The sequence below is a fragment of the Mus musculus genome, chromosome 13 (assembly GCF_000001635.26).
Source record: "Mus musculus strain C57BL/6J chromosome 13, GRCm38.p6 C57BL/6J".
Classification (NCBI taxonomy): domain Eukaryota; kingdom Metazoa; phylum Chordata; class Mammalia; order Rodentia; family Muridae; genus Mus; species Mus musculus.
The window spans coordinates 63,504,944-63,647,574 of record NC_000079.6 but is presented as its reverse complement, the minus strand read 5'-3'; the positions used below and the strand labels follow the sequence as shown (position 1 = coordinate 63,647,574).

Below are 142,631 nucleotides of genomic sequence, written 5' to 3'. Positions count from 1 at the left end.
GACTATTGTAAGACTGTTGTCCCCTGGAAGGGACAACCTTTTCCTGTTTGAAGTCACCAGTTTCCAATTAGTACCATGCTGGACTATGGATTCAATGTTGCCTTAAATTCTGATTTTTCACATAAAATTGGAAATCTGTTTTTTTTTAATGTAAAATCTCAATATATTTAAATGTCTGCTACCAACTTACCTTTTCTTCAAAATACCGGATAGGCCAAAATCTAGACAAAATCTAGACATATACAGGGAAACGGTTCAGTGGATAAGAAACTGGCTGTGCAAGCATGAGGACCTGAGTTCGAATCCCAGCATCCATGTGCAGTTGAACATGGCCTTGCACACCTGTAACCATGTCACTGGTGGGGAGAATCACTGGGGTTCTGGACTGCCAACCCACCTCCAGGTTCAGTAAGAGACCTTGTCTCAGGAGCATAAAGCGCGTGGGGGTGGGGAGAGAGAGAGAGAGAGAGAGAGAGAGAGAGAGAGAGAGAGAGAGAGAGTCTGATGTCTTCTTCTAGCTTCTGAACATGTGTGTACACACCACACATACAATGCATATGGGCCATGGAACTGACCTACAGGCTTCCAGCTTGGCCCCATGTTTTTATCCTGAGTTCAACCTCTCTTTAAATGTCCTAATTCCCCTATGATTTTATTATTTCCTCCCCATTCTCTCAAGCTCCTGACTTGGTCCCTGGAAATTGAAACCAGAAGATAGATGGACAGAGCACAGCGTTTTTCCCACATACTGAACTCTGAGCTTCATTATGGATTCAGATGATAATTGTGAGTTGAGAAGATCCCCCCCCCCCCACTTCCCCATCTTCTTTCTTTAGTTCACTTCTGTTCTAAATCAGAACACAAAGAATAATGTTCCAAGGTCTCCCACGAGATGACAGAACCACCCAGTGGAAATCACGCATTGTTTGTGAGCTAAAAAGCCTGAAGCATGACTCTGACCAGAAAATTATGAGGCAAATACAACAGGCATTGACCTAAGAGGAACCAGGGCCCAAGAGTTGTCTCCTCATTTAACATGAGTGTTGTGGTGAATATTTCTTACTTGACACTTTGTTTTTAAGATATTTTTTTATGTATATAAGTTTTTGTCTATGTGTATGCCTGTGCACCATGCACCCACCTGGTCAAATCTAATCTAAATATTATTTGCTTACTCCCATAACTTTAGTGGCACTAAGTGGCATACACTAAAGTGGCACATGGGTGGATACACTTTGCCTGTAGGTCAATATTGTAGCATGTAGGGTTTGCCACCGGGTAAATTACCATTAATGGCTTTTCTCTCTCTGTGGCTTGGATAGCACCTTCCAGCACTGTGGGAAGCTAGCCAGGAGGGAGGCTAGAAAAAGATGTTGGATCATCTGGGACTGAAGTTACAGACAGTTGTGAACCACCATGTGAGTACTGGGAAAAGAACTATGGTCTTCTGAAAGATAACAACTGCTGGACGCCACAGCCCCACCACACTCCCAACCTCCCTCCCTGTTTCTGCTACTTCTAATGGCAGTGCCAGTGCCTATCATTATATGGTCTAAACCCTGGATCTAATACAGTTGTAGACCCTTTGCGAGGACATCTTCACGCACAACCACCCACACATCAGTCAGATCCAATGTCACCAGCAGCAGTTACTCCTCAGCCTGGAAGAGGCTACTACAATTCCCTTCTCTTATGTGAAGATAGCTTGTTACCTAACCTAGCACATCCTGAAGGAGAGAGCACACCACTCATGTCTGCCTTGCTCTAACCGATGTCTTTGTCATAGACATTTCACCAGGAATTGAATAGAAATGTTCACTAGAGTACTGAAAGATGAAGGCACTGGGTGTGTTGGGCTAACTAGCAGCCTTTACATTTTGCAGAGCCTTTTTGTAGCTAGCCAAGGGTATATACAATTGGATTCCTTTTGCTGTGATCGAATTCCGGAGGCAAACAAGACATTTGTTTTAGATCACAGTTTCAGAAGCATCAGCCCATGAGCTCTCAGCTCCAGTGTTCTGGGCCTGTGGCAAGGCAGATCATCACATAGGGAGGGCACAGCACAGGAAAACTGGCTGCCTCAGGGAAGCCCAGGGGAGGGAACAAGAGCCAGGAATAAATTGTACTCTTGAAGGGCAGGGTTCCAGCTACCTACTTCCTTTCAAGTTTCTTCCACCTCCCAACAACTTTTTAAGTTGTAAATCCCTCTTAGATGAAATCTCAGTGCCAGGCATGGGATACATTCGTACATGTTATTGGTCATAGAAACTACATATGACACCCCCAGCAAAACAGAGGGTATTGCTATTGCTCATGGCTACCCTCCAGGACTAGATGGTAAAACCCTATTGCTGAAGACATGGCACACTTTGGTTGCGTGATATGGAGAAATCAAGCTAGAATTGACCTCAGAACTTTCTCTGTGCTGGCTAGCTTTCATAGTGTTGAAAGTTCAGCCACTGTGAGAGAAAAGCCATCAATGCTACAAACCCTCTATGCTAAATACTGGCCTGGTGGGAAAGATTTGCTCACTGGTGTAAGGAGCGCCACAAAGGTTATGGTGGTAAGCAAACACTTTTGGATTCTATTTGAGGCCTGTTCCACAGGAAGGAATCCATGCCCATTACTAAGGCCTGGTCAAAATCTGGCTCAGGTGGTCTTAGGTCCTAGGAATGGGGAACCAGCTACTGCTATCATGCTAAATGGTGATTGTCAAGCTCCTTTCTAAACATCTTTGTTTACCCATAGACGAGTGAAAACGAAGCTCAACCTTGGCCAAAGAAGCTTCTCTCTGTAGTGGTTGTCAGTTAATTCAGGAACTCGTAAGTAGTAAAAGTGCTGGCAATAAGCAACTGTGGAGTGTTCAGCCTTAAATGAGACATTCATATCAACAAATGCGCGCATGCACGCACACACACACAAGGACTCAGGGAAAACCAGAGAAGAGCGATTGGAAGAAGTATCAAATCAGGGAAATAGGGGAAGAGAGCTGTGAAATCTCATCTTCAGGACATGACATAGCCATTGCTTTCATGAACTCATTGCAGCCATGGCTACCTGCCCAAGAGCAGGCTGGAAAGATGAGTCAACACCCTAACAGGCAGCACCAACGGAACCCAGTGGGTTATTTAAAAAGAGAAAAAGTGGAGGAGGGAGGAGCTGGAGAGAAAGGGCACATGTCCACTACCTAGTGGGGCAGAGGAAGAGAGAGTCAGAATGAGTATGATCAAGACACATTGTTTACATGTATAGAATTGTCAGAGTAAGTAAAAGATATTCTATTTATTTATAAGTCCTTAAGTGAATTAGTTCATTCATGAGGTCAGAGCCTTCATGATCTTATTACCTACCCAAAGAGCCCCTGCCTCTGAACACTGCTTCATTTGAGATCAAGCCTCAACATATGAACTTTGGTGAGACCATATCTGAAGACGAAGAAGAAAAGGGAGTCAGGGAGGGGTAGAAAGAGCAGGAAGACATAGAGGAGAGGAAGGCTGTTCCACATTTAACACAAAAGCAGAGAGAGACACATAACATTTGCCTGCCCCTGATCTTCGTATTCCATGGAGGGCTTGGAAAGAGCTCGTTCTCACTCAATCCCAAGCTCCCTTCTCACTCAGTCAGGCTTTCTGGATGAACTTCTTATCCTCAGTGGTTTGACCTCATGGTTCGTTCACCAGTTTAGGAAGGTAAGATCTTTATTTTCTGTTCTTTTGGTGAGAGCAGAATTAACTTGGGAGGTTGGGAGAAAGCATTAACTTTAGTCCTGCTGCCCACCCTTCTGTCTGGACTGAGTGGGAACAGAGACTCTGTAGAGTGGTCCTGGCCTAGGTTGGGAAACTGTGGCATGTCCCACCTCTGGATCCTCTTCCACACGAAATGCCTAGAAGGGAGAATCTAGTTAGCCTCACTTTTGGTAATGTTCCAATGCCTTGGCCAGGGAGAGTGGGGCACCTTGATTGACAGTCTAGCACAAGGGTGAGCTAATTCCCTGGAATGCAGGGAACAGCAATGAGGTAATTTCCTGGAAAGGAAATGGGGTGCTATTAGCATGAATGGGGAACTGCAAAGTCAACAACAGCTCACTCCAGCTCCTCCCCAAGTCCATTTATGTGATTTTAACCTAAGACTTCTGGAGACAGATGCCTTTATTCAAAGGACTGACGTCCATGGGAAGGCAGAAAAATATCCTTTCAGATCATGGAGAGAAATGGCCATTAAACAGCCAGGCACTAGATCTTTAGACTCCTGTTGCACCAAAGAGAGGTAGAGAAGAAAGTCACCCAACCTGCACAAAGGAACTCTGTCTTAAGTCAGGTCTCCTGCCTGGGGGCATCTCTCCACCATCCTCCTGGGGGCTCCCGGGAGCTCCCGGGAGGACCCTAACTACCACTGGAGTTATTTCTTAAAGTGCACAGCCTCCAAATTTGGAGTGTGGGGTGGCAGGAAGTGCCAATAGACTAACTCTTCCTGCTAGGACAGGAGAGCAAGTGAGGCATCCAAGCAGGAATGGAAGAGGGAAAAGAACACCAGGAAAGGGTTTTCAAAGGTGAAAATATTTTTCTGAAACTATGTCTGTGTGCAGTAGGTGTTGATATCTTCAGCTGGAGCTGGGAATGTTTTTTTTTTTTTTTTTTTTTTTTAAACAGGAAAAAGGAAATGCAGGGGTGTGGAGCAGCCAGCAGCAGAGGAAGTTCCCAGGCGACTTGTCATGGTGCAATTTATAGACCTGAGTCTCAGCAGGGCTGGAGTGGGCTGGAATGACTGTGATTTGTTGGTGGTGGAACCTGGCACTTGGCAGCAGGCCATGCTGACTTAGCCTTGTTGCACGTGTGCTGCCAGGAACCACAGCGCGCAGCCCTAACTGGGCAGCTAAAAGGAGAGCAGCAGAAAGCAAGTGCGCTCATCCTAAAGGGAAATAGGAGCAGAACACTAGAAGGAATGGCAAATGCCATCATGGGACAGTGAGGTGGCACAGCAGGAAAAAACAAAACAAAACAAAACAAAAACAAAAACAAAATGCCTGCCCCAAACCCTTCGACCTGAGTTCGATCCCTGGAACCCACAAAGGGAAGGAGAGAGAACCAACTGACAAAAGTTATCCTCTGACCTCTACACAAGTGCTGTGCCTTACACACACACACACACACACACACGCACACATACAAATTAGTTAATATAATTAAAAATTTTAATTAAAAAAGATTGTGAGGAAGGAGAGCAGACCATGAAAGGCTTATGGTCCCTCTGTTATTGGACTTGGCAGTAATTGAACTTTTCTTTTCACCCCCAAAACCCACAGACACTGAAAGGGAGTCTGTCAAAAGAGGATAGGGTCCGTCTTAGCTTATGTCCTCTATGCTGAGAAATGGATAGATGGACTTTAAAGAACAGAAGCAAATCACTCGTCTCCCATTGCTGTCTCTGAACACTCCACCCCCACCTCCAGAGTAACAGAGACCAGGAACAGCCAGCCGAGGCCTCCAGCGAGAGCCAATTAGGCAGTAAGGCATGACCGTCAACACAGCATCCTGCAGGCCAGGACCACAGCAGTGTTTACAGAGCACGGCACCGACGCGGGAGCTAACAGCCCACATGCATGGTCCATCTGCACAAGCTGGAAAAAGTAACCATTTCAACCCGAGCTAAACCACTGTGCCTCTAAACATTCTGCGCAGACCCCTTCCAGAAACCCCACACATCTGTATACACATCTCAAGATAAACACACACACAGGCAGACTCCCCACAGAACCAGGGGAGGCCCCTCTGAAGCTCTGCGGGTGGACGCTGCCCACCCCACACAGGCTCCAGTTGTGGAATTTTCAGCCAGTAGAACCCCTCATAGAATCATACCTGACTTGTGGCTCCTCAAGCCACACATAAACAATTCTGAGGTCTACAGCACAAGCTCACTTCTTCCAGAGGCATCCACAAACTTCTGAACTCAGCTGAGAGGGAAAAGGCCCGACTTCACTTCAAGCTCACTGGAAAGCTTCTCTCCAAGACTTGGCACTGGACTCACTCTTAACTTTGCCAAGGTTACCTTCTGCCATGGCAGCAAAAGACAAACACTACCCATCCCCCAATTCATTTATCTGTTTGTTAATTGAGACAGAATTTCATGTATTGCAGGTTAGTTTCGAACACACAGTATAGGCATTCTTGGCGTGAACTCCTGATCCTCTTGCCTCCACCTTCCAAGAGCTGACATTGTAGGTGTGTGCCTCCACATCCATCTTTTCACAGCGTAAGATGTAAATGCCAACTGTGAACTCTGTGCCAACTGAGCTGTAGCTCCAGCCCAAGGTCTCCACATATACTCAATCTGGTCTTGAACTCACCATGTAGCCCAGGTTAGGCTCACACTGTCCATCCTCCTGCTTCAGTTTGCTGAGTACTAGGGTTATAGGTTTCAAGTACCATGCTAGGCTGACTATGATCTCTGTGAGCTTATTCTTGTCCATTTTCCAGTGGTAAATGATAGATAGATAGATAGATAGATAGATAGATAGATAGATAGATAGATAGATGGATTAATACAGTGATAGGTAGATAGGTAGATAGACAGACAGACAGACAGACAGACAGACAGACAGACAGACAGACAGATAGATAGGCAGGCAGGCAGACAGACAGACAGACAGACAGACAGACCGACAGACAGATGATTGATAGATACAGAAATAGATACAATCATAGAAGATTAATAGATAAGTGGTAAATGACAGATAGATTGATTAATACAGTGATAGGTAGATAGATAGATAGATAGATAGATAGATAGATAGATAGATAGATAGATAGATAGAGATAATAGAGTGATAGATAGAAACAGTGATAAATAGATAGACAGATAGAGTGATTGAGAAATAGAGTGATAGACAGACAGACAGATTGATCTTATGTGTATGCACACACACACCCATCACACTCACACTGTGGCATTTGTGTAGATAGGATGACAGGTTTTTCAGGAGACAGATCTCTCTTCCATCTTGTCTTGAGTCATTGCCTCTCTTGTTTCTGCCACTGTGCTACATAGTCTAGACTGTCTGGCCCATGAGTTGCCAACCTGTTGTCTCCATCTCCCATCTTGCCATGGCACTGCTGGGATTACAGGTGCCCACCACCGCATCTACCTTATCATGTAGGTGCTGGGGCTTGTACAGCAAACACTTTTACCCACTGACCCACTCCAGCCCTACTCTTGTCCACTTTTCAACTCCAGTCTTGTCGTGATGACTTCCACAGATCACAGAAACAGAAAATGCCAGCCTGAGCCCCAGAACACTAGGAGCAAATAGTCTACCCTGTCCTCATTGCACACTGTGGCTCTAATACTGCAATTGCAGGCAAGGGAAGGGAATGGGGAAGGCCAGCTAATTGAGTACAGAGCTGACTTGTGGAAATGCTGCTCTGCTTTGGCCAACAGGGGAAGAGAGCAGAGAGTAATGCTCAGAGACATTTCCAGTAGTCAGAAAAGTCAGGTCATCATAAAGCTGATGAAGTCCACTGTCTCAGTTTTCCACTTAGGCGTTACAGGAGTAGCTGCTGCATTCACAGGTTCAAAGTCATGGTGATGGGTGGGTTAGCGACTATGCCAGCAGCTGGCCTTGGCCCTAGAGTATCAGCTTTCCTGAGGTGGAAGCTAGCAAGAACCACCCCTCCCTGCCCCCGGCAGCCACCCACTTTTTTCCATCTGTCAAAATATAGCACGGATATAACACACCTATCACCTCCTGTCTAAGCTCCACCCACCTAACAAACCCCATAACCTCCCTTCAGCCCCAAGAGCAGTGGTTCCTAACAGTTTTAGCTTATGTGGCCCCTAAAAATGATTTGAAAATTCGTGTGTGTCCTTAAGATGGATGACATTTTTTCTGACATTTATTTTTTTAAAAGAATGACTTTAATTGTAAGTTTAAATGGTTGCTGTGGCTATCATAGGGACTTTGAAGTCAGCATGGCTACAGGAGATTCTGTTTCAGCAGTTAAGAACCATCGTAAAAGGAGGAATGAAAGAGAGGTATGTTTGGGGTGGGGTGTGGCTCAGTCAATAGAACACATATTTTCCAAATACAAGGACAGTTCTGAAACAAGCAATACTGAAATATTCACATTTTAAAATAAATCCATTGTATTATTCATTTAAACATTGCTAGAACTAAAAAAGGGCCATCGAAATTCTATCTATACTACTATCCAGGTGTTTTTAATGCATGTTCGTGCATGTTGGCATACATATGTGTGTCTCTGTGTGGAGGCCATACGAGGCCTCAGGTATCATCCTCAAAAACACCATCCATATGACTGGAGAGATGGTTCAGCAGTTAAGAAATTTTGATGCTCTTGCAGAAGACAAAAAAATTTAAAAAGAAAGAAAAAGAGAAACATTGTCTACCTCCTTTGAGGCAGAGTCTCTCATTGGCCTGGGTTAAATGACTAGGCTGAACTGTGTGGCCATTGAGTCTTGGGGCCGCTCCTTTCTCTGCCTCCCAGCACTGACATTACAAACTCCAGCATTTTAACATTTCTAGGAACCAAACTCTTCTCGTCCTTGTATTTGCAGAATACGTGTTATACCAACTGAGCCACACCCCACCCCAAACACACCTCTCTCCCATCTCTCCTTTTTATGAGACAGAAACAGAATCTCCTGTCACCATGCTGACTTCAAAGACCCTATGTCGCAGAGGCTGACTTTCAACTCCTGTCCCCGGGGTTCTGGGATTACACCCATTCACCACCATAACTGGTGCTAAGAGTCCAGCCTGGGGTCTCATGCACAATAAACCAGCACTCTGCCAACAGAATCCCACCACTACCGTTTTTTGAAATCACAAGATGTTTTTTTATTGATTACTACTGGTCCATCTCTTGCTTGGGTTCCAACTGATTTACTCTGTACGTTTTAGCAACAGATGTTTTTTCATTGAAGGTTTTTTTTTTTGTTTGTTTTAAAAAAATGGTCATTGTTATTTTCTTCTTCTACAAAAAAAATATAAAAATTAGATTTTGATATCTGTGTAAATTTGCAACTTTTAAGCAGCTTTTTCTAGGCTGAGTGCAGTAACCAACAGAATAGTATCAATCAAAAAGCATAAATATATTGTAAACTTTCATAAACAATTAAAAAGGTACTTTCTTCAATTAAGTGTTGCATTTGTAGATGAAAATTGTTTGCTACTAGTATAAGATGTAACTCAAAATAAATTGTATTTCTATTTTATATTTTGAAAGAGAAACTTTAAGAAACTCTGTTCTCTCACAAAAAAAAAAAAAAAAAAAAAAAAAAAAAGAGTCTCAGAGTCTCCGGAGCCTCATGGCTGTCAGTATATTTGCTTGTTTAAGAGTTTCACAGTGGCCTGGAACTTCATCTTGCAGGTCAGGCTAGCTACCCCTCAAGCTCAGGCACCTGTTCCTGGCTTTTCTATGGATTCTAAAGACTCCAAATTCAGGTCTTCATGCTTGCAAGGGCTTTAACTGATCCGGGTCAGAAGCCTGTGTCTTCCAGGCTCAAGATCTGGATCACAGGTGTGCCCTCCATTTCTGGATTGTAGTTCATTCCAGATGCAGTCAAGTTGACACCACAGTTTCCTCCTCTTCCTCATCCTCCTTCTCCCTTTCCCCTTTCTCCTCTTCTTCCTCTCTCTCTCTCTCTCTCTCTCTCTCTCTCTCTCTCTCTCTTCATCCCATCTTTCTTCTTTCTTACAAAGAAAATGGTTTCTTTGAAAATAAAATGTTTGTTTATGGGAGCCTCTTGTGCTGGTCAGAGGACAACCTATATGAGTTAGTTGTTTCTACCATGTGGGTCCTACATATCAAACTCAGGTTGTTGGATTTGATGACAAATGCCCTTACTCACTGGCCATTTGACATCTCCCAGTCACCCAATGCTGGGTGTTTAAAGTCCCTAGCTTGATGGAGTTCCCTTTTGTTTGCCTCCTCAGTGAAGCTTTGCTCCAGTTGTCTCTCTTAGACGTCATGAGTACCCAACCTGATGATGCCTCTCCATGTCCCTACTGCTACTTATTATTTTTCTTGTTACATTCTTATTAAAAACACTGGTCCAAAACCAAGAATATGCCTACTAGACATCCTTCTCCAGATTGCACAGAGCACCACTCATAACCAGAAGGTTCACCGACACTAAATGACAAAACCTAACCTTACTGCCCAAGCACATTGACCATCCAGATGGAGACACAACAGTCACCACTGTGGCACAAGGGCACTGCCTATCATGACCCAGCTGCACATTTTAAATTACCCATGTGAATATTTGATTGTCCATCCCACAGAGGCTCTAAGGTGAAGGACAGGGCTTTGTTACACTTAGTCATTTGCTCATTTGGTCAACTGACTTTTGACCAATAAGTGTTTTTCTAACATATACATCCTAAGTGCTTAGTGCACACTAGGATTTACCACTGGTATCACAGCTCCCAGTTTTTCAAGAAAAACAGGAATAAAAGAGGTTAGAAGGAGCCAAAATAGTCTCAAAGTCAGAGAGTGCCCAGACAGATGTCCACTCATCCACGGTAAACAGTTAGGCATCTCTTTTACCCTCCTTTAGCTCTTGTAGAGTCTTGGGGTTTCTGTAGACTACAGCAATTGTCATTTGATAATCAAATAATCTTATTTAGCTTATTAGTAAATGAAATGAAAAAGTGCTGGAGCATTTAGATTTCCTTCTGTTCTTCGGACATTTCAAAGTGTAGGTTTTGACAGTATATTTACTCTCGTGAGCTTTGGTCTTGGAAATATTATCAAGTTTAAGTCTAAAACTTATCAGTCTCAAACTTCTAGCAGTTGATTATACCTTTCTTCCCTCCCTGTTTCCCCCTCAAATCTCAAAGTGCTCTGAAATAAGACAGAGTAAATTAATATTAATGAGCTTATTTGCTCAGCATTGACTCTGCTAGCTTCCCAGAGAAATGAGCCAGGGTCCCCTGTACTGGCTCCAGCTAGCAGGAACCCTGTCTATGTACTAACTGTTAGATAGTTTCTCTGAAAGCAGTAAGCTGTTAGCTCTCTCTTCATAGACTCATTTCCAGGAGAGCAGAAAACATGCCCCGAGTGTCTCCCCTCTATTCTACAACCTCTTAATTCTGGGTACCCAGGGCTCACTCACTTCTTCTGCAAGTCTACTCTCCATGTCATCCATATAACAAGAGCTCATGCTAGTTAGATTTCTGTCACTATGACAAGGTTCTTGAGGTAACCAACTTAAAAAGTAGGAAGGTTTGAACTCCATTTTGGAGGTTTCAGTCCATGACACCAGGCGGTGACTTTGCACCTGTGGTAGCGCAGTGCATCATGGTAGTAGCATATGACAAAGGATGCCCCTTCATCAGAAAGCAAAAGAATGAGAAAAGAGCTGCGTTTCTAATATTGTCTCCAAAGGCACACCCCAAATGGCCTAACTGCTTTCTTGTAGACCTCATTTTCAAAGGTTCTACTACTACCTAATAGCACCATTCTTGGGACATAGACCTTTGGGGAACATTCAAGACCTAACTCTTACAGAGTTCAAACTACAGCAACTCTGGCCCAGACATCTCCCTTAAGCCCCATCAGATGTAAAATACCCCCCTTTATTCTTAGAATCGTTCTTGAATGTTTAAAAGTCTCCTTATGGCAGTCTGAATAGGAATAGCTCCTGTAGGCTCATATATTTGAATGCTTGATCACTAAGTCTTGGCGCTCCTCAAGAGACATTAGAAGGTTTGGACTTATTGGAGTAGCTGTGGCCTTGTTGGAGGAAGTGTGTTACAGCACTGCCTCCTCTCCAGTGTCTTGTAACACTGGGGTTCAAAAATTGTGATTGCAGAAATGATGAGAAGTTTGCTCTCAATCCAGAAGGAAAGCCATACCACCAAGGTTTGGGGTTCATTCACAAGGCCAGCATAACTCCAGTTGAAGTTCTGAGCTCCTTGGGTTTGCCTTCCTCTAATTCCTCGCTGCTGAGATATACCCACTGGCATCACGGTTGATTCTCAAGTTCAACAATCTCTTTCAAAGAGCCTCTGTTCCTGAGTAGAGATATGCCATGAATTCATGAGCCACCGAGGATTCGAGAACTGGATGCTGCCAAAGAGAAGTCAGAAATTTGGCTGGAGACCCAAACTCCCTACACCACATTCTGCCCCCCACCTCTATAAATTTATTTTTTTAAAAAATTATAAGCCAGGCATGGTGGCTGTCCTTATTATCTTTAACTGTCAACTTTACAAACTTAGAGTCATCTAGTGGCTTGAGCGGAGTCTCAATTAAGGGATCTTCCTTGGATATTTCTGTGGGAGAATGTCCTGACTGTTAACTGATACAGAGGATCCGACCCACTCTGTGAGCATTATTCCCCAGGCAGGTGGCACTGGGCTATGTAAGAGAATTAACTGAGCATAAGCCTGTGAACCACAAAGCAGCATTCTTCTATAGCTGCCATCCTGACTTCCCTCAGTGGTGGACTGTAGCCTAAGCAATTTTCCTATGGTAAGCTGCTTTTAGCTGAAATGTTTTATCATAGCCACAGAGAAGAAACTGCAACAGTCAGACACCTATAACCCCAGCACTAAGAAGGTAGAAGCGAGCAGTTTAGGAGTCCAAGGTTAGCTTTGGCTATTCCTGGCTAACCTGGGCTACACAAGACATTGTCCCAAAATAATTAAGTAAAATAAAACCAGAATCACACACACACAAAAAAACCATATCTGCCTTGGGATAGAATGGGATCAACATGATGCCAGGCTGCCACTCTAATGATGGACACTCAGCCTGGGGTCTCTCTCCAGTAAGAACTTAAAGTCCCCTTTACCCCTGGCATTCACTTAGAGGCCTTCAGTAAGAGGCCTTGGCTGCTCTACCCCAGTGTGTACCTCTTGAATAAAGCAAAGGGAACCCAGCATAGCTTTTCTATCATCTGAAAAGGAACCTTAGCAGCAAACTCACTTTCTGGGGAGCCTAAGCACCCTACTGCACATAGGCCAATCCATCCAAACTGTCAGCACAACCTCAGAGGAGGCCAGCAAGTGTGCTGACTCCAAGAGCCTGCCCTCCAGGCTTTTGCTTTCTCTTTGCCTATTGCTCTGGCGGGACTGTGGGGCTCAGCCACTTTCATTTTCTGGTCTTATTGCCTCCCTCACAAGGGTGTGAGGAGGTGTGGTCCCCAGAGCACAACCACATGAGCATGTAGTCTTTGCTTTCCTCCTTCAGTATACTCAAATATTTCACATAAAGTGGTATATTTGCATATAGCCTTCAAACCTTTTCCGATGTATAATACGTAAAATTGTCTTCTGATTGCTTACAAGAAGTTATACAGCCTAAGTGCTGGGGAAACAGTTGTATTTAGAGAATGACAAGGAGAAATGTCTCTGGTCAATCAGATGACTCAGCAGATAAAACCATTTGCACACACAATACTGATCACTAATCCCTAGACTCTACCTTAAGATGAAAGGAGAAAAGCAATCCCACAAGGTATGCTCTGACCTCTACACATGCACCATTGTGCACACACACACACACACACACACGAATCTCCATAGACCCACATATAATGCACACATCTTATACACATAATTTTTTTTAATTTTAAAAAATTAAAAAGCTGAAAGTTGCCAGTAATGAGCCAGTAGAGTGAATGAGCAGGCAATTCAGAGTTGAAATACAAACAGCTAATAAATACTTGTTAAAAATATGTCCAACATCCTTAGTTACCAGATAAATACAAATTGAAACTACTTTGAAATTCTAGCTCACTCAAGTCAGAATGGCTCATCAAGAAAACATGGCAGCAAAAGCTGACTAGGGTGTTCATGGAAAGAGGAACCTTTATTATTGTTTTGTTGGAGTGCAAACTGGTGTAATCCTGTGGAAACCAGTCTAGAGCAGTGGTTCTCAGCCTGTGGCTCATGACCCCTTGGGAGTTGAACATCCTTTTCACAAGGGGTTGCCTAACACTATCAAAAAACACAAAAATTTACATTATGATTTATAACAGTAGCAAAATTACAGGAGTGAAGTAGCAATGAGATAATTTTCTGGTGGGCTCACCACAACGTGAGCAACTATATTAAAGGGTCACAACATTAGGAAGACTGAAAACCACTCATCTAGAAGTTCCTCAAAAAAAAAAAAAAAAAAAATAGACCTACTTACTATAGGACCCAGCTATGCCACCCCTGGGCACTTACCCTATCCTACTACAGTGCCATATCCTACTACAATGATACATGCTCAGCCTTGTTCATTGGTGCTCTACCCACAACAGCAAGGGAAGGGAGTCACCTTAGATCAGCATCAATGGATGGATCTGGCATGCTGGTAACATACATCAGACCCTAGCACTCAGGGCTAGAGGCAAGTGGATCTCTGAATTCCAGGCCAAACTAGTCTATATTGCAAGTTCCTGGCCAGGCAAGGTTATGTGATAAAAGTCTGTCTAAAAGAAAACAAAAAACAAAAACAAAAAACAAAAACAAAAACAAAAACAAAAAAACAAAAACAAACAAACAAACAAACAAAAACAGACAAACAAAACCCAAATGAACGGATGGAAGCACAGTACATTACACAATACCATTTATTCAGCTGTAGGAAAACTGAGGTTAAAGGTGAAGGAAAATGGATAGAACTGGAAAATATGAGACTGTGTGAGTTAACTCGGCTCAGAAGCACTGGGCAGCACTCATTCTTTCAAATTTTAAAAGTTGAAAATCCCAACTTCTAATTTTTACATACGTGCATCTATGTGGGAGTGAGTGTAGGCAGAGCCAGGGATTCTAGGAATGGGTCCATGAGAAGGAGGGAGTGTGGCTTGAAGAGGTGGGAGGGGAACAGAGCAAAGGTGACAGGAAAATGGAGTGGGGGGGGGGGGGGGAAGTACCAGGGGCAGAGAGGTCAAGCCAGAAGCAGAGCAGCAGAGGTGGGGGAGGTGCCCGAGTCAATCAAAACTAAGTGTGGACGAAAATGTCACAAGCAAACCTGTTGTTTTATATGTTCATTTAAAAAGAAATTTAATTTTTAAGGATCTCTCCAATCTGCAGTAGGCTGATGAACCCATAGTCGTGGGACTTTCAGACACAGAGAGGTGACTGCATGCATACCAGAAGGTAGATTTTAAATATTCTCACTACAGAAAGCAAAAAGAGAAACGTGTAAAGTAGCACATACGTAAACTGGTTCAATTTAACCAAGCTCCTTCGGTATATACACATCTCAGAATATCAGGATGTATGTGTGAATAGATACATGCCACTTTTATCTGTCAATTAAAGTTTTTGGTTTGGTTTGTTAAAAAGCTTATGTCAGGAGCAATCCAGAGACTCCAGAGGGTCTGGGACCACCTGCTGGCCTGAGGAGTTCCTTTTCTGTCTGCTGAAGGGCATCCTTGAGGGCATCACACACCTGCAGCTTAAGCGGGGAAAACCCTGAGTGCTTCCTTTGCTGTGGAGGAGTTTGTTTCCAAAACAAGGGCTCCTTTCCAGAGATGGAGGGTGGCAGACATACAACCCCAGAGCCTCGATTCTGCACTTAGGCCTGGGACATGTGTAATTTACCTAATTGCCTTCAGTTGAGTCAGCTTTGCCCAAGAGTTAGAGGGAACGCTTCAACGTTTAAAAATCTTTAAAAGAAGTTCCAGGGCACAAGTTAATGGGCCGTGACAGAAGTGTATGAGCAAGGCCAGAGAGATGGTTCAGTAGGTAAAAGCCCTTGCTGCTTTCCCAGAGAAGCTGAGTTTGAGCCCCAAAACCACCTGAAACTCCAACTCTAGGTGATCCAACACCCACTTCTGGTCTCTGTGGGAATCCACACATATGCTATATGCATACACAGAAAGACACACATAAGCAAAAATAAGAAAACAAAACAAAAACTGACAATTCCCTTATGTAATAATGTCATCTTACAAGTGGATTTATGTCACTTGTAACCTGTGTGTACTGAGGAATTGACATTGGTGGTAATTAAATAGCAGCTTTCTTTTTATTGAATACCTGTATGTACCAGATGAGTTACATATGTGTTTCATGAACCCAGATGATGTCATTTCAGACTGGCTTTCCTGCTGAGGAAAGGGTTCTCAGGTTGGTGACAGGCTCATCCAAGGTCACACTGTTTGCAAGAGACAGAATGGGTATTTGAACTCACATCATCCTGTCCCAGAAGGCCCATGCTCACTCCTATACCAAGCTGCCTCATAAAGATAGGCCACCAAGAAATAGGGATTTTTTTTCTCCAGGCCTGACTGTCTCTTCGCCAATATATAAAAATTTAACTATTTCAGCACAAACCATTTCTTCAATCAAACAACTCCTCCTCAAACACACCATCATGTCAAGGTGCCAAAGCCTTCATTGTGTGACTTTAATGCCCAACAAGAAGTCCTGGCTCTGTGGTTTGGCCTTATCACGAAGACGGGCTTTGCATTGTAGGAGAGCAAGATGAGACTTTCCTAATGTCAGTTAGGTCACTGAAGTAATCTCAGGTCCCATCGCAGACTTGGAAGCCAAGCAGACTGTGCTGAGCAGGCTCTTGGCTGCCCAAGCCTCAGGGTCAGGAGTCAACACTACAGAAGACACTGCCATCTTCAGCAAGGAGATTATCTGGTGTTATTGGAGATTAAGGTAAAGGAGAAACACAGTGTCTTTAATCCCATGTCTAATGAACTGAGAAAGAATTCCTTGTTAGAAAGAGCTGTTTTCACAGGATTGAGAGTAACTTTCTGATAAGTCTGCTGTTGCCCTGGGGCTAAGACAGTGCTGGTGTGCCCCACTTACAGCCACAGAAACACCTGGAAAACTTGGTGCCAGGAACTCAGACCACTTGTGTGGCTCTCTTCACTGCATCCACCCTCACTGGTAGGTCAAAGTAAGACTTCTTAAGCAAACCTAGCAAGCGTTGGCTGTTTATACTGGCTAGCTACACCAAAAATGATGCATCCACGGGGGGGGTTGCTGTGAGATTGTGTTTCCTAATTACATTGGAGGTTACACCCACAAAATTTCACCAACATGTCTGCCTAAACATGAGCTGAACAATGTCAACAACAATAGACATGCCAAGGTGGGTGAGGAGAAAGTCCATGAGGCCTCAACCCTACACAAAGCACTACAGGCAACTAAGGAATGCTGAGAGTGGAAAAAATAGCCTTCCCCAGGGAGGAGCACACCAGTGGATTATCCAATATCAATTGATGAGCCATGAAAGCATAGATTCAAGTAACATTACACAGGCTGTACAGGTTATATTTAGGAGTATATATATATATATATATATATATATACCCACACGTATGTGGTATATATATATATATATATGGAACATATTTTAGGAATATATACATATATATGTATATATGTTTAACAAAAATTAACGAAAAAAAGAGACCATGAATTTGAAAAAGAGCAAGAAGGGGTATATTCAAGGGTTTGGAGGAAGGAAAAAGAAGGGGAAATGATGTAATTATATCATAATCTCAAGCATAATGATATATCCAGCTGGGTTTGGTATAGAGCTCAGAGGTAGAGTGCTTGCTAACATGCATAAGGCCCTGGCTTCAATCCAAAAGTGTTATTTAAAAAATTATAGATGGGAACCAGGAGTGGGAGAACATATTACTGTAGTCTTGGCACCTGGGAGCTGAGACAGGAAGATTGCAAGATTGAGGCTGGGGCTAACCTAGGCTACATAGTGAATGCTGTTTCTGTTGTTGTTGTTGTTGTTGTTGTTGTTGTTAAGTGATAGATCAAAGAGAGAATGAAAGAAGGAAAAACTTTCCCAGGGATGAGGATGTGTAGCTCAGCTGTAGCTAAGCTGCAGCTTAGTGTTTGCCTACCATGCATGAAGTCCTGAGTTCAAAGCCTGCACCACATAGGTCAGTAGTCTGTCTTAGTCAGGGTTTCTATTCCTGCACAAACATCATGACCAAGAAGCAAGTTGGGGAGGAAAGGGTTTATTCGGCTTACACTTCCATACTGCTCTTTATCACCAAGGAAGTCAGGACTGGAACTCAAGCAGGTCAGGAAGCAGGAGCTGATGCAGAAGTCATGGAGGGATGTTCCTTACTGGTTTGCGTCCCCTGGCTTGCTTAGCCTGCTCTCTTATAGAACCAAGACTACCAGCCCAGAGATGGTCCCACCCACAAGGGGCCTTTCCCCCTTGATCACTAATTGAGAAAATGCCTTACAGTTGTATCTCATGGAGGCATTTCCTCAACTGAAGCTCCTTTCTCTGTGATAACTCCAGCTGAGTCAAGTTGACACAAAACTAGCCAGTAGAGTAGTCATTAGGATGCAGAGGCAGTAGAATTGGGAGCTTAACGTCATCATTAATTACACAGGGAGTTTGAGTAAATCCTGGGCTATATGAGACCTGAGCAGAGAAAGATAGATTAGATAGATAGATGATAGGTAGATAGATAGATAGATAAATAATAGATGATTGATAGATAATAGATTGATAGATAGATGGATAGATGATATATGCTAGATAGATGATTGATTAATGATAGAATGATTGATGATAGATGATTGATAGATGACAGATGGATAGATAATAGATGATTGATAGCTAGAAAATGATAGATAGATGATAAATAAATAATAGATGATTGATAGATGATAGATAATAGATGATAGATTGATAGATAAATGGATAGATGATAGATGGTAGATTATTGCTAAATGATAGAATGATTGATTATGGATGATTGATAGATGGATAGATAGATGATTGATAGCTAGATAGATGATAGATAAATGATAGATTATTGATAGATGATAGATTGGTAGATGGATGGATAGGTAGGTAGATAGATGGGTAGATATTCAGTGCCTAGCATGCATGAGGCTGTAGGTTCTCAACACACCAAATAAATAATAATAATAACAATTGGATAAGGCTTTATTTAGTCTTAAATCACAATTACAATTCCACTTTCTGAGGTATTCCAGGTAACCAATAAGCCCTTCCAGATCTGCTGTGTGTATACTCACAGACAAGTAGCCCATAGGAACTTCACAGTATTTTTTTTATATCTCTGACCTCGAATAAATGTGAGATGTCCACTGATGGCTTGTCTTTTTCATCAGTTTTTTTTTTTTTTCCTCTAAGATGTCTTAAGGACCAGCCATGCTGGAAACCATGTACCTTCCACATAGCCTTATTGAGGAAAAAGTCAAGTGTAATTGGGTCCTGAGCATCCATGGATTCAACCAAATTTAGACCAAAATTTTTATTTATTGACTGTTTAATTGTGTGTGTGTATGTGTGTGTATGTACACATGCATGCTCACACATGAAAGTCTCCTTGTTACCTTTCTTCTGTGTGCACAAGACTAGAAGCTTCCCCCAGTTGCTGACATGGCCTAAGTATTATCAAAAGAATTAAGGAAGATAATACATAGAAAACAGATAGTGGCTGTTCACTTCGGCCCTGTTCATCATCGCCATCCCTGTGTGCCCTGGACACTTCTAGCCCTGACTGTGCCCATTCAGATTTATGCGACTCGGCTTCTCACCCCTTCATGTGTGCCCATATTGAGAAAGAGGCCAGGTAAGGACACTTGCATGTTTTAAAATCAGACCTTTGATCACTTGTAGAAATGCCTATAATCAATAAGGGACCTCAGAGGAAAATTGGGGTCCAGTTTTATGCCTTCCAGGCCTCCCTGCTCCCACCAACCCCATCATCAAAGGGATCATGGCAAGCCAACTACAAACTGAAACGAAACTGGTTACGAAGATGAGACGTGATTCATAGTGTGTAGCAGCTCATTAAGGAAAAGAAAAAGGCATTCGCTAATGAGTACAGAGAATGTCAGCAAATGAAAGAGACCCGCTCCACCCGACGGTCTCAGAGCCTCACAAATCTAATTTTCCAACGGCCGGGAGAAGATGAAATTGCCCAGAGCCTGCCGGCTGCGGCTCACAGATGGGATAATCTTGTGGAAACATTTTACGGTGTATCGCTTGAAGAAAAGTGCATTTGTCTTTCCTGAAAGCCAAAAAAAAAAAAGAAAAAAAAAGTTTGGTTGACCTTGAAAATAGAAGCATTCATGAGACATATGAGCAAAAGTTTTCATTATTCCTTAAGCCCTTGCTTCAGAGAGACAAAAAAATTCCGCCCTCCACTGCTACGCCACAATGCCAAGTTGCCCGGCAACTGATCTTTTATGGTGGATCGCCACGGAGACGGATGTAAACACAACCATAAATCCCATTACCCTGCTAAATACTGGGTCTGGATTTAAAACACACACACACACACACACACACACACACACACACACACAAAGTAAGCAAGAGGCAAGGTTTCGGCAGAGTAAATTGTCATGTGTGAGACTGTGATTAAGGTAGCTAGCTCCCTCTTTTCCTTTCAATGGACAGAGGCCCCTGAATTGGTTTTCCTTTTTCTTTTTTTTTCTTTTTCTTTTTCTTTTTCTTTTTCTTTTTCTTTTTCTTTTTCTTTTTCTTTTTCTTTTTCTTTTTCTTTTTCTTTTTCTTTTTCTTTTTCTTTTTCTCTTTCTCTTTCCTTTTCTTTTTCTTTCTTCTTTCTTTCTTTCTTTCTTTCTTCTTTCTTTCTTCTTTCTTTCTTTCTTTCTTTCTTTCTTTCTTTCTTTCTTTCTTTCTTTCTTTCCTAGCAAGGAAAGAAGTCTTAACTGCAAGAGTCATTTCCAACTAAAAGAATTAACTCTAAGACTCCAAGGAACCACATAGTCCTCTGTGATTTTATTCTCCTACTACTACTCCTCCTTCTCCTCCCCCTCCTCCTCCTCCTTATTTTGCAATAGGGACTTACTATGTAGCCCTAGCTGTCCTAAAGCTCACTACATAGACCAGGCTGGCCTTGAACTCACAGAGATCTGCCTGCTTCTGCCTCCTATGTGTGGGACTAAAGATGTTTGCCAGCACACTCAGCCTCAATGACACTTCAAGTGATTTTCCACCAGCATTCATCCATCACTGAGAAAAGCATTCCAGGAAGGAAGCACTTGAATGGAGTTCATGTCCGTGGCAGACTGTAGCAGATGATGGCTTCATAGACTCTTGTGTCTTCCCAGGACTCTCTTGTAAAGTGAATTTCTCTTCCTACTGAACACAGTAAGCAGAGGCCCATGGGGAGGACATCTTAGTAGGGAAAGTCCACCTCTAAACGTTAATCTAGATTCATTATGGCATCAACTAGGTTGGACCCAAGACTTTCAGCCCTATGGAGATCTCTAGACCTCTGCTCAGAAGAGGACCCCAAAGCCCCTGCCAGGGACACTGATCCCTGTGAAGGAAACAGCTGGTAGTATGGTTCCCAGCAGAACCGCACGATCTATTTATTATTGTTGTTACATTTATTTATCTGGTGTGTGGGTATGTTTGTGTGGATATATGTGCCATGACACTTTATGTGGAGATCAGAGGGCAAACTGTGTTAGTCATGTGGGTCTTGAGGATCAAACTCAAGTTGTCAGGCTTGGTGGCAAGTACCTGTACCTGCCGAGCATTCTCACTGGCCTAGCGTTCTTTGTGCTGATTGGGAAGTACTTACATCAGGGTCTCTAAAGGAGGGGAATACTCTGATTTCCACTGCACAGGTATTCCTACTGTAGTCTGACCTCCGTTGGCTCTGTAGCCATGTTGAGTGTCTCCATCAAACAAAGCCTCTGCATGGATACTGGCACCCATTCACTGACAGTTGATTTTGAGATTCAACAGAGGAAGCCGTCTATGCTTTCCCCTCCCTACAATGAAGAACAATCAGAAATATTCAGGAGCATATTGGATTTCCTAAAATATGAAGGGTATCTTGGGTTTTTACTGCTGTAAACAGACACTATGACCAAGGCAACTCTTATAAGGACAATATTTAATTGGATCCAGCTTACAAGTTCAGAGTACAATCCATAATCATCAAAACAGGAACATGGCAGCATCCAGGCAAGCATGATGGAGGAAGAGCTGGGAGTTCTATGTCTTCTTCTGAAGGCAAATAGGAGAAGACGGGCTTGTAGGGAGCTAGGATGAGGGTCTCAAAGCCCATGCCCTAATGACACACCTATTTCAACAAGGCCACACCTTTGAATGGTGCCACTCCCTGGGCTAAGCATACACAAACCATCATAAAGAGTAAGGGCTCAACTTATTTTAATCACTGTTAAAGAAGAGAAAAGTCCATGATAGATACATAAAATGTTGTCATCTCTGAGTTGCTGAATAAGTAATAGCTTTTATGGCACCGTCTTTATGTGCATGCGTTCCCTGATAATAGTCATTAGCTGCACGGCAGGTAGAGGCAGGTGTAGCTGCTGTAGACACCCCATTTGTCCATCATGACTTAACCCTGACACTAACAGTACTGACAGCTCACAGCCTGCTTCCATCAGCTCTTGCCCTAAGCATTACCTGAGCCTGCTTCATCCCAGTGGCTAACTGGCTTGGGAGCAGAGAAGGGACCCAGTTCTGTGATGTGTTCTCAGCTCTAGAGTCCATTCAGAGTAAGGATCATGACAAGCGTCCCTCCCTCCTCTCTTGAGATCACAGACTCCATAAAACATATGCTGGAAAGTTTGGGCTCTTCTAGGAAATCCATAATAAATCTGTAATAAATCCATAATAAAACAAGGACCTTTTTCTTATAATTTTTGCATAGATGCTACCATAGCTTTTTTCCCCTCAAGCTTATAGGCCTTAATTGGCTACACAATTCATTTTATGCTATGAAGAAACTGTTTTAAATTTCCAAATTTCCATGCTTGCTTTCAAGAGTGTCAAATTCAAATTATCCTGGGATAAGGCAGTTAGCACCCATGTGTGAAGCCCATCTGATGAGGACCAAGGTAAGCTAGCAATACCATCCTCATCCAAACGGACATGACATTGACTAGGCCTTCTGGATTTTTTTGGACATGCCAAAAATTAGGATATCCCTGTGATAATCTCCATACTTTTCAGTGTTGGCTCAGATTTCTCTAAAAACTCCTCATTAGCCAAGCAAAATACATTTGTGACCGAATTTGGTCCCCAAGTTGTCATTTCACATCACCAACATGCCATAAGGAAGGCTGTCTCGTGAACGAACTTGAGTCAGCTCCAGACGCTTAGCGTCAACAGCACCTATAAAGTGAGGTGAAAGTACCAAGGGGAGTCGTTCAATTGGCGTGATGGCAAATCTTGGTTGTCAACTTGTCTGGATCTGGAATCAACTAAAATCCAAACCTCTGGGCATTCTTGGGAGGGATGTCCAGTTATTTGAAATGAGAAGATACATCCTGAATGTGGACAACACTTTTTGCCTGCCTTCACTCACTGGCAAGTCCATCTACTTTGTTGCTGCCACTGCTACCTTCCTTCCCTGTTATTCAAACCAGCTTCTTTGAGATTCCAACACAGATTGAAGACCAACAGCTCTCCAGGGATTTTCCAGGTTTTCTGTGGTGAGTTGTGACCACTGAGAATTCCAGTCTCCTGGACAGAGGAACTCCCAGATTCTCAGACTTCCCAACGTGGGACAGGGTAGACTACCCAGACCATATCATTAGCAAACCCTGAGTAATACAATCAGCTTGCACAATACAGTCTGGGTAGCCTAATAATGGCTGTTTGCGTGCCTGAGAGGGCTGGGAGCCAGAAGCTGCTCAGTCAGGTGAACACTTCAGCAGCCCCAGTCTGGTGCTTAGGGCCTGAAGGATGCCTGAAGAAAGCTGAAGATGCCAAGGTGCAGTGTCAGCAAAGGGTGGAAGCAACAGCAGTGTGGACACGCTCACAGGCAAGGAGCTTGGATGGGTAGGAAACAGCCATACTCTGTCTCTCAAACCTGCTTATATCCAGGCTGCCCACTCGGAGAGGGTCTTCCCTGCTTAGTTAATCCCTGCAGGAAATACCCTCCAGACTCACCCAGAGGTGCATCTCCTGGTTCATCCCAGATCCAATCAAGTTGATTCACCATCAACAGAGCCTTGGAAGCACCGTTGCTTCCTTGGGTTCTCAAAGTAAGAAGTGGGAATGTAACCCATTAGTCTTTAACAGACTGCAGCCTGTGTTTTCCCCACGGTACTGCTGCAACACACTCCAAAATTAGCTTCTACCACAGTGAACATTACTGTCTGTTTGACCTTAACTCCAGGCTGTAAATTTTGTTCAGATTTGCTAAACATTCTTTCTGGAATGAACAGACTCATTACTATATGTTCTCATGGTAACTCAGGAAGGAAGATGCAGATAGACACATGTGATGAACATAGTTTAAAAAAAAACAACTTTACACATACATGTTAAAATAGCTTAGTCAGGAACCCCACTACTCCCAAGGCTACACCTGATAACCAGAACCAGTGACATCACTCACTCAAGATAACCAGACACTACCCTAGAAGCCCATGACGCCCAGTGGACCGTATATAAGCAGAAAAGAGCAATCCTCTGCTCTGCACATCTGTAGAGAGGCCAGTTTGATCTGCCCTGCCTCTGGAGAGACTTTTCCAGGTTCCTGGCCTCAAATCAGAGACTTCTGTAAGAGATTGGACCTGCCCCTCAGCTTAGATATGTTGCACAGGTGAGCAGGCTTAAGGAGATAGTCTTAGGATCATAGTTAGGAATCTAGAGTGTGAACATTGTGAGAGGACTCTCAGGATAATAAAATATAACCTTTGTTATTTTGACTACCTGTGTCTACCATCTTGCTCTGGACACCATATTTCAAAGCTTTGCTTCCTGCATATTCAGAACACTCCTTCTATCAAAGTCAGTCACATAGTCAAAGCCAGCATCATCAAAGCCAGCATCATCAAGGCAAGAAAATAATCTCTGCCTCTTGTGTGAAAAGAAAAGACGTACAGGGAGGAGTCAGGAAAACTCAAAACTATTGTCCCAAATGGAACCCCATTTTCCTTCCTTTCTTCCTTCATCCCTTCATCCCTTCCTTTCTTTCTTTCTTTCTTTCTTTCTTTCTTTCTTTCTTTCTTTCTTTCTTTCTTCCTCCCTCCCTTCCATCTCTTTCCCTTCCTCCTCCATCTTCCTCTCTTTCTCTCCCCTCCTCTCTTCTTCACTCCCTCCATCCTTCCCACCCCCACCCCTGCTCTCTCCCTCTTCTTCTCTCTTTCTTTGAGACAAGGACTGGCCTTCAACCAACCTCAGCTTTTCATATTTTGAGATTTACAGGAGTGTGATACCATGACCACAATTCTTGAAAACTATGCCACACGACAGAAGGTATGTCTTTGTTAAACACAACCAGACAACCAAATGTTTCCTTGTCAATAGGAATTGTGTGTGTGTGTGTGCATATACACAAAAGTGCACATGTGTGTGTAGGCATGTAGAAGCCAGAGGTTGATGCTGGTGTCTTCTTCCATGACCACCTATCTCTTTTTTGAGCCAGAGGTTTTTGCTTGTTTCTCACTGACCCTGAAACTTGTCAGTCCAGCTAGCCTGGACTCCAGCAAGCTCCAGGGACCCTCTTGCCTTCAGAACTAGGATCATGTGCCACTTGAAGCTTTTGTGTAGGTTCTGGAAATCAGGCTTAGGTCCTTACATTTGTATGACAAGCTCTTCATAGACTAAACCATCTCTCTGGGCACAAACTCTGTTTTTGTTTTGTTTTGTTTTATTTTGTAGGTGGAATGTCTGACTTGAACCTAACCTGCCAAAGCAAAAAAGAGTATATGTGGAACTGAATAAAGTTATGGTCTCTAAGAGCCACCAGGGACCCAGAGGTAGTGCGTCCTTTGAGGAGAGCTGGATGCCTGTCATGTACTTCAGAGCAGGCTGGGAAGCACCCAGGGTGTCTTTTTCTTATTATGGACATGGTTTTCCTCACTCTGGTTCTACAAGTAGATGCCACAATAAAACTGCCTCTGGACACTTCACACTCAAGCTGACGTGACCCTCTAACCACAGAATTACCAAGTCAAATGGACTGTGGCCCGCTTTGTAAAGCCTTCCACCTCCATAATTCAATCAAAGATATCAGTAAATGGAGTGAAAGTCTGCTCATGGGAAAGAGCAACAGAAATGTGGGAAAACTAAAGGCTTAAGTTTTATGTATGTCTTAGATTGGTTTGGCAGAAACCCAACTTAAAAAAAAAAGGAAGGAAAAAAATTAGTTGGCCTATTTCCACATATCAAAAAACCTCATGCACTCAGGGCCAGCTCAGCAGCATATCCTCATGAAAGACCAAAGGCAAGACCTACGTAAGGACTCAAGTTCTGGACACAGCCACCTGGAATCAAGCAATACTCCCTGGTTGGTGAAACTTCATAAATTTTAATCCATATAAAGATCAGCTGGTGGCTCCCTGAATTCAGGGACATACCTCTGTCGCCATAAGAATTCTCTTAGGAAACCTGCCCATCAGTCATTAAAAAGAAAACAGCGTGTTCCACCTCAAGGTCTCTCATCAGAGTGGGAGTGCAGACTTAGGGGAAACCCGAGCTCAGATCCATAAATTGCAACCCAGGAATCATGCTACCTCAGACATTCACACACACACACACACACACACACACACACACACACACACACACACCTCAACATCTATTTCTGTCATTTCTATGATGTGATGTGAAAAGTACACACTTTTCCTTCAGGACTGCGGTGTGGATAGTAGGGATGTGTGAGATTATTATAGTCCATCACGGAGATAAGTCACGGTGACAAAGCATGTATCATTTAGTCACTGTGCATCCACAGTAAGGAGGAAGGAGAGACTGGGACCCTAGTCCATGGCATGAGTCCTCTTTTCAGCTAAACCTTTCTGGAAATACTCAACAATACATCCAGAGGAGGGTTTCATGATGATTCTAACCCCTTCAAGATAACTGTTGAGATTAAGATCACCCCTCCAGTATGCCTATAATACGCTCTGGTTGGTGAAATTTCCTAAATTTTAATCTGTAAATTGTACTGTCCTTTGTAAAGATTGCACTGCCTATTCTGAGTCCCTGGATTTCCATATTAACTTGGGAACCAGTTGGTAGGCTTCTGCCAGTGCATCTGCAATCCATGTCAGTTGCTCCTTAACAAACAAGTGACATTAGAAGAAAGATAGTGGAATGTGCAAGGATATGGGATTAGCCAAGGCAAAGGGCTGTAGTGAACACGGCCAGTTGGCTCTCTAATAACAGCCCGGGTTATTATGTCTGGAGTGGAGTAGACAGGGGAATCCACGTGTTGTGGATTAGTTCTCATGTGTTAATTTGACTCCCCAAATCACATGGGAACCAAGACGTCTACCTGTAAGACACAGGATCCCTACCCCCAGTTGACTCTAATTGGTAAATAAAGTTGCTGGCATTCAGTGGCTAGGCAGGGAGAAAGAGGCAGGACTATAGGACACCCCACCGCCCCACACACGCGCCCCCAACTCCATCCCAGCAAAGGAACCAAAGGAAAGAGAAGATTTTAGATTCACCATGCCTGGGAAGCAGGAGGATAGGCTTGAAAACTGCAGGAGAGAAAGCATTCCAGCCATGTAATAGCCCCAGGGGCCTCTCCCCGAACTGGGTCTTGGGTAGCAAAGATGGAATATAGATTTTAATAAGTAAAATTTCAGGAGTATCGAAGGGGAGGCTTTAGCAACACGGAAGTTTGGAAGTGGCCCAGACATTGAGCAGCTTAGGGCATATTAAAAATAAGGCAGTGTGTGTATGTGTGTATGTGTGTGTGTGTGTGTGTGTGTGTGTGTGTGTATGTGTGCACGCTCGCGCACAAACACATTCGCGCACACCTTTGATTCACAAATCCACAACATTGGGGCAGTAGTGAGAAGCACTCGTGCACCCTCTCTCTCTCTCTCTCTCTCTCTCTCTCTCTCTCTCTCTCTCACACACACACACACACACACACACACACACACACACACCGGGGAGTTTAGAGCAGATTCGTGAATTACCAGTTCACACATGGGATTGGAGAGTCTGCAGCAGAGACTTTGAGCCACCTGACCCAGGCTTTTGAAAGCATCACTGTGAATACAGAGAATAGACAAAGGACATACACCAGGATGACCGGCTAGATGGGAGTGTAGCAATCCAGGTGGAAGTTGACAGTTTCTGACATGGACTTGGAGAAGTTAAGAAGAGACTAGACTCTAGAGACAGCACGGTAGAGTCAACAGGATCTGTTGACAGGCGAGATGAAGAGTATGAAGAGGAGGATGTCAGGATGAGTCCATGAACAGCCTCAGCGACAGAAATACATGCACCATCAATGGAGGATACTGGAGACCTCCTGGGGGAAATCCTTGAGTCCACTCTCAGATATGACAGGTGTGAAATGTTCATAAATCAAGTGCTGACAACAAGTGAAGATTCCAGAGAGGAGCCCAACTATTGACAGGATTGCAGAACCTTGCTTGATAGCAAACCTCTCTGGTGCCAGCACTTGGAGACAGAGGCAGGGGGATCATGAATCCTCAGCCAGCCTGTTCTCCACTCAGAAGAAGGAAGAAAGAAAGGAGCAGAAAGAAGTGGGGGAGGGGAGGAGGGAGGAAAGAAGAGGAAGGGGAAAGGGAGGAACTAAAAGTCTTAGTCAACAGGATGAGAGTGGAAGCCGTGAGATGGAGTACACCACCGATGATGAGTGTGTCCACAGAGGCAAGATGAGTACATGATGCCTGAAACACAGAGCCCTTCAGGTTGACAAGAAACAAAGCTTCAAGAGCAGCAGGTACACTTGACTTCTGAGCCATCTCTCCACCCCCAGTCTCAATCTACAAAACACGGAAAACAGTCATCAGAAAAAAATCAGCTCTCTAGATCTGTCCCCATTGGTTACTTTGGTTAACATAGAACTCACTGTTTTCTAAGCACCACAGCTGAACGGAAAGCTCTTGAGAGTGAAAACCGAGTCTCCCCCAGCGCTCAGCTCAGCTACAGTCAGTCTCTTGCTTACTAACAGGGGGTGCGTCAGCAAGTTTTCAGAGTGATGGCCCTCCAGCAGTAGAGGAGCCGAGCACGTTGTGCCACCATCACTGTGCTTTGGGTTCTGTATAGTGAAAATCACTCTGCTGTTTACAGCCTATCAGATCAGGGGTGGTTACCCAACTTCTCTGGGCTCTGGTGTCTGAATTATGAAATGTGAGCCTTAGGGCTACTTCTCAGGGGTTACCCATGATACTGTAGATGGAGATACTGAGTACTCCATGAATGTTCAGTTGTCTTAGTCAGGGTTTCTATTCCTACACAAACATCAGACCAAGAAGCAAGTTGAGCAGGAAAGAATTTATTCAGCTTACATTTCCACATTGCTGTTCATCACCACAGGAAGTCAGGACTGGAACTCAAGCAGGTCAGAAAGCAGGAGCTGATGCAGAGGCCATGGAGGGATTTTTTTTTTTTTTTTTTTTTTTTTTACTGGCTTGCCTCCCCTGGCATGCTCAGCCTGCTCTCTTATAGAATCAAGACTACCAGCCCTGAGATGGCACCACCCACAAGGGGCCCTCCCCCCTTGATTGAGAAAATGCCTTACAGTTGGATCTCATGGAGGCATTTCCTCAAGGGAAGCTCCTTTCTCTGTGATAACTCCAGCCTGTGTCAAGTTGACACACAAAACCAGCCAGTACTGAGGTTTTCACTATCACTTTTAATTTTATGAAGTAAGCTTTTATCCTAAAGAACCTGGGTAGAATATAATAAAACAAAGAAGAAAGTCATATGTGTCATCTCTGACCCCAAGTAAGTACAGGGAGATGGCAGAGAATGAGTACTGGACATTTTGTGGTATTAACTGTAACTACTGGAGGATTGGTCATGTTTGCATTTGCATTTGCATTGAGTACTGAGTCCCATCCTCTAGATCCCAAACATGTTTTGAATGTGGAATATTCCTGCATTAGCCTGCTCAGCAGCTAGGATCATAGGCCAGCACTACCAGGTCCAGGAGTTAAGTAACATCCACCCTCCAGAATAGCTCTTAGGACTCCTTCTCCTTCTGATGTCCTTTTTGGATTAGTCATGCCCAGTTTCAGTAGCTCAGATTAAAACTCCTGCTGTCACTGACCCAAGTTATAGTTCAGATCTTTAATAGGTACACCCTGTGGCCACAACCAACTGAAACCTGGAAAGTTGGTTCTGTTCTACTCCCTTGGAGCTAGTGTTGGCTTTGGACCCCATCTTTCTCCATAAAGCCCCAGACACACTATCTCAGAAGCCCCACTCTGACATGGACAGCTCAGGGATAGCTTCAGCCTGACCAAATGGTGGCCATCAACGTGGGTGGGAGGCTGCAGGGAGGAACCAGGCAGGCGTAAAGCAAGAAAGCAGAGCCACAGAAGAGCCTAGGAAGGCTGCTGGCTGCCTTAGATCCTATAGAGTGGCAGCTGCCATAAGTAGCAAGGGCTCCAGCCCTGACCACCCACATGGCCAGACTGCTGAATCTTTCAAAGTCCAACATGACCCTCTCCTAGCCAGGCCAGGGCATTGTATGGCGAGAGAAATACTTGCAAATAAAAGTGTTTCAAAACCTGGGAGGCTCTTGAGCCACAAGCTGTGCAGCTCCTAGCATTAAACATGGCCTCTCACTTGTAACCATTACAGAAGCCTTTCTGTGAACCAAGCACAATAGAATCCTTAGCTTTTATTACTCAATACCACTGTAACCTTACCTCAAGAGCAGGAATTATTACTGGACTTGTTTTATCAACAGGGAAACTGAGGCAGTAGAGAGGTGAAAATGTTCACAGGGGATTTAAACCCAGAGTGTACTTAACTCCCACCACAGTTGGTCCTAACTTCATAAGGTTTATCTTGGAATTAAATTGAATACTATATATAAAAGTCAACTTATAAAAAGCAAGGATCCTGACAAATAGTGATCAATAAATAGTAGCAAAAGAGGGGTGGGTGGGAAGAAGGAGATTAGAATCAAGTAACTCGACTTTAGTCCACAGCAAGTGGGTTTGGAGTTCAGGGATTGTCAGGGCTCCAAGTGAAGTTTGCCTGTTGATCTTGTGTTGTTAGTAACACTGTTTATAAAGCCCTACCCAATAGGGTGCATCTATGATGGAAACTTCAGTGTTTAGCGGTAGGGGCAACAGAATTTCCCACTTGTTCAAACCACTTCCAGCCAGCTTTTATTTAATACTAGGAGCCATCAGGCAACATGCAAGATGTTTGTTTTCCCTCCATCTCCTGTAATTCCCTCAGGGTCCAGGTCAGAGCTGACCTTGGTCTCATGTAGCACACAGTAAAATCAGGGTACAGAGAGCTCACATTCTTTTATTGAAGTCTCTCAGCTGATAAATGCACTCAGATCCACTTATCCTGGAATGAATGTCCTTACTCTCTGCCCCAGAATATCTGAGGTGTTCTGGCCTTGGGAATGGCCCATATGTGAGGTGTTTTGTTTTTTTGGTTTTTTTTTCTCTCTTTTTTTTATTAGGTATTTTCCTCGTTTACATTTGTGAGGTTTGTTTTAACTGTCAGCTTGACATAGTCTAGGATCACCTGGGATGGGAATCTCAGAGAGGGACTGGCTAAATCATGTTGGCCTGTGGTCATTCCTGTGAGAGATTATCTTGATTAGATTAGTTGACGTGAGAAAACCCAGCTCACTGTGGCCAGCAACATCCCCTGGGTTTGGACTGTGTAAGCATGGAACAGATGAGTTAAATAGTAAGCTTACATGCAATCTCTCTCTGCTCCTGACTCTTGATCAGCTGCTTCAAGTTCCTGTCTAAACTTCCTCACAGTGATACACTGTAGCTTAGCGTTGTAAACTTTTCTCCTGTGAAGCGTCTTTTATCAAGATATTCTATCATAGCAACATAAATGAAAGTAGGGTACCACATGTCCTAGTTTGCTGTCTATTGCTGTGCTAAAAAAAAAAAAAAAAAAAAAAAAAAAAAAAAAAAAAAAAAAATTGAACAAAACACCAGGACAAGAGCATCTTGATGAGGAAATAAATGGTTTATTTCATCTTACAGTTGATAGTCTATCATCAGGGGAAGTCAGGGCAGGAACTCAAGGCAGGAACGGAAGCAGAAACAAACACTGCTCACTGGCTTGGTTTTCATGGCTCAGTCCACCTGCTTTCTTACAAAGCACAGGACATTGTGGCCCACCTACAATGGTTTGCCCCCCCCCCCAACTCATCAATCACTAATTAAGAAAATACCCTGCAGGCTTGCCTACAGCCCCATATTCTGGAGGCATTTTTAAATTTTTTTTAAAGATTTATTTATTATTATATCTAAGTACACTGTAGCTGTCTTCAGAAGAGAGCATCAGATCACATTACAGATGGTTGTGAGCCACCATATGGTTGCTGGGATTTGAACTCAGGACCTTTAGGAAGAGCAGTCAGTGCTCTTAACCGCTGAGCCATCTCTCCAGCCCCTCTGGAGGCATTTTTAAATTGAAGTTTCTTCTCTCAGCTGAATGTAGCTTGTGCCAGATTGACACAAAACTCACCAGAACAATCAACCCCTTGTCAGCTTGACAAACACAGAACTGTTAAGCTACAACCTTTCCCTTCCTATCCACTCCTGAGATCACATATTAACATCAGCATCACAATATGAAACAGTTCATAGACTTAAAAAGTCCTGCAGTCTTTACACGTTCAAACACTTAGAAATCAAGTCTCTTTGAAAAATCCAAAGTCTCTCAGTTGTGGGCTCCTATCATATCCATAATAAATTAAATTCTTATTTCAAGAGGGAAGAACCAGGGTATAGTCACCATCTAAACAAAGCAAAACCAAACTCCAGTGTAAATAACGTAATGCCCAGTTATCTATGATTCACTCATGATCCTCTGGGCTCCTCCAAGGGGCCCGAGTCATTTTTCTAGCTCTGCCCTCTGTGACACACAGCTTGTTTTCCAGGCTCTGGCTGAGTCTGCTCCATTGCTGCTCTTCTTGGTGGTCATCACATGGTACTACCATCTCCCAAATGCTAGCGTCTTCTGCTGCAGCTGGGCTGTGCTTTCACCAATAGCCTCTTCTGGGCTCTCTTAGGGACTCCAACCCTGCCACACAGTACCGAGACTCGGCTGCTGCCCATGACCCCTTCACACTGTCAAAACTGGCACCACCTGGGTGACTCTTACACATTACTTAGTTTGGCTACCAGTTCGAAGCACAACCTTGGCCACATCTGGAACCCAGCTTCCGTGTGCTGACTCCGAGGAAATACTTCCCAGAAGATTTCAGTTCCATGATGCTTGTCTCTTCTTAATCACAGCTAATGTCTCAGCTCCAGCTGACCAGCACTGAGTATTGAACAAAGCAAAGATTTCACTTTGGTAATTCTCCTATCTTGCTGATCACAGCTGATTCTTCAGTCCCAGCTAACCAGAACCACAGAACCTTAACTCAAAATAGCAAAGTGCCCTGATAGTCTTTAAACTTTTATATGGAAATTTACAAATCAGGCCTCCATTGCCTGCACTGGCCTCAATGTTCTTTTTTCCCAGCTTCTACAGAATCTCCCAGTAGGCTCTCAATACTCAATAGCTTTTCTAGCCAAAGTTCCAAAGTCCTTCTGCAATCCTCCCAAAATCACATGTTCTGGTACCTTACAACAACACCCCTCTTCTGGTACCAACTTCTTAGTTAGGGTTACTATTGTTGTTATGAAACACCATAGCCAAAGCAACTTGGGAGGAAAGGGTTTATTTTGTTTACACTTCCATATTACTGCTCATCAACAAAGGAAGTCAGGACTGGAACTCAAATTTAAGGCAGGAAACTTGAGACAGGAGCTAATGCAGAAGCCATGGAGGAATGATACTTACAGGTTTGTTCTTCATGGTTTACTCAGCCTGCTTTCTAATAGAACCCAGGCTACCACCACCTCAGGACTGACACCACTCACAATGGTCTGGGCTCTTCTCCCTCAATCACTAATAAAGAAAATGCCCTACAGACTTGCCTACAGTCCCATCTGATGGAGTCATTTTCTCAACTGAAGTTCCCTTTTCCCAGGGGACTTTAACTTGAATGAAGTTGTCCAGCACAGAAGGGTCCCCCACTACTTTAGAGCCCACTCACTTGGACAACAGAAAAAAAAAAAAGCATGCATAAGGTCTTTGACAGGATTTTTCCATATTCCACCCTCCAGTGGGTCCTCTCGATTTATGGGGAGATAAGAACTCCCAGGAATATTTCCCTCCCTTCTGTGTGCTTGCTCTGCTCCAGGTCAGGAGAGATGTGTGGGAGGGGCTTTGTGTCTCAGCAGCTGGTTGTGGCAGTCAAGCTGGTTACTATGACAGAGAGAAGCTCTCTTGGAAGGAGTAGAATCCTGGCATTTCAACCAACAGCCTGCCAAGGTTACCGAGGTAGGAGGCAGAGGCAAGTCTCCCCCTGAAGCTCCCACATCTAGGGAAGTGAATAGAGTACATTAGCTCCATGCTGAGGCTCCCTTAACTCTGTGCAAAGAGTCACAGTGGATCTTTTGGGGGGCTAGCCTTGAAGCTATAAGGCCTTAGAAAGCGATAAGCCTTCTGGAGGACATCAGTGAGGGTTGCCGGATAGATGAGGTGTCCCTTATGGTGTGAACTGACCCCTTATGGTGTGAACTGGTCTGGAGTAAAGCTCTGTTAAGTTAGCCTCAGGAGTCTATCAGACGGTCCTAACCTTTATAACCCACAAGAACACTGGAAGGAAAAAAATGAAAAAATAAAAACAGCTTGATGCTGCCCTCTCCCTTGAGGGTTAGTTCTATATTCCCTGTCCTTCTGGGCTTTCCCAAAGGACCTCTGACTGGCTCCAGAGAGCTGGTCCAGGAGGGCAAATGGTCCCATAAAGACCATGGGCAACCTGGAAGGCCCTTCACATCCTGTCAATTTCACTCAGCGCTGGGGTTTGGTTTGGAGGATAGCTCTTATTTCCTTCTGAGGAAGGCAGAAGCCCCAGAAGTTTCTTTTGCTCAATTTTAAGACACTTCTTCACCCCACCCTCTTTCAAAACAGACCATCTTTGGCCACAGACAGACGGGGATGTAATGTCGTTTCTCATGAACAATTCCAAATATGAAACAAAGAGGCATTAAAATAATTTGGACTTCAAAGACTTTAATTCCTAGAGGCCACATGAAATTAAATAAAAATCAGTCTCACTCCTCCTTTCCCCCCATCTCCCTCCCTCCCTCTTCCTCTTTCCTCTCTTTTGCCCTCTCTCTCTCACTGTCTCCTTTAAGAAGAAAATAAAGCAAAGAGGGCCAGGGGCCCTGCAGCTCAGGAAATGCTTGCATGAAGCTTATTTACCTTCTAGCTAACATTTGTAACCAAGGATTAGCCCAGTGGCCTCTTGTAATTACCCTTGTTGCCCATTTGTGGCTGGCTATCTCCCTGAGACCAGTAAATCTTGAAGTTACAGGCTGACCACCCTGGAGAACTGAGCCAGTCAGCCCCATCTCTGAAAGTGCCTACCCAGGGGAGGTGGGGGCTGTCCTCACCCACCTCAGATGGCTAGAGACCCCCTGCCTGGGAGTGGCTTCCAGACCTCACTGTGGCTTTGAGGTAAATAAAACCAGGGTGGCCTGGGCACCCTGCACCCCTGTGAATAGAATGAAGGCAGCTGCTCAGACAGTCCCCTGTCCAGCCTTCAGTTACCCCACCCAGCTAGACGCCTTATTGCTTCCTGTTTGGACCCCAGAGCTGAGCAAGAACACCAAGACCCTCTCTACAGGAACCTTGGCCTCTTAAAACCCTCTCCTGCTCTGGTGGGGAATAGAACAGTGTCCTGAGGGACTTCCAAGACCCTGATTTAACTTGAGACTTTAAACATGATCTTTAACACATTAGAATGGGCGCTGATAATTGATCCTTATAGCACATTTCCAGTCTATACCTCTGGAACTTACCAAAGTATTTAAAATCAAGTTTCCAGTAAATGCACTTGAGCTGTTTTTTAGATGAGCTGGCCCACCTCACTCTCGCTGACACCTTTGATCCATTTTTCTCTGCAAGGCTTTTAAACAGAGGCACCTCTTGTTTTCCTTATGGTCCAAGAGCTTAAGCACCAACCACCTTTGGAAGTATTAAGACACAAATGGAGAGAGGAGATGTGGCACCCCAGTGCCAAGAGCTATAAAATGAGTATAGATACCTAGAAAACTGCTCTTGACCCCATGCTGTCAATTCTACCTAGCTCACAAGAGCTCAGCTGCAGATAACTCAAATACATGTTGTGCTTGTTCCTGCATTAATAATATTCTTGGAGCCATAAGTAGCCATGTGTGGCCTCCTGCCCACTAGCTGTCTTGTTTCCTGCACTGATCCTCCTAATTCCCCAGAGACACGGGTTCCTTTCACCATCTCCATCAAAAGAACAATGCATTCTGGGTGGCCCTCTTTCCCTTCCCTTCCCTTTCCTTCTCTCTTCTCCTCTCCCTCCCTTCCCCCTCCTCTTCCTTCTTTTTTTTTATCTTCCTTCTAACCCTTCCCTTTCCTTTCTCTCTTCCCTCCCCTCCCCTCCCCTCCTCTGCCCCTACCCCCCACCTCCCCAATACCAATCCCAATTGGCATAACCAACTCTTGGAGTTCAAGGAATTGTTCTTTTGTATTCTAACTAAAATGAAGCAGGGAACACAGGGGCTTTTGCCCACTTACCAAACAAAGCAAAAACAAAACCCAAATGCATTTCCCCTTTAGTCCCTTCTCGTGGTCTCTTTCAATATTTTCAGCAATTCTGGGCTCTGAGCATGGGAGGAGAGAGGAGTACCATTCGGGTGCTGTGTTAAAAAGCAAGAGAGAGCTGCCAGCCAAATTAGCTGCCATCTATAAAGAAGTATTCTATTCCCAGAAGCTAAGGGTTTTAAATAACGCTTAATAAAACCCTAAACAGAAGTTAAAGACAGGGGAGAGAGAGAGAGGAAAGTGCAGAAGAGAGGTGAGAAGGAGGAGGGAGAGGGGGAGAAGAGAGGAGAGAGAGAGAGATAGATCTAGAGAAAGGGGAAAAAGAATTTTACGTTGTTACATCTATTTGCGATCATTGTGTATTGACTTTTTAAATGAATGAATGAATTAATTCATCAGAGGAGCTTGAAAAGTCTGTTTTACAAAAGGGGTTGGGGGTGAAGGGTGGAAGCTGAGGAATTCTCTCACCACCAGGATAGCCACTTTAGAATGGTTTCCAGCACAGTTGCCTGAGAGAGCTGGTCTGACCTGCCAAGGACTTCAAAGCACATCAGATATTAGCAGCCTGACCCCACACCATTCCTATCCACCACCATGAGGTTAAAGCTTAAGATATCAGTTTCCAGAGAGGAAACTGAGGAACAAAAAGAGGATTTGCAGAAAAACCAGGGAAGAGACCAGGAATGATCCTAGGACTCTGTTGTTAACATTACCCACCAAAAATATGCCATTTGCTAACTGACTTATATGCTGTAGTATTGTAGAATTCTCTCTGGGGCCAGGATACACAAAGTGCCCAGGGACAAATCAAACCCAGTTTCCACTCCCTTCTACAGGAGGTGCGTAGTCTGGGAACCCCCTTTACTCTGGCCTTTACTAAATTTCTGAGGACAGGCCTTGTGCTAGCCTGCTGGCCACGTCCTGCACAACAGCCCCCAGAATCCATGTCCATTCATCGGATGCTAGATGTTCCTCCCTTAGGAGAAAGAGGCTGCTGGAAACCCAGACACCCTATAGAGGGAGGGGACTGGTGCCAAGACGTCTGGGGCCCCTCCCCCCCACCACACACACCCTACCCCGGGAAACAGGAAGCACAGCCAGACTTGTCACTGTGGCCTAAAGTAGGATGGATGGTCCCGGTAAACCGATCCTGCTAATGTAACCATAGGTGCTATTTCGTATAAATACATCCACCCAGACATTCCCCATCAACACAGCTTCTTTCCCCTGAGGTCTGGCTTCCCGCGCGGCAGCCTGAAACCTCTGAGTTAGTCAACAGCCTCAGTGGATAGCTTAGAGTTTGCTGAGTGTCTTTGCCATAGTACATACAGAGCCCCCCAGTCTGCCTTTTCTTCATTTATCATTTTCTATAATGTACCTATCACGTCCTCTGTTCTCTCTGGTCTTTGCCAAACTAAACAGCCTTGGTTTTACTAATCTCTCCTAGCATGAAGGCAAAGACCATAAATCTAATCGCCATTAGAAAGACGGCTTCCCAAGCACACCTTGGGCGCTCAGTATTGCACAGACTGTGGAAGGAGTGCTGTCACTGTGTGCATCTTTAAACACAGATGTTGCTACAAAGTGTCTATTGAAGAGTTTGGCTTGTAAATTTGCCTGCCTGCTAAAGAAATAAAGTTTATTGAATTTTCTGCTGCCCACACCCTCTCTAATGTCTTTATCCTTTGTGTCAAAGGTGTATTAAGTTTAAATGAAATACAGGAAAGAATTAGATATGGAGACACAACACTACCTTTGCCAGGATAATATAAAATTAAATTTCATTAGCTTCCTGAACCAATATGAGGGCTTCGTGGCTTCAGTTAAACATATTATCTACATAATTTTTCCTTTTGTTTTGTTTGAGACAGGGTCTCACATATCCCAGGCTGGCCTGGAACCGGCTACATAACCAAGAACAATTGAACTTCTGATCCTGCCACCAGGCTCAGTTCACATGGTGCTGAGGATGGAATCCAGGGCTTCTTGCACCTGGACAAGCATTAGTAGAAATGTAACCAGCCCCTTAACGCACTTGTTTCAAAGTAACAAGTACCAGAGTGCCGGTTTAATACCTGACCCCTCTACAACCACTTCCCATCATCTCCCAGACACGGCTTACTGAATTCCATTTCCAACACACACTGAATATCCTAGGTGCTCTGCTTTCAGTGTGAAAGCAGGGGTCTTTGACACTTCTCTAAAGGAATAGCATCAAATGGACTAACTCTCTTTGAGCGTGATTTAGTGATGGGAATACAGTCCTCCAGGAAGGCTGATGTGTGGAGTGCATCCCTGGGTCACTAAGGAAACTAAATTCTTTTCTTTTTATCTCTCTCTTCTCCCAAATATCTTCCAAAGAGGACAGCAGTCCCCCCCCAAAAAAAACAGAATATGAAAACTCATTTCTTTTTATATGTCAAACACGTAAGCACGATAATGAGCTAAGATTGAGCTCTGAAAAGCAATGCCAGCAACAAAGAACCAAATGCCCTGGTGCTACTTTTCAGAGCCAGGGTCCAGTTGAGAAACTCAGCTTCTGGAACTTGAGAAATCCTGTCTAGCATCACCTTGAGTAGTAAGTAGCCTGGGAAAGACCAAGATTCCAAGTTACTTGGTGTCTTAATCAGGGTTCACCAGAGCAGCAAAGCCAGTAGGATATTAATAAAGTCAGGTTTAGGGCTGGAGAGATGGCTCAGTGGTTAAGAGCACTGACCTCTCTTCTGGAGATCCTGAGTTCAAATTCCAGCAACCACATAGTGGCTTACAACCAATACATAATGAGATCTGATACCCTCTTCTGATGTATCTGAAGCCAGCTACAGTGTACTTATGTATAATAATAAATACATCTTTTTAAAAATTTTTAAAAAAATAAATAAAGTCAGGTTTATAAAGGAGATGTTTTGTAGAAACTGACTTGCTTATTTATGGTCATAAGATCATCACATATGGCACATATGAGATGGTTTAGTTGATAAAGGGGCCTGCTATCATGTTTGGGGCTGAGTTCCATTCTTAGACCCTCCGTGGTGGTAGAAGAGAAGGGATTTGTGTAATGAAGTTCCACCATGCGCTGTTAGCAAGCTGGAGACTGGTGAAAGCTAATGTTGTGATATTCAGTCTAAACCCAAAGCGAGAGAAACAGGGGCTACTGGCATAAGCCCAGGAGTTTCAAGGCCCCAAACCAGGAACTTTACAGTTAGAGGGCATAAAAATAGAAAAGAAAAAAAGAAAAGTAAGCTTACCCTATTTTCTGTATGTGTATATACATGTAAGTGTTCATGTATATGTATAAGTACATGTGGGCACACATGTGTGCTTGTATATGGATCCAGAGATTGACACTGGATGTCTTCCTGAGTCACTTACCACCTTACTTCTTTACTGAACCTGGTGCTAACCAATTTGGGTAGATTGGCTAGGCAGATAGCTCAAAGGATCTACCTGTCTCTACATACTACGCACTCTCCCTAGCTTCAGGGGTCCAGATGCTCTCAGCTATAGCCAGGTTTTATATGAATGCTAACGAGCTGAACCTCAGGTCCTCATGCTTGTGTGGCAAGCACTTTAACTACTGAGGTGTCTTCCCGTCCCTCCCTCATCTTTTGTTCTATCCAGAGCTTCTTTGAATTGGATACTATGTGCCCACAATAATGAACATAGATCTCCTCTAACCATTCTACTAATTTGACTCTCTTCCCAAAAAAACTCTCACAGACACTCCCAGAAATGTCTTATCATGTATCTAATCCGTCCTTAACCCAGCCAAACTGACATATGAAACTTAACCATCACACCTGGTGATTTTTTTTAAACAGTGTGTGTGTGTGTGTGTATACGAGCACTCATATGCATGTCACAGTATCAAAGTGGAATCAGAGGACATATTACACAAATCCCTTCTCTTCTACCACCACGGAGGATCTAAGAATGGAACTCAGCCCCAAACATGATAGCAGGCCCCTTTATCAACTAAACCATCTCATATGTGCCATATGTGGTGATCTTATTTCTCATTACAGGCCAAGGTAAGATGTATGGGGAACTACTAGAAAATCCTTCCAAGGACAAACATAGATTAGTTCCCCCCCCCCTTTTCCCCTTCTTTTCTTAAAAAGAACATTTCTTTTGTATTATATGCAAAAATCATATGAAATTTCAGGCAAGGGAACAATGAAATGGCATCTTGCTGGTCCTTTCTCAAGTCAAGATGGAAAAGCTATAGTCAAACTCTTGACAAAGAGCCTGGATAATGATCAGCTGCAGAGATCTACTTGGGAAGAACTGCCCTTGGGTTACAAGGCTACAGTGCCCTGAGGGTTACAAAGTTACATTGCCCTTGGGTTACAAGGCTACAGTGCCCTGAGGGTTGCAAGGTTACAGTATCAGGTCTAGATGTTGTAAGAAAGTCTTCCTAAGGTTTAGGAGGCAGGGCAAGGTCAGTCAATACTTGGAATCTGTTCTTTCTGGTTATAGATGGAGAAACCTTCTTTACTTTTACAGTTTGGATTTATAATGCCTAAAATTAACCTGTAAGCCCCATCTGACCAAGGACCAGGTAACTTCCTAGAATGCTGGGAGTTGTAGTTCTTGGAAAATCACAAAACCTCATGGGAAAGCACATAGATTTGTCTTTATACAGCCCTGAAGCACTTGTCTTGTGGCCATTTCAGCTGGGAAATTCCAGGGAATAGTCCTGATCAAAGTCCATCTCTTGGTCAGTATTTAATAAAGCTTGCTTTAAATTTGGCCCAAAACAGTAGAAGTAGCTTTTCTCCCTGAAAATCTCAGGACTAACAGGTTCCTTCAGAGACCAACCCTGAGACTAGAATTGAAGTGTAAGTAACTTGTTGAGAAAGAGAGGCAAGCATGAGAGAACAGTAAGATAAAGACAGATGGGCGAGCAATGAAGGAGCCAGCAAGTTACGACTGTAGTCACTTGAACCTGATTCCTCTAGGGCCTCAGAATGATACTGTGGAACACAGCCTCAGATTCGTCCCATTCATAGGGCAAGAGGGCTAGGATACTGAGATGCCAGCACTCTATAGCCCTCAGTTGAGAGCTTCTTGGAGGAGAGTACTCAACTTTCAGTGAGCAGCACCAGATCCCTCTATGCAGAGGCAGAGCAGTCACTGTGTGACGGCTTTCACTGGTACTCCTTCCAACTCTCAGCACGCATTGTAAATGCCAACCCTGTACCTCTTGCCCTGAAGATTCTTTGGATCTACTGGAGACATGCTTACTCAAACCTGACCAAATCGCGGGGAATTAAAACTACTCTGGACCAAGGGGTAGAGAGCTGACTGTTGCCAACCCAGGGCCCAGTGTGGCCTGACTTGAAAGGGTGACCTGGGTTCATCAAATTCTTATCCTAAGATTTTGAATTAATGGCTGAAGATGGAGGCAGTCAGCAAAGTAAAATGGGGGGACTGTTGTGGGGTAGACTTTCATAACCAGTGAATATTTCTTGGTTTATCTTCTCAGTAGCCATTGCCTCTCTTCTAGCCTCATTTCTTTCTCTGTTGTGCTTGTTAATAATGCCCTTCCCAGTTGTATGCGATCTTGGTATTACCATCAATCAAAATGTTAAATAGCCTATCATCTCTGCTCAAACTCCTTTCACCTGTGCTAGAATAACAGGACTCCATCCCCCGAAAGACAGAGAGCCATTGAAATTAAGGCCCTGAAATCAAGTGTTCCCTTTCCTCATCTCTTGATTCTTTTAGGGGAAGGGCCTCATCTGAGTTTACCTATCATCTCCCACCCTACATGAACTGTGCTGCAGCAATGCTGTGTGTGTCCTGCCTACACACAGTCTTCACAGCTCCCTCACAGGGTTCCCAGGTATCAGGACACCACTTTAAAACTCACCAGAATAAAAACAACATTATCATTTTGGTCTCTTGTGGTTCTGGAAAGTCACAGGATTGCCTGTGGTTTTCAGAGGCAGTTTTAAAATCACAGATGCTGAAGCTAAGTTCTCTAGGGTTCAAGCCCCCAGTTAAATGCTTTTTTTTTATACAAATTGGCTTGGTCATGATGTCTCATCCCAACAATAAAACGGTGACTAAGACTGAAATTGAAAATAAATGTCAGCCTTACACCTACTCTTTTGGGTTATGGGGTGGTTTGAATGAAAATGGTCCTGTGGCCTTGTTAGAATAGGTTGGCCTGGTTGGAGGAAGTGTATCACTGGGGTTGGGGGTGGGAAGTGGGAAGTGAGCACTGAGGTTTCAAATGCTCAAGCCAGGCCCAGTGTCACACTCACTTCCCGCTGCCTGTGAATCTCAATTTTGAGCTCTTGGCTGTCTCTCCAGCACCATCATGCTGCCATGTTTCTCCACCGTGAAGATAATGGACTAAACCTCTGAACTGTAAGCCAGCCCCAATTAAATGTTTCCTTATAAGAGTTGCCATGGTCACAGTGTCTTTTCATAGCAATAGAATCCCTAAGATTAGCTGAGAGGCAGAGTCTCCAGAGGGACTGGAGGCAATTCTCCTGTCCTGGGGAATTGCCTTGACCTCCCTGACACCACCAATCTTTTACCTGTTCTTCCTAAAAGCTCCTCTCAAATCAATAGTTCGTGATCAAATCTTTTCTCAAAGTCAGCTTTTGAAACAGCTCCTGCACCCACTTTCTCCAAAAAGATTTTTTCCTGGGTATATCAACCAGAGTTGGTTTCTGTTGCTTACAACCCAAAACAGTCAGTGTGAAAAAGCAGAGGGAGTCAAAGAGATGGCTGAAGAGCCATGGCATCAAGAATTAGCCAGTGTGTAGAAGGATAAACAGTGGAAGGAACTTCGGAAGAAGTGGCTAGGCTGCACTTCTGCTCTGAGTCTCCCTTGGAATTCTCTTGTGTTTCTTATCTTCATAACTCCATAAGACTCTTCATTCTCATGTGAAGGTAATCAAGCCCCTTCACAAAAGCAGGCAGTCTACAGCAAGCAAGCTCTCTATGGGAGACACTTCCAGGTAATTCCTCTCAGCCAACAAGGTACCCTCAGTACCTTCTCACTGTTGACATCTTCTCTCAGTTCCTCACTCACTGTGAGTTTGGTGACCAGGATGAAAGAAGTGCCAGTCTCCTTGAAACAAGGATTCAGGTAGTTGGTGGAAACTAGGGTATCTGTTTGGTTGTATAGAGCTCCTGGGAGGACAATAAAGTGAGGAGAACATGAATCCAGATGAAGTTTAGTGAGACAGTGGAGCTGTGGAGTGTAATGAGGGCTGATACAAGGGACTATGGGAACCCAAGGGACAGTCCAGGGACATTGTCATCATGAGAATGACAAGCCCTGAGAGAAGAGGTGATCCCTGGTGAGGAAGAAAGAAGAAGAGAAGGAGTAGGGAGAAGGGGGGGAGAGGAGGAGGAGGGAGAGGGGAGGGGTAGAAGGAGAAGAGAAGGAAGAGGAGGTGGAGGAGAAAGAGGAGGAGAGAGAGGAGAAGAGGGAAGAAGAGGGGGAGGAAGGGAAAGGGAGGGGGAGGAGATGGAAAGGGGAAAGAAGAGGAGGAGAAGGAAGAGAAGGAGGAAGTGGAAAGGGATCAAAGACCAGTTTGCCTGCCCATGAGCTGGATTGCAATAGGCTATGTGAGGTGATTCACAATATTATACCTCAGAGTAAGACACAATTTATGGGCTTTCTGGGCAGAAATAGATGGTAAAGAATTACACATTGGCCAGGCACCAATGCCTAACTAATGCCTGAGTCTACCTTACGTACTTATATCAAGATCTGAAAACAAAACAAGCAGAATGTGCACACACAACTATTTGTCATCGACTCACAAAAACTCTTGACTGGAAAAACATAGAAAACCCCTGGAATGGAAAGGTTCAATGATTTAGCCAAATAAAACCATTAAGATCTGACCCTTGTAGGTTAGATTCAGAGTTGAGTGCCCATGCAATTTATCATGCAAACCAGGACACTTTGGAGAGGGAAATGGGATGCTATTAATAATTATGTGCAGACAAGAGGCATGAACCAGGATAATCAAACAGTGACCAGCGTCTGGAGACCCAGAGCATTCCCTGCCCCACCTGATGAAAGCCATGTTGGATCAGTTAATAAAGTCCGTAATCTTAACTCTGAATTCACTTTTAATTGCTTTATTCCACCTTGGTGGACAGGGAATACTAGAAATGTTCCTAACCATGGAATTTAGAAGTCTGGATTCCTTCCCAAGTCTACCCTTCCTGACCCAAAGCATCTGAGCAGATCTCAGCCTTCAACAGGGCAGTTTCTTTCAAATGGGAAATGGGAACAATTCTACCAGTTTGTAAAGATGTTGAAAAGATAGAGGAGGAGGCCATCACTCAGCAACTGTGTGCAAGTATCTGTCCTTTCTGCAACAAACCTGGGCAATCTCAACTGCATAGAAAAAGCTTAAACCTGACCCATGGCTTCTTGAAAGCTATGAAAATAATTGTTCCATGTTTCCATTGTGACTTTCAAGGAGTGAGCCCTGTTAACTTCCTCTTGAAAACGGTCCTATTCTTTAGTAGGCCTTCCTTTCATTCAACTGGAAGCCTGATTTTTGACCCTTGAGCTTTTAACACCTTTCTCACTGGAGAAAAAGGGTGGTTCAACTGTGACGTGGAGAGGCATATGTATTCCTGGACTCTGCCGGACACTGCTCAGTTCCACCCAGAAGAGGCAACAAGAGCAAGCTGTGTTCAGCCCTCATCTGTCTCTGTGGCCAGGATGAGGAGTAACATGGAAAAACTCATAGGGCATGAGAAGAATAATATGGGGTTATTTTAACTGTAAAAGAAGACCACACACATGGTCCCATGTGGACTGCACCCTGGCCCATCTTCAAAAACATGGAAGCTGCGTTCTCTCCAGCCATGCGTAGGCCTGGTTTAATTAAATGTAGGCCACAAATGGGCTGGCAACCACAACACTGAAGCTCTGTCAATGGCTGTGGAAGGAGTTTCCCACAGTTCCCTAGTCCCGATAAGATACATAAAGGGAGCAACCTGAATACTTGGTAGATGGTCCCCTCCTTGTTCCCACCCTTTTGGATTCATTGGGAAACCTCTGAAACGAGATTTTTTTTTTCACTCCTACATTTTGAAATGGCTGTGTTTGAGGCTAATTAAGTCCACATGCTTCTGATTCATTTACACTTAACTCATCAAAATGTTGTTTTGTAATAGCCATTTGAAGTCCAAGGCGCCTCTCTTGAGTCTAAAAACCAGGAAGCTATGGTTTGCCAGCCGACAGCAGAGTTCATGTCCCCGAAGGTTCAAATGTGGTTCAAGACAAGACAGTGTCACAGTTAAGAGTTGTCCTATGTTGTCACTGTCAAGTGTGGTCTGATGTTGAATCTTCAGTTACTCACTTGCTTGGAATGGCAGAAAATAATTAGTAGAAGAAAACAGAAATTAAGCCAAGATATTTGGATGTGATAGGAAACTTTACCTTAAGGGGCAATTTAAGAGATTTTTAAAAATCTCTCATAAAGCGTAACTAGGATTTAGAACTGAAGACTTCCTATTTTTGCTATAAGGACCTGCTTACGTCCTGTGGGGCCGTGTTAAAGGTGAGCCAGGTGCTCTTAGAGGGTGATGGATATAAAGGGGAAAACTTAAGCCACTTCAAGGCATATCCTTGAAGGGAATATTGGGATGCTGGTTCCTGCCTGGGTGTCTCCACCATCCTCACCCCCACTGCCAAGTATATATCATCATCACAGGACAAACAACAAGACCATGGACTGAGCCCTAGAAAACCATAGCCAAGAATAAACCTTTTATCTGCCTTTTAAACTGCCTTTTATCTCAAGCGTTTGCCACAGGGATAGAATTCTGATTTACACTGCTATACATGAGGTGCACTTGGAAGTACAGGTCACCCTCTTTACACGCTGTGTGAGAGCATTCTTTAAGAGCTCATCAATACCTCGCTTCCTCAATCTCTGATTTGTATCAGCACCTAGATTGTGTAAGGTGAGATTTAAACTGTAGAAGTTGAAATTTGAAAAAGCAAGTTCCTTATCCAGGAGAGAAGATGATTAGAAGTTATGGCTTTGTGACCCTCTAGGCCGGCAATCAATGTTGTATCTAGACTAATTTAACATTTTCTTGGTTAACTACAGAAGCCAGTTTTTCACCTGCTTCAACACCAGTTAGTTCTCCCACTAAGACAGTGAATAAACCTTTGATTAGGACTCACTAAAAATGTGTTTGAATAGCATAACTCAGTTCTTCCCCCATTTGCACAAGATGATTAAGATGTTTCTAGTAATACTATGCTAAACACACGTGTGGAGGCGGGCAGCCACAAGCAGTGGCTCTGGGATCACATGCTTCTAGACAGTTTCTCTCTAACTTTCATTATTATCCACACAAGAGACTTTTAAAGACATTTCCCCCTAACTTTTGCTCTATGAATGTTAAGACCATAGCTACATCATAAATCATAGACTATGACGTAACTATGCATAACTTATAGTTACGTCACCCATCCTTCAAGAATCAGGCTTCTGCCCCCAGGAGATTAGTACAGCCCCTCTTTGAGGATGCATGGTCTGAACCAGTGCTCCTCACAGAAAAATATGCAGCTCAGAAGTTGGACTATGCACAAGGCTCTGAGTTCAACTCCCAGCACCACAAAAAAAAATTTTAAATAAAACAAAAAGAAAAATGGAGATTGAAGAAGGCAACACAGGGAGTCTCCTGTGGTGTTAAATTTTCTAGCTGCCCACTTTGACTCTATTTGATATTTATTTGTTAGTTATATCTCAATAAAACTGGATTAACCCCCCCCCATGAATAGATTAAAAAGTAAAAGGAGGCAGGTAAAATTAGTTTTAGTTAAAGATTTGTACTTAAGCTAATATGTCTATCTAAAGTATTATTGCAACAGATAAGAAATCTCAAAACCTAGAAATGAAATATTTATACTCTTATTTTCTTCCAAATCCAGTGTGTGTTTCACACTTAACACACACCACAGTGTTGAATAATTACATTTCAAGTGCTCAGTAGCCAGTTGTCATCAGTACTGGATAGTGTAATTATAAATGGCTCAGACTAATCTGTACTAACCATCCTTGCTAACGGTTTCAGGAGGACTGCTCAAAGCTGAGGTATCCATCTCATTCTCTGGGGACACTTTTTCATATCCCCAATAGATTCCTGAAGCAACAGTCAGTAAGTATGCCTATAGACACACAGGAATGGCGTCTAACGTGGTGACGGTTCACAAGCAACCCGTGAAAGGTTGCAACTATGGGGTGTGGAGGACAAGGTATTTTATCATGCTCGTTAGAATGACATTCAGTTTAAAGTGTCAAATATTCACTTCTGGAGTTTTCCATCTAACGTTTTCAGACTGCCCGTGGCTGCAGCTAACTTTAACCACAGAAAGTAGGATAAGAGGGCAGCATGTTGTACTTCACTATGTCGGCTCCCGAGTCCTGGCTTTTATTTTCTCGTACCTCGTGGCTTGGGGTGTCTAGTGGCTTTTCATTCTTCCCTGAGGACGGTCGTTTGTGTGTGTGCTGCTTCTGTGTTAGCTGTCTGACACTATGACAAAATACCTCATAAAGCTTAGAAGATTGCTTTGAGTCATGTGTTCAAAGGTTTCAGCCCATAGCCTAAGAAGAGACAGGAGTCATGGAGCTGTGGAAGTGTATGGAGAAGGCGGCTCACCTCACAGCAACCAGGAAGCAGAGAAGGGTAGTGAGATCAGCTAAGACACCAACACAGCCTTAAAGGTCCACTCCAGAACCCATGTATTCCATCTCCCTAAGCTGCCACTGCATCTCAGGAGCCACCAGCTGGGTACCATGGAGGAGGGATGCTTCTCCTAGGTGGAACATTCTGTCCAGCACTTTGATCTTGGTCTCCAACTGAACAACTTCTACAGGAAGAAAAAGAACCCGTGGATGCAATCTCTGTCAAGGCTGTACTGCCCGCACCTCTGTTACAAGCCCCAGCCTAGCCTTTCCTAGCTGAACCTATGCCATCTGTACTTGAGACAGTTCTCAAGTTATCAGCCACACAGTGAGGAGATAAAGACAAGAAAGAGGGTCAGAACAACTAAACCCTGAAAAGTTGCAAGCCAGAACTCCACATTTCCACCATGGGAGTATCTTCTGTGGGTTTCCATGTAAGCTGCATGCCACCAACCCCAGGACAATCTATGGCTCCCCATCAGAGGCTCTAACACAAAGACTGAAGACTAGCTTCAGGGAAGATTGCAGCCTCACGTGAATTTTCAGGTGCCATCCAATCTTCTCATCCAGTGCTTCTTCCCGACTTCAAACGGCTCACAGCTGTCTGTATTTCATCCATCCTGACTCATTTCCAGACAAGTGTGGAGTCAGGTGGGAGGAGAAAAGAGATGGGGAAATGCAGGAAGATTTTGGACCAGCTAGTCTGTTATGCACAGTCACCAGAAAACAAGAGAGACCAAATGTCAACTGAGTGGAAAGTAAGAACTGGCTGTCGGAGGTTGTCCTCTAACCTGCATAGGCTCTCTGTGACACTCATGAACTCACACTCACATACACACATGCACACTAAGTGACAGATGTACCACAAATGCTGTACCACGTATTCCCTCAAATACATAAATGTAATTCTTTAAAAGTGTATTTCAAAAGAGCTGTAGGGGTGGACAGAGAGACAACTCCATGGCTAAAAGTGCTTACGGCCCTTGCAGAAGAGTTGAGTTCGGTTCCCAGCATCCATGTCAGATAGCTCACAGCTGTCCATAAATCTAACTCAGTTGTCTCCTCTTCTGACCTCCACGAGCATCCTCACACACGAGGCATGGACACACACATGCAGACACGTTAGTAAAAATAAAAACTTTTAGTCTTTTTTTGTTTTTTGTTTTTTCTTTTTTCAAGATAGGGCCTCACTCCACAGCCCTGTCTGTCTAGTAACCCACTCTGTAGACCAGGCTTTACCTTGTACTCACAGAGATCCACCTGCCTCTGCCTCCTTCCTGAGTGCGTAGGAGTAAAGACTCACATTGCCACGCCCAGCAAAAACGCCTAAAGTTTTCATTTAAAGTAAATAAATTGAATTATAAGAAGAGCAGTATTAGGATGGAGGGTTCAAATGAGGGATACTTTCCCAAAGTCTCTGCATACTTACTGTGTCTAGGGACAATTCTGCTTGTCATGGCCGGGACTAAACATGCTAGTCACATCTAGTGGGCAGAGGCCAGGCATGCTGCCAAATAGACTACAATGCACAGGACAGCCCCCTCACGAACAACAAAGGATTACCCAGGCCAAAATGTCAATAATGCCAAGAACTCCTCAATGCTAAAGGAAATAGATTCCACACACATATCCACTGGTGATGGGGGGGAGTGCAGTTAAAGGTGAGTGAATGTGGAGAAAAGCAACAGCCCTCCATACTCACCAGTTTGGGGGGTTGGTTGGAGGGGGGCTTTGTTCTGTTTGTTTGTTGTTTGTTGGTTTTGGGATAGGGTCTCTCTGTGCAGCCCTGGTTGGCCTGGAGTTTGTTATGTAGAGCAGGCTGGCCTTAAACTCATAGAGAGCTGGTTTGCCTCTCTCTCCAAATGCTGGGATTGAAGATATGCATAGCTCAGTTTATGGGGTTCTCCATCCGTGGATTAAGTCTGTCAAACACCAATAGAAAATATTCAGAAGAAATATGTCTGTCCTAAATGTACCCAGACTTTTCTCCCCCATTATTCCCTTGGCAATACATTAAACAATCGTCTATATAGTATCGACATTGGATTAAGAATTTCAAGTCACATAGAGGTGATTCCAGTTTTAGAGGAGCAGGGTAAGACACACAGGTGCTCCTCTTTATAGAAGGGGCATTAGATTGTCACATCCACTAGGAACCCATCCCCTGTGCACAGTCAAAGGCTATGTAAGAGGGAAGGCACAGCCAGGGCAGAGGACAATGAACAGCTTGGTCACACTTCTGAAGCAGTCACCTGGGAGGACCTAGGCTCTCTTCTCCTGCTCTGAGTAATTTGCACAAAAGGTGGCTCCGTAAAGTGCTTGCTGTACAAGTGTGAGGATTTGAATCCGATCCCCAGAACCCACATACAACACCAGGCACAGAGGAGCACATCTCTAATCCCAGTCCTGGGAAGGCAGAGAATCCCTGGGGTATACAGGCCAGCTACTCTAGCTGAATTAATAAATAAGCTTCAAGCTCAGTGTAAGGCCTGTCTGAAAAATGTAAGGCGAATGGGTTGGTAAGATGGCTCAGTGGGTTATGGTATTTGCTGCTAAGCTTGACGATCTGGGTTCTAGAACCCAGGACCCACACTGTTGGAGAGAATAGACTCCAGAAAGTTATCCTGTTTCACACACACACACACACACACACACACACACACACACACACACACACGTACGAAGGCATTCAGCTTATAGTCTCTGGTCATTTCACCTGTGTTTGTCCATGAACCAGGGCCTCTTCTGAGCATGCAGAAGAGAAGGCCCAGTTGTCTGTCATCCTTGGTTTGGAGGCTTTGACTGCAAAGATGCAGAGAGATTAAGTCAATAGCCCAAGGCCAAAGTGAAGCCCAGAAGCAGAACTCTAACAAGGTTGTTAGCCTTACAAGAAAACATGGGTCCACCAGCATGGAGATCTGGGGTAACAGAACTTGACACTTTCACATTATCAAAGCCAAGACATTCCGGTGTTTCCATCTACCAAATGCCTCCCCTCGGTCACACAATCCCAGAGAAACCTCAGAAGTTGACTAAGCCCCAGGCTACCCTTCCTCCCTTCCTTGATCCTCACTTCACCCTGTAGTCCCTGAAAACTGCAGGCACCACGCTCCTGTCTGCAAATTCAAAGGCACAAACAGGCAGGAGCGACTGAAGGCTGGAGTGGATCCCCACCTTTCAGAGACAGCCTGAGCGAAACACCAGCATTTTAGAACACTCTTCCATGAAGGGAGGTGAGCTCACTTCCTGAGGAAATTACTGCAGGGGACGTCTGCAGGGGCCAGTCGGGCCTGGTGTGACAACATCTGAGACGGCCCCATGCTGTAACCAGGCATGAATATTGATTCAAACGAGTTATACATATTTGTGCACTCTTTATTATTTTATTCACACCTTCTCCCTGCACAGTTCATTCATGCAAGACACTGGGCTCATCACCTCATAGACGCCATGAAACCAACCGCTTTGAAATGTTTGGTAACCAAAGAAATTAAGTCACTAGTGAAAAATTATAAGCAGAAAGTGGCAGGAAACTCATCTGGAAGGAATCTGAGCATAGATCCTCGACGCCTTAGATCCTCGACGCCAGACACTGTCCCTTTCTCTGTCTTTCCTGACTCTGACTCCGTGGAAGAGAGAACATGGCTGCCCATAGCGGATCTAGCAATTGTCATTTGGACAAATAGGGCTCTTTCCTAATATCCACATTCTTTTCACATGGCCTCATGAAAACATAAACATTCACTCCATCCTCAAAAAATGCAGGGCTCTGGAAAAAAGTGCCCCACTCAGCTCCTTGGCTAGGCAGGAGAAAAGTGCCCCACTCAGGCCCTGGCCAGGCAGCAGGAGCCTGAAATGGGTGTTACCTATCCGTTCCCAGCATTGATGGCTTACTGTGCTGAGCTTCAAGGAGAGGCAGCTATGATTCTTTCCCGGATGCCCTGAAGACAGAGCAGGGCTCCTCCAATGCAATGTTCAGACAGTAAGTGGGCCTTCCCAAAGCCCCGTGTACCCTCTTTTTATCATTGTCTAATTTCTTGAGTCTATTCTTAGCCTCTTGTTTTTATCAACCTCAAAGGGAAGCAGAATTAAAGTTTGGATTTCTTCACAACATGATAAGTAGAACTTTATGCATCTTTTTTTAATCCTAAAAACTTGCTGATGATAACCTCAGTCAGCTATTTGTTCCTCTGAGCCCTGGAGACATGTCAGACAGAGGCTACTGACCGACAATGGCAGTGTCTTAAATGTCAGTATCCAAGAGAAATGAAATATGCTATATAAAAATTCAAGAACAAAAAAGTAATCTGTTAGTTGTTTTTTATTTACATTTATGTGTGTGTGTGTGTGTGTGTGTGTTTGCTATTGTATGTGTGTGTGCGTGTGTTTGTAGGTGTACACACAAATGGAGAAATATATTGATTTTCTTCATGCATCACTCTCACTAAGGGTCTGAGATGGTATCCATCTTTAAATCAGATATCTACATCTTACCTCTGATGACAAAGGCATCTCTCTGGATAGAAGAGGACAAGAAGTTTTTCTAATGGAAGACTCTACGTACCTGTGGAAGAGAAAATTTAAGTCTAAATCAAGTTAAGAAAAAAAAAAAAAAAAAGACCAGGTGTAGTGGTGCAAATCTTCCATCCCAGCTCTAAGGAGGCAGAGGCAGTGAATCTCCGTGAGTTCAACACAGCTTGATCTACATAGTGAGTTTTAGATCAACCAGAGCTATATAGTGAGACTCTGTCTCAAAAAAAAACAAAACAAAACAAACAAAAAACAAAAAACATTGGGTGGTTACATCATCAAAGCTGATCTCTCTGATTTTAGAAAACAGGTCTTTGAAGGTAGTAGAATAATGCAGGTCAATCAAATATATTCCACAAAATTCATCATGAGAGTGAATTCTCCCATGGGGGTGGGGGGAGGAGCCTCTTGCTGAAACTTCATCAGGTGCTCACCATCCTGCACAGTCTACAGAGAAGAGGGAACTGTGCCTCCGTGATGGTCTGTTCCCCACTTGGAGCAGCTGCTACAGGAGCCATGAAATGGGGTGAGTTGGGAAGCAATCCTTCCTCACCATCTCATCTCTGGATAGACTGACCTCCCTGCTTTCAAGAGAGTGGGTCAGGAAGTACCAAGGAGCAGGCTGGAGACTCTACATAGCCTACACAGTACATCACATACACTAAACCATAGCCCAGCACACACCACATCACATACAAAGCTACATCAAAACACATTCATACTGACACACATAATAACACACATCATATATATATCACATGAAAACACCCTAAACACCACACACACACACACACACGCACACGCACACGCACACACACATACCTCATACTGCAACATAATCCCTCCACACATTACTTCATCCCACTATGCTCACACCACATCGTAGTACAACACGTACGCCTCACCCCTTACGTGTATCCCAACAATACTACACCATGCAAACATTACATTACATTACATTACACACACCCACACATAAACACACTACACTAATAAGCTTTGCTTGCACAGGTGTGAGAATCTGTGCCAAGCCTCTGAAGAGCCAAAGAGGGCAACGATGTAAGAAATGCTCAGAGACCTTTGTGCCACTGGGTAGTCAAGTGTAACGACATCCCAGGCTTCTTCCTAGAGCACAATAGGCTGGGCCTCTCTCAGCTGGGAGGCAGTACTTTGTGAGCCGCTGATTTTAAAGAAACAAAGCAGACTACGATCTACATTCTAGAAAGTGCCAGAGCCTCTGACTCTACGGGTATGAAAAGGAACGGTAAAGCTCAATACAAAATGAGTACTCTTGTTCTCTGGGGGATATTTTACATCAAACAGTAATAACAGTATATTTTGTAAACAAAAGTAAACTTCAGTTTGCATTCCCCCACCCCAACCCTGAGACCAACCCGTGCTTTCACCAGTGAGGTAAAAGCTAAAATGTAGTGTGTAAGTAGATTCTGTGGGAGAAAAAGAGGGGGGACCATTCATATGAAGGAGCTCTTTATTCCACATACATATATACACTCCTAGGTGTATAGAGAAAGAGCCTGGAGCATCACCACAAGCAATCTACAGTTGTTCTCTCTGAGGAAGACGTGTTTGTCCAGCAAGGAGGCGACAGTCAGATCCCTTCACATCTGACTCTGTCATTCTAATCTACTGGAGTCTCTGAGACTGAGAACGCATTCATTGTTAACTTTAAAACATGCTGTTAGCAACGACAAGGAAAATGAAAGGGGAACATAAATTAAATTTATACCTGAAAGTAAAAAAGTTATAAGTTTCTAAATGTATGCCTCCATTGGCAGGTCACGAAGGCGTACGAGTTTGGTTTTGTTTTTAGACAAGAGATGTTCTGGAGATTACTCATAGAAAGCAAGAGTTGTGTGTCCAGCTGCCTGTGTGACCCAGTGTAGTACAGAGCTGAGGGGCTAGCAGGCTTGATGGCAGTAGATGCCACAGCCAGCAGAGGAGTTCAGTGTGTGTTTGAGGCCATTTCCAACACTGTCTCTGGCCCTACCACCACAGTCACTGTTCTCTTCCCTCTAAGTCTCTATGTCTCTTCAGACTGGAGTGAAAGCAATCCATTTGCCCCCTCAGTATCTGTGAGGTTCTAGAATACTCTATATCAAAATGTAGGACTATTAATGCCTTCTACAAAATGGCCTAGTATTTGCATAAAGCCAACACAACTCCTCTGTATATTGTCATCTCTATACTAGGTAGGATTCCTATTGCTTCAAAGAAACACTATGACCAAAGCAACTCGGGGAGGAAAGTATTGATTTCTACCTCCACAGCACTATATTTCATTGAAGGAAGTCAGGACAGGAAGTCAAACAGAGCAGAAACTGGGAGGCAGTGACCAGTACAGAGGCCGTGGAGGGGTGCAACTTACTAGCTTGTTCATCATGGCTTGCTCAGTCTGCTTTCTTGTAGAACCCAGGATTCTCAGCTCAGGGATGGCATCACCAACAATGGGCTGGGCCCTCCCACATTGGATCACTAATTAAAAACATGCCCTACAAACTTGCCTACAGCCTGGTCTTATAGAGCCATTTTTTTCATGAGTCTCCTTCCTCTCTGATGGTTTTTAGTTTGTGTCAAATTGACACAAAAACCCAACTAGGGCAATCTCAACATAGCTTTTTTTCCCCTAAAGTTTATTTATTTTTATTTTATATGTATGATGCTTTGCCTGCATCTGTCTGTGTATCATATTCATGCAGTTCCCACAGAGAGCAAAAGGGCATTAGATACCTTGGGTCTAGAGTTATAGTGGTTTTAAGCCACCATGTGTGTGCTGGGAGCTAAACCAGGGTCCCTTGCAAGAGCAGCCAGTACTCTTTACTGCTGAGCCATCTCTCCAAACCCTAGTCTTAGTTTGGGTTTTATTCCTGTGAACAGACACCATGACCAACACAACTCTTCTAAAGAGCATTTAACTGGAAATGGCTTACAGGTTCCGAGTTTCAGTTTATTATCACCATGGCAGGAGGCACAGCAGCGTCCAGGTGGGCATGGCGCTGGAGGAGGTGAGAGTTCTATATATTTTTCCAAAGGAAACCAGGAGCAGACTGTTTTCAGGCAGCTAGGAGGAGGGTCTCAAAGCCCACACCCACAGTGACACACTTCCTCCAACAAGGCCGCACCTACTCAACAAGACCACACTGCTAATAGTGTCACTCCCTGGGCCAAGTATATTCAAAACACCACAACCCTCTACTTTATTTATTTGTTTAATTATTCGTTTATTTATTTGCTTTTTTTTTTTTTTTTTTTAGATAGGATCTCTCTACATATCGCTGTCTGTTCTAGAACTCACTGTATAGACCAGACAGGCCTTGAACTCAGAAATCTACCAATCTCTGCTTCCTGAGTACTGGGATCAAAGGCATATGCCACCACACCCAGCTGGGGCTCTTAGCCTAAGTTCTTAGTACTTTACCAGCCGAGCCATCTCCCCAGCCCAGCAGCTACACTTGTAAAAAGACACCTTAGAGAGTGGGCCAGGCTTGGGGAAATGACAACTGACAAGCTCAAAGCAAGAAAGACTTGGGCATCACCAGCACAAGTCCTTCAGACTCCATTCCCCACATCCGCTCCCACCTTCTTTTGGTACCAGCAAGGCACTGCTGGTGGGAGACGTAGGAACAAATCACAGCTGGATGCTTGTAACATCTCCCATCTGCTCTGGGGTTTAGATCAATTCTGAGACAAAGTGACGGTGATACACAATCCCATTTTCCAGAGCTTCATGTCTCGTGGGAAAATGCATCATTGCAAAATCTGACCACTCAGCTTTCACAGGAGTAACCTCATGGCCATTACTGGGATTCTTATTGGTGAGCTGTCCTGTGCCAAAGGCCATTACTTTCCAAGATAGAAAACTAGGCACCATCCTGATGCGGGCCTGAGATTCACTGAGTGCTCACATGCAGCAGAATGGAGCTTCTGCTCAAAGGTCTTGAGTGTGTTATTGGCAAAGAAAGGCAAGTGTGGCGCACAGAGCCAGCGTTTCCTTGCATTTCCCACAGCTCACACACCCCAAATTTCTCAAAGGAGCCTATTTTCCAGAGGCCTCTGTGCTTGGCTGATTGTAAACACAGAGAAGGTGGCATCAGGGGCTGAGGCTGAGCTTCCTAGGGCTCCGAGCTGACTCCTTTGAAAACCACTCAGCCAGAACTTGACAAATGCACCCATCCTTTAGGATGACTTGTGTCCTAAGGTGAGAAGGTGAGATCCTCATTCCTAAAACTATTACTACTCACACAGACACAGACACAGACACAGACACAGACACAGACACACACACACACACACACACAGACACACACACACAGACACACACACAGACACACACACAGACACAGACGCACAGACACACACAGACACACACACACACACAGACACACACACACAGACACACACACAGACAGAGTTGATGCTTGTACTTGTTTTTTTTTTTTTGGTGTTTTTTTGTTTTGTTTAAATTCTATATTGTTTGATAATTTTATACACAAATATAATGTTTAGATCACATCTACTCTTAACTACCTTCCCCTTACTACTCCAACCTAGCTGTCAACCGATGAATGGGTAATGAAAATGTGGTACTTATATACAATACAATTTTATTGAGCCATAAAAAATAAAATAAAATAATAAAATTTGCAGGTAAGTGGCTGGATGGAACTAGAGAAGTTATACTGACCAATGGAACACAGACCCAGAAAGACAAACACTGTGTGTTCTTTATCAAGTATAGATCCCACCTTCAAATCCTTACATTTGTGTGTTTAACTTGGAGCACCAGTTAAGGACAAGAAATTGGAAAAGGGCTACTGCATGGAGGGGGACATTGAGGGGAGAGGATGGCAAACACGGATGGAGGGGATGGGTGGGAAGGTTTAAGTGAGAAGGAGGTGGGAGAAGAGAACAGAGGAGAGTGTAGGCAAGGAATAACTAAACAAAAAAATGTTTGAAAAAAATTATATGGAAACTGACTATTTCATGTTTCCTGAAATAAGGTTTAATTGGAGTTATCATCGCTGAGGGACAATTCTCCCTTCCAGAAGTTGGGAGGTTGACTAACAAAAAGTCCAGGGCCGGATGTAAGATACCCATCTTCAAGGGGTCAGGGGATCCCAAATACCCTCCAGAATAATACAGGCTGCTAAGACAGCTCATATTCACCCATCAGAATGCGATGGTGAGGCCCTACTGTCGAAGACAAACGGTTTCGTCACAGATATGAAAAGATGAAGCTGTTACTGGCCTGACACTGGACCGAATGGGAATGACTCCCACACTGATGTGTTTAAATGCTTGAAGTGAGCTCTGGGGTTTCTTAGCCCAGCTCTGTTCCCTGCCTGTTTTCTCTTCTGAGTGCTTGCTATGTCGAAAGCTGCTTCTCGCTCCCAAGGCCAGGTCTTTCCCACTGTGATCCCCTCAAAATGTAAGCCCAAAATATCCCCTTGTGTCCTTAAATGGCTTCTTGTCCTCTGATTGGTTAGGTCAATAAGAAAAGTTACTAGTGTCCTATGCAAGCAAGGTCTTCATGTTCCCTTTTAGTCTCCCCTGCCACCTCGGGTTTTAGGTATGTTTAAGAAGCAACGTTGAGGATCTCTCTGGTGTTGACAGAAACCAGACATGTGAGGAAACATCTGCAATCCCTGTCTGCCTCTTCTTAGACCAGACAGCTGGGTTTTCTGGAGCTCCCTGTTTGGCCATCTCACCTGCCACTGCTATTTATCTCCAACTTTAAGCCACAGGCCCCCAACTTCTCAGGCCCTGTTGTTTCTGACAGAACTGTGTGGACACCTCTGCCTCCACCTAGAAACCTCTAAAGCATAGGGAAGCCAGAGCACTAAATCCAACCATGGAAGGCTTTGAGGAAAATGAGCTTCAGGGACCCAGCTCCCAAGTTTGTTGAGTTCGGAATGTCTGTAGGGGTGGAAAGAACCACACATGCGCAGGCGTAACCTCTTCGCACAATTTCCAAGGACCTGCAATGAAAACCTCTTCACGGGCAAAGCATGAGGCTCTGCAGCTTTGTGGGTGGGATCGTGGAAAAAGTTTTGGGCTAGAGGAGGGAGATGCTTGTCCCCTTGTTTCTGCCTTAAGCAAGTTGCTTGCTTTTCTAGTTTCTATAAAAGGAGGATTTGGGTTTCCCCACAATTCTTTCCGATTCAAAAATTCTATAAGCCCGTGGCTGTATTTCATCATCTGTATAATCTTCCACATAAGGACCATGTGAGGCAAGACCTTGACTCTAGGATATGACTGTGGCTCTTGCTTGCATTCACCTTTGCTCTGTCTGCTCAAGGCATTATTAGATATCCCATAGGCTCTGTGGGTCGGGAAGGCCACCAGCCCTTGCTAGCAATGTAGTTAGTTAGAAAGCCTTGTTCCTTCTTCCTGCTTATTCCTGTCTTCAGTAAGTCCCACAGCACAGGCTGGCACAGCACAGCCTGGCACATCACAGGCTGGCACAGCACAGCCTGGCACACCATGTCAAGCAAACAGGAGTGGATGGGAAGCGCAAAAGGCCTGGAAAAATCATGACCAGAAAGACTCTCTGTGGAGTTAGTGCTTTAGCTGAAAGCTTCCTGAAAGCCTGAGAGAAGGAAGCTCAGTAGTCCATTAGCACCTTGGAATAGAAAAATACTCTAATACATAGACTAGAATGGCCAGAGACATGCAGCTTCTTGCTATGCAATTTCCAAAAACCATGACTCTTCCTACTGGTAAAAGAACAAACAGCGTGCTCATTGGCATTTCCAGAGTGTGCCTGATGGGAGAAGGCATCTGGCTGATTTTTTTTTTCTATCATTTCTCAGAAAGACCTATAGTAAAGTTTAGTTACTTATTCTGTGTATCTGTCTGTGGGTATCAAGTCAGGTGACAGTGCCAGGCGGAGAGGGGTGTAAAGTAAAAAGACATGGGTGATGGTGGTGGTGGTCACTGTGGGTGGCACCATTCCCTATGTAGGTAGCCCTGGACTATATAAGATAAATACATAATCAAGCCAGCATTCCTCCGTGGTCTCTGCTTTCAGTTCCTACTTCAGGTATGTGCATTGAGTTCCTGCCATGACTTCCCTCAATGACGGAGAGCATCAGGGTTTCTATCCTCAATCTTCTTTTCTCCCATTCAAATAGAAAGCTCTTTGTGTGTACCTTGCCACAAGTGCATCCTGAGTTCTAGTGGACCATGAATACTGAGAAGTGTTAACCCAGAGTCAGTGCAGGCTTCCTTAGCTCAAACAGGGGTCAGTCTCCAGTGGATCTTGCTCCTATAGGAAGTAAGTACAATGAGCAATCATCATGCACATTATCTTGCATAGTACCAGGGTTCTAGGCCTGTACAGCCACACCTGGCTTTTTATGTAGATGCTCTCTGACCTCAGGGCCCATGCTTATACAGCAAGCTCTCTTACATACAGAGTTGTCTCCCCAGCAACTACACAGCTTATTGATTTATTAGTTTTATTTTTATATTTGTTTACCTTATCATTTTATTTTGCCTGCATGTATGTATGAGTCTGGTGCCCATGGAATTCAGAAGAGGGTATCAGATTCCTTAGGGCTGGAAATACAGACTTTGAGCTGTCGTGTGTGTGTGTGTGTGTGTGTGTGTGTGTGTGTGTGTGTGTGTGTGTGTGTGTGTGTTTGTATGTGTGTGCGTGTGTTGGGAATAGAACCCTGATTGTCTGCAACAGCAAACAGTGCTCTTAGCCGCTGAGCCAACTCTCTGGCTCATAAGTATCTTTTAAATAACTTTTAACTGGATGTTAGTGTTTTACCTCAACCATACAGAGTCTTATTGGTTTTCTTATAGAAGGATCAAACATTCTAGACTTGCCTGAACTATATGGCAATGTGTTATTGAAAAAGAAAAAGGAAGAGGAAAAGAAAATGAAAAAGACCCTAGCTTGTCATGGTGATGCATGCCTGTAATCCCAGCACTGGGACGGTAGAAGCAGGAGAGTTAGGCGTTCAAGATCATCGTTGCCCACACAGAGAGCAAGCTACAGACCAACCTGGACTACATACATGACAGCCCATCTCAAAACAAGATACACTTAAAGAGATGTTGCCGTCCAAGCATCTGAGACTATGCCTACATACATTTAATCGAATCCCCAGTTAAAGTGAAAAGATTGGCAAATATGAGATCTGGAATTCCTGCTGTAAAGGAAAACTGTATGTTGACTACAACCACTCCTAAACAATTGGCCTTTTGACTCCCCTGTGTTGATTAAGAAAAGGCCAATTTTAGATTCGGTTACTTAGAGGTATCTTGTCTTACAGTAAAATTCCTCGTTGGGGTGGGGGGCGGGGTTCAGAAATGGCATCTTTTTAAGCACACAGATCTAAGTCCAGCATCCATGATGCAAATTCTCTGGTCACTGTCAAGGAGATCATCTTACACAGGCTGCCCTGAAGAAGGATTTGAAGACAAGTGGTTGAGATGGCAAAGCAGCTGATACAGAAGTCATCTATGTACATAACTGGACTGCTCTAGATCGGGGCACTAAGCACAAAGCAGGAGCCAGAATGTCTATAGGAAACAGAAGGGTTTGGAGGGCTTTCAGAAGTCATTCAAGTATTACATCCTTTGGCCCAGTGGTTCTTAACCTTCCTAATGTCGTGACCCTTTAAATACAGTTTTTCAAGTTGTAGTGACCCCCAATCATAAAACTCTTTCATTGCTACTTCAGAACTGTAATTTTTCTACTGTGATGAGTCGTAATGTAACTATCTGACATGTGACCACCCCCAGAGGGGTCAAGACCCACAGGTTGAGAATCACTGCTCCCACATGTGTGGGGCAGCCAGAAAAGAAGAAGAAGAACCCTGGGGGAAAGAAACATAGATGCTGACAGCTAGAAGCCAGTCCTGTATTCTGTGAGGCAGTAGAGGGAAGAGCCCTGCCACCCACGTTCACATCTACTGCCTCCGACATGAGATATTCAAAAATAACTCCACTTACTGGATTCTGGATGTGTGCATGGCACATTTCTGTTTATTATTCCTTTTACCAAGTTATAACAAATCTCTGAGAAAGCTATTATTTTTAGGACTTTATAGTAAAAATGTGAGAGTGGTAACTTCTCCCAGGCCATGTACTAGTAGTGCAGAACAAAATCCATCTGTTTCCCAAGAGTCCCTTCTGGACCTTGACCCTGTACCAAACTAGCTCTCTCTGCCCCTTGGTAAATACACAGACCACCCATCCCACACACAGCAGTGCTCACGGACAACCAATGTGTCCTTCCTGGCTCCTGGGCACTGCAGTTCTTGCCTTCCCTGTTTCTTTTGGGTTGGCATTGAAAGTGGTGCCAATTATTCAACAGTCAGTTGGCCAAATACAGGACAACTTTGTGCCTAGAAGCGAAGCTCTGAGGGCTTTTGACTGAACTTCCAAATGAACAGTGTCTGTGGCCAGGGCTCAGTGAGAATGGAGATTTAATGAATCTGCACAGAGTCTGACTAAGGCAGGCCTGAACCATCCGAGCTTAAATGCAATTAGAAGAGGGTTGTCCCAGTGCTATGGGGCACAAAGTATGTGCTATCTGGAGTCGGAAAGGAATTTCCTGAAATAGCTGAGTTTTGCACAATGAAGCCCAGCATAAACGTTTGCTAGTCTCCTGCATAGCCCTGTGGACCAGTGAGAGCATTGTGTTAGACCCTGAGATTATTAAATAACTTCTCTGTACTAGATTGGCAAGAAAGGGCTTTGTTTTATGAAATCACTGGGTATACTGTTGGAATTTAGACCAACCTAAAACTGAGGATGCTCCCAGTAATCTATATTTATACACAAATCTGTCACAGATTTCTCTTTAGAATTTTAGTGTTTTGGGAGGGCTTGTGGGTGGGTGTGTGGAGGTTAAAGGCTAATTGGGGGTAAACCAAGGCAGAAACTTCAAACAGCTAGTCATGTTACATCGGCAGTGAAAAGCAGAGTGTGATGAATGCATACTTGCTTCTTTTGCTCAGCTCATTTTCTCCACTCAAACAGTTCAGGACCCTGCCAAGGGAATGGTGCTACCCACCGTGGTCTGGGGCTTCTCACATTGATTAACTTAAATGAGACAATCCCCTACATACATCACTAGCTAATCCAATACAGACTCTCCCTCATGAAGGCTTTCTTCCCATATAATTCTAGGTTTGCCAAACTGACAATCAAAGCTACCATCACACAATGTATCTAACTTAACAGCTCACTTTCTCAGGCTGAGAACTAGGAATGGATACGAAAACCATTCCAGCCTTTGAGATGTAAGCAGAAGTGCTCCGGGGCTGCTGTATTCATCCCAGATCACCTGTCAGTAGGTTTAGGACAAAATAAATAGAAATCCTTTACCTTGGTTACTACTGTTGGGGTTTTGTCAGTGTGTACAAAATCTTACCTAGTGCAGGTCATGTCAACAAGGGAAGAAGTTTAAGAGTCTAATGATGGATGCTCCTGAATTTACAATGAACTTGGCCCTAATGGATGTGTGGGACTTTGAAGATGCTTTCTGGATCTCACTTGCCTACAACCCTGCATGTGGTGGACATCTGGATATGGATTTTGAAACTCAGGGAAGAGAGAATATAGAGAACACTTTCCTGTTTCAAGACATCTACTATGTGGCACTTTGCCATTTTAGCCCTGGAGAAAGAACACATAGAAATACAGAGATCTATTTATTTTACCAAAAGGCATGTTACTTTTTCAGTGAGGTTTCTAATGTAGCCCAGCTTAGACTGGCCATGGCTAAGGTAGACCCTTGATTTCTGACCTTCTTGCTTCTTCCTTCCCCAGGACTGGGATTAAAAATGTGCTTTATCATATTTATGTTTGTATGTATGCATGCATGTATGTATGTGTATATGTATATATGTATGTGTGTATGTATGTATGTATTCATGAACAAAACCCTGAGTTTGATCCTCAACATATTGCCAATTTGACACAACAAAGAAACATCTTAGAAGAGGGAAGTCAACTGAAGAATTGCCTTCATCAGATTGGCTTTCTGGGCTTGTCTGTGAGGCATTTTCCTGCTTGCTAATGATGTAGGAGCTGCAGCCCACTGTGGATGGCGACATCACTAGGCAGATGAGACTGGACAGTATAAACAATCAGGTTGAGGGTTAGCTAGTAGGAGCCCAGGAAGCAGCATTTGTCCATGGTTTTTGTGAGCGGTTTATTGCTCGGGTTTCTGCCTGGACATTTCTCGGTGAGGGACTATCATCTGGAGGTGGGAGTGGAAGTGTGGGAAGTGTCCTTTCTTTCCCAAGTTGCTTTTTGCTAAGGTATTCCATCAAGGCAAAAAGTGCCTAACACAGCAGGTAAGGGCTCCACCAACGAAACTAACTCTCTGGCACCAAGTTATTTCCATATGATATTTGTCAAGTCATACTTGAGACTATGGATAAGCCATTTCCAGCACCAAAACTAATATTTTTTAAAAATTAAAGAACTCAAAATGTTTTTCCTTGGAAGTTTTATAGAAAGTTTTCATTTTAATAAGGTTTCTAATGACTTTAAAAACAAACAAATAAACAAAAACAAAATACAGGGTCTCTTATAATGTAGTTCTGGCTATTCTAGAACTCCCTTTGTAGACCAGGCTGGCCTTGAACCCCCAGAGATCACCTGTCTCTGCCTCCCCAGTGCACCACCACACCACACTCAGCTCTTTTTAGTGTTTGTATATGTAAATTTACAATATTAAAAATGTAAATGTTACACACATTCCCCCAACATAGGTGCCTTCAAACCTGTTAAACTCTACTGCAGTGAGATAACAGTATTATCTTTTATTCTACAAGTACTATAACTTAAAAAGTAAGGAAGTCCTGGGGGGCTAGAGAGATGGCTTCGTGGTTAAGAGTATGGGCTACTTTTGCAGAGAACCTGGGTTCAATTCCCATCACCCAAATGGTAGTTCATGACCATTTATAACTTTAGTTCTGGGTGATCCAACACCTGACTCTGGCCTCTATGGACACTAACCACACACAACACATACAGACATTCAGGAAAAAACATCCATGCTCATAAGATAAAAAAATTTTATATCTTAGTTACTTTTCTATTATTATGATAAGACAACATGACCAAAAAAAAAAAAAAAAAAAAAAAAAAGGAAGCCAGGCGTGGTGGCGGCACACCTTTAATCCCAGCACTCAGGAGGCAGAGGCAGGTGGATTTCTGAGTTTGAGGCCAGCCTGGTCTACAAAGTGAGTTCCAGGACAGCCAGGGCTATACAGAGAAACCCTGTCTCAAAAAGCAAAAAACAAAAAAACAAAAACAACAACAACAACAAAAGGACACATGACCATGACAAGTTACAAAAGAAGACATTTAATTTGGGCTTATGGTTTGTGATGACTATTCTTGCTTGTCAACTTGACTACATTCCAGCATATACTAAAGACCAACTGAGACATCCAGTCTTGTAGACTGAATAAATACTGGATTTTTGGACTTGCAGTTCATAGACAGACATTGTTGGATTAGCTGGACTATAACCTATAAGTCATTCACAATAAATCACCTTCATATATATACATATGAGTATCAATAAATCCCCATATATATATATGAGAGTATCAATAGATCCCCATATATATGTATATATGTATATGTATATGAGAAAGAGAGAGAGAGTGAGAGAGAAAGATTCATTCTATAAATTCTGTTACTTTAGAGAACCCTAATACATTATTTCAGAAGGTCCATAATAGCTGAGCAAGGGCATTGTCTTAGAGTTCTATTGCTGTGAAGAGACGTCATGACTGTGGCAACTCTTATAAAGGAAAATGTTTAATTGGGGCTGGCTTACAGTTCAGAGGTTTAGTTCATTATCATCATGGCAGGAAGCACGGCCATGTGCAGGCAGACATGGTGCTGGAGAAGGAGATGAGAGCTCTACATCTTGTTATATAGACAGCAGAAGGAAACTGTGAGCCACACTGGGGTGTAGCTTCAGCACTTGAGACCTCAAAGTCTGTCCCCACAGTGACACAGCTCCTCCAATAAGGCCATATCTTCTAATAGTGCCACTCCCTATGGGCAAAGCATTCAAACACATAAGTCTATGGGGAGCATTCCTACTCAAACTACCACAGGCACAGTAACAGGAACAGCAGGAAAAGCACGGATCATTTGAAACCTAAAAGCTTTTGCATTCTCCAGCGAAGTGGTCATCTGTCACTGAGGATTGCTAAAGCAATCTCTTTGTCATACCCTCCATAGCTAAATGAATTCATCAATGTGAACAACGAAGCTAAGGACATGACTTCATGGATTTTTTTTTTACTATGTCTCATATTTATAACACCAAGCAGAGTGGTCAACAAATAAAAATCACTGACTTACACAAGACCACTGATGTGATGTAATGTGATGACCAAAAGATGACTCCACTGATAGGCTGACTTCTGCAGCTCACACTTCTGACTCCACTGATAGGCTTACTTCTGCAGTTCACACTTCTGACCACACTGATAGGCTGACTTCTGCAGCTCACACTTCTTAGCCCTCCAGTGTGTGTGTGTGTGTGTGTGTGTGTGTGTGTGTGTGTGTGTGTGTATACACACACATATATATATGCACATTATTGCTTATATTGCTTATATATTATATTGCACATTTCTCGTATCCTTTTGTTTGGTCACCAGTCCTCCATTCCCCTTCCCAGTATGCCTCTCAGTCTACGACAGTACAGGAGACGGGGCTTACGCACATTGTTCTCTGCTCCTGTGGCAATATCTGTGCTCCTTATCTCCTGCACTCCTCTTATTCCACTACAGTCTCATGTTGACACCTGACTAGATCTTGCTTTGATCTAGGAAGGAAAGGAGGAAAAAGAGAAAATGGGGAGGATAACTTTTATTATGAAATAGATCACACCAAATTATTATAGCCAATTTATGCTTTTTACTTATTATTTCTTTCTTTACTTATTCATTTTTTGATTGATTGATGATTGATTGATATGGTCTTGCTGTGCTGCTCAGGCAGGCCTTGAACTCACACTCTCCTGCCCTTTGGGATTTCAGACGTGCACACACCAAGCCCACCTCACACTTTAAAACAAACTTCTTTTAAAGTCAGGAGTGATGAGAGGCGTCTCTAATCCTAGTGCTCAGAACAGTGAAATGAGAAGACTGGACCAAGACTGAGGCCGGTCTGGGCTACAGTAGCAAGTTCCAAGCCAGCTTGAGCACTGTCTCAAAACATCAAATAGATAATTGATAAATAAATAAATTTAGCTACTTTTGATATTCCACAAAAACACTTCCAGGGCTAATAGCTTTCCCAAATGAGTTCTGACTCCTCTGCTTCTCTTTAGAAGTCTTACGCAATGGAATTTATACACGCCTCTCCAAGGGAGATACAATGGCCACTCTTGCTTGACTACATCTGGAATTAACTAAAACCCAAGCTGCTGGGCACTCCTGGTGAGGGATTTTCTTAATTAGATTATTTGAAGCAGGAAGATTCACCCTACATCTTAGCCCTCCCTTCTGAAGGCAGCCCATATAATAGGACATGGAAGAAGGGAGCTTTGCCTTTTGTCCATTTACCCTCACTTTTGTTGGTGAATTTGTCTATGTTGTTATTGTGGCCAAGATGAAATCCAGGTCTTCAGGATTCCAAGGTAGACTGAACACTAGCAGCTCTCCAGGAATCCTCCAGAACTTCAGCACCAGATTGGGACTGCAGAGACATCCAATCTCTTGGACTGAACGGCTACCAGATTCTCATCGTTTTGGTCGTGAGACAGCCACTGTTGGACTAGCCAGAACTCACTCCGCAAGCCCATATGATAAGTCCCATATATGAACGTGTGTACGCGCATGTGTGTGAGCATGCGCGCATATGTGTGTGTGTTGGCGACTGCACGTGTTCATATCCTATTCATTCTGTCATCTCTGGTCCTTCAGGGAGCGCTGATTAATACAGGAGACTTGCTCCTGACCCCACCCTTTTTCTTACTGTGCTCACGCTCCTGAAGTTTGTCCTGTGCTCTCAAAGGAAAGCTGGAACCTGCTTTCTAGCTCTCTATGGAATTCTATTGTGTGTCCCCATAATCTATTTCTCTACTTACATAGACACTCAAATTCTGTCCTGTTTGTGTTTTTACGGTCCTTTCTACTGACTTGCTCCTATTGATAGAAGCCAGGATCTCAATTTTGATAATCTGCTTAAGGAAAAAAAAACAAAAGGCATTTCTTATGGTTTTAAAGAAAGATAGCTTTTCCATTGCCCCCACATTCCAAGCCTCTAATAGAAGACTCTGCATATGACAGAAGTCCACCAGTGTTTTCTTTTTTGTTTTTTAAGCTACTTACCTATTTATTTATTTACTGTGTGTGTGTGTTGGGGTATGCACATGTAGAGGTAACAGAACTGTAAGCCAGAGTCACCTGTCTCCTTATACTATGTGGAATTCTAGACTCAAGCTCTGGCTATCAGGCATGGCGGTAAGCACCAAAAAATAAATCTTTCCTTCAATGACTGAGTAACATCAGTACAGCGTGGCAATGACTGAGTAACATCAGTACAGCGTGGCAATGACTGAGTAACATCAGTACAGCGTGGCAATGACTGAGCAACATCAGTACAGCGTGGCAATGACTGAGCAACATCAGTACAGCGTGGCAATGACTGAGCAACATCAGTACAGCGTGGCAATGACTGAGCAACATCAGTACAGCGTGGCAATGACTGAGCAACATCAGTACAGCGTGGCAATGACTGAGTAACATCAGTACAGCGTGGCAATGACTGAGTAACATCAGTACAGCGTGGCAATGACTGAGTAACATCAGTACAGCGTGGCAATGACTGAGTAACATTAGTACAGTATGGCAGGTCTAGAGTAGCAGACAGCATGACAGGTATGGCCGTGGCATGGCTGAATCATCTAAAGGAACCTCTTACCTTCATGCTGCTGTTCTTTTATGAAAAGCCTCAAACATACTCGGAGGTGTAATCGTTTTACCATGAGCAATGTGTATACCACACCTAGCTTCTCCCATAGTCATTTCCCTATGTAATTGCTTTAGAGGAAATTAAAACAACAACAACAACAACAATGCTTATGCCCAGGTCTGAGATTCTGCTCTACATCCCTAGGATGTGGAGGGCAATGGTGAATAGTTGGGTTTTTTTTTTTGTCTTTTTTTTTCTTCTTCTTAAACTCCTCAGGTGGTTTGTTTGATGAGCAACCAGCTTTGAAAGCCACTTAGTACTTAGTTAAAGAACTTACTGAAATCAATAAAGATGGTAGATTCATTACAAGACTTGGAGTGTTTGCTGGGCAATGGTGGCACAAGCCTTTAATCCCAGCACTCGGGAGGCAGAGGCAGGTAGATTTCTGAGTTCGAGGCCAGCCTGGTCTACAGAGTGAGGTCCAGGACAGCCAGGGCTACACAGAGAAACCCTGTCTCAAAAAACCAAGCAAGCAAGCAAGCAAGCGACTTGGAGTGTTCTTCTTTCTGAGTTTAAAAAAAAAAAAAGCTCTGCTGAATGGCTAAAGGCTAAATTTTCTTAAACAACCAGCATTCCTAGGGAATGGGTCAGCTTCATGGAAGCATGGATGGTTTTCAGAGAGATGGTGGACCAGTTCTTCAGCACTGCATATCAAGCAGGGCCCAACTGTGGTCTGTTCCAACTCTTCCCTCCAAATGAACTTGTCCTTCAGACCCCATTTTACGTTCTGCTGTGGGCTGAATTCTTCCTCTCACAGGCACATGAAGTCTTAACTATCATTAATTTGGCAGAATGTACTTTCAAAGATGGGGACTGGGCTGGTGAGATGGCTCAGCGGGTAAGAGCACCCGACTGCTCTTCCGAAGGTCCGGAGTTCAAGTCCCAGCAACCACATGGTGGCTCACAACCATCCGTAATGAAATCTGACTGCCTCTTCTGGAGTGTCTGAAGACGGCTACAGTGTACTTACATATAATAAATAAATAAATAAATAAATAAATAAATAAATAAATAAATAAATAAATAAATATTTAAAAAAAAAAAAGATGGGGACTTTGGAAAGGTCAAGTCAAGATGAAGCCATTAGTTTATCCCTTATGATATCCTTTTAAGAAGGACACACACAGGCTGGGCGTGGTGGTGCATGTCTTTAATCCTAGCACTTGGGAGGCAGAGGCAGGCGGATTTCTGAGTTCGAGGCCAGCCTGGTCTACAGAGTGAGTTCCAGGACAGCCAGGGCTACAGAGAAACCCTGTCTAAAAACCCCAAAAAAAAAAAGAAGAAGAAGAAGAAGAAGAAGAAGAAGGACACACACACACACACACCCACTGGAGGACACAGGACCAGATTCCATGCTTAGATCTTCCTTTTCTTTCTGAGATAGGCTCTCTTGTATCTTGGGCTTTTCTTGAACTCTTTATGTATTAGAGGATGACCCTGAACCACGGCTGATCCTCCTGTCCCTGGAATTACAAGTGTGTGTCACTAGACTCAGTTGATGCTGTACTGTATATCAGACCCAGGCTTTGAGCACACTAGGCAAGTAAGCACCCACCACACTCTACTAAGCCACATGCCCAGCCCGACTAGCTTCTTCTTGCTGAAATCACCATGGATTTTTTTTTGGGGGGGAGGGGTTGTTTGGTTGTTTGGTTGCACACTGCAGACACCTCTCCAGCTTTCTCTTCCTCAGCACTGAGGTTCCCTGGAGCCTTTGGTTTATGGCACCCCAGGATCTACTCTGCTCCTCCCCTCCTTTCCAAGCTGTTTGTCTCGGTTTTTCTATTCACACCACACCATTGCTTTGTCTGTTGGAAATCTTATTTTCCTTCTTTTTGTTCTTGCTGTTTAAACAATTCTCTTGATTCTTTCAATGCATCTTTTGGTAATTCGGTTGGTCATTTCCTCTGACTCGGGGTTGTAACAAACACATTCACCTCTGAACATTCCTTATCTACCCCTTTGGTCCTCAAAGCCTTCATTCTACCCATTGGCTTAGCTGCTTGTGACTATCTTTTTCACAGGGGAGAGGCTGCTCTGAGGGTTGGGGGAAGTCACTGTAAAGTTGGGATCTGTGCATAGAGCAAGAATGCTTCCCAGAAAGCTTGTGAGGACCTGTCTGATGAATCAAAGGATGGCCACACCCAAAGTGTGGCCAGTATGGTACACTTGCCAACTCCGGGCAAGAGTGGCATCTATCCTGATGTGGGCAAGTGTCCACTTTAGGGGCATGTTATTTACCTGAAAGCTTTCCAGGTGTTAGAGCATGGATGACCAAGGGATAGAAGTGCTTAGGCCACAAGGGCATGTGCACTTGTGCACATGTGGATGTGTGTGTATAGGACAGCAACGTCTCAATTAGCCAAAATATTCAGAAAGACAGGCAGAGGTTTGATCATGCCTCTGTGTGGTCTGTTTCGACACCTGCTTCAAAAGTCTTTCTTCTCCGATGCCTTCAGTCTCCATCTGGCCCCTCCCTAGGATCTCCACTTTGGAAGTTATTCTTTCTGGGTATGTTCTAACAAACGAAGTTGACCTGTACAGCCTAGTAGCTCATCAGCCATTAACCCCCATGCCAGTTGCTTATCAGTCCAGACAAGCCTGATTTGAGTTGAGCTGAGCTGGCTGGTAGCTGTCAGTCATTAACACTTCCATGCCAAATGGGTTGTCAGACTGGGTGGCTCTGATGCTGGCTTTCTGGAAGGGATAGGACATAAGCAATGATAGAATTCTGAAGTAGTCATTTGAGGAGAAAGGCCCCTTTGCTGGGGTCTCAGAAAACACCAAAAGTGAATCCAAAGGGAAGAGCAGAGCAGGTAGCTCTAGAAGGGGCTGCTTGTGGGTTGATCTACCCCTTCCCCAGTTTTTTCTTCCAGCACCAAAGGCTTGCTTCTTCCTGTTTTGCTATGTTATCCTTGCTCATGGTCAAGTATTTGCACTGGAAACAGTTTTCCCCGATTTTAAGGTAGGAGACTAAAATGGGAACACATAGGTTTCAGTTATAGGGATGATGGACTTGTGTTTTTCCCCAAGGCCACAAACTCTGTGTGGCTGTGTCTTGCCTTCCACTCCCAATGGAGATGCTTTGCTGGAAGGTCAGGAGTGTCCCTCAGTGCCCAGGCCTCTTCCAACTCCCTGTGCTGCATTCTGTATTTGGAAATTGAGCTCCAAAGAAGCCTCCAGCATCATACAAAGCACACTCGAGTGTTTGTTCTTAAGCCTTAAGCAAACCTAAAAGGAGCAAGCATCCAGAAGCATTACAAGTGAGGGTCTTCATTTTCACCCCCCCCCAGAAACACCAACTGCATACCCTCCCCCCCCCCCAGAATTTTTCCACCAAGTTAGCAGAGCTGACAGCTTTTTACTAGGGCCATCCAAAGGTCCCTTGGCATAGCTTTTTATTTTTCTTACCTCCTTTTTCTTTCATATTCTAGATACTTCTATTTGGAGATGTAGCTAGTTCTTCTGCAGTCCACTGGCTTGCAGATGAAGAGGGAGAGGCTTCGATATCTTGTGGAGGAAGGGTTCCTCCCCCCTCCCCCATTTCTTTTTTCTTCCTTGCTCCCTTCCTTCTTCCTTTCTGCACCCCCATTTGACTCCTTTCTCTCCTCCTTCTTTTTCTTTCCCTCCCCATCTCTTTCTTCCCTCTCCCACCTTTCCTTCCTTTTTCCTCTAATTTGTTTTCAGTCTCCCTCCCCTTTTCTTTTTTCCTTCTTCCTTCCTTCTCCCCTTTCTTCTCTCTCTCTCTCTCTCTCTCTCTCTCTCTCTCTCTCTCTCTCTCTCTCTCTCTCTCTGTCTCTCTCCCTTCCTCCCTCCCTCCCTCCCTCCCTCCCTCCATTTCCCTGTCTACCTCCCTCCCTTCCCCACTCCCTTTCATTCTTTCTTTTCTTCAGTTATGACTCAGAATCCAGTGTTTGGCTAACACTCATTTTAGTAGTTCATTTTGACTAAAGCCGGTTGGCACGAAACCTATTCCTAGACCAACCTAATTCACAGGTTTGTCCAGCATTCCGAAGCTTAATTACTCAAAGCTCTTCAAGTGCAAACATTCTGGGAACTCAAATGACCCTATTAAAAATATCATCTCGTGGGGAGGGATAAATGGTAACTCCCAGGATTATTATTATTTAATAATTTGTGGGCTTGGGCATGTCCCCACACACATCTAATCAGTCAGCTCGAATGAAGAGCCCACAGGCTGGTTTTGGGGGCTGGGGTGTGGCTAAATGGTGGAGGTTTGCCTAACTAACATACAAAGGTTGGCCAGGTGGCTCTGCTGGAAGACCAGCTAGTGAATTCTTGATAAGTTGTCACCTTGACCCCTTACCTTCCCTTGATCTCCTTGCCTTCCCATCTATAGTTCATCTTTACAAACGCTATCTTCCAGCTGTGTGTGAAACACAGTGTACTGAGTAGTTTAATAGATACATGCTGCTCTAACCTGAACCGGCCCTTGTAATTCAAGGGGAGAGGCCCAGCACGACCCACCAGCACCTCCATCCCAAACCAATCACCGGAGGTTGCCTGGTACAGGAAGGCAGCGTGGGTGGGATCATTTGGGTGGTATCCCCCAAAAACCACAGTAATTGGAGGGGAAAGGAAGCAAATATCAATTATGATCCCTCAGCCAGTTTCCCAGTTTGGATTCCAAGGAGCCCCGCCTTCGTGTCTTCAGAAGTAGTGGCTTCCCTGGACAGACAACAACAACAATAACAACAAAACAACAACAACAACAAAACAACAAAATCCCCACTCCCAAACCCAGTACTCAAATAGGTCTATCCAAGGAACCCTCTATGATGATAAGCCCACGACCCTGCTGTGGGCCTGGAGTTTATTAGCTGGACCACTGATAGCCTCTTCTGGCAATGTGAGCTGGGGAAGAGTAAGGTGCTGTCTTTTGGAAGCCCTAGGGGCGCCCCCACCTCCTTTGAAGCTGTGGAAGATGCTAAAATGCACTTCCTCGCTCGCTCAGCACATCCTCCTCCCCAAACCAGGATTCTGGAACCACCGCCAAAAGGAAGGCAGCTACTCTGAGAGGGGAGCGCCTGCTGGCGACCGAGAGGGCCCCAGGGACCCCCCGCACTGCAGCCGCGGGGGGCGCTCAGGGGGCGGCCAGAGCTCGCTAGGGCTCGCCAGGCCGGGCGCCTCCCAGGACGGCTGGGAGGGCAGCCTGTTTACCCAGGAGGGCTGCGCTGATAGCACGTTCCTCCAGTTTACTTTGCCTTCCTTGGGTTTATTGTAAAGGGGTAAAGTTTTCGGATCCGTCACGTGACCCTGACAGGTCCTGCCTATGGCGCGGCAGACCACCCACGCCGAGGGCCATGGACCTGCTTAATAGAAACAGGCTTGTAATTGTGAGTCCGCGCCGCACTCCGCCGAAAGCCTGCGGCGGCCCCGCGCGCCGGGGTTTTTACACTTTCCGTTCCTTTTGTAAAGACGGAGGAGGAGGAGAAGACGAAGACGAAGACGGGGGGGGGGGGAAAAGAGAAGGCGACAGGGCAGACAAAGAGACCCGCGGCGACAGGGCCTGGGGGAGAAGAAGAGAGACAGGGAGAAGAGAGAGCCACGCAGCACCAGCCAAGGGGGGCCCCGGGAAATTAATAAAAGGAATTGATGTGAACCTCACGGTCAGCGTCCGCGCCATCGGCAGCTGCGCTCCGGCCAGGGGCTGAGGCCGGCTATGGTGAGTGCGCCGTGTCTCCGGGGACGCCCCTCGCCTAGCCCCGACCCAACACCCGGGCTGGTGAGAAGGGCGGGCGGCGGGGTGGATGCGGCTCCGGGGTGCAGAATAGGGGGCCGTGATAACACGCTCGCTTGTAGCTCGCACGCCGGGACCCCTGCCCCCAAGCCGACTCGGCAGGGAGGAAAGCCGGCTGCGGCGCGCTGGGGGAACAGCTCCGGGGGGGATTTCCCACGGAGGGGGTCGCCTGGGATTCCATTTGCACGCTTGAAAGGGTCGCCACCTTGGCTTCCGCTCTTTGAGCCGGGTGGTGGCTACTGCCTGGCGGGCACAGGCAGCGCGGTTGATGGAAAGGCTAGTGGCGAGAATGACAGCGCCGGGGGGAGGGCAGGGGCTGCTCAAGGGTACGCGCGCGCGCCGCAGACGCTTTTCTGGGCGCAGGGGACGCCAGCTGGAGGGGACCCACGCACCCACACACAGAGCTGGCAGCGGCATGCGCAGACACCTGGCTGAACGCAACACCTAGATTGGAGAGATGCGCCTTCTCAAAGGCGCGGACTCCTCCCTGCTGCGGTTGGTAGGGAGAAAAGAGGCCAAGGGCGCTTTGAGTTCACCGCCCGGCTTGGGTAGAGGAGAGGGGTGTGTGCTGACTCTTGCGCCTACGGAATCGGGCACTCTGGTGCCTGCCACCCATTAAAGAGGTGGGCGGGTGGAGCAATGCCCAGAGCGCTGTGTGCGGCCTCAGGGGAACCTCGAAGTGGGTCTCACTGACCCAGACCCTCATGGAATGAGTTGGTCCCAACTCAGGGACCCCCCTGTTCCCAAATACTGCTTTCGGTGACACGTGGTATGTCTGTCTTCATGTATGGAAGTCCACGTTTAAAATGCCTAATGTGTTTCTGATGTATTTGTCACATAAGAACCACCACAAGGAGTTTTGTCGGGGAATGACACCAGAGACTCGAGTTGTCTTAGACCAGGGTGAGACGATCTTTCCTTTTTATCCTTCCTCTCTTGGCACTAGGCAGAAATAATGACGACCCTTACTGGGTGCCTCTAAATAGTTAATAATTGGACTACTGAGGTCTTGTGGGTGCCTCTAAATAGTTAATAATTGGACCACTGAGGTCTTGTACTACAATAGTCATTTTTCATCCTTCTGTGTGTGTTCAGATTTTTTTTCTTCTTCTTCTTGGCTCCAGTACTTCAACATGCAATTAGTTGCCTCCACAGAGCAAGACAATGCTTTTTGGTGTCATCCTTTGTTACTGTAACTTATTATTTCTGGGTGGTTCTTCAGAATACATTGTTGCCTCAGGTGCATTGTGTCCTGTGTTGTAAAACAAGGGCCCTTCCATTGTGAATGTGTGTGTTCCAGTTGTCACCCAGAGTCCTTCTACCAGGCAATAAAATGCCTTTGAATCCATGGTCTTTTAAAATTAAAATGTTGAACTAAGGTGACACCAATAGACTTTGCCATCTTAATACACCAATTCTCATTTTGAGCATTGGCCTTATTTTTAAACTCATTGTGCAAAGTGTATTTAATTTCTGGTTATAGATTTTTGTCATAATCTGACAAGCTGTTTGAACAGGAGTTAGCACCATTTGGAACTGTTTTGTGAAAAGAGACTGTTTAACAGATTGCTTTGGATTGTCTACAGATAAGGAATTTGTAAGATAAATATGGATTAAAATGCCCACCTTCCCTGTTCTGCCTCCGCCCCATACACATACCTTTTATTTTCTACAGCCTTTGCCACAGTGTATAATGCCCCATTGAGATGTGTAGGCGTGATGTGTAAACCGGATTAGGAGTATGAAAGAAAGACACACAATGAGCTGGAATTGTTTTACTTCCCTTTCATTTCTCATGCCTATATCTCTAATAAATTTGCTCCAGCAGTGGGTCAAAGGGATCATGTTGCTCAGATTCTTTTTCACCCAGGACCAAAGACAGGGAAAGACAGGGAACATTGAAATGCACTGTGTGTGGGGTTTTTTTGTTGTTGTTGTTTTTGTTTTTTGCCAGAGTCAGAGCAGGGTACAGATATAATAGACACAGAGAGGTATGGAAGGGAAAAATGCCTGGGATCTGAGTGTCTCAAGAACACATCTCTATCCATTAAGAGTGGGACAATGTAGCGAAGGAGATATTTAGAGAAGAGGGGCGGGGACTGGGTATAGGGGTCCATATTGATCTTTCTGACAAGTTCATTGAGGGCTCTGCAGTTTGATGACATTCTTAGCAAAAGAATATCAGTAGCTTTTGGTACTGCAAAAAGCTAATTCTTCAAGAATTTAAACCTGCAGAGATTGACTCAGGCATTTCTGGGACCTTCTGCAGGGCACCTCCTCTTGGCTGCCCTCCCCACCCCCAGCTCACTGTAAGCTCCTGGGTCTGTGCTGTGGACCTCTCATTTACTCCTTTGTGGAGTTGGGAGCAGCTTCCCATTAAAGGAGATCAGAGGTAATTAGCAGCATTATTTTGACAAGTTGGCTAGGGCAGTTCCCCTTCCTTCAGCCTGGGGGGGGTAGTGGTGTTGGGGGGGGGGGTTAGTAAGGACAGGAAACTGGAAGTGGAGAGATGTGAAGAGAGTCAAGCCCAGTGGTTTTACATGATTGAGTTTCTGAATCTTTCCTTACCTCCTCCCTGAAACCTTTTTAGGCTCATTTTTTTTGCCTTCTCCTTGCACAGTCTGTATAAATCACAGGTTGCCAATGAGCAAATAAAACATTGGTCTCTACGAAGAAAATGGGGTAAGATGGTGGCAGATTGGCTTAAGATTTAACTCTTATCCAAGCTGCCTTAGAGTTGCCCAGGCCCTATCCTATCACTCCTGTCCTGTATCCGGGGCTACCCATCCATATGTAGAACACTACATCCCCACCTCCACCATCTTTCTGCTACCTTTGTAATATCCATACACAAAGCATCACACCCACTTCCTCTCTATATCCCCTCCTTGCAATAAAAATACTGTAGAATTTAGTATCATATTTGCAATTCTTTGAATTTCTGAAAGGCTGCTGAACTTAATGGGGGGGGGAACTTTATGACTAAGCCTAGGGTCAAATGGCTGGAACATCTTTACCTCTATATGCTGCAGAAATGAGCTACATGATAAAGGATCTTAAAGACTCTTAGAGTTCTGAGAAGTCAGTGAAAAGTTAAACCTCAACATGTTTGGCACTAATAATTTCAAACCATTGGAACATCCTAACTCAAAGGACAGATGCTTTATCTCAAGTGTCATCCTAGCACTTGGACAATCTGATGTCATTTCTGAGTTGTGTGTGGTAGGGCTATGGATATCTGAAGCACTGAACAGAGAGGAGAGGAGACAGCGAGGGAATCCAGAACATTGAAGGAATCTGTCCTGGGTCATGATGGGAAGAAAAATGACAGTTTATATTTTCTATTGAACTTCCTTTGGAAGAGTGGATGGTCACTCAGCTCTGGCTTCACAGAGACTGGCAGCTCCTGCTGGTCAAGGCCCTAAGCTCTCCGTTATTTGGGGAGCCACCAGGCAGAAAGACCCTCAAAGGGACTGTATTGCCAGACACCTTAGCAGGCCTGTCTCCTCCACTCTGCCTCTCAGGTCTGTGGAATCCTTGCAGTTAGCTGGAAGTTAACAAACCCGGTGTGGCTCAGCGGTCCCCTGCACAGGGCATGCATATTAAAGCCGACAAAGCTTACAAATGTAAATAAGGGTAGATTGATTAGGAACAACATTATCGCTGGGAATGTCACACTCACATGCATCAGCAATGAGGCAAATTGGGGGCAGCCTCAGCCCTGACCACCCAAGTCGAGCAGTCTTTTTAGACTGGCTCCTCTTCCCTTTCTTAAAACGTTACAGAAACAAGGCCAATTAGATCCCCAAAGTAATTCATCTCTATGAAAAAAGCAGACCACAGGGGAAGCGGCGGGTGGGGGCTGGGGAGATTAAGATAGCGCTTGTTAGAGAGAGCCTGGGGGTTGCGTCCTGAAACCTACGGGTAGAGTTTACAGGTCAGGACCATTGTCTGGGATGCTGAAAAGTTAACCTATCAAACAGCGGGCGAGGGGTCGCAGAGCGCTGCAAACCTCGGGGTTCCATGTTCAAAACGTTTAAGAATTAAGTCAAACCAAGGGAAAAGCGCCCGAGTGGAAGAGGCTTTGCATAGCTGGGCTAAAGTTTCATTCTAGAATCCAAACAGCTATACTGCAACCCAAGAAGTAAAAAGCTGGAAGAGGGAAACAGTACACGCTTAGGAGTAAAATACTGTAAGGAATTTGAAAAGACAACGTCTATAGAGCGATGCCATACACACAACCAGCTTCAAATTAAAAACAAAACAAAAACCCAGGCTGACCTTTGAACTCGGGATATCACCCTCAACTTTCGAAAAAACAGCCCAATTTCCAAGAGCATGAAATGTGAAAGCTTAATAGTAGTTCACCCCCTTTCTACCTTATGCTGACAACCAACTATCTTAACAGTCATGCTTCCAGCACGTTACTCGACGTTAAGGTAGTTAGTGTCTTTCCCCTCCCCTGCATGCCTTTTCAGGATTTTTCAGTTCTTCCGAAAGTCAGTCTTTCGAAAAATCACGTGCTCCCTGGTGTTAGAAGTTTTGAATTTCCGAGCTGGCCTAACACCCAGGTCCTCTTCTTTACCCCGTGAACACCCCCAAATGCTTCTACTTGGTCTCTGTTCGCTCAGATTCATCACCCCACTTTAGGAACCACACGAATTCTGCGGGTTTGGGATTCAGGATGGCAAGGCGTCCTAGGGAAGCCCGGAAGGAGACGAGGCTAGAGGGGCGGCAGGCTGGGCAGCGATGAAGGACCGCAACGCGATGGGGGTGGGGGAGACCTCACCCTCCACCGCCAGCCCCAAAAGCCGTGTGCTCCGCCGGTGGCCGCGCGCCCCTGCGCGGCCCCTGTCTAACCGCAGCCGGCGCCGCTGAATGGAAGGGCCGGAACGCAGCCATTGGCTGGCAGCTGAGAAGCCGCGCGTTCATTGGGCAACGCGAGGGGGCCGGGCCGCCTTCAGGAATGTACTACGGCGTGTCCGGCACGTCTGTCCGCGGCGGTAGGGCGCGCACACTGCCCGGGGCCAGGGAAGGTTGTGCGCACTGTGATGAGGGCTGGGGCGTGCTGGCCTCGCGCGCGGACCCTGTTACCTGTGCGTCCGCATCACGAGCAGGCCGAAGACAGGAACGCGCGGGCGCGGACGCGCACTAACGCGGGTGCGCGCATGGGCCTCTCGGTCCAGGTCACGTGGTGGAGTAGGCTCCGCCTTCTCCCCCACTCCTCCCCCCCCTTTCCCTCCATCTGGGTTTCTTTCTTTCCTTTTCTTTCTTCTTTTTTTTTTTTTTTTTTTCTTCAATGAACACACACCGTGTGCATCTTAAAGCCACACTGCCCCATTTCACGGGTTCATTTGACTCCTCACTACTCCGGTTCCTTCTGCAGTTCAAGTCGGAAAAGAAAAATAATAGGACGTAGCAGAATCCCGTGTTTCTGGGTCTGGTGTCTACTGCGGGGAGGAGGAACTTCAAAACTTATTGGAGAATGGAATGTGCTTTCTTAAGTGTTATTTTTTTTTTTTCTTAAAGAGCGTAGTTGTGTAGACAGTTTAATTTGTTGCTGGCTCCAACATTCACTCCCCTCCCCACTACGCATTTTTCTTCTTCTTGTTGTTTGTTGTTGTGAATCCCCTGAATGTCTTGGTGACACTGGACACAATATCAGGACAAATCGTAGCGCTCTATGAACAATTTGTTTAAAATGAATTCCACATCAAAGCCTTTATTCTCTTCTACGTCACGCTATTAAATGTTACAGGGTGTGTATCGAGCTTTATTTTGTTTTAAAGTTTAAAACTGACTTTAAGAATGTGATTAATTAATGAGGATCCAGACGAATTCCAAATATCAGGAAATCTCTCATTTCCATTTCTCTGGCCTGCTGAAAAGATTTGCTTTTTATATATTAAAAATTCAAATAAAATAGCAGACTTGTCTGGAGTCTCCTTATAGACGTTTTCAAATTGGACTGTATTGTGTATTGGAGGGGGGCGATAGAGGAGTGAGAGGGGTTTTTAAAAGGGCTGGCTTTTCCCAACATCCTTGCTCGCCTCTTTAACTTTCCATTTTGTTTATCTTAATACGAGGCGTTGTTCCCTGCGAGAGTCTAAGTCTTGCCTTTGGTTATAAAAGAAAAGAGGAGAAAAAAAAATTGGCACACACTGGCGCACTATCCACCACCCTGTCATTATTGGTGCAGGCCTGGGAATTCAAGCCGGACCTCCCAGTATTTGCTGCAGCTTGAGGCCAAAGTGCCTCTAAAAGGGTTTTCTTTGAGGAATCTCAGAAATTGTTTAAGCGCTTAAAAAAATATATTACCTATCCCTCATGTCTATTGCGAGGCAAATGCTCCTGTACGTGTGAGTGTGTGCGTGTGTATGTGTGTCTGTGTGTGTGTGCGCGCGCGCTCGCAAAAGGCGTCTCGAAAAAGAAGACACTGTTGAAAAGAAAAGAAATAAGAAAGAAAGGAGGGGGGAGCATTCCTTAATGGAAGTATTGCATGCGAGAGGGTTGGCGCTGAGCGAGCGCCCCCCCACCCCCAAGCCTGGGATGCACACACGGGGGTTGCCTACCTGGGTGGTCTCTCTACTTTGGTGAGCTGTTGCTAAGCAGCTAATAATAGTCATGTTTGCTGAGTAATTTCTGCCCTCCAAGAGCCAATCGCGTTGCAGAAACCCAAGCCATCTGACAGCCCCGGGGGCGGGAGTTCCAGCCTTTTTCTCTTTCGCTCGCTCTTTCCCCCTCCACCCCCTCCCCTCCTCCTCCTCTTTCTCCAAATGGAGAGAGTTCTTTTTTTTCTTCTTCCATCTCATCTATTGAGTCAAGGAGCTGCTGCGGCCGCTGCCCGCTGCACACACACAGAGCGGAGTCCCCAGGTCCCGGTAGCGAAAGAAGCGCGCGGCGCGGGGGCAGAATGGTCCAGCGGGTCGGTGAGGAGAACAAGAAAGCAGAGTCCGGGACCGAGCAGCCACCGCGAACCCAGCAGCCAGAGAGCGACCAGCCGTTTCAGAAGCCGCCACCGCCAACTCCAGCCGCAGCCGCAGCAGCACCAGCAGCAGCAGCGGCAGCCCCGGCCCGGCATCGTTGAGACTCGCCGGGTACCGTCGCGTCGCCCGCAGCGGGCGCCGAGGGAGCCGGCGCGAGCGGCGGGGGTCTGCGCGCGCCTTCTGCCGTGAAGGGGTCGCGGCGCGGGGCGGGGACGTCTGGGGGGGACTTGGGGACCGCGAGGCGCGCCCTGGAAGCGCCGGCTCTCGCCTTCCCGCGAGCTGGATGTGGGCAGCGGCGGCCGCAAAGACCTCGGGACTCACGCGCAATGTGGCAATGGAAGGCGCAGGGTCTGAGTCCCCGGCAGCGGCCACGGCCGCAGCACCCGCAGCGCCCGCCGTGTGAGCGGCAGCAGCGGGTCTGTCACCCGGAGCCGGAGTCCCCGGCGGCCAGCAGCGTCCTCGCGAGCCGAGCGCCCAGGCGCGCCCGGAGCCCGCGGCGGCGGCGGCAACATGGCCTCGGCTGGTAACGCCGCCGGGGCCCTGGGCAGGCAGGCCGGCGGCGGGAGGCGCAGACGGACCGGGGGACCGCACCGCGCCGCGCCGGACCGGGACTATCTGCACCGGCCCAGCTACTGCGACGCCGCCTTCGCTCTGGAGCAGATTTCCAAGGTGCACTTCTGTCCCCTCCTCCCTCTTCACTTTTCCCTCTTCTTCCTCCTTGGGATCCCTGCCACACAGACACACACACACACTCCTGAGAAAGCAGCAGACAAGTGAAGGTTGAAAAATTCAAACCCTCCCTCCGGACTTTGGAGGAAAGGGCTGTCTGAGGTCCGCAGGGGGTGGAGGGGTGCCTGTGTGTGTGCGTGCGTGTGTGTGGTGTGTGCGCGCGCACACGCCCTCCCTGGTGTGCCTTTTCCGGAGCTTTGGAAACCGTCCTGAGTGGACCACCTCCAGGGCGGCCGCAATGCGGCACTGCCTTCGGCCCCAGCGCCTTTCTCCCGCGCCCCTGCCCACGGTTGCAGCCTAAAGTTCGGCGTTGCCACATTTCTTAACCTCTTTGAGGGGGAGGCGGAGTGGAGAGAGGCGGAGAGAGACAGAGGGGAGGGAGCCAAAGTAAAGGTGGTTTCCTTTTTTGGCAGCCGGTTCTGCTTTCGTTGAGCTTGAAATCTCTGCTCCCTTAAAAATTATTCTCGGGAGAGGACGTCCCCTCTCTTCCAGGTCTTGGGCCGCCTCTTCTCCCAGCCTGCCGGGGAGGGGGGCAGTTGTAAACAAGTTGCCACCTTAAATCTTCGGTACGGGTGTGCGGAACGGCCGGGTTCATTGTGTTTACGAGGCTGGCTGAAATGTGTGGAATCCGGGGAAGGCAAGCACCTAGCCTGGGGCCCGCAGGGGCCCTGGCCAGCACCCCGGGCTCCGCCGCCCGGAGAGCAGCCTGCGCCCAGCCAGGACCCCCGCCGGCGCCGGCCTGGGCCTCTTCCTTGTGCACTCGGCTATTTTAAAGAGTTCACCAGGAGGGAATGGGAGAGGGAGGAAAGATCCTTGTGGCCGCCCTCTTCCGAGCACAAATAGTGTAAGTTGTAGATGGCTGCCGCATTTCCTAACTGAGCTCCCGCGGTGTCTCCTAAGGCTGTGGAAAAGAGTGTGGACCGAACTCTGGCTGCGGGGCTCACCACGTGGACCTCGCGTACAGCCACACCGGGGCCAGATGGACCACGGTTGCTGTAGATTGTCCCTAAGTGCGCTTGCGCCCTTCACTCGGCCTCCGGGGCACTGGAGGAGGCCACAGGCTGGAGCAGGACTTAGGGAAGGGGGGACGTTTCCTGGGGGTTCTTTAGTGTTGGGCTTCTCGGCTAGGATCACTCAGGCCCTCCCTCCAGGTCCCCGGTACTAAACCATGGCTGCTGGTGGTGGCTTCTCAGTTAGCCTCTCTCCCCAGCACCCCAAGTCTCATTCAGGACTGGCGCTCAGGCCACGCGTGGGGGCGCCCCCTGGTCCCTAGAGTACAGTTCCCACGCTGCAGTCTCACTGATTTACAACCAAGGCCCCCACGCCCCCAGGGCTTCCTCTGGATGGTCCTGGTTCCAGTCCGAGGGAGAGGCATTGCGCCGCGGGCGCCCACGCCCCACACTGCTGTCCAGAGGGGATCCCCGGGCGGGTGTGCGGGGGACAGCGATTCCCCGGCGTTCACTCCTCCCTTCTGCTTCGTCCCCAGGGGAAGGCTACTGGCCGGAAAGCGCCGCTGTGGCTGAGAGCGAAGTTTCAGAGACTCTTATTTAAACTGGGTTGTTACATTCAAAAGAACTGCGGCAAGTTTTTGGTTGTGGGTCTCCTCATATTTGGGGCCTTCGCTGTGGGATTAAAGGCAGCTAATCTCGAGACCAACGTGGAGGAGCTGTGGGTGGAAGGTAAGCGATCAGGCGCCGCTAGCGCGTCCTTCGTCTTCCTTCCCTTTACTGTGTTTGATGAAGATATTTGCCAGCATGCACCTAGAGCCTCCTTGTAGCCAACGAGAAGCCCTTGCCCGCACCAGGGGCGACTGTTTATTGTTTGCATGGCTGGCCAGTAGCCAGGCCCGCCCGACAAAGGCCGCGCTGTAATCTACTCGGGGCGCTGCGCTTTGCTAGGTGTGGTGGGAGAGAGTGGCGGGGGCGCAGAGGCCCTGCGCGGGACGGACCACTCCGCAGAGCCGTGGGGGTGGTCCCCGAAGCTCGCCACAGCTGCCTGCCTGGCTTTGGCCCGGGAGCCGCGGCCCGGGAAAGGCCTCTCTGATCCGGGAGCCTGAGCTCGGCTTCTTTACCCCCACCCCCCACCCACCCACTGTGTCTGCGGTGAAAGGAGAGGGGGGTGGAGGGCAAGGCCACCCCTCTGGCTGCAGGGAGTGTGCGCGCCCCCGGGGCGCGCAGGGGGCGGGCGCCTCGCGGGCCTGCGGAGGCGGCCGCGTGTGTGGTCCTGTTTTTGGACTGCTTTCAACTCTGGGGGAAAAAAACATTTGTCTCAAGGTACCAAAGGGGGGTGGGGGGAGTTGAAAAAAATAGTAAAGCACAAACTGGAACGCATGTTTGCAAAGTAGATTAATGTTTTCTCGCGGGTGGGGGGGCTTTTTAAATGGAATTATTCTTGGGGGTGGTTGCATTTGTTAAGCTTGCAAGTGTGTGTGTATTTTAAAAGAAAGCAAGTTTGATGGGAGGGGCCACGGGAGCTTCCCTCGGTGTGTGTGTGTGTGTGTGTGTGTGTGTGTGTGTGTGTCTTTTATCCAAGTGCCTCGATTTGGAAGGGGAGGGGTTGGGGACCTGCTTTATAAAAGGACTTGTAAATTGAAAATAGGTTTTCCATTTTTCCCCACCCCACCACCGTGGAATCTTTTTGCTCTTTGTGATTTTAGGCTTTCTTTTTTCCTTCGTTCTTTGTTAGTGTCTCAGTTATCTCTTTGAAAAGTACCAACCCCTTGTTTGAAAACATTTTAGCTTCTGGCAAACACTGCTTTGAGCATCAGAGTAGTTGGGCAGATGTTTCAACCCCAAATATTTGGTACATGCCTACTGCAAGCCACCCAGGACAGAATTTTGAAACCAGGGTTAATGAGTAATTTCTTAGGTCACCAGTTTCAGGATGCTCTTGGAAACTAACCTTCCAGAATATTCTGTTACCTTAGCTTTCACTATTTTTGCAAAACTAGTGGTGGAGTATTTAGTTGGAAAGTAACAAAATAATAATCCTAATCTTTAAGAGCAGAGCACATTCCTGCCTTGAGTAGCTTGGTTAATGAATACAAGTGTCTTTTGGATTGATTCCATTAGGTAATTTACCCCACTTTGCTTCCTTGTCATTGGTAGTTCAGAGAATAGTTTTATTGAGCACTGACTATGTCCCTGGCAACAAATTTCCTTAGTATCTCTAGTGTTCCTGACCCTGTGCTAGGCACTGTGATGGAGACATTGCACAGTGCCCTGTGCTTCAGACTACAGGAATTCAATGCATTTTCACTGAGTATAGGCTCCCACTTGAACTGTTTCATGAAAGTTAAATTAGGAGAAAAAAAGGCCTTAGTAGATGTCTTGAGGTAGGCAGGGGTACTGGAGAGACAGGAAGCAAGAGAGTATTGGCGGGAACAGGCCACCCCCTGCAAGGTCCTGGAAAGTTAAGTTAACCAGCAGAACGTAAGGTCCTAGGCACAGAAACTGACCAGCAAGACTATAGAGCAGAAGTTAAGCTAATGGCTCCACAGTTGGCTTTTTCCAGGCTGATGAGCACCATGGCCTTGCAACAGTTTGGTTTTTAGTAGTTGGAGATGCTGTTTCCATAAGTTTTAACAAGCTTACAGAGGTAGTAGAGTTTTCTTAACATTGTTTCAAGAATGATGAAAGACTTAGGTAGAGCGACTCCACCTGTCTAAGTGGAAGATGTTCAGTAAGGAGGACACACCTGAGGCAGACACCCACCCCTACCCACTTCCCCCCTCCTGCTTTTGGTATCTTGATAGTTTGTTTGTTTTCTGCTAATACAGCTATGGAACCTAGGGCACCACCATGTTAGGCAAATCCTCCTTCTCTGAGCTACACCCCAACTCTGGCTAGGCTTAGAGGCCTTAGCTCCTTTCTGCATTGCCATTTTAGTATGGCTCATTGGTTCTTGGGCCTAACACTTTACCTTACAAGTCAATAAAATATCCGTGACTTTAATTTTAGGACATGATGGTATATGAATGTAATATTTCATATAATAGGTGTCTCTCTGTTCAAATGAGAATCATATGATAACTAGGAGTGTGGTCTGCAGGTCCCTTCATGTTCATTTTGCTTTCCATTGATTTAGGTCATTTAGTCTGACACTGCCTTGGCCTCATTCATTCATTCATTCATTCATTCAACTCTTGCCTTCGCAAGAAGCATGTTTCATAAATGTAGTTAAGCGCATCGAGGAGAGCATTTGATATGGTATCAAATTTAGTGTTCAGCAGTCAGAACACCGCGAGTCCCTGCTTTGAGGAATACATGTCTGATGGTTGTGGTGGTCATTGAATTCAAATGAGCAGCAGGCCCTAGCTTAGGTTCCTGCTTCCTCTTTGCTTCAGTCTCTTAGATAATTTCTTCGTCACTGTCATCTGTTACAGGATGCTCTCTTCAGATTCAGGGTGTGATTCCAGGAGCACACACAGACCAGGCAAGGGGAGTCTTACATGTCCCCAGCTAAGCAACAGAAGAAAGGAAAGACTTCCGGTTTAAGGGAAAAGGGAAGCTGGGAAACCGAGGGACGGTTTGGAAAGTTTGATATTCCTCCTGTCAGTCATTAAAAAAAAAAACAAAAAAACAACCTGTGATGAGTTGCCTCTGTGCTTGTGTGTATATGTCTGCACACAAGCTTACTGGGTGTGTTTTATCTTCCAAAATATTTTTAATATAGCCAGGAAAATTAAGGAACATCCTGACGTCCATATCCTGGCCTTGCCTTTCCACAGTTTAACATCCTGAAGAAATGTAGCTTATGAATCATCCATTCACCACAGAATCAAGAATCCATTTCCCTTGCTCCCCTCGTCACAAACACACACCATACATGCATGCCTAAGTGATAACTTTTTTGATCTGTTAAGATGTTGGTATAACGATTGCCTTTCAAGAAACTGACCATTATATGTGAAGTACCGCCACCCTGAGTCTTAGGATGTTTTGTTTTGTTTTGTTTTGCACGATATAGATGTCAACAGAAGTTTACTTGTGAAGGGACAAAAAAAGTTTTGATAAAGACCCTGCTGTAGTTGGGCACCTACTGTCAACAAAAACCCATGATGGCACCAGAAACATAGAAACATGAGTGGTTGTTTCCAAGTGGAAGTATTTGGTCAGTGTGGGTTCTCTGTGCCCAGTCTGCACTAGGCACTGCCCAAACTCCTGAGAAATGTTGATGACGGTCGGTCTGTAGACAAGTCTGTAGGTAGTTAGTTGCCAGGATGTTGGGGAAATCAGTGAAAGCTTCCAGGATGGCCCCAGGCTTGAGAAGGTGGAGGTGAGGGACATTCTAGGCAGAAAAAGGAGGGTGGGTGAAGGCTCAATAGATAATTTGTGGGTGGCCTTCAGTGTTCGCTTTCCAGAGATAGGGTGAATGAAGTGAGGGGCAGGCATCTGGTAGCTCGGAATGTCTCCAGGGATGGGTCCATGGAGAGTGGCTGGGGCCTGCAGGCGATTTCAAGATGCTGTCCTGGGTCTGTGGTTCTGGTACCCTTCCTGATACTGGAAGTGCTTGCATTTGCGTCTCAGGGAACGGATTTATTTATTTACTTTTTTTTAACCTTGCCCATTTTTTTCAGTGGTGTTTCTTTTGGCAGATCTGTCCTTCTGGTCCCCCTAATCGGTTTTTCTTTCGTATCCCACCCCCCATCCCCCTCCAGCTTTCTGTCACAAGTTTGTTGTCAAGGTACTCCTGTGACAGAATCTTCATTTATCTCCCCGAGATAAAAGCTTAGGCGGCCTCTGGCCTCCTTCTCTGAAAAGGGCAACAACCTTGAAATGACTCCATATTGCCTTGGTGTTTGGTTGTTAAGGGCTTTAAGGCAGTATCAGGGAGGAGGATGAAAATTTATTAAAGAGAAATGGAGGATTCTACTTAAAAAAAAAACAGACTCATTTGATGGGCAGTCACACCCTCAGGTCTGCATGTGTGTTTTCTGCATACTTTGCACAGTTAGAACCACCATCCTTCATTTGCTCAGCCTTGGCACTCTAGCCATTTGGATCTGGATAATCCTCCACTGTCAGAGGCTTTACACCCTAGAGGGTGCACATCAGAGCCCGTGGACTCTCCTGACAAGGTGCCAGCATCAAGGATAACCTTCCCAACCTTCCCATTCATTGCTAGATGATGCTCCAGTTGAGAACCACTGAGTTGAACGATGAATGACTGGGTAGAAGACCTGGGCTTTGCAGGTCTAATTGGGCCTGCAGAGGTGCTACTCTGTGTGTGTCTCTGCACAGTTTGATGAACAAGAGGAGGTCATTCCAAGAGCAAATGCACACACAGGAGAGGAGTGAGCAAATTGTTGGTATTCCCTTTGTACTTAGAGAAAAATAAGTGACAAGTGGAAACTACCAATTTGGAAAAAAAAAATAGCAGGTGGTTCAGGTATCCCACACACAGGGCAGTTGGTGGGCTCTGAGCCTATCCCTATGCTGCCCACCATTCTTGATCACTCATAAGCCAATTTGGACCATGGACTGTTTCAGATACATCCAGCGCCGCTAGGAGCTTCCAGGAGATGACAGCTTCCAGATGTATGGGCTGCCTGGTCCGTGTGTTTAGGTTATACACCACAGCTGATGCTAAGATTAATGCTGGCTGGAGAGCTAGGGAGATTGGTCTGCCTTTCCACAACGCCATGTTTATATTTCATTTGGATTTCTCCTTCAGTGCTGACCTGCCTGTGACCCCCGGGTCCCCATCCTCTAGGGAGGAGGTGGTACTTATTTGCTCTTGCTTAACTTCTGGCTGGAGGGTAAAGAGGGGATTCCAAGTTCTGAAGAGAAGCTCGTGCGTGCAGAGAGGGGCTTCTTGTGGCTGCCTCCCACACAGTGAGTGCCTGAGTGTAAGCCCCTGAGACTGTGCTTTCGCTCAGGAGGTGATGTGCCAGGGCTTTTAAATACAATGTTTTACAATTATTTTGAAGGAAACCAGATTTTTGTGGAAGCCATTTTGCATGAAAGCCTTTCACCTCTTGGCAACACTGTTTTGACAATTTGGGGGTGGGGGTGGGGAATGAGGAGATTATCTGTAAAAATCGCTATATCCCTAGTATTCTCATATTGTGCTATTGTTTCCAGTGTCTATAGGCTCTGACAGACTGCTTCCTCTTCCCTCCTATCTTTTGTCGCCCACCCTTAGCCCCCTTGCTTCTACCCACTCACTCCTAAACTGCTCAAGTTCATTTCCTCCCAAGTGAGTCAGATCTGAAAAGGTCTTCTGTCTGGGCCGTTAGGAAGGAATTAGTAGATGTGTTCTTTTTGCGCAGTGGGGTGAGAGACGTTAGCCCCAGAGCCATCATATACTACGGTTATGGTGGGCTCTGTGGTTAAACATTCTGTTAGGTTTTGATCATTAGAAGCGTTGCTTTTCCTGATGAGGATTCCTGACATTGTTGCAGACTTCTAAGTAACTTTTTATAAAGTAACTTCAGGACCTATGGACGTGTTCTTCCTGTGTATGTAAAATGGGCAGAGTATATGAAGTAAGTCTTAACTCCTGTCCTTCTTGTGGCATAGGATGTTAGGGAGAATTGGGCCCTGTAGCATCCCTGAACTGCTAAGTGAGACACAGGGTGACATCCCACCCAGGCTCCTCACTTTCGCCTTTCCCTGAGTGGAACACCCACCAGAACTAGTGGGAACAGGAGCTTGGATAGAGACAGGAGAGGACTGATTTTCTTATCCAAATTTTGGCTGACCCCATAGCCTTAGATGTTTCATCCTCATGAGGTCTCTGTTGACATCCCAGAGGTCAAAGGGCCTTCTGGGAAAGCCAGTTCAGTATGGACAGAAGGAGGAAGCTCTTGGAATAGTCTCAGTGGGAACGTTTTTTTTGAAGCACAGATACATTTAGGATTGCCCTGTAAATAAATACAAACCCTTCCTGTTGTTGTGTTGCTGCTGCTGCTGCTGTTTCCTGCCAGTCTCTAGATTTGGGCACCTTACAGGGGTTTCTTGCTTTCAAATCAGATTTGGATCCTTTTATATTAGACTGATAGTCCCTTTGTGTTACATAGTATTAATTTTTTTTCTGTGTATCAGCATCTAAGTAGATGTAGCAGAAAAAGAAAAAAAAAGCCTTCCTAGACAGTAAATGTTGCTATTGAGAGGCTGCCTGAATGTTGGCAGGTGTGCAGGAGCCTATTGTCCAGAAAGTTGCATACCATCCCTTTCCCCTGGGAGGGGAGGTGTCGGGATTTAATTGGAGTTTAGAGCATAGTTGGCAAAACAGTTGCCTTGTGTTAGGGAAACCATTTCTTGGTTGACAGTCAGGTACCTGCTAATGAAAGACGACTTTGTTGGAGGGATTTAATGTGAGAAGGCAGGACCTTACTTGTAATCCTGAAGTCCAGGTGTGAATTGACTTGAATAGTCCCAATGTGGATGGAAGTGGGTCCCACATGGGGGACCACATACCTGTGGGTCCCCACATAGAAGTGAGGCCAGTGAAAAAGCGGGTCCCTGTGCACATCACAATATGTGCTTTATATTCCTCTTGTTGGGATAAATGAAAAGAAGCAGCTGTAAATGTACTTTGTTTAGCAGCTGAGATGCTTTCCAGCTCTTGATGAGACATGGACAGAAGAAAGCAAAAGAAACTGGAAATGGGCTTTCAGTCAGTGTGCTTAAGGGCTTCTGGCTACTAGCTCAGGGATCCTGCCCAAAAATGCCAGATGTATTACATAGTCAAGGATTGCAATGTAAACACTGCTCTGTGCCACGAGGCAGGGTGGTCCATCTCCTACTTAAGAAAGCAGGAGACCCAGAGGAGCAGAGCAGCCCTTGGCTAGCTGACCACTGAGCACAGTGGTTCTGCTTGGGTTAGGGGCTGCACAATCAAGATTTGGAAGTCTAAAACCCAGATAAATTAACACCTTGAAAGGCAACTAACAGCCACCTGTTGATGCCGTAGAGAAGCAACTTGCCTCTTGAGCTGGAGGTTGGAGATGTGGCTCAGTAGTTCAGTACTTGCTAGCATTCTCAAAGCTATGAGTTCAAGTCTCACCAGTGTTCTCAAAAAAAAAAAAGTTGAGTATGGGGGTTGGGAATGAGTAGGAAGAAAGCTAAGTCCTCCAAGAAGCATCTTTAAGTCGTGAACATCATTTTTGCCATCTGCTCTTAAATTGAAAGGTGAGAGGAAGCTAGGCCAAGAGAGGCCAGCTCTCTTCCGGACCTCCTACAGTGTTAGAGAAAGCCTGCTGGGTTGGTTCATCTTGGTTTAAGCTCAAGATTTATCACAAGGCTGCTGTGATGTAGCAATGGGAGGTGGCTTAAGATACCTTGTCAGATGCATGGCTTACAGGTCGGCTGTGCTTTCTAGAGGGAAGTCAGGATACTGCAAAAGGCCAAGAGGGGAGGTAACCGGGCACCTCCAGCTCCTGTCCACTAAGGTGTGTTTTTACAGTGCGGCAGACAGTTAGAGATTGGAAGGTCTAGAGAGACCTCAGAACTTGTACTCAGCAGTCCTCAGAAGAACCAGACTCACAGTTAAGGGGGGTTAAGAAAAAAAAAAAAAAGGAACATGTTTTGTGAGTTAGGAGGAAATCGGATTTTGGCGATTGTTAAAATAACTGCTCTAATATTTTCCTGATTTAAGAAATCCATCCGTAGCATGCTCGGGAAGCGCTCCTTTAAGAAATGGTAATAGTAAAAACAGGAAATTTGAGATTACAGAAAATAGAGGCTTCTTGACTCCCTGTCTTTCCCTCCTCATCACCCCCCCAATCCCCCCACCCTCCCCGGTCTGCCAGTCTTCCCCACCCCCACCTCTCCCTCCCACACTCCTCAGTTTTTTTTTTCTCCTTTAGTGGGAAACAAGAAACCTTCACAGAATAGAGGTAAACATCCCGCATGCCTCCTTTTAAATACTCTAAGGAAGAAAATGCCAAAATACTTTTTCGTTGCTGCCTACGAGGTTATTTCTTCTCACCTGCTGCTGCTTGGTGTGTTCTTGGAACAGTATTAAGTTAAAAAGATGTCAAGTGTGCTTCATCATTTTTAATCTGTATGTGGTCCAGGGAAAGCATGTCTGATCCCTTGTTCAGTTGCAACCCTCACTTGCCAATTCGAGAGCTCTGAATTGGGAGTATCTGTTATTGCTCTCTCTAGAGATTTGGGGGATAGGATGACCCCTTTTTTTTCCTTCTTTTTTTTTCTTCTTCTTTTTTTTTTAAATAGGCTACAGTTTCACATGGGCTCCCCAAAGAAATCTCTCTCCCTTTTTGTTCCCCATACCAATTGATTTATCATTTTGCTTGCAAGCAGATCCAGAATGTTAGGGCAAGAACACACTCACTTTTTTCTCGTAACTTTTTTGTTGCGGGCCGAAACCAGTTGACTTGAATAAATTTTTCTGAGCCCTGAATGTAGCCAGCAACGTGGAAAAATCTTGCCATTCAGGGCCGTCTGAATGTACATTTCAGCCACACAGTAAGCTGCATTGGTAAGCACTGGACTGCTAAATACAACCATTTTTCGCAGCAGCGAGTTAGACAGGTGATTAGCATAATTAGCACGGAGCAGCTATACATATGGTAATGTTGAGTGTGTAAGTGCCAGCTGCGGAGTAAAATTTATGTCAGGGGTCGGCAGGGCTGTGCGAAAGTATTGTGTCCCAGCTGCAGGTCAGGGCCGCCAAAGCTTACCTCCTTTTCTGTCCTTGGTGAATACGCCAAACAGAAGAGAAAGACAGAAATATAACAGATAGTGCTTTGATGGAACAGCTCGGTTCTGTGCGAGAGGGACGGTCCTGTAACATTGCACACGCATGCACATGCTTGCACACACTAGCAGACATCCCATGATATTGAGTTCTCCACAAATGATATTTACCTCAAGCAGGTCTTCATGAGTGGCTATGGACAGGTTTAGGTGGGGAGATAGACCTGAGGTCGTTTCCTGGAAGAATTTTAGGTGCTGAGCTCAGCTATAAAAGGAGCTAAAAGTTGTGGTTTTGTGCTTGTTTCTTCATTCCCTGCTCTACCTTCTTACCCACATTGTTTTCCTTCACCTTAAATGTGGGGAGAGTTCCCTGCTGGTTGGGGTACTGCTTTCAGCTTTAGGAAAAGGGGACTGCCTTAGACTTTTGAGCTTTGACCAAAGGACAAGTTTTCATTGGTGGGACTCTGCCCAAACTTGTCTGGTTAGAGGGAAAGGTGTGTGTGTGTGTGTGTGTGTGTGTGTGTGTGTATTTTACCCTCCTGTGGACAGTATAGCATTTCCTTTTCTATCTGTAATCACTGTTAGACCCACTAAATTTTTCACTGATAAAATAGAAAAAAAAAAAAAAAAACTCAAAAAAACCAAACAGGGTCCTTGTTTGAAAGGACAGCCTTGAACCAGCTCACACTTTGAAATCTGTTGGGGAGTGCAGTGGGGTGTTTATACATTCTCCACTCAAAGCATATTTTTCCTCTGTTCTCCCCTCCCACACTTTTTTGGTTGGTGGCTGAAAGCAGTGGTAGTGTTGACAGAATATAGTTCACACACCACGCTGACCCGGTGATGAAACTTCCTCCTGGCACCAGGGGGTCCTTATGTCCTGGCCCCTAATCCAGCTAATCCTGACGGCAACAAAATCATGAAAGTGGCCCCCAGTGCTGCATGTGTCCCTGCACGGATGCACAGGGATGCACAGGGAAGGCCAGTGTAGGGATTCCCAGAGGCCAGGGAGTTTGCCTGCTCATGGGAAAGTGGCTAGATAGAGGCTTTCAGAGGACTGGCTGACACACATGATGTCAGCATCACTAAGAAGGGACTTGGAGTTGGTGTCATGCCACAGCCATGGCTAGCCAGCAAATACTCCGGGTTTTGTTGCTTTCTGTTTTTATTTCATTGAGACAGAGTCTCATGTAGCTGAGGGTGGCTTTGAACTCCCTACTCACAGGATCACCAGGCTTATGGTTGTGTATGCTAGGTAGTCACAAGCCCCTTTTTATTATTTACTTAGGTTTTTTTTTTTTTTTTTTTTTGAGACAAGTGTCACACTGTGTGCCTTGAGTGACCTGGAACTTGCTTTGTAGACCCAGGCTAGCCTTATACTTACAGAGATTTGCCCGCCTCTGCCTCCCAAGTGCCGGTGTTTAAAGGCATGTGCCACCTTGCCAGGCAGCCCTTTTTATTTTTTTAAAATTAAGCCCTCAGACCTTAATGTAATTACTTGTGTTGGTTTCTGGTTCTACTGCCTGGAGGAGTTGGACCTCCTTCCTTAGCGTCTGCTTTTCTACAGAATGACCGGGCTTGATTTGTAGTGCATTCAGGTGAGGTGGTGGTCTTCCTAGCTTGGGGCACTTCAGAGACTGGTAAGCACGCAGTAAGGAAAACAGGATGTATCTGGCTGGGCCGTTTAGGAAGTCTGGAAAACACTGTAGTTTGGTTTGGGTGAGAACGCATGTTGGGTGTCCATGAAGAAGGGGCCACCAACAGCCGTAGGACTGCTGTGGGCCACAGGCCTGGTGGCAGAGTGCTGGTGGCAGAGCACTGGGCTGACCTGATTGCATCCGACAGGGCCAGTGGGTTGGTCTCAAGGAGAGCCATTCAGAGGAAGCAGCCCTGGTGAGGCTGGTAACAGATGGCACTGCAAGCTGCCGGTTTGTGGTGTGGGGGCGGGGCAGGGCATGGATGCCTGCCCAGTGCTCTGGTGGGTGCCTGCACATTCACGACCTGCCTTCAGCTCTCCAAACTGTGGGTGAGTGAGTGAGTGGATATCTTTTGCTTCCAGTGTGGTTTTGTGTGGTCATCCTTTGGGGGGGGGGGGGGCAGTATACTTTCATCTGTCTGATTCTAGCATTTTTCATAAGCTCAAGATGAGAAGGAAATAAAGGGTTCCAGCCTTTTAGGTGGCATCACCTCCCCCATAAGAGAGTGGATGGAGCGAGTGACTAGACCTCACCCAGACTTTTCAGCCGGTTTACTACCGAAGTTACTACTGATTCTTTTGTTTTCTTCTCCCAATTTAGGCATGAATCGGTGCCAAAAGCTCTGTGCAGCTCTTCATTTTAGCAGTATGCATCTTTTGGCCCTCTCGGTAACTAGTCACATCACTGAAAGAAGGACCTGAAGCAACTAAAGAGGGGAAGGAAAAAAAAATCTCTGTTTGAGACTGCTAGATAATTCACAGGATTAATCGAATGTGAATGTGCCCTCGTGTGCACAGACCCCCTCTTTCCTAATTGGACTCTGAGTGGGTACTTTCAGGCTGAAAGGGTCATTTGTTTTGACTGACTGACTTTTTGGGGCTTTGTGGGGAATTAATATCTTGTACAGATGACTGCCTGTTCCCAGGGCTCTGTACTGAGGCTGTTCATTCATTGATTTGTGCAACAGCACTCTTGAGTGTGTGCCATGCTCCTGGTTTGCCTCTGTCATTTAGTCATGAAGATAAGTGGATAGGAGATGGGTCTCCCTTAAAGACGTGGAATTCATGAGGAAAACACACCACCTTGTTTTAGACCCTCAGACCATCTTTCCGTAGCTCACAGGAAGCTTTCGGTGAAAGCTTTCATTGTGACATCTTTTTCTTAGGCTGTGTGAGAGGCAGTGGCTGTCCAGCAGGGGACGTCAAGGGGAGGCATCTCATGTCCAGAGTAGACTGGAAGAGCACCCCTCCAGAGGGTATGGCTTGATCGAATGCTTCACCCCATGCGTCCCTTTGGAAAACCATGGTGGCTGGTTTGAGGAGACAAGGGTAGACGAGCCTGACTGAGAAATTCATTGCAGAAGCAATGCTTGTACTCTTTCAAAGCACTGGTGTCAGCTTTACATTTGTGGGGAATGAGATGGAGAATTTAAAAGAAAGAAAACTTAGGACCCTCTGGGGGACCAGAAGGAAAATAGAGCCATGGTCCCATGGGGCTCCATTAAAGGGTGCAGCTTCTTTCCTGACAATAAAACACTGAAGGTAACATTACTGCCTTTTAAGTGAGATGGAAGCTATTTATCTACATTCCCAAAGCTTAAACCATGGGTTTAGTACACTCTGGAATATGGAATTTGATACTTCCTGCCACGTCTGAGGTATACACACTCCCTGTGTGAGAAGGCTGGCAGGGTAGTTGGATCAGACCAGTACTGCCTCTTATATCCCCATTACGACCTTCCCAAATCTCCCTCCTCCGAGGGCAGTGCTGGAAATAGGTCTGCTGCTTCGATGCTTAGTGCCTGTGTGATACATCTGCTTCATAACTGACGGAGGAACAACCACAATCAGAGTCTCCCTGATTTCACTCAGTTTGACTGAGCTCTGCAAGTTGCTGCCTCCTGCATCAGAACAACGGCCCCAGCTCTACAAAGTCACTAAATACCAATTTTTCTTTGCCCTTCACCACCTTACGTTCCCTCAGGACACTTGGTTTTCTTATCATTGCCTGTTCATGTCACTGTCCCTATAGCCCTCTTACAGTGGAACAGTAGAAAGGGAAGAATGCCTAGTCCTGTCCACCAGTGATTTCTGCTCATAACACTCACCACATGCCATACACCATATGGACCCAGAGATAGATGCTGCCTTGATGACTTGAGTTGTTTAAACAACTGTGGTTAACATGAAATGAACAGCAGCTAACTGTTCTGAAGTTAGCCAGTCATTTTGGCAACAAACAAACAAACAACAACAAACTGCTCAATTAATACAAAGTGAAACGTTAGAAGTATCATCAAGGACCCCAGGTCGAGCTCAGCATACATTCTTGCAAGAGTTGTTCCACTTTATCAGTAGTGGTTGTGGTCTTGCATGGCTCGTACTGATTGTCACATCAATAAAATTTGTAACTGAGAGAGGGCCCATCAGTTAAAAGAGCAGAGTAAACCCAGTGCCCGGCACTCACATAGGCTAGCTCACAACCACCTGTAACTCCAGCTCCAGGGCAGTCCTCTCTGAGTGCCCATACTCATATATATGCATAGCCCACAGGCACACCAATACACCCGTGACTGGGAATAATAAATCTTTCAAAGGGAGACTCACAAATATTTGCTACTAGAGCAAAGAGAACAAAAACATGAACCCTTCAAGAAAACATGGATGTCAAGTTGCTTTTAAAATGCATTGGTTTTAACATACACCATAGGGTGGTAATAGAGCCCAAGAGTTACATGTTCCCTACTTTGAGAATCCTTTCTGAATCCCCTTTCACGGGAATTTAGTTGGAGAGAGTACACTGATGACCTCAGCAGTGTGACGTATGCCATGTTCTGGGTTTCTTTGTTTTTCTGAGCATTCATATTGGGTGCTGTAGATAGTGATAGACTTCTGCTCTAGTCTCTGGGGTCAGGGGTAGAACTTGGTCAAACTGTCATGATTTGCATGGATAGATCCTTGCTGTAAATGCAGTTGTGTGTTAGGGAAGGAGGGACTCCATTGCTTGATTTTTATTTTAAATTGTTGTTGTTGTTATTGTTTTATGCCCCATGGTTTGAGGTCACCCAGGTTTTAATTTTAAAAGCAAACATGCACAGTGTGCTGAACAGGATCTAGTCACAGAAAGCAAGGGACTGGAGGGGCTTGAGGTGTAGTAACATCACCAGGAAAAATGAGAAGTTGAGCAGATGTGGGGTGGTGGTCCCTCCTGTGTGGCCTTGTACTTCTTCAGCAGTGACCTGAACTAGACATTGACTGCTTAGCTTCCGGGTGCCTCTACACCCACAGATGTCAAGTTCAGTTGGCTAGTTGGCTGGAAGTCTGTATTCTGACTCTGGCTGTCTGGGTAGTAGAGAGGGGTGCACCCTCTGTTCCAGATTGTTTCCCAGAGTTTCCCTGGTGCCGAGGCTGGAACTTGGGACTTGGTGATTGCCAGGCTGGTACTGAGCCACACCCCCAGTTCTCCTTTTCCATAACTTGACATTGGTGAAGCCCTCAGCCATTCCCCTTAGCATTCGTCAAGCTGTCTGCACACTTGGAATACTTTTCATGAACCCTTTGCTGCCCCCCTCCCACAGCCTCACCTCAGAGCTCCGTGGTGGCCTTGGCGGCTCTGTGAGATCTACACATAGGGTCCTGCCAGCTCGAGATTCTGCACTAGTTTTCCTAATGAGGGCATTGTTTGCTTTTTAGCCTGCCCCCTTGTTTATAAAATATGCCAAGAGAACCAAACACCCCACTGTTCTCAGTACTTACTTACTTTCCCAAACCAAATGTTTATGTCCTTGAATACTAAACTTGAAGAAAAAGGATTCCTCCTCGTGGGAAAGTGACAATCACTGAGTTCTTTCCCAGCTGCAGCCTCAGGCCTGCTTCTCAGAAACTCTGAGCTTATCAGTGACTTTGGGAACTAGTCAGACCGTGGAAGGCAGATCCTCTGTCCCCCGTCTTCCCAGGAAGTCTCTCAGAACAGGCAGGGCTGGCATTCTGAGCATGGTTTGCTCCCAAAATTCAGTGTACATAAGTACGCAGAAAGGAGAGCCAGAGTAAAAATAGTTTTAAAACACGGTCAACTGGACCTGGATACCAGCATGCCTAGCTTTAGCCAACTTGTAGTAGATCCAGGTTGGAGTCAGTAGATAGCACACCTCCTTGGCCTCAGTAGCAGGTCCAACGTCACCTAGGAGCTTGCAGACACAGGCTGCATTCCAAGTGACTCAGAGCCTGACACCTGTGCATTCTGGATGCTGACCAGGTGGTTCTGATGGAACCAGGTTCCAGGGGCTGACTGCAATAGCCTTGGAGTTCCCCTGGCCCTTCTGACTTGAATCACAGTTTTTATCTGCCCACGGGTTGTGTTCTGAACACAATGACCATCTTCCTGTGGTTTTTTTTCACAGAGGAGTAACTTTTCTGTGTTACCTTTGCTAGACTACTTAAGACTGTAAGTTGAAGCCATCATGAAAGGTGCTGCAGCCCACATTGTTTATGCAAGGAAGAGACTAACATGGTATTTTGGTCTGGTCTGCAGGGAAAAGGTGTATGTATGGAGTTTCCACACTCCCTTCCCCCTTAGACACAATCTGTCAGTCAGACTGTATCTAGTAGATTTGGGTGTGTGGCAGTTTACACTTAACCATTTGCAAAGCCATCGTTGCTGCTAACTCAAGTTTCGTTGCTAGTTTGTCCCAAGTGAGACAACACGAGTTTGAGGTGAGTTCTGTTCTGATCGATACCTATCTGTGTTTGTCAGTTGGTGGACGAGTGAGTCGAGAATTAAATTATACCCGTCAGAAGATAGGAGAAGAGGCTATGTTTAATCCTCAACTCATGATACAGACTCCAAAAGAAGAAGGCGCTAATGTTCTGACCACAGAGGCTCTCCTGCAACACCTGGACTCAGCACTCCAGGCCAGTCGTGTGCACGTCTACATGTATAACAGGTAAGGCCCTGTGTCACCTGCACAGGTACAGCAGGTAGGTCCCTTGTACTGGATTAGTTCCAGCAGTTTTTTGTTAACCTTTTAGAACCCAAGGTTTTACAGGTGATAATTCTCAGCGCTGCCACTGAACACGTCTCCATCTTGATTTGTTTTATAGAGTTCAACAGTGAGATAGTACACACTGAATATTCCTTATCCAAGGCTCTTGGGACCCAGAAGTGTCTCAAACATTTAAAAGTTTATTTTAGAGTATTTCCATGTAGGTAATAATATATTGGGGGCAGGATTAAAGACTGAAGACAGGATTGACATATGTCTCAGTATTTTAATATTTATTTTTGTGTGTAAAATGGAGTTTCGTGGTATAGAATGTCCTATTTGCGGTCCCCGTTGGTGTCAGAAGGTTTCAGATTCTTGCGCTTTTCAGATGTCGAGCTTTCAGATTGGAGATGTGCTCAAGCTTTTTTTTAAAAAATGTGTATGAATATTTGCCTGCATGTGTGTCTGTGTGCCACACGTGGGCAGTCTGGAACTGGAGTTAGAGAGGGTGAGCGGCCATGTGAGTTGAGAACCAAACCCAGGTCACCCGCAAGAATGACAAGTCCTCTTAACCTCTGAGCCTTCTCTTCTGCCGCTATAATGTACTTTGAATGAGTATCTTGGTGTGGTCTACAAGTGAATATGATTCTATTGCGGGACTTCTTACCTGGGCTATATCTCATTTGCTTAAGTTTTTTTCCCCCTAAATTGAATATATTGTTAACTTGGTAAATTATCTCTTACTGAACCTTTCTTTGGAGCAGTTATGTTTTGCATAGCCTCAGTCGACAATGGGTAGGGCGAAGAGGTGGATGAGAGGGACGATAAAGGGAAGAATTCAATTGGTCACAAAGCAAATGGAGGGGTGAGCATTGAGTCTCTCCCGGATGTCTGAGTGAGGTAGATTGATAATAAGAGAGTTTTAAAACAAAATTAACATCTTTTTTTTTCTTAAATACATCTATACTGTCTATTATTTTAAAATAGGAGCCATACATATACCTGGCCCATTGTTGAGTAGGGCAAGGTCAGATATTTGTAGAAAAGGGGATTGGGAAATATGGGACGTGTTCAGGAATTGGTCTCCTCCTATCAGGAGTGTTCAGTGTAGAGTAACTGTCTGGTCTAGATGGGAAAGTTTGCAGTCAGAGGCCCTGTGGAGAACCTGGTCTCCCAGGGTTATTCCACACACATATGCTAAGACCTGCCTATTCTGAAGCACTTGTCTGCCATATGCTTCAGGACAAGATTTAAGGTTCTGTGAAGTTAACTAAGATGGACTCAGAGTTATGCATAGGAGAGAACCCTTGTCTAGTGAGCACTTGCATATTTTAGGTGAAAAAAAAAATGAAAACGAGAATAAATGGAGTGTTTGTCCAAGGTCAAAGATCAAGCCGGGTTTCAAATGCTGTTTTCTGGATTCATGTCCAATGAACAATCAGTGGGCATCTTTCTCAAACAAATGCAGAGATTCAGCTGGTCAGGTGGTGCTGAAGACCCACTTATATTGGGGTGTGTGTATGTGTGTGTGTGTGTGTGTGTGTGTGTGTGCACATGCGAAACACATAGAACACTTACCTGATCGATGGGTTGATAAGTGTCGGAGGGGAGAGATAGGCGGATGAATGAATGAATGATACCAGGGAGAGAAATACAGTCAGTACAGGTAGAAACAGACAAAGCCAGGCATGAACAGGGCCCACCCTTCATACACCAGGTACCAGGTAAGACTGGAGCCAGGACTCTACATAAGGGTTGTTTTCACCAGCATTAGGCAAAGAAAACTTTTGATTAGCAGGAAGGTAGAGGTTTGAAAGGGCACTAAGAGAAAGATGGAAAAGTCCTAGAAGAAAGTGTAGGGAAGAAGATGCAAAGTATCAAAAATGCCCTTGGGAGAAGGCAGGTCCCCCTGAGGAGACCAATAAAATATAACTGGTGGGGGGAGGGGGTAATTTTTATTTTCATTCCTTCGATTTCCTGTCTTTACTCTTTCCAAATATCCTTTTATTTTTGAGTAAAGCGTCTTTCCCTAAACACGTTGAGAAAGCCATGAGTTTGCAGAACACTCTCTGAGAGATACTAAAACCAAATTAATTCGTGGTCCATGCATTTAATGTCCTGTCTACCTGGTGGAGGTTGTTTATAACATTAAGAGCAGGAAAGTTTGTTTCAAACGTGACCAAAAATAACATAAGCTAGTAAAAAAGAGAAAAAGGCAAGCCAGTAATACTCTCCCACCTGAGTCTATCCCAGCACACGCCACACTAGCCCAAGCTCCGCCTATTTTGAATTTGTGATAATTCCACTGGATTGTTGCAGGTTGTTTAATGTGTGTGGAAAAGCAGATTAATGGTGTAAACAAGATTATTGGTAGAACACTTAAGGAAACAAGACTTCAAGTACTTCGGTAGCATTCATTTACATAAACACCCCACATCTTAATTACGATCCAGTGTTATCTATTCATTAAAGCGGGGCTTGCCGGCTTTCTCCTTGGCAAAAGCTCTGCTGGTTTTGACAGATGCTTCAGCGTGATCGAAATTACAGCCTTTTGCTAAGTCCTGTTGTTCCTGTTTTAAGCTCATTTCCTTGCAGTAAGAAGCATTTTTGTTTTAGTTTTTTTATTTCTCTTCACTTTCCATCCCAATAGGCAATGGAAGTTGGAACATTTGTGCTACAAATCAGGGGAACTTATCACGGAGACAGGTTACATGGATCAGGTACATTCTTTTCTTGTTTGCAGAGAGGGGAAAGTGTTCAAAATTTCTGGAAACAACCCGAGCAGCGAGTGTGAGCCTAAAGCACCCCTATTGTTTTTTGCTTTGACAGATAATAGAATACCTTTACCCTTGCTTAATCATTACACCTTTGGACTGCTTCTGGGAAGGGGCAAAGCTACAGTCCGGGACAGCATACCTCCTGTAAGTGCACCCTCAGTGTCCAGCCGCTGGACTCAGTGACAGTTTCCGGTGTGGCTTATCATTGTTTATTCTGTTTCAGTTTTGGACAAGAAATAAAAACATTGAAATTCCATGCGCATTTTTTTGAGTGAATGGTGGGGGGGGAGGGGATTTCAGCAGAATGTTTTTTTCCTCTTTTCAGAAACAGTTCTGTAGGCATCATTAGATTTCATTCACTTTTACCAACCTATTTATATGCAAATAAAATGCAAATCATTGCACAGTCTGTACAATTTTTTAAAAACTCTTTATAAAATGCTCGTAGTTATGCAGACCAACACTCAGACATTTAAGAAGATAATTTATTACTGGGTTCTTGTCACAAGGAAATACTTCAGCTAAGGTTCAAGATATTCCTGCAGAGAAAAATATGGACCCTACTTTGGATCATGGTAATGATGTTTAAGCGGGGAAATGCGCTGTCTATAAAGGCCGTGATAAGGGATGCTTCGTAGCTCAGCAGTTAGGAATTGCATACACCACACCATTTAAAGAATGATGGTTACTCGGTGTAGACTTTCTTCAGCTAATTATGCGAGAGTTAGTGCTTGGGTTATTGTTTCCGTCCTGGCCCGCACATATCTGCAAAAGCAATTTGCAGTGGCCATCCCCTGACCTTCAGTGTACAGTTTTAGATGGGAAATAAGGGGTTTTGTGTTTTCTGGTTGGGAGACTCTGAATAATGACTTCAGCCTGGTTAAGCAGCTACAGTACGGTTTGAACCACATAACAGGCAGCCAAAAGCCTTTCTGGTCTGTCAACAGCCCAGTTTCCAAAGTGAGTGGGGGGTTAGGAGTGGCTGTAATAGTGGTGATGGTAGAGTCCCGGGGGGGGGGGGGCGCTTGCCCACCCCACTGGCAACCTGTGAGAGGGACCTCGTAAGAATGATTGTTAAAGTTAGCAGATCAAATACTTGGATTGGTCACATTTAAAAAGCAGTTTTTAAGCAGGCAGGTAATATTGTAATTCATTCTTTCGGTTTTTCACTTTGGAGCTCAGAAGAACCCATCCCTCCCCCCACCAGCTAATTTTTTTTAAAGGTATCAAATACTATATCAGGGGATTAAGATTGTCTGTTGGTTCCCTTAATTTGCAAACCCTGCTTGCCATCCTCAGCCATGGATTCTTTTCCTGACTTAAGTTTGCCAGTGGCTTTACTGGGAAAGAACTTTTATATTTTCTCCTTTCCTTTATACTCAGGCCCCAGAGTTTTGCTTTAATAAGCCTGTGTTGTGCAAATGCAGCCATGTGCCCTCCTGCCTGTCTGAGCCACATTTTTCATGGCCTCACCTCTAATTTCTTTCGCAGAGGTAAGCCTCCTTTACGGTGGACAAACTTTGACCCCTTGGAATTCCTAGAAGAGTTAAAGAAAATAAACTACCAAGTGGACAGCTGGGAGGAAATGCTGAATAAAGCCGAAGTTGGCCATGGGTACATGGACCGGCCTTGCCTCAACCCAGCCGACCCAGATTGCCCTGCCACAGCCCCTAACAAAAATTCAACCAAAGTGAGTTTCGGGGGGGGTGCTTTTCTGTTTTCACTTACAGTTCTCTCTATGATTTTCATCCTGAAGATTTCGTTTGGCAGTGACTTTTGTTCCTTTTTAATTTGGTGTATGGAACTAAGGTTGTTCACAGAGCTGAGTTTTGCTGTAAGATTTAGCATAACCCTCATTAGTCTTGCTATTAATGTTTTCTCTGAAACAAACAAGCCCTTAACGCACTGGATCTTAACGAGGCATGTGACCTGCCTACTAATTCCCATAATTATGTGACTGTCTTTTCATTACAGCCTCTTGATGTGGCCCTTGTTTTGAATGGTGGATGTCAAGGTTTATCCAGGAAGTATATGCATTGGCAGGAGGAGTTGATTGTGGGTGGTACCGTCAAGAATGCCACTGGAAAACTTGTCAGGTAATCCAGCAGAGTACCCCCCACTCTAGCCTGTGCCCCTTTTCTTGTACACAGGCCTTTGGACTCATGTAAATCTTAGCTAGCTGTCCAGTTCATTGAACCTTGGGGAACATTAGCACACCAGACCAGCTTGCAAAGAGATCTTGTGGGCAAGGTTTTCTAGAATGGATTTGTAGTTTTCATCAGAGCAGTAGCTGTTGATTTCAAGGTTTTGGAAGGTCTGCCCTTACATAGACTAATGGGATAAGAAAATCCAGTATTAGTGTACAATGAGTTGAGGGGTAGGAGCTGATCTGTGTCACGCACTGTTAAGAGTCAAAGACCAGGAACAGCAAGCAAGGCAAGAGTTGGCCTCTGTGCAGCCAGGATTCCAGTCAGTCAAGTGTCAGGTGTTTCGTCTGAGGTTTCTCCCTCGGGACACTGTCTCTGGGATTTCTGCACACAGAGAGTGTGTGGCTGAACCCAGTGTATCTGGTCAAGCTATCTACTCCCCTCTCCTTCCTGTTTCATGGAATAGGAACTGAGAAAGGAAATTGCTTATTAATTTAATTTTGGGGTCTATCTGTAAAAGGTTTGTAAGGTTACACCTTTAATATGGTACATCAATCTATTAAATACAATAACCATCCTGGTCTTGTTTGAATGGAAACATGTGCACACAGAGGAGGGAAGAAGTCTGAGGGAAAACTGGGGATGCTTGCTTGGGACTTCACATTGCACACACTGCTTGGCCGCTGTGCTGACCTTCCTTCTGTCCATTCACCTTGACAGCGCTCACGCCCTGCAAACCATGTTCCAGTTAATGACTCCCAAGCAAATGTATGAACACTTCAGGGGCTACGACTATGTCTCTCACATCAACTGGAATGAAGACAGGGCAGCCGCCATCCTGGAGGCCTGGCAGAGGACTTACGTGGAGGTGAGGCCCTGCCTAGAAATCAGGACAACTTGTAACTGAGCCCAGTCTTCCTTTCCTATTGAAACATTGTTTCCCGTTAGGTGTAGTGGGATTTTTGTTTGTTGTTTAGTCTAATAGTGCAGCCCAAGCAGTCTCAAAATTGCTGTCCTCCTGCCTCAGCCTCCTGATTGCTGGGATTACACCACTGAACTCAGCCTCCATCTCTTCAATACAAACTTTAATTCTAAGCACTGCATGAAATGCAAGCTTGATTTTCTTTATCCAGCCATTGAAAGTTTTGGGAGTAGTGTCTGAAGAGACACTCATTCTTAGTTGGGGTTCCCTGAAACATGCCTAGTAACTATTGTAGATCTCAGAGCCCAGGCATAACAGTGCAAAAGGGGGAGGGGGAAAACCCACACTGGGTGAACAAGAAAAGGTGTCTGGAAAACATTAGCAAAACAGAATCTATTCACAGCTGCAGGCCCCTTGGTCAGGTCATGTGACAGGAGGCTGGCCTTTGTTTCCCCAAGCAGTGACCTCTATGGAGCTGCCTGTGACCTTTTGAAAGTGTCCAGCAAATGAAGGGGTGGGGGGGAGGTGGAATTTATAAGAATGAGTTGTTTTGGATTAAGGCAACAATCATCTGGCTGTGGAGTAAGGAACCTTAGAGTTACAAAGTAAAACACTCTGGGTGACCACAGACCGCCTGCCCTCCCTTGAGCACAGCAGCCCTCACTGTCAAAAGCAGGTTTCTCTTCCCTCAACCGCTGTCCACTTGATTGGGACCTCGTGTTGCTGTATCAGCAGACGGTTGGAGGCACATGGTGGTGTTCCCCAAGTCTGTGCTCTTGTTGCTTTGGCTCCTGGGAATTTAGCTTTGTCTTGTGGCCACAGGTGGTTCATCAAAGTGTCGCCCCAAACTCCACTCAAAAGGTGCTTCCCTTCACAACCACGACCCTGGACGACATCCTAAAATCCTTCTCTGATGTCAGTGTCATCCGAGTGGCCAGCGGCTACCTACTGATGGTAATTCTGGGCTCCCGTGGGTTGGTTTGTAATTTTACTTTGACGGTACCTGTTTTTTAACTGCCCCTAACATAAAAGTATGCCCAAGACGGCTCAGCCTTGGAAGGATTTTAGAAGTGGTCTCCACCCTGTTGTGTGGTGTTCATAGTGTAAAGTTTTGTCTTTGGAGTCGATAGGTTCTGCCTTTGGATGTGGGGCGATGGGGTGGGTAAAACGTTAGAATTGTTACACATTCTAATGTTTGGCTCTTGTTTTGTGTCCTCCCCTTCCCTCTCTCCGATTCCCTTTTGTCCCCTTCCCCCAATCGTTCTGCTTGCAGCTTGCCTATGCCTGTTTAACCATGCTGCGCTGGGACTGCTCCAAGTCCCAGGGTGCCGTGGGGCTGGCTGGCGTCCTGTTGGTTGCGCTGTCAGTGGCTGCAGGATTGGGCCTCTGCTCCTTGATTGGCATTTCTTTTAATGCTGCGACAACTCAGGTACTTCAGGGGCCATTCGTTGCTGTCCTCTGGCCAACACACCTTTCCTGGCCTGCCGGCCCCTTCATATCTATCTTACCTAAAGCGTTTGTAAAACCTTTTCTGTAAGGGAAAGGGGAGGGCTGGCTCTCAGTAGACCCATCTGATATATGGGCTAAAAGGCTGGAGAGCTGGTGAAATGGGTCAGTGGGGAAAGGCACTTAACCCTGCAAACCTGGTGATCCGAGTTCAGTCTTTAGAGCCTACATAAAGATAGAAAGAAAGGACTCTACAAAATTGACCTTTGACCTTTGATTAGTCATGTGGCGGCATATACACATACATTAACAAAGCTTTTTTTTTTTTTTTTTTTTAATTCCAGGGATGTTCTTGGTAGATAGAGACATTTAATTAGAATAGTTTATATCATTTACTCAAACTCTGACTCTCATACTCCAGTAGGCATTAGAATCCTTTAAAACAAAGATGACTAGGCCCAGTCTGCCAGAAGGCACAATCTTCAATTCTCAGCATTTCTCACTGCTGGTCTAGGGGTCACTAGGAACTAGAGCTTTAGGTATGAGTTAGCTAGCTTTTCGCTTTTAATTCTAAAACAAGTGCTTGTACCTGGACCTCAGAAATAGAAGCTTTTGTGGATGCAGACCATCAGATAAGTAGGATATCCACCAAATTGGCATAAGCTCCCCCTTGGCACCTGCAGGGCACTGACCTCAGTGTTTCCCTGTGAGATCTTACCTGGCCAATGCTGTCGTTGCCTGTGTTTCTGTAGGTTTTGCCGTTTCTTGCTCTTGGTGTTGGTGTGGATGATGTCTTCCTCCTGGCCCATGCATTCAGTGAAACAGGACAGAATAAGAGGATTCCATTTGAGGTAAAAGCAGGGGAAAGCACAATGTTTGGGAGACATCCAAAGCCCACTCATTTCCTTAGTATTTGTCCTGTAGTTTTCCCACCATCTGGTCCATCCCAAGTCCAATGTCACTGTGAGAGATGCCGAGAGCCCCATTTAGGGTGCCCATGGACATGTGGGTGCCTTGGCAGAATGCTTCATGTTCCCAGGCCATCCCTTCCCAAAGCCCACCTTTGCTTCTGTCGTTTTCTCTGGCTATGCATTTGCATTTAAATAATCATTGTCTTGAGCTTTCTGATTGGGGCAATGGTGACCATGAGGGAGGAACCCACGGGACCCAGTGCTGGGGTCAAGGTGGTTGGGACCTTTCCCTGCCTCAGGGGTGGTACATCCAAGTATTAGAAACCACCGCTGTGTGCTTTAAGGGGTGGCTAGGACAGACTACAGCCCTCAGCACTGTGGCTTGTCATCCCCAGGACAGGACTGGGGAGTGCCTCAAGCGCACCGGAGCCAGCGTGGCCCTCACCTCCATCAGCAATGTCACCGCCTTCTTCATGGCCGCATTGATCCCTATCCCTGCCCTGCGAGCGTTCTCCCTCCAGGTGAGTTTGCCATGGGCAGATCCCTGTCTGTGGCTTGGCTGTTCAGCATCCTTGCTCTGCTCTATTAGAGTTCAACACTTAGGTTACAAATCAGGTGCATGGCAGCAGCATTTGGGTCTCGGTGCTGCTGGGTGGGTGCTCCAAGGCATGACCTTGGCACTCCTTCCTTCCAAAACAGGCTCCAAGGTTCTTTGCCTTCTTAGACCTTATTATCCAGAAGCTGTTAACCTGTGGAGTGCACTGTGCAGTGCAGGTCAGTGGGGCCAAGGATACTCTTTAGCGTCCTCGTTGGCTGGCTTCTACTTCTAGACTACTCCCCTTCCAGTCACCTCATATCTCCTTTCCCTAAACAGCTCTGGCCCCACCTCAAGACCTTAGAAGACCCTACTGGTATATGGCAATAGGGTTGCCTGAACCCTGGGCCTGGCAGTTACTGTCACTCACACTGTGTAACGGTGTGTTAGCCACTTGGCTATGTACTACAGGGGCACCTCTTGGGGATCATGTTTGCCACTGTCTTTTCTTTGTTGGCCTTTTGCATTCTCTCCTGTACCTTTGGTTCCTTACTCCTTAGGCTGCTTATGCAAGCTTAGAGTGCCTGCCACTCACCATGTGCAAGGGCTGTGTTGCTGGTCTCATTACTCTACCCACTTGCTCCAGCCGTGGGGCTCTCATACCCAGGCAATCAGCCTGAAGAGTCTGTTTCCAGGTGTGAGAGGGGCAGCTGTGAGCCACATACCTAGTAGTTGTGGTAGTCCGTAGCAAGCCAGAAGTGGTCACTATAGCAGAGGAAGCAGGCTCTCATGTAGTTGATGACACAGCAGAAGGTAATTGAATTAAGGTCAAGTTTTTAAAGCGACAACTGAAGAGAACGTTTGTCTCCATTTTCCTTAGGGTAGGATCTACAACTCACTAGGTGGCCAGCTGCTTGAAGAAATCACTTGGATGTGTTTGTGTGAAACTGTTGTTAAGTTTGTACTCCTCCATGCTACCTGCTCAGGTGCTAGTAAGGACTATGATCAGGAAGAAGAGGTGACAAATGATCTTGTGTTCCTATTTATATTCTTGGATACACATTTGTCACTTACGTAGAAACAATCCCATAGGTGTTTGAACTTAGTCTCCCTGCCTGCTGTGAGCGAGGCGCAAGCCCTCCTTAACATTTAGGGTAAGCTCTGAGACTATGAGAAGAGTCTCTGTCAGTCACAAGTACCAACTCCTGAGGAGGAAAAGAGTATCAGAAAGAGGCTTATTATAAATGTTTATGAAAACAGAGATAAGAGTCGGTTAGTGAAGTCAGATCTGCTTCTGGACAGAGACCCAAGGAGATGAAAATAGCCAAGTGCTCTATAATAGGAAAAATAAAGGAAAGATACCCCTGGTCTTGGTGGTACCGCTGGCCTTTCGGGAGGCTGTTTTGCACAGGCATGTGTCTGTTGCATGCTCTTGTTCGTGTGCAGCTGACTCTGGAATGGCAATGGTTCTGGAGTCCTTTAATAGTGGGACCCTCTCTGTTCACGCTGTCCTTTCCACTGCCTGTCCCCTTGCTGTGCGCTCCCTGCTCTGCTCTGTCAGCTTGCACACACGTCTTCTTTCCCTCATTCTCTCTCTCCTCTCCACTCAGTACTGATGGTTCATCAAGGCAAACTCTCCTCCCTTATTGGTATCCCACGGTGTGGTCTCTGAAAGCTACGTTGAGTTTTCCCTGAGGATAGCCTTTTAGAAAATCCAGTACGCTAAGTTCTCCCAAGGTAAGCACCTTACAGAGACAAAAAAAAAAAAAAAATAGTTCTTTGCATTTTGGGGTCTGTCAGAGCACCCAGAGAGATTCTGTGCCGCAATGAAACGTGTAATGTTTGGATTTTTTCTTGTGAAACTTTAAAGATTTATTTTTTTAACCCTGACTTAAATCATAGGGTTCCCACTCTCAAATATCTTTCACTGATCAGTCTTCACTGTGGTGTTAGTTCCTCAGTGAAAAACCCAAACCAAGATCCTTACTCATTCTAATGATCAAGGGCTGCTTTTTAGTTGTCACTGTCTCTCTCTTACTGTCTTTCTCTCTGTCTCTCTGTGTGTATGTGTGTGGGAGAGAGAGAGAGGGAGGGAGAGAGAGAGAGAGAATATGAATGAATGAGAATGTGTGAGTGTTATATGCTCATGTGCATATGTGCCAGAGCAGGACATCAGGTGTGAGCCCCCATTACTTTCTGACTTGAAAAAAGGGTCTTTCACTGAACCAGAGGCTTTTCAGCCACCTGGGTCAGCTGGCCAGTAAACTCCTGCTAGTTTCCTGTCTCCATCCCAGTGCTGGGATTATAGACATGGGAAGTAGCACACTGTTCAGCTTTGTATGTGGATGCTAAGAATTGGTTCTATTCAAAACTTTTCCTGGGAAGATGCAGCACGCACATCTACTCATGGCCCACAGGGACCCTATGACAGAGCCAAGTATAGATACCACCAAAATCCAACATGGTGAACCATTGATTTTTATTGGTTTTACTGATGGGAGTATGGGAGAGGGGGCTATTTACAGGAGCAGCAAGATTTGAAGTTATAGTTAGAACCGCATTACCAAAGCTTACACCAGTGTGCATGAAAGCTCGCAAAGGTGGGAACCCAGAGGACATTGAACAGCCTGCCCACAGCTCAACAAGTTGGACGGGGTTCCTGCTTCTTCCAGGCAGCTGATCTGGTCTCAAACTTTTTTGTCTGAAAGTCTTCTTTGGAGCCTGACTCTGCTGACCGTTAGTTTCAGGGACTTGCTGAAGCCATCTTGAGTTGTTTACCTTCCTGTTTAAAGAGCTTCCTGGAGGATACAATGTTTCAGTCTTGGAAGAAGCTGTTACACAACAAAAATTGGACTCAGGTTTTCAGAGTGACTGCTCTTACCTACTGGGTCACCTCCCTATTCTTCCACTCCTTTTTGTTTGTGGTAGGGACATTAAAACCCAAAACCCCACAAAGAAGTAGTCTACCACCAAACTACACCCTTACCCAGTAAAAGGGTTTACGCTAGGGCCCTGCCATAGGTGCCTCAGCTGGGCCACTGTGGATAATGGAGACAGCTTTTCTAAGTAGATTTCCCACATCCTGATTACTGTGGGAACGCAGTGGGTGCACACTGACATCTGGTCTCCCGTATCTGTCCCAGAACTGAGTAGCTTGAGTCAGGATTGTCTCTCCTGTCCTGTGTCTTCCAGCCATGTATCCTGTCTCTTCCTTGTTCCTCGTGGACCTTTTTTCATCTTCTAAACCCTTCTCAGGAAGCCTTTTTGGACCAGACACACTGTACACCCCAACCCACGAACACTCTCTCTAAGCCACTGGGAACATCTCAGCCTGGGGTGTGAGTTGTCTGAGGCTGGAAAGGCATGTTGTCCGTGCTTCTCCAGCAGCCAGCACAGTGGGATGTGTGTCCTAGTGCTCCCGTCTCAGTGTTGGCAGGAACTTCTCCCACTTACATGCTACTTCATAAGGAAGTCTTCAGAGCCCGGCATACACATTTGAGCCATAGTTAACCTGTTCTGTGGAAATTGATGAGGTCCTTTTACAATCACCTCAGGAAAGGGTATGTAGAAGACTTGGCTGTTTTATGGCTTTGTAGACTTAACAGGGGACTCTTTATTGAAGGGTTTCTCTCCTGGCTGCTGTTTCACCTGGAACATAAACCCACACTGCCTTCAAAAAGCCCTTTGTGAAGTGTCTCTTGGTTTGTAACTTTGGGTACCAGTGATGGCTAGGCTTCCTCTCCTCACCCCAATCCATCTTCCTATTTTGCAAAGTTTTCTGAAGCTGTCCTTTTGAAAGCTCCACTAGGAGGTTTTGCTTTTTAAATGAATTTCTGATTATCTTGGCTATTTAACATTCTCCTTCAATTTTTCTTCTCAGAACAGGACTGCCCTTGGATGTCCTGTCGGCTTTGCCTAATAACAGCCCAATTTTGCAATTTTTACTAGGTCAGCAGGAGATTTGCCCAAGTGCTGCAGAACCTAGCCCCGTGTTTATTCTAGGTTATGGAGTGGCTTTTGAATTCGTACTTATTTATTCTACAGGCTATAATCACACACTGGAATTTCTTTCTGCTTAACTCTCCTTGACCTTGGCCCTTACTCACTAACACACCCCACAAGCTGCTCCTGGGGCTATTTGGAATGTGCCTATTAAAAACCTCAAGGGACACATGTGAAATTTTATTTCAATTTTCTTAAAGGTGACACTTTGATAGACTCGATCTACTTTACATACAGATTATTCATCAGGGTCATGGGATCTCTTAGAAACGTTCTAGAAGGAAAACGTTTCTTTTTGGTTTGTGTGTGTGTGTGTGTGTGTGTGTGTGTGTGTGTGTGTGTTTGTGTAAAATATTCTAAGTCCTTTCTGTGCCTGGCTTTGTAGAGAGGTAGCTTGGTCAGGTTGGTAAGTCCTTACTGGTATCACTCCAATCTGTAACTTCTGAGGTTCTTCCATTTTAGTTACACATGGACTCTTAGTGGTGGAAGAGCCTCCTATCTGCTATCTCTGTTTCAGAATATCTTTATATGGGGTTCTGGAGAGATGGCCCAGTGGTTAGGAGCATGGCCTGCTCTTCCAGAGGACCCAGGTTCTGTTCCCAGTCCCCTCATACCAGCTCACAGCTGCTTTCAGTCCCAGGGATCCAACACCCTCTTCTGGCCTCGGAGGACACTGTGTGCACGTGATGCACATCCTTTCAGGCAAACCCTCGTGCACATACATAATTTTTTAAAAGTCATCTTTGCTTACAAAGCTACAAGCTAGCTAGGAAGCGTGTTGACGGTGGCCATTGTTTCTCTGCTCCAGGCTGCTGTGGTGGTGGTATTCAATTTTGCTATGGTTCTGCTCATTTTTCCTGCAATTCTCAGCATGGATTTATACAGACGTGAGGACAGAAGATTGGATATTTTCTGCTGTTTCACAAGGTACATTTCCTGGTGCCTGGGGCCTGTATTCTTTGGGTGTGTAGAAATACTGTTTAGGGAACAGTCTGTGGGCTTCTTCAAAAGGGAATGTAGCTAATAGAGTTTGGGTTAGTGTGATGGGACTAAACAAAGGTTTTAGATACAGGCAGGGCTCTGGGGCACACGTAAGCTCCCACACTTTCCCCATCCCGCACCTGAATATGCCCAGAATCCTCCCCTAGAGATTTCTGCTGCATGTGCTCATTTTTCTCCATGGTAAACCTGTGTTTGTTTATCAATGAACAGTTTGGTGGGTGTTTGGAGCAGAGAAATGTCAAAAACTACCTGTTGAGAACACAGTGGGGGGGGGGTGGATTTTTGTTTTTAGTTTTTTTTTCATTCTTTGGCATTACATTTTGAAGGGGTTTATTATCGTTATTTCAGGATCAGCTAGCTATGCCTTGGATAGTTTGATCACATCTCTGTCCAGAGCAGTTAGGTGATCCTTGCAAAGCTAAGGCAGTGATATCAATGGGGAGCATCAAGTCTCCAGCAGAAATGCAAGCCCTCTCTCTCTCCGTCATCTGTACTCTGGGTGATGTATGTACTACACACTATGGTGCTGTTTATCTTTTGTCTTTCAGCCCCTGTGTCAGCAGGGTGATTCAAGTTGAGCCACAGGCCTACACAGAGCCTCACAGTAACACCCGGTACAGCCCCCCACCCCCATACACCAGCCACAGCTTCGCCCACGAAACCCATATCACTATGCAGTCCACCGTTCAGCTCCGCACAGAGTATGACCCTCACACGCACGTGTACTACACCACCGCCGAGCCACGCTCTGAGATCTCTGTACAGCCTGTTACCGTCACCCAGGACAACCTCAGCTGTCAGAGTCCCGAGAGCACCAGCTCTACCAGGGACCTGCTCTCCCAGTTCTCAGACTCCAGCCTCCACTGCCTCGAGCCCCCCTGCACCAAGTGGACACTCTCTTCGTTTGCAGAGAAGCACTATGCTCCTTTCCTCCTGAAACCCAAAGCCAAGGTAACTCTCCACTGTGTGTGGCTTCCTGCCGTGAAATATATGTGAATGATTGGCATCTTTTGGATCCATCACCATGTGCATGTGTGCTACAGGGCAGGTCCACCAGAGTCAGACTGCAAAGCTCAGGACCACTTTAATGAGCAGGTTCCTACAGGGAAAGGTTCCATGGAGCAGATATTAATATGAATATAGAGAAGCTCCTTACTTTGTAAGCATTTTTCTTCTTCATGCGATTATCTAAAAAGAAGATTTAGTGTGGCTTTATGTTTTTCCTGCTGAAAGACTGACTCCCTAATATGCCGTGCTCAGCCTGGGCTGATATGTAGAAGGAAGTAAAGACATCGGTCGGTACCGGTCTAGGAGAAATCAGGAATGTTCTTCTGGGTCTCATCCAGTGCTCTCCTTTGTCTGTTACAGGTTGTGGTAATCCTTCTTTTCCTGGGCTTGCTGGGGGTCAGCCTTTATGGGACCACCCGAGTGAGAGACGGGCTGGACCTCACGGACATTGTTCCCCGGGAAACCAGAGAATATGACTTCATAGCTGCCCAGTTCAAGTACTTCTCTTTCTACAACATGTATATAGTCACCCAGAAAGCAGACTACCCGAATATCCAGCACCTACTTTACGACCTTCATAAGAGTTTCAGCAATGTGAAGTATGTCATGCTGGAGGAGAACAAGCAACTTCCCCAAATGTGGCTGCACTACTTTAGAGACTGGCTTCAAGGTAGAACTGTGGCAGGCGGCCATTGCCTTGCACATTTCTGTCATTCTTGGGTCTTACTCATGATTCCCTTTCTGAGCACCCTGCGAAGGTGTTCTGTCATAATGGAACAGCATGAGTTTCTTATTGCTCTCTCTCTCTCTCTCTCTCTCTCTCTCTCTCTGTCTGTCTGTCTGTCTGTCTCTGTCTCTGTCTCTGTCTCTCTTTGTTTCTCTTTGAGACAGGATTTCTCTGTGTAGCCCTGGCTGTCCTGGAACTCAACTCTGTAGACCAGGTTGGCCTTGGACTCTCAGAGATCCTCCTGCCTCTGCCTCTGCCTCTGCCTCTGCCTCTGCCTCTGCCTCTGCCTCTGCCTCTGCCTCTGCCTCTGCCTCTGCCTCTGCCTCTGCCTCTGCCTCTGCCTCTTGAGTGCTGGGATTAAAGGTGAGCACTACCACATCGAGCCAGTTTTTTAAGATGTAGAGTGTGTGTGTGTGTTTTGCCTGCATATATGTATTGTATCTGTATCACTTATGTGCCTGATGCCTGAGTTCAGAAAAAATATTGGATTCCTTGGAACTGGAGTTGTGGGTACTGAGAACCAAACCCAGATTCTCTGCAAGAGCAGGAAGCACTGAGAGCCTCTCCAGTCTTGTTTTATATGAAGCCCACTTCTCTGGCAACCTCCCAGCTCTGGCTTTTTGTAACTATCTGAGCAAGAGCCTGTTAACTCATTTAGGAACATACAGTAGGGAAAGGCAGTTCGAACCAGGGAGCCTGGATGCTTCTGTTGCTCTTTTCTTCTGGATGGCAGCTGGTTTGGTGGCCAAGTGAAAATTAGAGTATTTGGTGGGATCTCTGAGCTGTCTGCTAAATTACAGCCTACTGTAGCCGTGGATTTTGGGTCAGCTGTTGTGTATTTTGACTGTCTTTTCAAAGTTCACCCATATACTTTGGGCCCAGAGCAAATTTGAGTGGAAGGTATAGAGAAGGTTTGCTCTCCCCAAGCCACCTCCCCGTGTGTCAACATCCAACACTAAAGTGGTCTGTGTGCTTTACCCTTCCAACTGACCATAGACATCATTGACTTCCAAAGAGCCTTATATGGACAGGCCATCCTTCCATCTGGCGATGAACTTAAAAATACTTTGCTACATCCTCGTATTTCACAAAAAGGCAAATCCTACCCCCTCCCCCTTCTCCATTTTATCTGTCCATTTGTGTGTGAGGGTGTGTGTGCACCATAGTATCCATATTGAGATGGACCCAAAGACAACTAACTGTCCTCTTTCCACCATGTTGGTCCTGCAGATCAAACTCCTCCGGTTTGGTGACAAGCACCATCCTAGACACATCTCTAGGAAATATTAGTTGGCAGGGGAACGCTATAAGATGGTCCGAATTTGCTTGTAACTACACGCTGACTGAATACGAATGGCGTTCAGTGGTTCCCAAAACATCTGTTCATGTTGACATGCGCAAATAACAGTAGACAATCAGGACGATTATCCACACAATTCAAGCAAAATTACTCTTACTGGAGTACCCAAATAATTCTGACTCCAGTATTTGTTGGCTTAGATTATCCCAGTGGCTGTCTTAATTTCCCACTTAATTAGGCTTGTTTAAACACATATTTAAGTGCCCCTCTTTTTGTCTTAAGACAGCCACTTTCCCTTTGAGTTTGCATTAGGCGATAAACAACTTGATTTGACAGGAATTGGTGTTGAGCAGTGACTAGAATTTGCCCATACCTGTGCGCCATGTCCGACTTTGGGAGATGGTGGAGAAAGCATAACTTTACCCTGGAGAGTAACTTGAATTCCCTTGACTTTTTAGTTTCTTACTCTGTTTCACAAGGCATTGTTTTTTAAGTAGTGAATTAACAAAGAGCCAAACTGTTGAGAGAGTCTCTGCTTTTCCACAGTCCCCTCCCCATCCCAACTTTCACCAAAGACATGCAAATAACTTGCCACCAATGACAAAGAAGTCTGCTGTGCTGAGTGGAGGAGGGTGTTGTAGAATGCTCTCTCCAGTGTCTTCCCTTTGGTGAGGTAGGCCAAGGTTGAGAAGGGCAAGCACACGGAAGACCCAAATCATTCAGATGTATAGATATCGGTATATTTGAACCACATTGTGGCTGCTAAGCAAACAACACCCAGCCCCAGACATTTGTGCCCATGCGTGCTAAGATGGCAGGATACCATGCAGCCCTGGGGCTGTAATGCCTTCTGGATCCTACAGAGCACTGGTCACAGACACCAGGGCTCTAGCTTGCAGAGGCATTATTTAGACCTCCTGAGTGGTTGGTTACTTGGGTCTTTGAACATTTCTTCCAAATTCTTGTTTATGCTTTTGAAGTCCGTTAAACTTTGCCAGCTCACTGGTGTCTGTCAACACTCCAATAGTTACTTTGTTTTTTTCTCAGTCCTAAAACATACTTAATGGCTAATACAGGCCATTTTGAAAGTCAGCCCTGGGTTAGAACCCAGGAAAGCACTCTCCCTTTGAGAAATAATATCTCGATCTCTCAGGACATCTGTGGTAAAGTTGGAGATGAAATCTAATTGCTTCATGTACAGGGGGTGTTCATTTTTTATTCACACTGACTTACATGAACAAAATACATTATCATTTCATTTCTAGGAGCTTATATACTTGGGTAATTTCCTTTAGCCTAGACTCAAAATAATTTTCCGTGTAAAGTGTTTCTAGTTAAAGAACTGCAGCTGAAATGTAAGGGTTTGCAGTAAACTGTTGGAATGTAAATGTCAGCCAAGGGGCAAGTGTTTGGTGTACAGCCTGTGGAAGTTCAGATTTTCAGTGGTCAGTCAGAAAATACTAAAGGGGCCCTGAAAGAACTTTACTGTTGGTGACCATAGCTGGAGAGCACATTAGGGCTAGCATTGTAGGAAATTCATTCTAAGTTGGTGGCAGGGCACATGCACAGATCCCTAGGTATTGCAGAAGTCTCTGTGACTATACCTTTGCAAATATACTCTCAGTTACCTGCTTTGACAGCAGATGCTGCTAAGCTTCTGGTATTTTCCATGTATTTTGCAATTACTTCTAACAGCACACTGTACCTGTGAAAACCCACTCTAAGTAATACATGTGGAGTATGGCTGGCCTTAGGCTGCCTGGGCTCAAAGCTTAGCTGTGACTTGTCACCAGGCTCAGTCCTCTCATCTGTAAAATGGGAATCATGATTGGTTCTCTCAGGAGGTAAGCAGCTGAAGGCTGACTACCTGGAGCCAAGAGGCCCACATAAGTCTGAAGTAATAAAAGCTCTCCTCTCTCCTTGCTTGGAAAACAGACCAGGATTCTTGTAGGGGGTTGGGGGACCAGTTGTCTTTCTCTGTTTATTTTATTTTTCCAGAGTGGGAGTGGGGAAGAGCTTTGGGTCTTAAAATAACATCTGTGTAGAGTAGTGCTGCCTCTCTGTGCAAACCTGTGAAAAGCTGTGGGAGAGATTGCCACCCCGGTGGTCCCTCTACCCAGGGCCTGTAGGTGACCCAGCCTACTTCCTAAAAACAAAGCCCACTGCATAACAATGCTGGAGGGAGGCTTTTGTTAAAAAGGCTGCTCCAACTCTCCCCTCTCTCTATTCCCAAACACCTCACTGTGCTAAGCATTCACAGACCGTGTGTTTTTGTTGTTGTTGTTGTTATTTAGTTTGTTTTAGTTTCTGAAGTGCCCTTAGGCAAGTCCTGAAATGGAATAAAATGTATCTGAGTAGATGTGTCTGCTGCAGGGGGTATCTTGAGCAGCTGGGACTTGGGGGGTCTACTTGGGAGGTGTCTGGTGTGCAGTGAGGCTGGTGGGGGTATTGGGGAGAGCACCCCCCAGGCAGTGCTCAGCTCCAAGTCTGGGTCACCAGGGCCCTGTCTTCTCTTCCAGCATGCTTACCTCTTTACAGCTGTAGCCAAACTGTCAGGTCTATAATGATGGTTTTGATTACAGCGGCCAAGCCCAGCTGTGTGTGGTGAGCTGGTGGGCTCGCCCATCCCCCAAGCCCAGAAGGCTCACTCTTTCCCGCCCAGGGCTTGCGGTTTGTCATCTGTTCTCACAGAGCCCCACAGAGCCTCCCTGTGTCGGCCTGTGGCTTCCTGTTCTCAAACTGATCCAAATTTCCCCTGTGAGGTATTTCCTTGTGCTCCCTCTCCTCCACACAGCCCTCCACTCAGAAGGAAGGGTGGCAGGGAGGAAGAGAACAGGGGGAGAGTGAATAGGTGCTGGCTGTGATCTTTACATGGCCTGGCAGCAGGTCCCACAGCTTGTATTAGCTGCACAAGTCAAACAGATGGATCAGATTGACAGAGCTGTGTTCCCTCACCCTGGCTCCAGGGGCAGCCAAGTTGGGAGCTTGAATGTGATTTTTTTTTTCTGCTTGGGGTGGATTTTCTGGTCTTGGTGAGGAACTCCTGACCTATCTCCCTGTGTGGCGTGAAATGGTTAATGGATATGGTCTGTGTCTTTTCCCCTTGCTTTCTCTTGCTACAATTAGTCAGGAAGAAGGGTGGGGGGAGGCCAACCTGGCACTTGGGAGGCAGGTGGATTTGTTAGTTCCAAGCTAGCCTGATCTACATAGTGAAGTCAAGGTGCAAGCCAAGCAGAGATACATAATGAGACCTGCTCTCTCCCTCCCTTTCCCACTCTCTCATTCAGTCTTCCTTCCTTCCTTCCTTCCTTCCTTCCTTCCTTCCTTCCTTTCTTTTGGAGAAGACAGGGTTTCTCTATACAGCCATGGCTGTCCTGGAACTCACAGATCTGCCTGCCTCTGCTTCCTCCGTTTTGCAATTAAAGTCATGAACTGCCGTGCCCTCCTCTCCTTTTCTTCTTTTTGCTTGTTTTCTTTAAAAGATGTGTGTGTGTGTGTGTGTGTGTGTGTGTGTGTGTGTGTGTGATGTGCGTGTAGAGGCCAAAAGAGACAGTTATCTCTAGAGTTGGAGTTGCAGGCAGTTGTGTGCCCTCCAGAGTGGATTCTGGGGTCTGAACTTGGATCCACTGGAAGAACAGCAGCTCTAAGCCATCTGTCTTGTTCCTGGGCTTTCGTTCCTTAGTTTAAGTAAAGTGTGTGTGTTTTATTCTTCCCTCTGAGCATCTTTTGATTAGCACCACAGTTCATTCACTAGCAGATCAGGAGTCCTTCCTTAAGTGAGAGAAAACTGCAGACAAGTCGCCTACCCTGCCTCCTGTCCTCAGCCTAATCCCTCTGGACCAAAGCTCTCAGGCCAGGTTTTAATGTGTTGCACATGTTTCTGTTTCTAGGACTTCAGGATGCATTTGACAGTGACTGGGAAACTGGGAGGATCATGCCAAACAATTATAAAAATGGATCAGATGACGGGGTCCTCGCTTACAAACTCCTGGTGCAGACTGGCAGCCGAGACAAGCCCATCGACATTAGTCAGGTATTCCCGATGTTTCAGGACACTGAGCAGTTATTACATCTAGGCAGCTGACCCATGGAATAGGGCTGGCAGTGTATAATCCCACCTTGTGTCCCATGAGAACCTGAAGTGATAGGAGATGGTAGGAAGAAGCTTGAACTGGCTCTGAGCTAGCCAGAAAACTTCCCTTTCCCTGCCTGTCAAGCAAGAGGAGGGGACAGACAGGTGTTGCCTCTAACACAATAGCAATGGGCAAAAATACAGTATGTTAACACTGTGTGCTTTTCCCAGTGGTGGGAAGCACCAACCCATACTGGGCTTTCAGAGTTTATTGAACACTGAAATATGTGTTATATGAAAATACATTAGTATAGTGGTCTCAGTTATATTCAGACATGGGATGGTGGGTTTATTGGAGAGCAATCATTTGAACAGAGGTTGGGTAGGTGGGTGGCTTAGAAGATGAGCAAAGTCACTAGAGGTTGAGGATGGATTAGTTATTTAATGCTTTCTGGGGTCAGCTTGGCCTCAGCAGTAGATGTTGAGTGTAGGTGTGGGCAGCTACCTGCTCTTGAATATAGCAAACGTAAGCAGGCGTAGAAGCATGCAACCTCCCCATGCAGCTCACGCCACAGTATGTTGAAAGCTGTTCTTTTGGATAGTATCTTGTATTCAAAGTACTTGGATTCTAGCATATCCCATTTGGTTTCCTCAGGGGTTGCATTTGCACCCTGGATTTGGGGTGAGTCCCAGGCCTCTTTGCTCTTGGTAGTTTCCTATCCTCAGGCAGAAAACATCTCGTTAATGATCTCCTTGTCAGCTCTGCATATTGTCCTCTCTCCCTTTTGCTGGCACTAAAGGTGACAGATTTACAAAGTACATTGTTCAGAGTCATTGTGGAGTGTGAGGTTTGATGCTTTATAGTGGCGTGCAATGAGCTGTCGGGCCTGACAAGGGTACGGCAGACCAGCCTGCCTGAGAGGATAGCAGGGACGGACTGAATTGGAGTTAGAGATCAGGGAATCTGTGGGACGCCTGTGGTGGGGTCCAGGCACTGAGATATCATTTCCTCTCCTGGGGGAAAGAAGAGCACGCTGCATACGTAGAGGCCAGGAGCTGTGCTATGTAATTCCAGAGACAGTCTGAAAACCTACAGTTGTTAGAGATCCTGTGGATTAATTGAATCCAGATCCCTGCAGTCTACTCTGCCTGTCTCTCCCCCACCCCCCCGCCCCGCCCGGTCTCTTCCACGCTCTTTATTCCCCCACTCTTTTCTCTGTGAACTCCTGTCACTGGTGTTCGTTAAGAAAGACCAAACGTTGGAAGGAGGCCTGGGTCTAAAGTAAACAGGAAATTTTTTTGATGTATCTACCATATATATAATCCACACTGTGTCTCGTAGTGGCTTTGACCCAGGCAAAGCCCACAAGACCTACTGTAGAGGGAGCAGATGTGGCCACTGAATCTGACCAAGGTGCAGAAGTAATATTCCTCAGAAGGGCCCTGGCTTTGCATCTTTGTTTTCCTGTTCTGGCAATGGGCTTTTTTTTTTTTGAATACACAGGTCATCAGAGGCTGTGTTAGCAAAATTTATACAGATGCTGTTTTATTTTATAGCTCCCTCCATTTACTGGGTGGTATTTCCTTCAGTGTTAACAACAGAGGTTAACTGCACACAGACGTGGATAGGGATGCTTGCCAGGTTCCCCCCGTGCCCCTCCTATAAATATGTTTTTCCAGATTGTTCATTCCCCGCCTTGGCTGCAGACAGTCTCTTTTAGCATTCAGATTTAATTGCTTCAGCCAATTCCTGGGCCATCTGCGGAACCGTGTGTTTGCTGTAAACACACTGGTGATTGCATCCCCCAATAAGTGTATTTTGAAAGACATCAAAGGTATTCTTGTGGGACTGGGGCACTGTGGAGGCATGGGTATTCTACTGCTTGTTGGAAATGTGGGTACAAAGCCTTGCTCTCCCAGCAGGAGTGTGTTTACCCCACAGCCCGCCCTGAATGACCTCTGTTCTTTCCGTTTTGTAGTTGACTAAACAGCGTCTGGTAGACGCAGATGGCATCATTAATCCGAGCGCTTTCTACATCTACCTGACCGCTTGGGTCAGCAACGACCCTGTAGCTTACGCTGCCTCCCAGGCCAACATCCGGCCTCACCGGCCGGAGTGGGTCCATGACAAAGCCGACTACATGCCAGAGACCAGGCTGAGAAGTAAGTAGCACTCCCATCCTGAGAGGCTGGGAGCTCTTGGAGGCTCCTTCAGTCACTGCCTGGAGCTCAGCAACAGCCCCATCCGTTGACACTACCCAGGGTTCAAAAGTGTAAATAGAACAATATATTTCTTTTGCTTTAAAACTCTGGGAGACAGATGAGGGTGTGTAATGGAACACAGCCCTGCGCTCTCACGTTGAGAAGTGAGCGTTTCTAACCCCCTTTTGCAGCTCTAACTCCAGGCATTTCTCCTGATGCCAGCTGTTCTGTGTGAAAGCTGAAGATACCTCCACATCGAGTGTTATTTTACTATGGCCGAGTTTTATCGCTAGGGATTGTGTGTTTATCTTAACTTTGTCAACTGTGGTGTTGAAGGGATTTTTGGCATGTTGGGTCATTTCTATAAGCCACCAAGCACCTGTGCTCTGTCAGAGCTGTTTAAACTGGAGAGGAAAAGTCTGTATACATCCGTGCTCTCCTCTTCCCTCCCTTCACCTCTAAGCCTGGGGTTTGAAAGGTGGCTCTGTGTGGATTTAATTTGCATTTATGTTAGAGATGTTAGTAGCAGCATATGCTTTGGATATTGGGCCAAGAGAAGACATGAGAAAGAAGACGGGTCCTTTTTGCAACCAGGGCAGGCAGCGGTCTGAACTCCCCTGTACCTAAACCCCAGAGCCTGGTGGCAAGCAGCCAAGGCTTGTCTTAATGAAAATTTATAGTTGAGATTATAATAGGGCAAATCATGTTTAGCAAGTCAACTGAATGACCCCAAAGGGTGTGGAACACACAAGGGCAGTAACTAAATGCTTGTTGTGTGAGGATTTCTTCCCCTGTTGCTGAAGACTTAGCATTGCATTAGAGAAACAGAGAAGGTTTAAGTTGCTAGGTCACTAAAGGACAAGAAAGTGTAGTATTTTTTTTTTTCTGCAAGGCACGACTCTGGGATTATTTTGGTCAAGGAGAACAGATTGATGTAGGGACAAAAAAAGCATTTCCAACTTTTAAGTCTCATGGCATTTAGACCTCACAAATGGTAGTTGCTTTGGGGATAATAAAACCAAAGCCTTAAGGGAAAAAAAAAAAGCATATCATAGCAGATCATAGAGGCCTTCCTCTGCCCACCCAACTCGTACCCCCTCCCCACCGACCCCACCCCCACCCCACCCCACCTCACCCCCGCCACTACCAAATAAAAATCAAAGGCTCAAGAGGTGGCTCAATGCGCTAACCAAAGAAGCATGAGGACTGGCTTTGAATTTCCAGAGCCCACATGAAGCTGGGTGTGGTAGCGTAGTGGTAACCCCAGTGCACAAGGCAAAAGGAGAAAGGGGGGGTAGGGGTGGGAAATGTTCCTGGGATTCCAGAGCCAGCTAGCCTCAAATATGCAGCAGCAAACAGCAAGACACTTTTTACAGGGAGTTAGGAAAAGATTGACATCTCAGATTGTCCTCTAACCTCCACGTGTGTGCCTGAACACATGCGTGCGCGCGCACACACATACACACACTGAGAAATTTTAAACTGACAGGGAATATTGTAAAGGCCCAGAACCATTTATTGTTTGTTCTTTTCATGGACTTTTGAGAAGTTCTCTTCTCTTTACCTCACACCCAGTGTCTGTCTTCACCGGGGTCCCCAGCTTACCTCACTTCTCCTCTCTCCAGTCCCAGCAGCAGAGCCCATCGAGTACGCTCAGTTCCCTTTCTACCTCAACGGCCTACGAGACACCTCAGACTTTGTGGAAGCCATAGAAAAAGTGAGAGTCATCTGTAACAACTATACGAGCCTGGGACTGTCCAGCTACCCCAATGGCTACCCCTTCCTGTTCTGGGAGCAATACATCAGCCTGCGCCACTGGCTGCTGCTATCCATCAGCGTGGTGCTGGCCTGCACGTTTCTAGTGTGCGCAGTCTTCCTCCTGAACCCCTGGACGGCCGGGATCATTGTGAGTTTATTACAAGGGTCTTTATGGAAGTCAGATTCCTTTCAACACAGCTCTTGCTGCAGCCGGGAAGTTTTGTTTATGTCTGGGCTTTTGGAGGAGGAGGGTATGGATTGCATCATCTGTAAGATATTTATTCTACTTGAGGTGGTGAGGTTCATGGGGATCCTTCTAACGCCAGAGTCTGTGTCCCTCTCACACAGCATTAAAAGAAGTGCACAGGGGCCCCGGGGGTGGGGGGCAGGGAGGGGGGGATCGGAGGCTTTGTAAACAAGCTGCATAAAAGTGCTGAAAATTTAATAAGTTAAAAATAACCAAAGTATAAATAATTTTCTAATTCTAAAGTCTCATTGTGTGCCCTCATCTCAGAAAGTTCTTGTGTGTGTGATGTGGAAGCATGCATAGAGAAGTTTGTACAGAAGTTAGGGCAGGGCGGGGAGGATGACACTTTGAGTTTTGTGCGGCGGGTACCATGGAACTCCTAGGGAAAATGGTGAACTGCCACTCACAGCCAGTTTGGGGCAACTTTTCTCCAAATCACCCTCAGATTTGAAGTGAGTCTGTGTAGAGTCTGAAATCCTGGCATTGCTTAAGCTCCATGAGCCATTGTATAGCCTTTAAAAATGCCAGAATTATAAAAACAGGTTTTGTTTCTGTGCCGAGTCTGGGCAGCAGGTACATTAAAGGTAAATGTTTAGTCTGCAAAAGTCTTCACAGCACTCAGGCCGTGGATGGTGTCCGTCTTTAACTGTTTCTCCCGACCTCTGCCACCACCTACTGTCCTAGCCCCAGGCAGGGGATCATTTTCTTTTATTCCTCCATGTGGTGAGAGTGAAGGAGATTCACAGTGAACGCCTCTTAGGTTATGAAACAGTTTTCTCCTCCTTGGCATAAAAAAACTCCTTGTAAAAAAATCTACCTTGTAGATTTTATTTTTTTTTTTTTACCATTCCTCCACACATCTTTTTGAAAATGAAAAGGTTCTTCGAAGCCTTTGCTTAAACCTGGGGGTCTGCTTTGTAGATTCTTGTTGCTCCCTATCTCTTCAAAGCACAGAGGCCCTGGGACCTGACACGTGACCTGCAGTGGCCTACCCCACTCTCCAGTCTCTTCCTTTGGTCTGTAGGCTCTCCACCCTGAGCACAACTTCTTTACCTACAAAGACCTTTACTCAACGTATCCTATCAGCTTTCTTTAGGCTGCAACCTTTAACAGTAAAATACACTGCAGAATGAACCCAAGGGGTTAAAGGACTTTCTGTTGCTTAAGGTTAAAATTAGCTTTGTTATGAGCCATAGTTAGTTGTCCTAGGTATTAGCTCCAGGACCCCTGTGTGTCTGAGTCCTCCTGAGGCCCAAGGCAGGTCTATTAAAGCAGCATAGCACTGCATGTAACCTTGCACATTGTAAGTATATGCTGTGTGGCTGATGGAATAGTAACATGGAAAAAGCTGTACCCTGTGAGAGTACAATTCTTCAGATGCCTCCAGTGTGTGGTCCCTTTATTTTTTTTCCTTTTCTAGCCTAGGAATATTAGAAAAATAACTTGCAAAGATTATTTACTGAACTTGTAGATAGCTCAGCCATTAAAGTACTTGCTGCACCAAGCTGTGTGGTATTAGGTGTGGTGCAGTGAGACTGTGTGGTATTAGGTGTGGGGCAGTGAGACTGTGTGGTATTAGGTGTGGTGCAGTGAGACTGTGTGGTATTAGATGTGGTGCAGTGAGACTGTGTGGTATTAGGTGTGGTGCAGTGAGACTGTGTGGTATTAGATGTGGTGCAGTGAGACTGTGTGGTATTAGGTGTGGGGCAGTGAGACTGTGTGGTATTAGGTGTGGGGCAGTGAGACTGTGTGGTATTAGGTGTGGTGCAGTGAGACTGTGTGGTATTAGGTGTGGGGCAGTGAGACTGTGTGGTATTAGGTGTGGTGCAGTGAGACTGTGTGGTATTAGGTGTGGGGCAGTGAGACTGTGTGGTATTAGGTGTGGGGCAGCGAGACTGGGCGTCGGAAACATGAGGATGCCTGACCAGTTAGCCTAGCCAGTGAGCTTCAGGTCTCAATGAGAGAACCTTTCTCAACAACAAGGAGGCTTCTGAGAACAACCCCTAGGCTTAACTTCTAGAACATGTGCATACATGTATGCGCACACACCCAGGACACATACACACACATCCATACACACTCATAAAACACACAGACACACGCCCCTACAGATATATACACCATACAGATACACTCACACAGTCACATATGCATGCCCAACACCCGTACACACAAATGCATGCATACATGCACATATACATACATACACACACATACACACACACATGCTAAACTTTGCCCTCACAAACACTGTTTTTGACCTTTTTTTAGCATGACAATAAGTTGTCCAAATATCTTCATTCACACAGAAAATTGGAGTGTAAGACACGGCCAGGGGTAAGGAAGTCAGTCCTTTACATAGTATTTAGGTGACAGGTACATTGTTGCCCACCCAAAACCCCCAAATGAGGCCACATCGAGACTTTGAATCTGTACTGTTTGACACTCTAGCATGCCTTGATCTGACTTACTAATTGTGTGCTCCTCCTTCTAGGTCATGGTCCTGGCTCTGATGACCGTTGAGCTCTTTGGCATGATGGGCCTCATTGGGATCAAGCTGAGTGCTGTGCCTGTGGTCATCCTGATTGCATCTGTTGGCATCGGAGTGGAGTTCACCGTCCACGTGGCTTTGGTATGGGAGGTCCTTCAGGGAAACTGGCTCACACTGACAGAGTAGAGGAGTCTGGGTCTCTCGTTTCCATAAGTCACAGGGACAGCTTCAAGCACAGTTTTCCCAAGGAAGTTTCAAATGTTTCTGATGGGAGACAGGGGTGGGGTAAGAAGGTCTGTGTTGCACACACTGCAGTGTATTAGAGAAGCCTGCCGTAAGGGCCTCTGCACAAAGGTGTTGCTTTGTGACTAATAGCACTAAGTTCCAAAGTTGCCACCATTGTCCCAGGACATTCTATGTGTTTAGGCAAACATCCACACTCTTTTAAATGTAGTCAGTCATAAAGTGAGGCTAAAGCAAGAGCTCCCTCAGAGGCTTGGTGGGGATAGCATAATTGAGGGTGAAGTAGCTGGCAGCCACAGAAATGCCCTCAGGCTTGTGAATGAAAGCTCGGGTGCACAGCCCTGAAGAACCTGCTCTTCCACCGCAGCCCACCCAGCTCTGGGGACCCCCCAGCTTCTGCATGCATCCATGGTGGCAGAAAACAAGAAAACCAGGGATGCTTTCACCAGGATGTAGGCCCCTCTCTATATATACACTGCCTGGTTGTTGGAAGAAGTTAACTGGAAAGAGAGTCTAGAATCCAAAAGATGAGCTGGTTGTTTTACACACTGAGAAAACTACTTAAAAACCTTGTAGCATTGTGTGGTTTAGTTTCTGCCGACAGATGTACTCATAGTGTTAAGTACCCAGGGCTGTTAACAGGCATTTGATAAAGAGTATTGACTGAATAAATGATAGTGTTTGGAATACCCAAGTTGTGCCTGAACCCAGGGATGCTACCATTGCCTTTCCAGCATTGTGCTTTGTGTGTAGCACACTGTATGTGCATTCTGTCGCCTCTCAGAGCTGTCACCGCTCTCACCAGCTGTGGATGTGGATGTACAGAACGTGTTTTGAAGCTATTAGTAAGATGATGACTTAGAAACAGTATCTCAGACGTGTCCGTGTATGTGAGTTGCCTGTGTGTCTGCAAGCAACCGAGTGAGATGCCTGTGGAGACTGGAAAGTAGCAGATACTGTTACTGAGGCACCATTTGCCTTGGGGATTTTTTGCACAGATTCTCTTACTGGCCTGGAGCACACTAAGTAGGTTAGGCTGACTGATAGGCAAAGTCCAGAGATCTGCCTGTTGGGATTATAAGCCTAGACCGTGCTTTGGGTTTTGTTCAAAATATGCGTTATCATTAACTATGGCTCAGTACTATGAACAGGGCATTGTAATGAATCCAGATTCAGTGAGAACAAATAAACATTGTAGGAGCTAAGCAGTAGACTATTGAACATAGATTTGGGGGGAAGAAAAGGCAGACGCAGTGTCTAATATCTCCGCCAGAGCTGAGGCTGGAATGTAAGCTCATTGGTAGAGGGCTTGGCTAGCTAGCATAAGCTCAAAACCACCTTCTACTCCAGCTCCAGTGGATCTAAGGCCCTCTTATCTCCTGTGGGCCCCAGGCAAGCACATGGTGAACAGACGTATGCACATACATACGAGCAAAACACCTATACACACTCTTATTTTCAGAAGACCTAATAAATGATGTTTTATCGTGACATTAAAAAGTCAGTCATCCTTTTGGCTTTATTGCTACATTTTGGATGATTTTTTTTCTCCTTAATGATAGAGAAGTCTCTTTGAGATGGCTCTGTCCACCTACAGAAACTTAAGAATTACTTAACTTGTAGGGTAGGGGCTGGGCTATAGGTAAGGCGGCAATGTGCATGCCTAGTCTGCAGGATGCCCTGGGCTCTATCCTCAGCACCACAGAAAACCAGGCATAGTAGTGCACACCTGTCAACGTCGGCCCTCCAGAAATAGAACAAGGAGGCTTTAGCTCAAGGCCATTCTTGTACAGTAGTGAGTTTGAGAACGGTCTGAGGGACATAAGAAAAGTCAACAAAACCCAAGTATAGACACAGCTGAGCACTTTACCACACCCAGAATGTGACCGTGTCAATTTTCTCCTTTGTTCAGGCCTTTCTGACAGCCATTGGGGACAAGAACCACAGGGCTATGCTCGCTCTGGAGCACATGTTTGCTCCCGTTCTGGACGGTGCTGTGTCCACTCTGCTGGGTGTACTGATGCTTGCAGGGTCCGAATTTGATTTCATTGTCAGGTAAGCTGAAATGGGAGAGGACGCTTGATACAAAAATCGTTATTGTCTTCGTGGCTTATTCCTTTTCTGTCTTGTAGGGGGTGTATCTCAGCCTGTCTCTTACAGGCATCTTGGTCTAGCAGTCTCTTGGGTTAGAGTAGAGGCAACTCCACAGCTTGAAAGAGCATGTGTTGAGATTCCAGTTGCAAACATCTACAGAGAGATGACTTTGGCTTCTGGTAATTAGTGACAATCAGCTCTAGGCCCCTCTCCTTCAGAACTGTGGAGGGGACAGAGATGTACCCCTTTGGGGTGCTAGGTATGCGTGAACCCTTGAATCCCATCTCCAATATCATGTGAAACAAGTGCAGGTGGCTTATCTCTGTAATCCCAACCCTTGGCTATATTGAGTTTGAGGATAGCCAGGGATACTTAAGAGCCTGCCTTAAAGCAAGACAGAAAGAAAACATTGTCTACCTCCAATATGGTCACCTAGCTCAAGTACACATAGGAAATGATACAGTGTACCCAGATTTTGTGTTTGGGTCCCTTCTGAGGCTTCATAAATGCTGGGTACCTGACTGCAGGGTCAAATTTAGAGACTCTAAGCTTGGCCTGTGTACTCCTCTTGGCATCACAAGGCCAGATTTTGTTCCTTTGGGTAAGATGCTGACTTTGCAAAGTAAAGGACAGTGAGTTTTCATTTTGGAAACTCTTAACCACCCGAGAAAGAAGCAACTCTAAGGCAATGTTGGCTTCCCCGGGTGACCACTGATTAAAACCATGACCCACTGGGGAGGAAAATCCAGTGTTTTAAGATACTAGTATGTCTTTAGAATAGCAAGAGGCTGTGTACGATGCTCCATGTCTGGAGAGGTGACCTAATCAGGCTGTCCTTGGTAGCATTGTTTAGTTTTGCTTTTATTGGTACTCTGTGAAATAGGATCACTCTGCCCTTCCCTGGTGGGGCTAGAACTCCTGTACCTTCTGGCTACTCTTCAGGCTACTTTTTTAGGAAAAGCACTAGTGTCTATTAGAAAGCAGGAAAGTGCCAGGCGTGGTGGCACACACCCTTAATCCTAGCACTTGGGAGGCAGAGGCAGGCGCATTTCTGAGTTCAAGGCCAGCCTGGTCTACAGAGTGAATTCCAGGACAGCCAGGACTACACAGAGAAACCCTGTCTCGAAAAACCAAAAAAAAAAAAAGTTAAAAAGCAGGAAAGTGTGAAGAAGACAAGAAAATACTTTTTAGGGGGTTGGGTGTTTTGGGTTTTGTTTGTGTGTTTACAAAACAGGTCTCATGTAGCCCAGGCTTGCCTCAAACTCCCATAGTAGAGAACAGCTTTGAGTTGCTGTCCCCCCTCCACCTTCTAAGTGCTAAAATTATAGGCATGTGCTACCACATCTGGCACTAATCAAGCTTTACATGTGTGTACACACAGGCTGGCCAAGTAGGGTAAGTTCACATTTTCAAATAAGAAAAGGATTTTTAGCTACAAGTTTTAGCCGAATGCATGGAATAAGTGAATTCAGTCCCCCACGAGGAGAGGAGGAAAAAGAAAGGGTGTGAGTTCATTGACCAGCCTTGAGGCATTGCCAAGCTTCTGGCATGTCGGTCTTTCTGATGGAGGGCATGGTTGGCTCATTGAGAGTAGAGTAGGCAGAAGATTGACTCCATTTCAGTGTGGACTAGAACTCCTGTATAATATGCTCCCTCATCATCTGGGGCTATTAAGATACATATTGATGGAGGCCTTTCCAGACAGCTCCCAGGTGAGCCTGAGCATGCTAGTATTCACACAGCCTATTGGTAAGTTGGTGAACCACTCATTAGATTCTCATTTGCCAAATACCATTGAGATAGTTGCTCTTAGATCCTGGTTTGGGATTATTTTGTTTTAAAGTGTTGATTTGGTGTTTGCTTCTCCCACACACTCTTACACAGATACTAGCTTTGTCTTAATGATATCAATGCCCAATGCCAAATGAGACTGAATAGGTGTCGTCTCTTGGCTCTGTCAACACAAAGGTAATGCTGGCCTCACAGGTGCCTTTTTTTGTGATTACTGGCAGGTAGCAGGAAACCCATCTCTGCTTTGTGGTTATAGTCTGCAGGGATTGGGAGATATAGCTCTCTAAGCAGTTCAAAGCCGAGAGAAAGTTGGGTGTGCGGAGACCTTGCAGGTCAAGTCAGCTGAGGAGCTGGAGCACGGGTTTACATAGGATACTAAGGAACACAACCTAACCGCTCATCCTGTCCTCGCTGGGCCTGCTCATTCCCTCCCAGAGAGATCATGGTTTCTGTTTCAGGCACTTAGAAGGGCTTCCCATTTTCTAAAATAGGATGGATAAAGTCCTCACTGGAGTTGAATAAATGAGCAGACTCTGTATACATGAAGCCGTCAGAAATCTAATTGGTCTGTTTATGTTGCAGCTAGATGGATGGGATGCAAATGTCTTAATGCCTGCCGTTGATATATGCCTCCACCAAAAGTTCCACAGTTTATGTTAGAGCAAGACATTGGCAGCTTGGGTTTTTACTAATGCAACTCAGCAGGTTTTAGTGTTTACAATAGCTGTAAGGTATTTGTATTTTTATAGGGATTCTCTCTCCTTTCATCTAATGTCAAAACATGCGTAGACATGGCATTGTAGGGGAGCTGTTCAGTTTTATGATCCAGGGGACCATTAACAGATAGATATCTAGCCGTCCCTCTCTCTTTCCAGGACATCCTAACCCCAGCCCCCAGCCCCCACCTTTCCATCAAAGCCCTAGAAATCATTAGTTCCAGAAAAGCATCCTTGCGTGGAGTGTGCGCCCTCCAGCTGTGCAGAGTGCTGACCAGAGGCGGGCCCTGGCTGACAGGTTTACCTTGGTATTCTTGAAGGATCCCAGACCTTTAGCCCTCAATGGTGGGAACGCAGAACTCACTGTTCACTCTCCCTCTTCTACCATGGTGCTTCAGCCTTTATGTTTGAATTGGCTGACGCAAAACAAGAGTATTCAAAGATGCTAAATTGTTCAACAAAAGATTGGCCTGCAGAGCAGCCCTGCCATTGTGGAGTGCCCTCGCCCTGCACAATGCCCCGGCTCTCACAGAATGGGCAGCGTTTTCTTTGCAGAAAGCTGGTTCCTGTGTTCTAAAAAGGTTGCAATTGGAGCTGTTTGGTAAAACTGGAACCCAGAGAAATTCTAGGCAGAAAGTTGTGCTTAATGAAAGCCCAGGGAAAGCCTTACCTGATGCACTAGAGACTTAATTAGAGATTCTGCTGTAAGAGGCAGGGGCATTTCACAGTGGATTAGCTGCCTGCAGAAGTGGGCTGCTTTTCCTCCTGCGCCAAATTGTTTAAATTCTACGCCCTGTACTTCATTTGTTTGCTTCTGCTGGGTTCTCGAGAGGGGCCCCTCGCCCAGCATTGTATCTGTACTTTCAGGGTGCTCAGCCATTCAGCTCACATTCCATATTCCTGTGTTGGTGTAACACGTTCATAAATAACATCACAGGCAGGAGATTTCATCAAATTAACAATTTTTTCCCCTTCCCTTCATGAAGTAACGCTGCAGGGTGTGGAGGAATCTAGTCCTCAGAGCCGCAAGGATAAATAAAAAAAAAAAAAGAGCAAAATCCCAAACTAATCTATGCTAAGTTTGAACTAGTGTTTTGTGGTTGACTTCTCAGCCCAGCAGGTTTGTTGAGCTGAGCTCTTAGTGCAGAGTAACCTTTGGGCGCCCGGGGGCGTGGAATGCTCTCCTTCCTCGCTGACATGTCCCATATCCCTTTTGTCTTCCAGATACTTCTTTGCCGTCCTGGCCATTCTCACCGTCTTGGGGGTTCTCAATGGACTGGTTCTGCTGCCTGTCCTCTTATCCTTCTTTGGACCGTGTCCTGAGGTCAGTGATTGCCCCCCAATGCCACCCCGGATTGAGATATTCAGGTGTTGCCATATTAGCAGATGGTCTGGGCTTTTCGGTCAACATCCATTAACAATGGCTGTTTCATTTTTCCCTTTGACTGTTTTACACCAATGGATGGGCAGCTTAGGAAGGTTTTCGACCTCAGATAACTGTTTGGGCTTAACAGGACAGACAAGATAGGTAGCCGATGTCTGGCTTCTCTGGTATTAGAAGTTGGGACAATGTTTTTGTGCCAGAATCGTGAGTGTCTTCCAGATAGCAGGGAGACGGGAAGTAAATACAGTTTAATGTATGGGGTTCCCCTACGAGGTCACAGAGGCCAATAATCCTGGGCTTTGAACTTTGAAAGTGACCTGCGGGTCAACAAACGTAACATTTTTAATTGGAAACCTCCTTCAACAGGTGTCTCCAGCCAATGGCCTAAACCGACTGCCCACTCCTTCGCCTGAGCCGCCTCCAAGTGTCGTCCGGTTTGCCGTGCCTCCTGGTCACACGAACAATGGGTCTGATTCCTCCGACTCGGAGTACAGCTCTCAGACCACGGTGTCTGGCATCAGTGAGGAGCTCAGGCAATACGAAGCACAGCAGGGTGCCGGAGGCCCTGCCCACCAAGTGATTGTGGAAGCCACAGAAAACCCTGTCTTTGCCCGGTCCACTGTGAGTCACCTGGGGGGTTGGCAAGGGGGGGGGGGCGGTGGGGAAGATTCATTTGTCCTGTGGCAGTGGGCCAGGAGGTTCGGAGCAGGCTCTTGTGTACTCTGAGCAGCAGATCTAGTAGACAGATGGGGTGCAAGAAAAAAGTGTACACGCCGGGGTCAAATCACAGGAAACCACCAGCGCGCCATTCTTTGTAGACTGTAGGATGTGTTTCCTTTTAATCTTGTGGACTGAACCGGGGCAGTGCCAGCATTGTTACAAGGAGGCATAGTTTAGTGGTGAAGCGCTTGCCTGGAATTCCCAAAGCCCAGGGGCTCATCCCCAGCCCTACCCTTATTCAGAATGGACTCAGCTTTTTAGGGCCTTTATCTCCTTTTGCCCTATCTGTCCTTTCAGAAGGACATGTGAGGAGATGATGTAACAAACAGCGTAGTATTCCACCACAAGAAGCATTTATTCTTTTCCTCTCGTCTCTGGTACCTTTAAGTGGCCTTGGCACAAAGTTATTTAATTACTATCTAAGGCTTTCCCGTAGCTTTGTGGCTTCAGGGTCTTATTGTTGTAGATGGCTGGAGATCTATTGAAAGTATGCAGACGCATCCTGAGTACTTAATTCCAGAAGGTAGTGAGGAGTCCACAGGTTCCTTCCTTACCCGCACCCCCACCCTCCAAGTCAAGATGCTCCACCTTGAAGAGTTAAGGAAGGCTCCAAAACTCTGGCTTGCCTGAGGCCCCCACCATGTTTACAGGAAATGTGTATTCCAGTCCCAGGCTAGAGCAGCCTTCCTTGAAGGAGAGAAGGGCTGGCCAGTGAATTGTGTCCCCGTCCTCTGTCCACCCCCCCCCCCCAACACACACACACACACACACACACACACACACACACACCCGTGACGATGCCCTGCTGAGCTGTAGTGTGAATCTGGTTCTGTTCAGCAGGAGCCTAAAAATAGGTACAAGCTCACCGACTTTGAAGTTGGTCACGGTCCTTTTGATTGATGTGGCCACTGTGTTGCTCCGAGCTTTGTACAGAGGACCCAGAAACCAGATTCCTAATAGTCAGGCAGAGATGTATTGCCTAACAGAACTATCTGTGTGGAAGTTTTTGCTCTGCTCTTACAGTACATTTGCTTCTGGCCACACCTGGCTTAGGGCTGGGGACAGGTGAAAACAACACTAATATGACCCAGAAACAGGAGCCTTATACTTCTAAAAGCTACTATTTATGGTTGCATATTTCCAAGACACCCAGGCTCTTGGCTATCCAGGCCTTGGCAGTTTTGAGGCAGAGAACTTAGGCCTGGGGGCAGTTGGTTGTGAGGGTAAGTTGAGATCTATGGGCAGTGGCTATATGCCTCCAGCCAGCTGTGCAGGTGCAGGCAGGATTCACATCCTGGAGGTTTCTAAAGGAATAGGTTTTCTTTTGTGGGTGGAACATCACCACCATCCTACCTCCCTGTGTTGACCTATGTCTCTCCTCTGCAGGTGGTCCATCCGGACTCCAGACATCAGCCTCCCTTGACCCCTCGGCAACAGCCCCACCTGGACTCTGGCTCCTTGTCCCCTGGACGGCAAGGCCAGCAGCCTCGAAGGGATCCCCCTAGAGAAGGCTTGCGGCCACCCCCCTACAGACCGCGCAGAGACGCTTTTGAAATTTCTACTGAAGGGCATTCTGGCCCTAGCAATAGGGACCGCTCAGGGCCCCGTGGGGCCCGTTCTCACAACCCTCGGAACCCAACGTCCACCGCCATGGGCAGCTCTGTGCCCAGCTACTGCCAGCCCATCACCACTGTGACGGCTTCTGCTTCGGTGACTGTTGCTGTGCATCCCCCGCCTGGACCTGGGCGCAACCCCCGAGGGGGGCCCTGTCCAGGCTATGAGAGCTACCCTGAGACTGATCACGGGGTATTTGAGGATCCTCATGTGCCTTTTCATGTCAGGTGTGAGAGGAGGGACTCAAAGGTGGAGGTCATAGAGCTACAGGACGTGGAATGTGAGGAGAGGCCGTGGGGGAGCAGCTCCAACTGAGGTGTGTGCCAGAGGTATCCCCGTGGTGCTTCCAAGGGCCATCTGAGCGGTGGCCCAAACTAGACCCTGGGGGACCTTTTATTCCCAAGGCAAAGCTGACGAGGCCAAACTCATCCTTAGAGTAACAATACCGTTCTAAACTGGATCTCCCCCCCCCCCCACCCTGCTATTAATCCCTTAGAATGCCAGTTTAATAGTTTAACCTTGTACCTGTTTGCTGGGCACTTACAGCAGAGTTCTAACAACCATGCAGATGACTTTACAGGGTGGGGAAAAAAATGATGAAATGAGTTTAGCACCCCAGTCAGAGTTTCAGGGCTCTCAGCTGCCCACTGGGAGTAAAGAGCTGTGCTGTGTAAGGCTCACAGTTCAGTGTGGTAGTGACCATAATGTGACCTCCTTTTTTGTTCTCTTTTAAAGGGTAATTAAAATCTGAAGCAAAGAGGCCAAAGATTGGAAAGCCCCGCCCCCACCTCTTTCCAGAACTGCTTGAAGAGAACTGCTTGGAATTATGGGAAGGCAGTTCATTGTTACTGTAACTGATTGTATTATTTTGTGAAATATTTCTATAAATATTTAAAAGGTGTACACATGTAATATACATGGAAATGCTGTACAGTCTATTTCCTGGGGCCTCTCCACTCCTGCCCCAGAGTGGGGAGACCACAGGGGCCCTTTCCCCTGTGTACATTGGTCTCTGTGCCACAACCAAGCTTAACTTAGTTTTAAAAAAAATCTCCCAGCATATGTCGCTGCTGCTTAAATATTGTATAATTTACTTGTATAATTCTATGCAAATATTGCTTATGTAATAGGATTATTTGTAAAGGTTTCTGTTTAAAATATTTTAAATTTGCATATCACAACCCTGTGGTAGGATGAATTGTTACTGTTAACTTTTGAACACGCTATGCGTGGTAATTGTTTAACGAGCAGACATGAAGAAAACAGGTTAATCCCAGTGGCTTCTCTAGGGGTAGTTGTATATGGTTCGCATGGGTGGATGTGTGTGTGCATGTGACTTTCCAATGTACTGTATTGTGGTTTGTTGTTGTTGTTGCTGTTGTTGTTCATTTTTGTGTTTTTTGTTGCTTTGTATGATCTTAGCTCTGGCCTAGGTGGGCTGGGAAGGTCCAGGTCTTTTTCTGTCGTGATGCTGGTGGAAAGGTGACCCCAATCATCTGTCCTATTCTCTGGGACTATTCAAGAGAAGCCAGATTTGCTTCATGCCTGTGTGTGGCAGCTTCTGAGGTCATGGGTAGCCCTCCAAGCACCTCTGCTTGGGTTTCAAAGAGAAGATGTTCTCACAAACATTGTGCTGCCTATTAGGGCCTCTATATAGTCAGCAGTCAGCACTAGTGGTGAAAGATTGGACAATGTTGCCTGATGGTGAGACTCAGCCGGGTCATGAGATTACCCTCTAGGGGTGTGTGGTTGTTCCTTTCTGATGATCACACATACACACAGCCTCCCACCCCCATACTCCAGATACAGGCCCAAAAAAACCTATTTCACTGAAGGTCTATATTCGAGCCTTTACAAATGATAGTCCCTCCCTTGCTATGACTGCCTGGTTGGAGCAGGCTAGGCTAATCGTGGTTCAGTCAACTGTGTGGGGAGAGTTTCTAAGGACTCTTTTCCACACGGTCTTTTCCTGTGTATACTTTCTTCTCTTCCCCACTGTTAGCATCCATCCAGTGTGATGTCTGTGAAAGCAGGAAGATGCCACCTCGTAAAAGCATATAGGGTAAGCTCTTTGAACCAGGTGTTGGGCTTTAGAGTTTGATTGTGTTCTCCTTCCCCAAGGTTTGGGTTTCTTTGTCTCTGGTCAGCAACTAGTAGATAGGGAAGGAAATGCCCTTATTCCTTGCAAGTGAACATTGAGGACTTGTCTCAGAGGAAGGAAGCCTAGTGCTCATGGAAGCTGTTGTGAGGAATGTACTCTGTCTGCATGCAGCTTCCCTGAATCCCTCCTATCCTTCATGGAAAAATTTAAGGAGATGGGTCCCTAGTAGTACCAATAATCTAGTGCCCTCAGATCCTAAAATTTATCCCCCAAATTGTAAGGTACTAATTGGAAGCCACCTGTGACTACCGTGTGTGTGTGTGTCTGTGTCTGTCTGTATATCCGTGTGCGCGTGCGCGCCAGAAGCCCTGGCCATCCACTGCTACTGTCTTAATGCCTGTCAAGCCACTGTCTGCCTACCCAACACCAGCTCTGCTCGGATATCTTGCACCCTGAGTTGAGGAGGGAGATGTAGAGTGCGGAAGCCACCTTGGCTGTGGTTCTTGATTGTGTCCCTCATGCCTGAGCCTTGTGCATGTGGCAGAAGGAAGTTTGTACAGCCTCTCGGCTTCTGTGCATCATCATGAGTCCCATCAGCCAAGGCAGGAAGGACACAGAGCTGGCAGGAGACTAAAGTCAGAGAGTGTGTGTCTCTGTCTGTCTCTCTCATAGTTTTATTTTGTCTGTATTGTTTGTTCATTTGGATGTTTTAATTTGTAAAAGAAAAGATCTTTGCTGATATTTATAATTTTGTATCATAAGAATGTCCTCCAGAATTTGTCATGCCAGTTTATAACAAGAAGAAAAAATTGCAGGGATTTTATTTCTATTGGAAACACTTATTGCAGTTATGTTTTACTTTTGAACAGAAGTTTTATTTGTATAGAGTGCTTACTAATGTTAAATAGTTCAGAGTATATAACATTTACATTAAGGACTCATGGTAGGTTTTAGTGTAAGGAGTTTAAAGGAAATAAATATTCAAACTGGGTCTCGTCTGCCAATTTGGGTGGAAATGAGTTTGTGTCACTTCAATTACAAAGATGAAAGTATGCCATATAATTTATTTATATGAAAATTTATTTTTGTAGTGTACATAGTAGTCATCAAGTCTTTCGACAGAAGTATATTTTTAAAGAATTTATATGTGATGAAATCCATAATGTCTGGAACTTTGCTGAGACATGGGTGTGAGGACACGTTTCGTTATAAATGACAGCAAGGGAGAGAAGAGAGTATGTTTTAACAGTGTTAGGAGAGTACACGTGAGCAGTGATCCATGTGATTGGAAAGTATCGGTGTGAACATGGTGACCTAGTGCGGTTCTCAGATGAAAATGTACAAAACTCTCTAAATATTAATGTTCAAACACTGATAGAAATTCTAACATGAATAAAGATAATATAACTTGTTGGTTTATGTGCTTGTTTCTAGAATGTTTCTTAAACTACATATACACAAGAAGTTCCAGGCCGTCTGTTCGTTTCTTCTTGCTGGCCTTACGGAAGCTGTTTTATGTGTATTTTGTGGACACTGGGGAAGTCACCTAATGACTCTTCTGAGCGTTCCCTTTTCTTACCTTTCTATGTAGGCACGCGGGAAGTGAATACAGCCAAATTCAGTGTAAACACAAGTGACCCCTGCAAAGGTCAATCAGTGGTTGGTTAGGAGTGACAGTTACTCTTACAGAGAGCCACTCAGAACTGTTGCCTCACGCTCCAGGGGATCTGATGCCCTCTTCTGGCCTCTACTGGCACCTGCATACACGTGCACACCCCACACACAGACACACAAAGAGACACTGACTTAAAGTTGAGAAGTTTTTTAAATACAATAGCATCACCATAGTTGAGAAGTTTTTTTAAATACAATAGCATCACCATAGCTGATGACATAGCACTAACTGACCTGGTACAGCTGATGATGGAGTGCTCACTGGCCTGCTACAAGGTGATTTTTTTAAAAAGGGTTCAGTGATGTGATTTCATCATAACCTCATCATACATGAGGAAAACATGAGTAGAGATTAACACCCGTTTCTCCTGATCACCTGTTTTTGTGATTGTAAATATATGCTCCAGAAGACCTGGAAGCTCAAACCATTCTAAGCGCGTGTCCTAGAGGGAGGATCAGCCAGTTGTAGCCAAGACTACCTCCTGGTTTTGTGTGGATTTGTCAGGAGACAGCCATATCTGTCTATACGCACCATTCATGACTGTTTTCACGCTATAGTGGCAGAATTGTGTGGTGTGCAATAGTGATTGACTGACCTGCAGACTGTTGAAATACTTGCTCTCTGGTCTTCAGGAAGAAATCTGCCAGGTCCTCTTAAGGCAAGGAAGTGTTGGGCCATTGCTACTCAAGTGTGGTCCTTCAGTCAGCATGCCTTAGAAGCATGCTAGAAAACCCAGAGTCCAGTGGTACTGAGAGTCAGGGTTCTGTGGGAGAGAAACCCAGGAGTGTGCTCTTAAGAGTAGGAACAATTTGTAAATTCCTCCAGGCTAATGTGGCCTTGGCACTCTGTGACTCAGGCTGAGTGGCCAGAATCTGGAAATAACAGAGCAGTCCCGACTCTGCTGTGTGGTCTTTCCACAAAAACACATGTTCGTCTGTGGGAAAAAGTTGAGACCTGTAAACCTCACATTTGTGTCTGGGAATCTCGGCCCAGGAACTCCCTTCCCAGTGTTGTGTCCCACACGGCTGTGAGCAGGACCTCAGCAGAGGCTATGTACCCCTGATATAATAGGCAGGGGATGAGGGACCTCTGTCTTCCCTTCCTGCCTAGAGGCTTTCCCAGCATCCAATTGGCCAACTGAGGGCAAATCCCTTGAAACTTTGGAATCCTGTGTCATCTATAAACTAAATTAGAATAAATGTTCTCTGAGGGTGATGTCTGAAGGTCAGAATGGTGGTGGAGTCACTGGGTGAGTGAGGATGGAATCAGCCACATCCCATGTACTTTACAATGACCCTGGGCCTGAGTTTGCATCTCAGGGGTGCCTGGGATCATTGTATAGAAACCCAAGAGGCAAACTCACACCCTACAGTGAGCTCCAGCTGGGCCAGAGGGATGGCTCAGTAAGAAAGGGTTTGCTGTGCAAATATGAGGACCTGAGTTCAATCCCCAGGATCTAGGTAAAGCCATATACCAGCTGTATTTGTAATCTCGATGTTGAGGGCTTGCTGGGCAGCTAGCCTAAGTAATCACTGCCCCAGGCCACTTGTTATAAAACACAAAGTGAAATGTTGCTGAGAAACAGCCCCAAAGCACATGAGAATCAAATACTCAGTTAATTACCTCCATAATAGAGACAGTCTAGGAAAGAAGTTAAGGGTTACCTTTTCTTCTGATAGAAGTGCTGATAGATCTGTTCTTAAGCCTTTCTGCAGTGAGTGTCATAAACAATGCTAACTTGGTTCCAAATTCAACTCAAGGAGAATGTAGACTTTCTAAATCTGAGCATGGGAAATATTACTAGCATTAATTAGAACCCGGACTGAGAGAAGCTTTTGTTGAGACATGCTTTGTCCCACAAGATGATGGTTGATCGCCATCCAGTTTTAAGGTTTGTTTGTTTGTTTGTTTGTTTGTTTGTTTTTCCCTATTTTGGTTTTTGGAGACAGAGTTTTTCTATGTAGCCCTGGCTGTCCTGGAACTTACTCTGTAGACCAGGCTGGCTTCGAACACAAAGATCAACTGCTAGTTTTATGTTTGTTTGTTTGTTTTTAAATGTTTATATTTACTGTGTGTGTGTAGATCAGAGGACAACTTATGGAAATCAGTTCTCTCCTTCCACCATGTGGACCCAAGGATAAAACTCAGGTTGTCAGTCTTAGCAGCAGGTACCTTTATCTGCTGAGCCATCTTGTCAGCTGGTTTATATGTCTTATAATTAATGTATAGCTAATAAATAACTTCATTTTTAATCACAGCCTGGGATAAAATTTTAATTAAACTGTGTATCAAGATCTACCATCTTTATTCAATACCTAGGTAAATATAACCCCTCACATTCTTTTTCCTCCTCCCCCTCCTTCCCTGTCTCTTCTCTCTCCCTCCTTTCTCTCTCTCCCTCTCCCTTCCATTCTTTCCACATCATTTATACCACAGCTACTAGAAAGCTCCAGGCCTCTGAACTCCAGGCAGCAACCATGCTGATACAAAGACGGTTGCTTTGTTTGAGTAACTGACCTCCCAAAAGAAGAGATGGAGGTCTCCTTGTCATCTGAAAAGACCTTTTGCCCAGATGTTAATTGCTTTTAATGAAGGTTGTACGTGATGAGAACATACACTGTAAGCTTGAGTCTGTTTTATCATTCAACACAGCAGTAGTAGAGGATGTGTTGGCCACCATTTTCTGCGTAGGTGTACTGCCAGGAAATTAGAACTGTCATCATGAACCTCTTCAAGGGATACCCTGGCCTGTTCAGATCATGGAACTCCAGCAAACAGAGGGCTTGAGGCTCTGTTACAAAAAGAATGGTACCCAATGTAAGTGACCCAGAAGGCACAGCTGGGATGTTCCCATGTGATATGACTACTTTGACATGAAGTCATGGCATCTCTGTAGGAATTCCTCTTGAAGCAAAGGGAACGGAGCTTACAATCTTCAGGTGTCTGTGCAGCCTGCGGATGCATCCTTGTGTGGCCAGGGCAAGCTCTTCATAGGGTCCAGAAACAGATCCACAAACTTAAAGCATGAAAGCTTTTTCATGAGGTTATTTCAGAGGGACTGAGCGACTCAACTGTGTGGCTCTCCAGCGTGAACTTTAGAGATGATAATGTCATATTGCAATGTCAAA

At 45.5% G+C, this 142,631-nt stretch overlaps 1 protein-coding gene and 2 long non-coding RNA genes across 7 annotated transcripts, besides 8 other annotated features; 2 read left to right on the top strand and 1 right to left on the bottom strand.

Annotated features, from left to right (window-relative positions):
• Positions 19,124–21,631: an enhancer, noted in NCBI's record as "VISTA enhancer mm702". NCBI's record gives its function as "enhancer in: hindbrain (rhombencephalon)[14/17] | midbrain (mesencephalon)[14/17] | cranial nerve[7/17]" and the evidence as "EXISTENCE:transgenic organism evidence [ECO:0001131][PMID:17130149]".
• Positions 20,228–25,931, top strand: Gm30709. 2 transcript variants are annotated; one of them, XR_382561.2, is made up of 3 exons: positions 20,228–20,362; positions 20,908–21,110; positions 25,614–25,931. It is a non-coding gene; the product is annotated as a predicted gene, 30709 (long non-coding RNA). The 2 variants fall into 2 exon arrangements; XR_382562.3 differs by lacking the exon at positions 25,614–25,931 and adding an exon at positions 21,196–21,468.
• A 6,345-nt stretch (positions 25,932–32,276) lies between these two features.
• LOC102632415 lies at positions 32,277–72,092 on the bottom strand. 3 transcript variants are annotated; one of them, XR_001780982.1, is made up of 10 exons: positions 71,039–72,092; positions 67,911–68,003; positions 66,543–66,644; positions 52,766–52,835; positions 51,446–51,592; positions 50,988–51,073; positions 48,806–48,974; positions 48,246–48,456; positions 35,804–35,969; positions 32,277–33,209 (listed from the first exon to the last, which is right to left on the bottom strand). It is a non-coding gene; the product is annotated as an uncharacterized LOC102632415 (long non-coding RNA). The 3 variants fall into 3 exon arrangements; XR_873593.2 differs by lacking the exons at positions 50,988–51,073; positions 51,446–51,592 and having other exon boundaries at positions 48,806–50,193; XR_873592.2 differs by lacking the exons at positions 32,277–33,209; positions 35,804–35,969; positions 48,246–48,456; ... (2 more) ...; positions 51,446–51,592; positions 52,766–52,835 and adding an exon at positions 65,138–65,863.
• A 2,022-nt stretch (positions 72,093–74,114) lies between these two features.
• Ptch1 (patched 1) lies at positions 74,115–139,247 on the top strand. 2 transcript variants are annotated; one of them, NM_001328514.1, is made up of 24 exons: positions 74,115–74,483; positions 83,760–83,952; positions 99,390–99,579; positions 102,269–102,338; positions 102,448–102,539; positions 103,887–104,085; positions 104,370–104,491; positions 105,263–105,410; positions 106,287–106,418; positions 106,738–106,893; positions 107,663–107,761; positions 108,217–108,342; positions 113,167–113,285; positions 113,909–114,311; positions 114,729–115,038; positions 120,286–120,428; positions 122,447–122,630; positions 124,295–124,575; positions 127,169–127,306; positions 129,321–129,463; positions 133,234–133,333; positions 133,760–134,014; positions 135,500–136,043; positions 136,463–139,247. In NM_001328514.1, the coding sequence occupies exons 1-23, from the start codon at positions 74,481–74,483 to the stop codon at positions 136,040–136,042; spliced, it is 4,149 nt and encodes a 1,382-aa protein (NP_001315443.1). In that variant the 5' UTR covers positions 74,115–74,480; the 3' UTR covers position 136,043; positions 136,463–139,247. The 2 variants fall into 2 exon arrangements, with proteins under 2 accessions (NP_001315443.1, NP_032983.1); NM_008957.3 differs by lacking the exon at positions 74,115–74,483 and adding an exon at positions 81,840–82,213.
• Positions 77,732–78,793: an enhancer, noted in NCBI's record as "Hh enhancer overlapping Ptch1 peak 3 from PMID:17442700". NCBI's record gives its function as "Hedgehog-responsive enhancer that can activate a minimal SV40 promoter in transfected C2C12 myoblasts" and the evidence as "EXISTENCE:reporter gene assay evidence [ECO:0000049][PMID:26912062]".
• Positions 77,732–84,732: a biological region, named in NCBI's record as "Ptch1 Hedgehog-responsive enhancers".
• Positions 78,282–78,293: a protein binding site, noted in NCBI's record as "conserved Gli motif in Ptch1 peak 3". NCBI's record gives the evidence for it as "EXISTENCE:chromatin immunoprecipitation evidence [ECO:0000226][PMID:17442700]".
• Positions 81,102–81,281: an enhancer, noted in NCBI's record as "Ptch1 peak 2 region based on Gli1 ChIP". NCBI's record gives its function as "Hedgehog-responsive enhancer that can activate a minimal HSP68 promoter in ventral forebrain, midbrain, hindbrain, spinal cord and notochord of transgenic mice, or a minimal SV40 promoter in transfected NIH3T3 fibroblasts" and the evidence as "EXISTENCE:reporter gene assay evidence [ECO:0000049][PMID:17442700]".
• Positions 81,131–81,142: a protein binding site, noted in NCBI's record as "conserved Gli motif in Ptch1 peak 2". NCBI's record gives the evidence for it as "EXISTENCE:chromatin immunoprecipitation evidence [ECO:0000226][PMID:17442700]".
• Positions 84,364–84,732: an enhancer, noted in NCBI's record as "Ptch1 peak 1 region based on Gli1 ChIP". NCBI's record gives its function as "Gli1-inducible enhancer that can activate a minimal SV40 promoter in transfected NIH3T3 fibroblasts" and the evidence as "EXISTENCE:reporter gene assay evidence [ECO:0000049][PMID:17442700]".
• Positions 84,489–84,497: a protein binding site, noted in NCBI's record as "conserved Gli motif in Ptch1 peak 1". NCBI's record gives the evidence for it as "EXISTENCE:chromatin immunoprecipitation evidence [ECO:0000226][PMID:17442700]".
• Positions 139,248–142,631: the final 3,384 nt, after the last annotated feature.

Excerpts from the sequence above, each read along its gene's own strand:
- Ptch1 (NM_008957.3), top strand. The coding sequence starts at position 82,055 with ATGGCCTCGGCTGGTAACGCCGCCGGGGCCCTGGGCAGGCAGGCCGGC. Across the intron at positions 104,492-105,262 it reads GCCACTGGAAAACTTGTCAG|CGCTCACGCCCTGCAAACCA; the intron begins GTAATCCAGCAG and ends TCACCTTGACAG. Across the intron at positions 105,411-106,286 it reads GGCAGAGGACTTACGTGGAG|GTGGTTCATCAAAGTGTCGC; the intron begins GTGAGGCCCTGC and ends TTGTGGCCACAG.